Source organism: Zosterops lateralis, assembly GCF_965231275.1.
Source record: "Zosterops lateralis genome assembly, chromosome: Z".
Taxonomy (NCBI): Eukaryota; Metazoa; Chordata; class Aves; order Passeriformes; family Zosteropidae; genus Zosterops; species Zosterops lateralis.
The window spans coordinates 4,216,992-4,361,170 of record NC_139800.1 but is presented as its reverse complement, the minus strand read 5'-3'; the positions used below and the strand labels follow the sequence as shown (position 1 = coordinate 4,361,170).

The 144,179-nt window shown below is 39.5% G+C and overlaps 3 protein-coding genes across 4 annotated transcripts; 1 reads left to right on the top strand and 2 right to left on the bottom strand.

Annotated features, from left to right (window-relative positions):
* The first annotated feature begins 25,410 nt into the window (after positions 1-25,410).
* Positions 25,411-28,512, top strand: TMEM252 (transmembrane protein 252). The gene is given in 3 exon segments (XM_083882998.1): positions 25,411-25,584; positions 25,587-25,830; positions 27,670-28,512. Coding segments are annotated over 3 exon segments (603 nt in total). The 5' UTR covers positions 25,411-25,556; the 3' UTR covers positions 28,001-28,512.
* A 6,215-nt stretch (positions 28,513-34,727) lies between these two features.
* PGM5 (phosphoglucomutase 5) lies at positions 34,728-106,269 on the bottom strand (the record flags this gene model as incomplete). Its single annotated transcript, XM_083882892.1, has 11 exons — positions 34,728-36,264; positions 47,436-47,570; positions 50,886-51,069; positions 52,019-52,154; positions 60,672-60,787; positions 88,477-88,631; positions 89,534-89,724; positions 91,854-91,979; positions 96,258-96,404; positions 99,012-99,174; positions 106,009-106,269. The coding sequence occupies 11 exons, from the start codon at positions 106,267-106,269 to the stop codon at positions 36,175-36,177; spliced, it is 1,704 nt and encodes a 567-aa protein (XP_083739018.1). The 3' UTR covers positions 34,728-36,174.
* Positions 106,270-118,397: 12,128 nt separating this feature from the next.
* On the bottom strand, positions 118,398-142,466 carry LOC310922614 (zinc-regulated GTPase metalloprotein activator 1A-like). Of its 2 annotated transcripts, none has more exons than XR_014592451.1 (15): positions 142,333-142,466; positions 141,218-141,304; positions 140,274-140,370; positions 138,998-139,089; positions 137,856-137,915; positions 136,758-136,795; positions 133,278-133,324; positions 132,453-132,539; positions 131,608-131,652; positions 129,076-129,132; positions 126,292-126,343; positions 124,342-124,410; positions 124,173-124,238; positions 120,899-121,009; positions 118,398-120,222 (listed from the first exon to the last, which is right to left on the bottom strand). XR_014592451.1 is itself a non-coding variant. In XM_083883289.1 (15 exons), exons 1-15 carry the CDS (start codon positions 142,433-142,435, stop codon positions 120,149-120,151), a joined length of 1,104 nt encoding a protein of 367 aa, XP_083739415.1. In that variant the 5' UTR covers positions 142,436-142,466; the 3' UTR covers positions 118,402-120,148. The 2 variants fall into 2 exon arrangements, 1 of the variants encoding a protein (XP_083739415.1); XM_083883289.1 differs by having other exon boundaries at positions 118,402-120,222; positions 120,899-121,028.
* Between the last annotated feature and the right edge of the window lie 1,713 nt (positions 142,467-144,179).

Genomic DNA, 144,179 nt, shown 5'->3' with positions numbered 1-144,179 from the left:
AAAATTGCTGGAGATTATTCATGCCCTCACCCCAAAAGTTTTTGTATATCTCTAAGGACAGGGACCCCAAAGCATTCCTCCACAGCCTGTTTCAGAGTAAAAAACTGTCAAAATAAGGAACCCTTTCCTAGTACATGATCAGAATTTCCCTTGGTGCAAATTGTGTCCTTTTATCCTTATATCTTGGAAAAGGCTGTCTCCATATCCTCTCATTAAGTACCTGGAAACTGCAGCTAGATCCCCCACCACTAGATGCACTTTTAGGCTTTTTACTCCCTGGTGAGGTTGGTTCACTTCCCAGGAAAGCCAAATCCAGATGTGCTATGCCACTCCTGGCCTCTTGCAGAGTGCTTACTGAGGTGAGAGGAAACACATTTCCATTCACCTAAACCATCCTTTTCATTCACCAGAACCATCCTTTTCAAGCCAACTCCTAATTACAGCTGACTATCAGGGAGACTGATTTCAAACATCAACTATTTTCCTCAATAACCACGATTCCTATTCCAGTCCCACTTCAGGAGCAGCAAAACAAGGAGAGCACAACCCACAGTTATTTTTGCTGTTTACAGCTCAGCCAAACCCAGGAAACAGAGTTTTTCTAATGGCAGGACCACCCTGTGAGACTGCCAGGCCAAGGAACTGTGGCTGCAAATGGAAAAACAGGAATCTTCCATGGTATGGGGTTTTCAAAAGAGTTTGTGCTTCTTATACACCAGTACTGATCCAGTCCTCCTTTTGTTTTCCTCACGTTAGGAACATATTGAGAAAAAAAGCCCTGGGTACCCATTTTGGAAAAGGCTTATAAAAATCTTATGTGCCTTTCTTACACTTCCACTATACCAAGTAAGCTGCCAGATCCTAAACAAGGGATTCATAAATAGGTGGCTGTATTAATAGACAAATAAGAAAATACTATATATACTATATATACTACATAAGAAATCCTCAAACTTTTCTTGCATTTGGAGTCATCAATGGGCTCAGCACTCCTCTCAAAAGGAATCCTGTTAATTTTAACATTGGGTTATGAATTCTTCTCTGTTTAACTTGGGACAGATGAGGCATCTCTGCATCAGCTGTTCACACCACTGCCTGTGTTATAATTGCCAGGGTGATCAGATTTCTCCTGTTTTTTTAGATACTTCACTGTAATTTCCTAAAATAATAAAAACATTTTAAAAATTACCCAGTAGAATCACCAGTGGTCATCCTTTTTAAAAGGAGATAAAAAAAGCTGACTAAACTGCTTCTGGGACTGCTCTGATCCAAGCCCTTCTGTTTGCATTGTCTGTACCATCTGCTGACCATGCAAGTGGGTGAGTGCACTGAGAATCACTGGGTGCAGGGAGCCCTGTCCTGCTTGCATGGGGCTGGGCTGGCTTGAGGAAACACTCCTGGGAGGCATGAGGAATGGCCACATGCCCCTGTTGCACTTACATCACGGGCTTCCCACCCTCACACCACTGAATGATTAGTCATATTATTCTTTACAAAGGAAATAATCTCTTGGAATGGCAATGACATACATCTGTGCCTTATTCAGCACATGACAGGGAAATTATGTAACAACAGGCTTTTCAAAATGGGAATTATTTCACCTCATATCCTCTGTAGCTTTTTCTTTCAGTTGAGCTTTTTTTTTTTTTTTTAAGCACAGATGGGTGGTAATGGTGCCCACCACACAACAGTGCAGGGCAGACAGCATTGTAGGTAACCACAATGTGTGCTGGTGGCCGGGAAGGGAGTGGTGTCCTGGGAACCATCAGGAAGAGCATTGTCAGCAGGGTGAGGGAGGTGATCCTGCCCCCCTCCTGCCCTGGTGAGGCACATCTGGAGTGCTGCGTCCAGCCCTGGGCTCCTCAGGACAAGAAAGACATGGAGCAGATCCAGTGAAGGGCTACAAAAGATGGTTAAAGAATGGAAGCATCTGTCTGAGGAGAAAAAGCTGAGGGAACTGGGTCTGTTCAGCTTCAAGAAGAGATGTGTGAAAGGGGACAAATCAAGGTCAGTAAGTATCTGAAGTGTGGGAGGCAAGAGGATGGATCCAGGCATTTCTGAGTGGTGATGAGCCTGAGGTGCCAAAAGGCAACAGGCAGAAGCTGATGGACAGGAGGTTCCACCTGAACATGAGAAAGAACTTTATTGTGCAAGTGACCAAACACTGGAACTGATTGCCCAGGGAGGCTGTGAAGTCTCCATCACTGAGGATACTCCAAAACTGTCTGGACACAATCATGTCCAGGTCATGCACCCTGGGAGGCCCTTCTTGAACAGGGAGTTTGAACCAGATGACTACTACGGTCTGTTCTGACTGACCTCTTCCTGGGATTCGATGATCCCATAACCTTTCAAAAATGTTTGTTTTCCAACATCACCATCTGCTCATGTTTTGTGGTGTAACTGCCCACTTATGTAACAAACAGACATGCTTGTGTGTTAATACTTTTCCTTAAGCTGTGCAGAGATCTTGAGAAAAATCAGAACAAGAATTAGGCCAAATTCTAAATTCTGGTCTCAAGAACACAGGTTGAAATTACAGGTCCAGTTAGAATTTGACTTCAGTTTGCGCTGGATATTGGTCTGTGTCCTACAATCTGTAGCAGCTGAAATTTCTTCTTTTCCTCTAACCTTGGTCAGCACAGGGGCAAGTTGCTTGATGAGGCTGTGAAATACCCATATCCATCTGTGGAAATGTCTGGAGAAACCCATGGTTGGTGTTCAGCAGGGGTGTGACCACAGACCCCTGGTGTTCTCCAATCCAAAGTCTGTTATGCCTCCCAACACCTTTCAATTTCCCCAGTTCCAGCTTGATTCCCAGGGCATCTTCTGCTGTTTCCTCTGGCATGCACTGAAATGAGCATCACTTGTGCTTTGGTGTGATGTCCCATCAGCATCAAACTCTATGGCAAAGGCACATCAGCAGTTTCTGGAGCTGGCATGGCTCAGTATCTTTGTTGTCAGCTTTTTGGTCAACACAGATGGTGGCCAGGGGTAAGATAACAAGCAGAACTGTTTGGTTTTGAGGTTTTTTTAAGTGTGGGAGGAACTTTTATTTTTAAAAATAACCATGTCTTGATGACTGCATTAGACTAGATTTCAAGGAAGAAAAACACCATCCTCAAGCTGATACAACCCAGGACCTAAGTTTGCTTCTTGCTTTCATTGTGGTCAGAATTCTGCCTGGGGCTGAGGGCAGAGACCTCCTCTATCTTCATGGTCTCTGGCTTTGCTTCTCCTTCTTTCCCCCTTTATTCAGCTTCAGAAACTCACATGCACATTACTGGAATTGTTATGGTTGCCATAATACCCCTTTCCTGCTCAACCATCTCTGCCTTCTCCCCTTTCAAGCCTCCCATTAATAACCCTCTCCTTCATGACCCCGTTGTGGTCCCCATCATCAGAGATGATGTTTTTTACTGTGCAGAAATTAAGGAGCTTTTCTTCTCAGGCTCACATGCATTGTCTCTGGTTATTCCCATTAGTATTCATTTTCACAGCCTCCATTCCCTTTATGAAGTTGCCATGTCAAGAAGTGCTGTTGCATTTTTATCTTCTCTTCTGCCAGGGGTGGAATTAAGTGCTCAAGATGGTTTTTTGTGTTTGGACTCAGATGTTTATTAATTCTTATCTCTATTACAGTCTCACAAGCTGTGAGTTCTACAGAACTTTTAGCTAACAAACTAAAAATGTCCTCCTATCTCTCTCTCTCTACAAGGCCTTTAAAGGATAAACTGTCCAATTATGAAATGACACCTAAATTATTTTTCTTTTTAACCAATAACCAACCACCCCTGGCCTGCGATGTGGACTTTTCTATCGAATTACAAAATACCACCCAAACCCATAAGAAGAAGGTGAAAGAGAAGGACTTTGCCTACACCCTAAAACCTCCATCTTGCTTTATATATATTGCCATATACTAAAACCTTAAACTCTAAGCTTTCCATCTTGTGATATTACACACTTCTATTCAAACCACACACCCATAATCCCAGTTGTGTCACTCAATTTTGGGAGCCTTTTCCACGGCCTCAGGTCAAATGCAGTGTTTTCTTGGGGGTCAGTGCCTGTTAGCACAGAAAGTCTAAAATTCTCAGTGACCAGAGTTCCAACAAAGTGCAGGTAACATTTGATCTGAAGCTGTGCCACTCAGTCCTGTAATGCAACCATAGTCTTCTCAACAGTGATGTTCAGGGGAAAAAACATCCCCTTATCATTTCCCCTGCACAACTAGAACCTGTAGAGCAGATGTTTCAGTGAGCTACACACAAAGATGCTTAGGTCAGAAAACAGTAATTGAGGTCTAGCTGTATGAAATATGCATAGTAATTAACTATGACAGTTCTTTATGGATAGAAACATATTGGGGCATATTATGGTGCTTTTTCTTTGTTTTCTTAATCATCAGTCAAGTCCTGCATATGGTGACAAATCAGCTTTCTTTTAAACTATTCAGTTCATTTTCTATGCAGACTTTATTGAGTAACCAGCATTAAAATTGCATTACTTAACTGTGCATTAGATAAGAGCACCAAAAAAGAAAAAAAAGGAGGCATTAAAAAAGGCATTACATTTTGCAAAAGAACTTTAATAGCTCCAAGAACGTGTGTTGTTACTTCATGTTTATCAACCACACGTCAGTGACACTCCTAAGCATTATATGCTTCTAACAATTATTCAGTTTACAGTTACAGTTCAAAAATGAAATTGAGGTAGCCATTTATGTAGCCATACTGACAAGGAGACATACAAAAGTGGTTTAAAAGGTCCAATTATTACAATTATTAGAGATATTTAAAAATGAAGTATTAGTTTCCATGGGCCGACATGCTGCTGGCAGCCACCACTTCAGCAACAGCCACCTCTAACATGCAAGCTAGTTACTTGTCAAACAACAGCACTGTTTATTTGGGAATCTTCCAGAACTGATGAGCTGCAGTTTCAATGTGATTCTATACAAGCTACAGTTAAGGTTCCCTTTGTGTTCTTCAGAACTTGTCCGATGCAAAATCAATTCCATATTGTTTTATTACTTTAGGTCCAAGTAAAGTGTTTGGAGATGCTGAATGGGGCAGTTCTGTTACAAAAAGGGTATCTCTCTAGAATCACAGAATCATTTATATTGGAAAAGACCTTTAAAATCAGCAAGTCCGTCCATTAGGCCACCACTGCCAGATCCACCACTGAATCGTTTCCCTGGGTGCCACATCTACATGTGTTTTTAAAAACTCCAGGCATAGTGACCAAGCCACTTCCCAGCTCCAATGCCTGACAGCCCTTTCTGTGTAAAAATTTTTCCTAATAGCCAATCTAAACCTCCTCTGGCACAGATTAAGACCATTTCTTCTCATCCTGTCACTTGGTACCTGGAAAAAGACAAAAACCTCTCATCATACATCCTCCTTCCAGACAGGGGTAGAGCGTGGTAAGGTGCCCTGAACCTCCTTTTCTCCAGGCTGAACAACCCCAGCTCCCTCAGCTGCTCTTCATAGGACTGATGTTCCACACCTTTCCCTGCTCCATTGTCCTTCTCTGGTCTCCCTCCAGCACCTCAATGTCTTTCTTGGAGTGAGTGACCCAAAATAAAATACAGGATTTGAGGTGTGGCCTCACCAATGCCCAGCACAGGGGGACAATCCCTGTGTCCTGCTGGCCACACCATTGCTGCTACAGCCCAGGATGCCATTGGTGTCCTTTAGCTAACAATGTGTTCTACAGAGGACAATGGAGACTTAAAGAGGAATAAGTAATTGGTGCAATGAAGTGGTGTTTGGTTTTTGGTGTTTTGATACCAATCTGAGCAGTGGTGTCTCAGTGATCAGCTACTCCACCTCACTGTATCATTTAAGCTAAATGAGAAATGTGAACACTCCAAGAGGGCACTAGTGATAACAATTGGGTACTGCACAGAAATTCTTTAGCATACCCATACCAAGTTAGATAAAAATGGGGTTTTCTGCCACCTAGTTTAGTGGGAGATGTCCCCACCTGTGGCAGGGTACTGTAAAGAGTTTATCCTAAGGTTGCTTTTAACACAAGCCATTCTATGGTTCTTTGATAACCACAGGTGGACCTTCATTTTGATTCCAATAGGGGCTGGAAAGACAGAGGTATTTTTTATTGAGCACAAATGACCACAAAAGCATAAGTAAAGTATTGCTTTCATCAACTCTGTGCATGCAGATCACAAAAAGGACTGAGGAATGCCTTTTTGTTAAAGTATAAAACCACAGACCCCTATCTCTATTGACATCTATTTGAAATCTTAATCAAGGAATATTATCACTGCATTTTGTGCCTCTCTAAATATAGATTATTGTCCTCACTCTGGAAGAGAACTCTTTGCCAAGAAATGTATGAAGTATGTACTAGGACCACACCACAATTGTACAAAGATATTATATATAAACCACAGATATAAAGAAATTAATTCTGCTCACCATAGCACAGACTTGTAATGCCACAAGTAATAGCCCTTATTGAGGAGAAAGATGTCACTTTCTGATATAACTGAAATAACTGATATAACTCCAAGCTCATGGCACAAATCTGTTGTTTCTACCATATTGAACATACAGGGTGTGTACTATCATCATGGTAACAGGTTCTTCAATCTAACCACAGAACTGTAAATAATACATGTATTTATAAAGTACTGGGGAGGTGTTCATCTTAGCTCAGAGCAGTGCAACATTTAAATGGTGTTATTGTGCACACTTAATTTAATGCTTGACATTTTAGTTGTGCCAGAATTACATGCACAGCCTGCTACTGCCATTCAGTGGGAGTTACTGATATAACACTGGAACAGCATACAGAGAAGGGTGCCAACACTGCCAGATAGGAAGAATTCCTGAGAGAGAGGTCCATATCTGTTTCAAGGTCTTGAAAAAGGTTTAAAACATTCAAAAAAAACACCACAGTATGTGACAAGGTCTATTGCAAACAGAGTGTACTATCACCAAGAGGTTCTCTCTCTCCCAAGCTTTCCTTGCCAGAAGACTGCTCACAGACCCTCATTTCTTGAAAGCCATAAGAGTGCATGTTTCTCTGTTGGTATGGTAGCAAGGCCCCAGCACTAACCAAAACTTTTTGTTTAAACTTTATTGGTCTAAAGAAGATCCTTCAGCAATGCAAAAAACCCTGTGGCTTTCTTTTTTCTTACCCCAAAAATGCTGTAGATCAGACACTGCTTATTTCCAAAACACCACAAATGTCACAGAGAAAATGATTTTGAAAAGTTGGGTTTTTCAGCATGTAGCAGAATCCTCCAATACATACTAGGGTTCTTCCATAACCCATTTGCAATGAAGGGTTGGCAAATCAAAGCTCCTGCAAAGCACACAAATCTGAGCAAGAAAGTTGGGGAAGAGGGTACTTCTGCAATTGGGAAAGGTACCCTTGCAGTCAATCCATATGACCACAAATTACTATCACAGGATTGCCACACTCTTCCTAGGCCTGGCTTCAGCTGGAGCTAATGTTAGTGGAAAACTTTGTGTCAGGGACAAAAATGATCTTGCAAGAGCTGTTGTTTCATCAAGACAGTCAAGACAATCACAGAGGACAAAGGTGAGGAAATAAGAAATGTTTTCTAATGAGCATGTGTTGTATATCACAGCAAACTGCCAGTGGTGATACATTGTGCTGGTGATGAATGCCCCACTCACTTTTTCATGAGTCCATGGCTTCTTTGGGGGGAATGTCAGGATGGTGAGAGATGGGCCTTGCCTTTCCCTTCTTCCTTTTATAATGATTCTATTATTTTGCCTGTAAATTAATTCCTACCATATTCTTCAAGCACATGGCACTGGTCTTATCAAAAATATGTGTCTTAGACATTGAAATCATCCACTGAAATTGTCATCATCAGTTTGAGGGAAAATGATCCTAGCTTCATGTAAAAGTTTTCATACAAGCAGCAGCTTGCCTTCAACAAGCCAGTAACTTTCTTAGAAATCTTGTATATGTCAGCCTAAGGAGTTCCACACCTGCAATTACCAGCAAACAAATATTTAAAAGTTTACTCTGCACGTAAATGATTAAAATTGTGCTTCAGCTCGTGCTAAATGTGACCCTGTGTTAACCTGAGGAGCTCTAGGATAGGGTTTTAGCAGTGGTATTGTTATTTCAGCAGCCCTTTTAACTGCAGTAGCAATGCAGAATGTGAGACATAGAGGTACTGTCCCCTCTTCCCATACCACTCTTCTCCTCATGAGGCAAAACCATCAGCAGAAGATGCTTTATTCCTGTCTGTTTCAACTACAAGGCTTTCTGCTTTGCCCTGCTCTTGATCCTGTAAAACACATGGTTAGACGTGCAGGTAACACATGGTTGGCTTCTGCAGAAGAAGGCAAAAATCCCTAAATCACTTTGCATGGATAATTCTCCCCCAGGAAAGACAGCAACCTTGGTCTCACAAATTAGAATGTGTATCACTGCAGCAGTATCATGAACATTTTTACTGACTCCTCAGGCAAAACACTGAGAGAAGATACTCTTTTCCAGAAAGTTTGAGAGCCAAAACTGGTGACTTTCAGAGTATAAAATGTGTGCAATTCTGCCTTATATCCACAGGTGTCAGTGAAAGACCGGCACTTCTGACATTTATGAGGCAAAAAAAATCACTGAGTTGGCTTGAAACATAGAAGTTTAACATGGCTTAACTCCATGACTGTAGGCTCATCACTGGGAAAACATGCAGTTTTAAAAAGACTTCAAGAGACATTTCCTGGCAAGTTCAGAAAAACATTCCTGGAATGAGGCAGGATGAACAATTAAGCAGAGCAGTTCCTGTCCACACTGATCTAATCCTTTCCTTTGTAGCATAAACCTCTGTCTCCTTTCATTTAATTCCACAGGCCAGACACCTCCCATTTCCCCATCCCATAGCTCCTTCCATGTGCTAAATTCCCAGTGTGTTTTCCCTTCATTTTCTGGACTCTGCAGGTCTAGGCTCATGTTCTCTGTCAAACCTGGATAGCTCTGCCTCATTCATACTTTTCCACACCAATTCCATCCAGCCACTTACTGCCTCCTGCAGCCCTTCAAATTAAGGCTTCCCAGACTCTGAGTGCTACTGGAGGAGTGAAGGAGAGAAGCGTGTTGGAGGTTTGCACAAACGGGATGAGACTGCTGGGAGAAGTTTCCATGAGCTTTTTTGCAGCATCAGCCTCATTACAGGGTTTTAGGCAATTGAAAGATGGCAACAGCTCATATCTTGCCAGCAGCAGCCAAAGATTTATTTGTTACAGGGCATTTTAAAAGTTTTCCAGCCAGTAGCATATTGCTAAAGCTTACAGACAATTGTTCTAGCCAATCACAAAAAGCACATGTGCACCTGATTCAAACAATGCTTGCTTGTATGCTTTCCATTAACAATACAGAATATTCCACCATTAAGCTTAAAACCTTCTACTGTCCTGCTAGGCAAATTTTTCTGCAGCTTAAAGTCTATTCTAACCAAGCCTAAAAACTCAAACTATTGTTTCATGTCCTTGCTTGCTGTATCTAATAAATTCTCAGCTCTTTCTCTTTCTGAGACCTGCTTTCCCACAGAGAAGCACTTTAGATGTGTCTGTTTCTCAGTCCCCACACCAGCCCAGGCTCATGGCACACATCTGGCTCTTGCAGCTGTGAAGGCAAGATGGGTCTTAAGGAGAATTGTTGTGGCAAGAGAGGCACTGGTCCTGGTACCTGTCTTCATGTGATCGGCTAAATAGCTGCACTCTCCATGGGGTCTGCCTGTGCAAAATGCTGTGGTATTTGCATCTTTGTGATCTCCATTCAGGCAGGGCTCCTTCAGGAGATGCAGGATACAACATCCCCTTGCAGGAACCATCATCTGGGGATACACACCTCCTACACAGGAGCTACAGATGTAGAGCACTTTGCTGTGAGAGAGAAAAAGGTGTATAGTCTTTCCCCAGCAGAGCACTGCTCTGTATCATCATAGCTGTGTGAGCAAGTATTTCTGACAGGAATAACCGGGGTGTAAAATCACCCTCCCTTGTCCAAACAGAGCTACAGGTCAACCTGGAAGACAGATACATAGCTTCTCTGATTTCATCTGCTGATTTCATGATGCAGCTGAGAGTGACCTTGATGCTTTAAGTTGTAGCTTTCATGTTTTTCAGATTCTGTGCTGCCCAGGGGTGCAGTTCTGAGCCTCATATTAAGTGTCACTCAGCTCTCCTCACAGAGTAGGTAGACAAAAAAAAATCCTTTTCCTGCTGAAGACCAAGGACAACTTTCAAGACCAAAAGCACAAACAAGGGTGGGCTGAAGGGAGGGACAAGAAGGATGGGACAGCCGTAATTGGACAATTAAAACCCAATATGCAAATGAACCAAAATTTATAAAAGTGTAAGACCTCATGACCATTCAGCCATTCTGTGACCATTCTCAGTCCACCCTGGGTGTAGCCCTGGTCAGGCTCATGCCCTGCCCAAGGTGTATCCTGGAGGCCTTTGAATAAATATCTACTTTATTCTCTAGTTCTGTGCAGTCTCTGTTTCAGGTCAGCCTTCCCAAGGCATCAGCCTTGCCTTCACATGAGCTACCAGCTGCTGAGGTTGGCACAGTCCCAGACAAATCAAGGCAGGAGGGAGCTCCCTGGACCAGCACATTCAGCTGCAGGATGAGGCTGAGCTGCTTTGCCTCTGACAGACATGTCTGGAAGGGAGGACTGGGTGCAGCTCTTTCAGACAGGCAGGAGCTGGGATTGCAGCACTGTGGCCCTTCAGAGGTTTTAGCACTGCAGTAGTAGAAAAACTAATGAAAGGCATGTAAGCATTGTCATCCATCCTATGGAAACTCTCACTTCTGTGAGATTTTACTTGCCTTGATTTAACTTTTTTTTTTAATTTAACTTTTACAAAGAATGTAGAGAATTGGGAAAGAACTAAAAGAAACTCATGAAATAATGATTGTTGCAACTCTGATGCTGTTAGCATGTTAATTGAGAAGAATAATTATGCATATGAAAATTTCTGAAGTGTGAAACTTCTAGCTTGCAGGAGGAGGGGATAAGGTGCAATGCTTCAATCATGCAGATTTTTTAAAGAAATAAGAAAAAGGTCCTACGGAAAAACATGGGAAATTGTTCCCTGAATGAAGAAAATAGTATATTGAGAAAATTTCCTGTTGTGCAATGAAAGCAAACATAAATTCTTGCTTTAAAAACCAAATCAATATAATATATGAATGTATTTATATATGCAGATATAAATATTATGCCACTGTGAAAAAATAATATTTACATCTGAAGTCTGGTAAGTTTTCCAACAAGAATGACTGTTCATGAGATTTTATGTCAAGTGTAAGCAGATGTAGAACTACATTATGCTAACTGCTCTATCTTTTGAAAACTCCACTTAACTTCCAACTGTTCAAAAATCCTTCAGATGTAACTGGAAGAGCAATGAAACCAACACTACAGTCTGCACAGACTTACATTAATCTGCACTATTTACTGTCAGTGAAGTAGTTTCATGCCTAATGATTTACAAACAGTTCTGATTACTGAAAACCTCTCCAGCTGCCATTCTTCATCATAATCTCTAGAGTGAATTCAAGGGAAAATTCATAATTATTTTATTGTATTGTCCCATTGAGATAATTTGATGTTTGGTGATTTTTTTTTTTTTATTATTAATTTGGAGGAAAAAAGTTCCATTAGAACTAGCCCCAACCTTGTTAGTTTCACAGACTACTCCAATCATGTGTTAAGAAAGAGAAACAAGTTCTTTATAACTTCTCTTTGAGGTTGTTTCTGAGCCTTGCAGCTCTGGTTCTTCACAATGTTCAAGATTGTGAAACAGTGGCCACCTGTGTGCAGGTGTTGAGCTGAGCCATGGAGCAAATGTCTGAATCCCCAAGCTGTGCACAGCCCTGTCTCACCCCCTGGCTGAGCTCTTCTAGGGTTCCTATGGTTCTTTGCACACTTTTTAAATATGCAAAGAACAAAACTAAACATTTCAATCTGAAGTCATACATCACCATGCAGGTATTTGGTAATTTGTACGATGCATATCTCTGTAGTCAATCAGGTGTAAGGAAGCATTTCCCTTTTTAAGCTGCTCATAGATATCAAAATACAGCTCACACATCACTGCTGGGTTGGACAGTCAGCTCGGTTTGACATCAGCTATGCACCAGACACATTCAACACAGACAACATTGCAGAGGAATTGTCACAGTGGGCAGTGGTGGTCAGTGCCACAACATCCCCAGAGAAGCCTCCTGAAAAGGACACATCTGGTCTCACAGGCACGTCTGCAACTGCCTGGTGATTCCAGCTCAGCCTAGTGAGTGATTGTCTTGGGTTATGAAACCAAAAAATGCGTATTCAATTTCATCTGTTGAAAGCAGGTGGGAAAATGTTTTTCTTTATCTCTTGTAACTCCAGGGGGGAGGGGGCAGGTGCTTTCTGTTAATGGGCAGCTGTTAAAACCAGCTGGAGCAGTGTTTTTATCTCTTCCACCACCCATCCTCCCTCCAGGGGATATCTGCTGTTCATGGGCCATTAAGGCTCACCAATGACATGACATATTACATCATCCCATGGTGAGATGTTCCACTCAGTGCAGGGAGCCAAACCATTCATACCCAGATAAAAACTAAGAAGTAGGAACAGCAGGTATCTGGTGTTCCCATTGGGTTTCTGGAGGAAGACAGGACCCATCTCACCATTACTAGATCCTTCTTCTACAAGGCCATCTCTACTCCAACAGAACCACATCTGCCACTCCAGGAGGGTTTACTTTGGACTGTTCCCAAAACCCTGAACAACAGGGTGTCAGGTTGTATTTCTGACTCTGTCAGAGTTTCTAGGAGTTTGTTTGTTTGTTTGCTTGCTTGGTTTTGGTTTTTTGTACTACTACATTTGTATTCTTAATACTCCTAGTAAAGAACTGTTATCCCTATTCCCAAATCTTTGCCTGAAAACCTCTAATTGCAATTTATAATTGGAAAGGGGTGGGAATGGGGGTGGTTTACATTCTCCATTCCTAAAGAAACTCCAGCTTTCCCTGGCAGATACCTGTCTTCCAAAACCAAGACAATGATTCCAGCTCAGCCCAGCAATTCCATCTCAGTTGTGAGCTGAGCCTTCAGGGCGACACAAAAGGAGAGACGGGGTCTTGGTCTGGAGGTTCCTCAGAGCCTTTACTCTGCTGCTTCCAGGGGCAAAGAAACAGAGAAGCGGAGAGGGCAGGGACTTAAATAGCTAAGACAGGGGGCAGGGTTACACAACTTAGCCAATGGGGTTAAGGATTGAGAAATGAACCAATCAGGGGAAGGATTGAAAATGGACCAATCAGGTAAGGTAAAAAGGAGGAAGCAGGGAAAGAATCAATGAGGTATAACTGATTAACATATCAACCACAAAGCCTCATGGGGGGAACACATCTGCTCACCCTGAGGGCGAGAGCATCTCCCAAGGTTTCTCCATTAAGGGAACCAACACGTACTTGAAAAAACCTGAGGGTTGATCTCTCTCCGAGGAGAGTGTCCACATAACTGGCCTACCAGCGCCCCCCCAAGGAATGATGCTGTGCACCAGAATGGAGGTACCTGTCTGTGGTTGTGTGTTTCCTTTTATGTATATTTTTGAAAACCCTTTTGAGTGATTTGTTCCTATTTCTCCCCTGAGGTGGATGGTTTTACCCAAAGTTTTCTCCTCCCTTACCTGGTTGTCATTCACTCCCTACACCTGCCTGTTACCCCATCTACATAAATGTCAATTCTCCATAATCACTGCCCTTTGTTATAGAAATCTCCCTGTCAATCCTTTGTTGTCCCAACCTCCTGCCTAAACTGGTCCCAGGAATTCCACAAGGCCCCATTGGTCCATGTGACCCTTTCTATTCCCATTGTCTCTCCTATTGGTTGTCATATTGTGAGCCCATCCTTAATCTCCTCCCTGTTGTATCCCTGATTGGTCAAAGAATTGTACCCTGCCCCTGTACCTCACCCATTTAAAAGACTGTGCCCAATGCCTTTTGGTGTTTTTTTATCCCTGGCCATCTCAGTGAATAAACTCATTTGAGAAATACATGGAAGGCTCCTCCCTGTTCTTTACCCTGATCCTGGCTGTACCACTGAAGCACTGCCCTGTAAAGCCACTGGGGTCAAAGCCAGACCTGGGGGTGGCCACTCTCAGCACAGACCAGGGAGTGAGGGCTGGCTCAGGGGATTTCTCTGGCAACCACAGCAGCTCTCAAACAGCCAGCATGGCAAGTCCTGCCTGACCAATCTAATGGCCTTCTATGCTGGGGTGATGGCATCAGTGGACAAGGGAAGGGCTACAGATGTCATTTATCTGGACTTCTATAAGGCCTTTGACACGGCCCTTCACAACATCCTTCTCTCTTAAACCAGAGAGAATTTGTGGTAATGTTGGTCTCACTTATATTTGTATTTAGAGTAATATCTCTTCTGCTCAAGGGTTTTTTTGGTTTTTTTAATTCATGTGCCGTGCCTCATAATATTCTCATGTGGCCAAATTATCAGGTGAGAAATGGTGTTGTTTTAAGTTTTTATGCTTTTGAGTGTTTGAATTTTTGCAGTGGAGATTATAATGCAGTTTTATGTAAACTATGTGTATATTTAGAATTAACTATTTTGTTTACATATTTCTCCTCTAGAAGGAGAAATATAATTGATGGTGATGTTCACCTATGAGGTCAAAGAAGTGGCAACCTGTGTAGCCACTCTTTTGCCTTCTGTAAAAAGTGTATATAAATGGAGTCAGAAATAGAACTTTCCTGCCTGACTTTCTGCTGTCTGTCTCGTCCTTTGTGTGTCTGATAGTGCCACAAAAATGGCATCAGCTAGGAAGGTGCCAACAGTGTATGGAACTATGGGTTGAGAATGGAGCATTTCAGGCCAGTGAGGGGGACAAAGAGATTGGTATTTATCCATAAGTTTTACTTTTGTGAAGAATATTACCATCTTTTCAGATTGTTATTTAGAAAGTGATTACTAGGAAAGTCCTACAGAACTTTAAAGCAGATGTTTATTTCCATAAAAATGATGGAACTACTTAATTATCCACTTATTTCACTCAGAAATAAGATAAAGATAGAAGATAAAAATACTCCCATGATTAAGTTTTTCTAATGCCAGGGCTGTGTCCTTCTTTTGCCTTGACCTGGAGCATCAGTTTTAATGTCCATCTTGTTAAGAACAAAATCTTAATTCAAATGAGAATTTTGGGGGCCAGGGCATGGGGATGGTGTTACAAAGCCATATTTTACACACAGATGGGTAATTAGACTGCAGTGGGTATGGTGGTTCTCCTTTACCACTGCAAGATAACTCCCTTTCATCAGGTAAGTTTGCAAACAGAGCACAACAGAGCCTCAACATTAAATTTCTCACTAGGAGTTCAAGATGTTTTGAGTTATATCAAAGGAAGTTATATCCCACAGTGAGATCACAAATTTCATGGTCCAGAGCTGTCTTTGTTATTGCACAGCTGGGGGAGAGATCATTGAAGTTACATTACAAGAAAGTAACGATGAAAAAAATTATTATTTGTCTTCAATCTTCTGTAGGTATGCTTAAGACATTAAAGATGGATGCAGATCTGGTTTTCTGCAGGGAGCAGAAGCACTGACCAACGGCAGAGTTTAAATTGTGTGGACTGAAATATTATTAAAAAGCCTAAATTTTAATACACTCATATGCCCTTCCCTCCGCCCTTCCCCCCTTTTCATCCTGTCTAAGATCTGTATGGAAGTCTTCTAGTTTATGTGCAGACATTCTGTGCTTAAGGATAACAAGAAATTTCAAAGAGCTCTTTTTCCTCTTAAAAAACACTGATGTTTCTTTACATTTGATGAGCATCATGAGTCCAAAGAGTAACAGCAGAGTTAAAATGCTGCTTTTCAGAACTCTACACGTATTGAGGTGTTTTGTACCTGAGAATTCAAAGAGAAGAGCAAAGTTTCAAACAGCCAAACCTCATGAAGTTTACAGGTGTACTTTCTTGTGAGAAGCTTGTTCTCTGTCTCACTTCGTGTAGATCATCTTTGCTGGACTCAGCACTTCCAGTGGAAATGATCCAGGAGTAAATCAGACATTGAGATTAAATGAAGCTGAAAGCAAAGCAAGTTGCAAATGAACAAGGTTCTGAGGGTAAGTAGAACTTCATCAGCTTTGGTGGTTACATAGTCAAGGGCTGGGGATAAAGGGAAGAAGTATTTGCTTTTTCAGTAACCATGAACAGGACCTGTAGAGTCCAGGAGAGTGGATTGAAAGCAAATAGGATAGAGTCAGTTAGGAAAATGAAAATAGTGAAAAATGTTGAAACCCAACTGGATACCAGATACTATTTGTCTCTAAAATATATCTGTCTTCATTAAGCAAATAACACACTAAAGGAGGGTTAGTCTGCAAGGTTTCTAAAGTGAGTTGTCGTATAAACTCTCTTTCCTCTCAGCAATCTCCCTCCAGGAGATGGAAGGCTGTTTTAGTTTCCCCACCTCCTCCTCCTCTCACTGGGCTGAACAGGAGCTCTCTATGTAACTTTTTCCTCATATTTCATATGCTCCAGCTAGAGTCATATTTGGGTCATCCTTACCAGGACTCATTAGCCTATATTGATATCTGTTTTATAATCAGGAGATAAAATTGGACATCTATGTGCTGCTCAACTTGAAATGCTGCATGTTTTAAAGGAGAATGCAGCATCTTTGAAAAAAGAAGTTTGCTTTGCAAAAAGGGTAACCAGCAGGGTACTGGACCACAGGCTCTATGGACTCATCAAGATCAAACTGACAGCAATTGCAGCTCATAGAATAGAATATCTCATGGTGAAAGGGACCCAGAAGTATCATCGAAGTCCAAATTCTGGCCCTGCACAGGACACCCCAAAAACCACACCATGTGCCTGAGGGTGTTGTCCAAATGCTCCTTGAACTCTGTCAAGCTTGGTGCTGTGACCTCTTCCCTGGAGAGCCTCTTCCAGTGCCCAGCTACCCTCTGGATGAACAACTTTTTCTTAATATCCAACCTAAACCTCCTCTGACACAACTTCATTGTCATGGTTTGAAAGCAAAATGAGTGAGAGGCTCCAAGTCAGATATACAATTTAATAAGAACGGTAAAAAAGTAAAATAAAATAAAATAAATGCAGTAACACAAGAGACCTACTGACAGAGTCAGAACACAACCTGAGCAGGATGGTGGGAGCAGTCCAGACGAGGTGGTCTCTTCTTGAAGCAGTGATCTTGTAGAAAGGTCTGGGAGCTCTGCTCCCTGCTCCTCTGGGAATCCAGTGGGTAAGTGCTGCTTGTCCTGTCCCAAATCCCAGATTATATCCAGGTGGGAATGCTTGGCTCCTCCCCCTGGGCAGAGCATCTCACAATGGGATGATGAGTTGTGAAGTGGGTCCCTGATGGCCCATTAAACAGAGATAACTCCCGGAGGGAGTTACCTGTGAGTCACGGGCAAGGCATTGATGGGCCATGAGCAGAAGAGCCCAAAGGAGGGGCCTGGGAAAACACTGCCCCACCTGGTTTAACAGTTCATGGAGATGGCGAAAGAATAAGTACTTTGTGTACATCCTACACTACAACCCAGGACATTCATGCAGTTGTCTTAGCTCCTGTCCCTGGTGAGCAAAAGGAAGAGATCAGTGTCTGCCCCTCCTCTTCTCCCTGTGAGGAAGCTGCAGTCTGTGATGAGGCCATCATCCCCACTGATTCATTTGGACCTCCATGGTGCTGCAGACCAGGCTATATTTTAAGCATGCATCCAACAGTCTGTACCATCTCTTTGGCCAGAAACAGGGTCTGCTCTTGTCACTCCACACCTACGGAAGGTCTTCTTCTTCCGGCAGAACCTTAGTGACCACCCTAACAGATGTCTTCTCTGGGGTGGGAAGTGCCCTTTAGTCATCTCTAAGAGGAAATCTGGTGATTTGTGAAGGAGACAGAGTTGGCACATGAGCTGTGAGGGGCTGAAGATGTTCCTGTATCATTTATAGTAGGGGATCTCCAAATCAGTGAGAAAAAATGCCAGTACAGGGTTCTGCAGCAGCCTGCAAAGAGAACAGGAATGCTTCCCAGAAGCATGGAATTAGTGAGCTCTTGCAGTGGGACTGCCAGCCTCTGAACACACCTGTGGGCCATGCATTTCACATCCTGTAGTGGCTGGAGACATTTCTCCTTCAATCATCAGGGAGATACCAGTCCCTGCACTCCATTTTCCTGTAAAGCATCAACCTTAATGTAGGTCCCCTTGCTCCATGCATTAATGAACAGTGTTGTGTAGGTATTCCCTGCCAGAATCAGCAGCCTGATTTATGAACTGAAAATTAAAGAGCCCTGGGATTCTGCTGATGTTACTGTGTTCACTTGTCAAAATGCAGACCTTCATATCAAACATCCAACCTCCTAAGATATTTTGACACTTCTTATTCCTCTGGCGTCTTTTTGTTTGTTTGTTTGTTTGGGGGTTTTGTTTGGTTTTTGTTTTTGTTGGTTTTTTGTTTTGTTAGGGGTGGGGCTTTTTGGGTTTTGTTTGTTTGGGGTTTTTGGGGGGGAGTTGGGCTTTTTTTGTTTTTGTTTTGTTTTGGGGTGGGGTTTTTTGTTTTTGTTTGGTTTGTTTTTTGAATTTGGCTGACCAGTTCTCCATCAGTCAGGCCTGTTCATTTGCACAGAAAGCTTTGCACTATGCAAGCTTCACACATGACCCAGGCTGTAGTTCTTGTCCATGTGCTTTCCCAGTCAATTCGTATTTGTGTTGCCTGCTCCTTAGGCCAATGTGCTTAACGCTCTTTTCTTTAATTATTTTGTATTTTCTTGTGATATCCACCTTCTTAATTTTCTTTGGCAAATCAGGTATGCTGTAAGTGCTGAAAACCTGCTTCTTTACAAACCTACCTGCTTGAAAGGGAGACTCACGTTTACTTGAGTCTTGATCAACTCACTTGGTTCAAATCAGAAATGAGTAGACCTCTGCAAGTAAAATTACATATCAAAGCATGCACTGCAATTACAGAAACAAATACAGATAATTGTAATTTCTAACACCAGATTCACTCTGAAAATACTTTTGAAAAATATTTTAAGATCTCACTACCTGAGACCATTTATCAATTTTGTGTAAAATTCACAGGATATTCCTCTAACCTCGAGTAGGACTTATGAACTTACTATTCCACCTAAAATTCTTAAAAGTTACATCTGTGATAATTAAACTCTACTAGTGTACAATATTTGGTTGTAGTGTTCAGCCAACCTGCTGGAATGACGTCAAATAAGAAGAGTTTCAGGAGGTTCAACCTAATTGTGTTACAATATTTAACTGTATTTGAAAGCCAGCAGGACTTCTTGTTTTAATATTAAACCTTCCAGCACAGTCAAGCAGCTAGCTCCAAGCTTTTTGTGCTTTGTTAGAAAAAGAGCTACCAGCAGCTCTTTCAGAGTTCATTTTTTTATCTGCTTCTGACAAAACTGCTGAGATCTTCAAGCCAAGACAGAATACCTGACTTTGCTCCTGCTGCCAAAGGGAAATAGGGATCAGTGCCAACAGGACTGTGCTTCCAAAAAAATGAAAAAAACAAACCCAAAAAACTCCCTCCCAAAAAAAACCACCAAAAAAATCTCTAAAAACACCCCAAATACAGATTAAGAAGTGTTTAGGGGAGTCCTCACCTTTCCTAGAGGAGGACAGCACTGCTCTTATGGGCAGTATCCTATGTCCTCATGCTTATCTGAGCCCTACTTGGAAGCATCTACACAGGCTACATGTCTTACTTTGATTCCTTTTGCAAAATCATATTTTACTCCTAGACCTCAATTAAAAAAAAAACTTAGGACAACCATCCTCTGGAGAAAAGAAGTATGTAGGAGGAGTGAAAGTTAAAAAGAAGAGTGACACTTTAAATTTTGAATAGAAAATAATGCTTGTCCAGTTTCTTCCTAAGTAAAAATTTTCCCCAGACATTTTACACTGTCATTAAACAATATAATCAGCTAATAACCTATGATAGCACTATTATTTTACTAGTAATTTTTTGTTAATTTGTGATTGAAATTCTGCCAAAATCCTCACATGTGTAATGGTGGAACACAAATCTTTCTGTAAAATGAACATTTCAGCTGGCACATTATTTACAGTGCTGATAAAAATGAACAAAATGTCTCATATACAGGGGATCCTCATTCTTTGGGGTCAAAGTTATCCATATTTGCTACACAGTGTTGTAAAACTGATTCCTACTCAGAAGTTGAGCAGATACAGCTGTGCTGGAGGCACCACAAACAGCTGGAACAGAGCAGAATGGATATTATGGCCCTGCACATCCTCTAATCCACACTGCCCAGCCATGCTGTCACTCTCTTTACCCACAGCTCTGATTCTTATGCTTAGGTAAACAGTCACCAAAGCCTTCTGTTTGGTGGGCTTGGTTTTTCTGGTTTGGTTTGGTTTGTTTTTCGGGTGGTTTTTTTTGTTTTGTTTTGTTTTTTGTTTTTGTTTTTTTGTTTGTTTGTTTGTTTGTTTGGTTGGTTGGTTGGTTTTTTTGTTTTAGTTTTTGGGTTTGTTTTGTTTTGTTTTGTTTGTTTTTGTTTTGTTTTTTATTTTTTTTTTCCATTTTAAAGGCGTTCTATTTCCCTGTACAATGTTTTAACCCTTAATTCAACAGAAAGAATCATAATGTCTGGTTCAATAGATGTTCATATGCAATTCATAGCTTTCTCAGGCTCCTGGATATTATACAAGATGTGATATTTTTAAAGATTTGAACATGAGACAAATACAGCATGCCTGTATTTTCATTGCCAGATCCTTCCACTTTATCTTCCTGCTAAGAGAAGAAGAAGAGCAGTGCCTACTATATTTGTTTTCCTGACACAGCTAGCATTCTGGTTTTGAGCAGAATATATATTCATATAATATATAATATTATAAATTAATAAATATAAATTAAATATATAAATTAAAAGGGAAGGCCTCAGATATCCCAATAATCCATCATGTTAATTTCAAAGTTTTACAAAAATACACTTCTGATAGATATATCAATAAATAGCCTGATAGACCAAAGATAAGTCCACATTCATGAGGGAACTGTTCCATTTATGTGTAATTTTTTTCTGATTAGCCATTTCACATCGTCACTTTACACTATTTAAACTGTTAAAACTTTAAACTATTAGACTTTAAACTATTGTTAGTTATCACAAATGTTAACACAATTACTGTATGTTATTCTTTTGGTAAATAACTAAAACAATAAAATTTGGAAAGAATACCCGGAAAAAAAGAATATCTGATTCACCAAAAAATACAGTTTAAATATTTGTTAAAATATCGCCTGTTAAACCTCAAAATTTTTGCAGTGATTTTAAAACTTAGTATGTTAATTCTCCTTATTTTAAGTATTTATTGGGTTTTTTCCTGTGTCTGGAGTAAACTACCCTCAACCATTTAGAAAAATTTCTCAATAAAAGTCCTGCAATTAATAATTTTCAATCAAATAAGTTCATTTCTGCTCTTTTCAAGTATTGATAGAATGAATTGTATGCAGTTTCCTTTATGAAATTCAATCATTCATTCTCAAATAGGAGGCACACCTCCTAAAATCACAATACCTTCAAACACAAAAAGTAGCCCTGGCTGTGTTCATGCATCTTGTTTTGCATAGGCATCATCACATTCTCAGGCTGGAAACTGGTCTGTGAAATAGGATTTTGATGTTCATATTGCATCAACTCTCAGTCATTTTTAACTTCTCTATGCTCCCAAAACTGTCACTAACTCAGGTATGAGAGAAGAGAGTACACCTGCAGAACTTAAAACCATTTCCCATTACCTCAGTTACATATTTTTAAGGATTACTGGAATTGCTAAAGAAACCCATTGGCAAATCTGCTCTGAATTATTGACAACAATATAAAAAACCTTTTGAGGGAGTTATCACAATAAATCATGTCAGCTAAGGGTGATAGAAAGTTACAGAAGAAAAATCCAAAACTGCTGTAAATTCAGAGTTTTTATCTTATTAAAAATAATTCATTTCAGAATAGAGCAAAACATATAATCTTCAAATTTCTGGTAAAATTTCACTTTTTAGTAGCAAATGTGAACTCTAATATGACATTATCTTGTATCATGCAGGTACTGTGATATGATATGCAGGCATATGATAGCACTAACACACCCCAAATATTTGCATTAAAAGCTCTATTTTTTATTTTTCTGATTATCAAGTTTTCCATTTTATTAGTAGTTCAAAAATAAGTTTGTGTTTCACAACTCTCATAAAAACGTGTATGATATTGCAAATTTCTTTTTGAGTAGCATAATTCTATAAACTGGTTTGTTGAAGCCTTACATGTTTCAACAGGATACAGGACAAGCAGTGACCTTTCAAAGTGAAATTCAAATTGCCAAACAATTGCAATCATCAAATCATCCAGTGGAACATCCATTAAGTTCATCTTCAATCAGACTTCCTAAGATTTGCGTTTTCTGCGTCTGGACTGCTACCTTTTGACCTTGGTCTGCAGCCAATTCTGCTCAGTAACCTTTACACCATGTTAGCTGTTCCCTTTTCTGACCTGATCTCATTAGAAGCAACTTTCTTCCTGTTTTGTAAGAGAAATAGGAAATCTGCTCATCCAGCCTCTGATGCAGTCCAAGACACTTCGCTGCCAATAAAACAATCAAGCTGCAAAATGTTAGGGAAATTGGAAAAGGCCAAGAACAACATTACAGGAAATCTGAAGTGATGGAAAGTAAGAAAAATAATGAAAGCCTGATAATTAAACAACATTATGGAGCTATTGTCACCTTTTTTATTATTTTTTTTTCTTTCATATACCTCGTAAGTGAGATACAGTAATTTAGGATATTTAGGATCAAATATACCCATAGTCTGTTGCCATAGATGAAAAACTGACCTCTTGGAGAAATCTCAGAACTTCCGCAGCCTACAAAACCTCCTGCAAATCTCCAAAACGCCAAGCAAGAGGCAGATACATGTCTTCCCCATAAAAGGGGCTCTTATATATATCTCCTCGTCCTACAGCGTGGCAAGGATTAACCCCTCACTGTCTGCAGACCCCCATCCTCAGCTCAGGGAAGTGCTGAGCCAGTTGTTCCCTGATCAGAGCACTCTGCAGCCTCCCCATAGGTGGATTCTGCCTCTGCCAACCTCTGGAGCCAGCAGCTGCCACTGACACCCCTCACTTTCTTCTCTTTAATTTCTTAGAGTTGTCAGGGAACTGGCTGGCATGGAAAATTAGTTTTTCCTTAGCTGAAGATTATCCTGCAATACAGTTCTTCTCTCTAAGTGAGGTGTAGCCTAGTCTTTTGATTCTTCTGAGAGTCATAACATTTATTTAATCTTTTTAACTTCCTTGTTAAGGATTTTTTTTTTCAGACTATCCCTTTTTATCTCTTTTCCTAGTATAGAAATGGAGTGTATTTGAATTCTTAGATTTTTTTTCACATAGAGAGAATACCTGAATTTCCTATCCAGATTTTCCTTTATCTTTTTAACTAATCCTTTATCACTGGATATATGATGCTATAAAGTTCCAGGTATAAATTTAAATGACCAAATAGGTCAGTGAGTACAGATCTATACAGAAAGCAAAAAGTAAAAAATATTTTTATCAGCATCATTCTTTCATAAATACCATCTTGTGTCAGAAGGAGTAACATTACAGAAGATGTGAATTACATTTATTAACTGAACTTCAGATAGGAGTCATAAATCATAACTCAGTGTTTCTATTTAGGTGAGTTAAGATATGAAAAATCAAAAAAACCTAGAAGTAATAAGAAGTATTTTGTAAAAAAAAGTGTGTTTAACAGGTATGCAGAAAGTAGAAATTATATAGAATATTATAATATAGAATAAAATATTCTATATATAAAATTATATACAATATTATAATATTATATGTTATTATAATATAGAAAAATATTTAAAATTCATCTGGATCTGTTAACCTATGGGAAAATAAATTGAAGGAAGAGCATTCATTAATACTTGAAACAACAGAGCATGAAGCAAAGGTGTCCTGGAAAACAGTCCTGCACCAGAAGGAAGATGACCTGGTGGACTTCATATTAGGCAGGACAGATTGTCTTTTGAAAGTTTATTTTAATGTGTTTTTGTCACGGTACACTTTTGCAGATGCATTCCTGGAGGAGCAGCTGTTGCTGTTGGCTGGGCATCCAGCAGCACTGACTCTACCATTTCACCGTGCTCCACCTGCCTCTCATGTCCTAGCCTCCACTCACACCTTCCCTGCACAAATTCCTACCTCCAGTACATGGCTTTACCATCCTGGTTACTGATTTCCCCTGTCACAACTGGGCCATCTCTTTTAAAGATCTGAATTTGGTGAAGCCAGTACCTAAAATAACACTTTTCCCTGACTCACCCCTCCCTCCCCATCCCTAAGAAACATGCACCTGGATACATGCTAAGTGGCAACTCAGTGGGAATTCGCTCCACTTCACATCTTTTCCATTGGAGCAGCTCTTTTGAGGGAAGTAATCTGTTTGTTGTGTCACTAGTTGCTTTTCCAGTTGAGTTTTTTGCTGGTTTTGCAACTCAAATCTTACAAAGCAGTAGAGAGAGGTGTGAGCTGGCTGTTGTAGTACCCATTCAATAATAACCATGCAAGTTAGGCAGCTGGAGAGAAAAGCTGTGAGTGCCAGTCAGAGCCTGGCATATCCTTGGGGTAACTCACATCTAGGAAACCTGCTCACTAAGAGATGTATTACCTTCTGCTGCTTCTTCTGGGAGCTCACAGACACCCCTCAAGGCTGCCCTGTGTCCCAGTCAGAGGTGCTGGGCTCTTTTTTGGGTCATGCAAGTGCTTCATGTGTCAGCTTCCTGGGCTCTCAGGACCAAGGTATTGGATGGCAACAGCTAGTGCTTGGAGCAATAAATCCTTTATTGAACCTAGATTGACACTAATGTTCTTTAGTGCTACCTTATCTTGGCAAGTGAGAGAGAAAAGTTGAGATGAGATCCCCTCTCAGAGAACAGCAGGGTTTTTCCTATGCCCATTCCCCTCTCATGTCAATGTCTGCATTTATACAATGCATTTATAAGCATTTATTTATATGCATAATTTTCCTTCAAACTTTTAATGAGGATTTATGAGCAGTATCGTTGCTGGTTGTTGGTTGTTTTTCTTTTAAAGTCAAGTAAGTCAAATTTAGCAAATACAGGTCTCTTTCACAAGCAGTGAAGTGTATAAACTACTGCAAATCATGCAATGTAGCAGTCCAAGTTTACGCTCCAGAGATTACAGAGGCAAAGGGATGGTTCAGGAAGTTCCTGCTTCCTTCCCTAAAGTAGGTAGAAGGTTACAAATTAATCTCAAAAGAGTTTATAAGTCTCTCAAAGAGTTAATGAGTAGGTTAAAACTGCCTGCTTCTCTTAATTGTCTAAAGGCCAGTTCGTTCTGTAGCATATAAAGTACCCATACATGAAGATGAGAAATGCAGCAGAGAGAGCCACCAGCAAACAAAGAGCAGACAGGAGCAAAGTGCTGTGTTTTCTGTGAAAGATGCCAAAAGGTCTTTTTACTTTCATCCGTCTTTTATGCTCCTACTCAGTTTCTCCACGATTTGCCTGGCAGTGCTTTGTGTGTCCACGGATTCCTCCGTGTGCAGATGTGGGAGCAATGAGCTTGTGTTTTACTGCCTGTTAGCTCTGGGACTCTGTCTCCTTGTTACTGGTATTTTCTGGAGCACTTTCCATGAAGTCCTGAAATACAGGGCCCTTGGCATCTTCATTCGAAGTCCCAGCCACAGAGAGCCACATGTCTGCACCATAGACAGGTATGTGTTGCAGATGAATTGGGAGGGAGGGATGCTATTTTTTAAACATACTGTGAGAAGAAAGAAGCAATACAAGGTTTTTCCAAAAATGCAAATTGTGTAGCCATTTTATTGTTTTTCTGTGGTCTGATATTTTATTTGCTAGAGAAGGAACAATGTGCAAACAGCCATTCATGCAAACAATACCTAAGCTAAGGTATACTACACAAAAGAGAGAAAGTTCCAGATTTTCCAAAGCTTCCAAAGCCATGCATGGAGGCAGCAGGTGCAGCTATTCCAACTTCATGCAGGAGCATCCTGAGTTCCATCTCAGCAGACAATTTAAGATGCTGCTGTGGGGTAGGTGCTCATGTAGATTATCAAAGTTGGGGTATTCAGGGAGCCTCAGCTCATTCATTATACTTAAGCTGCTGCTTAAATTTTCTTGTCTAATTGTGCCCCCAATTAAAAAATCTCATGAAATTCAACCAGGCCAAGCACAAGTTCCTGCACCTGGGTTGGTGCAAATTGAAGTACAAACACAGGCTGGACAAAAAAAATGGATTGATGAGTAGTTTTGGGGAGAAGAAATTGGTGGGTGGGGGGTTGTTGATGAGCAGATCAATGTCACCCAGCAATGTGCACTTGCAGCCCAAGAAGCCAAAAAGGTGTCCTGGGCTGCACAAAAAGAAGTGTGACCAACAGGCTGAGGGAGGGGATTCTGCTCCTCAGCTGTGTCTGTGTGAGTCCCCAGCTGGAGCACGGCATCCAGATCTGGCATCCTTGGCACAGAAAGGCATGGACATGCTAGAATGAGTCTGGAAGAAGGCCATGAAGATGATCAGGGGAATGGAACTCCTCTCCTGTGATGACAGGCTGAGAGAGCTGGAGTTATTCAGCTTGGAGAAGGTTTCAGTGAGACTACAGCACCCTATGGGCATGAAGGGAACTTAGAGGAAAGATGGAGAGGGACTTCAAAAAGGAACACATAGTGAGTCACAGGGCAAGGGGGAATGGTTTCAAATGGAGAAAGGTTATGTTTAAATTAGGTATTGGGGAAAAAAATGCTTTACTGTGAGGGTGGTGAGGCACTGGAGGAGGCTGCCCAGAGAAGCTGTGGCTGCCCCATCCCTGGAAGTGTTTAGGTGAGGCTGGATGGACAACCTGATCTAGTGGAAGGTGGCCCTGCCCACGGCAGGAACTGAGTGATCATTAAGGCCCCTTCCCAAAGCGTTCTGTGACCCTATGATTTTGTTCTTAACAAAGTCAGATGCTTCCAGAGAGAGAGTTTCTTAAACTGATTGGCACTAGGCCTAGCAAAACTCTCGAACATGGTCACTGGATACAAATTACTTTTCCTGCACTGTTGTGGAAACCATACTAGAAACACTGACAATGGGTGTGCTACAGGCACTATAAAAGCAACATCCAGCAAATTTTGGTTAGATAAGGAGAGACAAACCAAATTTATTTTAAAACTGTGGAAAACAATGGTTATTGTAATAATAAATAACTTTAAACACTGATCTCTTTCTTCTTCCAAATTAAACTTCTCTCAGGCACTTGTTAAAATACTCACAAGCATGAGTGTTTGTATGCCATGGCTGGGAATTTTCATGGGGAAGGCTTGGGTTTTTAGAATGCTGTGTTTTAATAAAACATTTTGTACAAAGAGAAGGCAAATGATACCAGTTATGCCTACTTTTTTATACTAATATATTTCATTGCTTTAGGCACACTTAGGTGTCTGTCTACAGTTAAACCCTCATCTAAACTTTGGACAAAGCATCTAACCAAGCAGTGTGAGATAAATTACATTAACCAACCATTATGTGTTTCTTTTTGGTTTGCCTATTTTAGGCCTGACTTCTATCCCCCCTCTTACGAAGACAGCATAGATCCTGAAAAACTTGTCTCCCCACTTCCAGTTGCCTCCACACTAAAACAGCAAGAATTCATCAATATTCCTCCGCCTCCATACAGTGAAAGCAGTGCAGAGTTTGTCAGTGAAACGAATGAGCAGGAACAGCCACCACCATACACATTATCTGTGGAGCAGCAGCAAACAGCTGACCAAGACCCAGACCCCAGAGGGGGGTTAAATTCTCATGCATCCATGCCAGAAATCAGTTGCCAACAGGATACAGACTTGCAGAGGACCTCAGGAAGAGTAACACCTGTCAAAACATGAGAGGCAGGCAGCCAGTAAAATCCTGCATCTGTGAAACGGGGAAAACTGGAAGAAGACTTGTGTCAGTGATCCCTAACAGTAACACTACTTAAGGTGAAATTGCACAGGAAAAACACTGATGGTTTGTAACCCAGAGTGGAGTTGGAGGGGATATGTAAAACTGCTCAGTATTTCAAATTAGAATAAATCTCCATAGAGATAGAAATGCTCAGGGTGTGTCTAGTAGAAGTCACCATCTCTGGCAATAGGAGTTTCTGAAGCTGCAAGATAAATGAAGCATCAGTCTGGACTTGTGCTTTATAAGGAGTTTCAGAAGAAAGTTGTCATTTTTTGTTTTGAGACGTTAACTGACTTAGGAAACCTATTAACTCAGCTTTTGTTTGAAATTTGAAGATTATTTGTTGCAACTGATTATTTTTGTACTGTATACCTTTCGAGTGGTTTTATGTGGGGGTAAAAATATCTGCTATTTTACTAGTGAATTCATGAATAAATTTTGTATTTAAAACAAATGCCTTGTATTTGCTTATATGATACGAGGTGCCCATGATTCAGGATAAGGGCACAATAAAATACACCACCCTAGCTGCCAAACAGAGAGCTCTGGTTATGCTTACATCTCCTCAGGGGGAATTATCAATTGTGGGAGGAAAAATCATCCTCTGAGCGAATTCTAAGAGCAGCTGCTTCTGTCACAGCTTACTCAAGACTGTGGGAACTGAAAAAGAGACCCTGTACCCTGTTTCTGACACAAGTGGCTTCATAATTACACAACAAATTCCAGAGAAAGGACAGGCTTGAACTCATCCCTCTTCTGTTACACACATCCTTCCTCCCACAAAATCACTGAGGCAAATTTGCATCCAGGCCACTTTTATCTGTAAATCCAGATGACAAGAAAAAAATTCATGAGGGTTCACTCAGATTTGAACTTTTAACATCTACTTCAGATGGAATTTTTGGGTTGGAAGGTTTGAATTAGAAAAGATCATCATTTTAATCCAAGCTCTTGCAACAAATAGGTACAGAGCACTGTCCAACCTGACCTTGAATTTTTCCAGGAATGGGGCATGTATCACCTCTCTGGGCAACCTCTTCCTGGTTTTTCAAGAGACCAGTGAGTCAGAAGAGCTATCACACTTTCCAGATGTTCACATACTGTTAAGAATTACAGCTGTACATGCAAGCCATGGAGGCAGCCATGGCTAAGGCCAGGGAACTGACAGCTGCATCAGTTTTGTCTTCCAAAGAATTTCATCCTTTATGAGAAGAACATACAGTTCTTTAGTTGCTGTAAGTAGAAAGGAAAGAAGGATAAAATGGGGTGGACAAGCTACAGAGGAAGAAAAACCCTTTCAAGACAAGTTGGGGATGAGAAATGTAGTAAAGTAACCAGAGGGAGAAAAAAGAGTCCCTGAAAGAGACAGAAGATACAAATATTTTTCGAAGTGACTGAGAAGCAGCACAGAACAGTAAAAATCAGAGGAATACAACACATTATTTCCAAAACAGTTGAAGAGAGGATCTGTTTGAGTGACCTTGTTATGGCCTTGCCTCCTGGCATTACCATATCCATCCCCCAAAATCTCTTGCTTCTTTACTCCAGAGTCCCAGATTCTGAAGGCAGCTGGCATTGCACAAGTATTAGTGCAGATATCAATCACAGCAGGTAAGACTGATTAATCAGGAGATTATCCACAGCAAAATTCTTGTCCTGTGCATGTTTAGCTTATTTTTTTATTCCCCTGTGGAAATCTAATTTTTCCACTAGGTGATATTAAAGCAAGACCAAAACAGTGGGAAATGGCTGTGACTTACAGCTCTGGGTCATACTAAGAGCAAGTATTACAGGAGTATCTGAAGTTTGCTCTTAGAGTGGTTTGCTATAGAAAATGCATTCAGAGCATTTCCACATGTATTTATGAACAACCAGGAAGTTCTTCCTTTCTCCCAATCCCACAAGAGTCCTGCAGTGCCCTTTTTTAGTGCCAGCCATTTGCAGGTGTTGTGAGGTTCATAATGGATCCAGAAATGTGAAACTGAAGATAAATGCATCTTTAAACTGCAGTATGCAACGAAGTGTTTGATGCAAAAAACTTACTGAGAGAGGGAGAACATTGCAGTTAATACCTAATATTTTGATACAATCTGATTTTAAGTTTCTCTTTTCAGCTAATGAGCTATTTGATTATGAAATTACTGCAAAATGGCATGGGCAACGAGCTCAAAAATGTCAACAATCTTAAGGCAGCAGAAGGTTTTAAACACTTTGCTCTTGATCATACTTAATAGCATGAATTTATCTTTGCCAAGAGTAGCAGCTGGAAATTTTACATTAAAATAAATTTTCTTTGGGCTGGAGGATATGAACTGGTCAAACTAAAGCTTCAGAACAGAACAGATTCAGTGCATTGACAAACAACTTCCTGACACTGGTGACTGAGAAGCCAATCTTGGCACTCACAGCACCAAAATAAATGTGTGGGCATGTAAAGGTTTTTGCTGCAGGCATCGTGAGATGGGGAATTCAGAAATTTGAGAGGGGGGAGAACAGCAAAGAGTAGAACCAAAGTCTGCAGATTGCAAATTGCAAATCTCTAGATTTGCTTGGAAGAGTCACAAGGGTCACCAAGGCCCTGGAGAAAAGATGAGTCCAGGACAGCTGTTTAATTTTCAAAGATCACCTCCTTTAAGCTCAGGAATTGTTCCACCTGATACACAGAGTTCAAACAAAGGCAGCAAAAGGCCTGCATGGATGGTTCCTGATTAAACTCGGATATAAACAGGAAATGTATGATTAGTGGAAGTGGGGACAGCTGAATTAGGAGGAATGCAGAGCACTGTACAATCATGAAGGGATGAGATGAGGAAAGCCAAAGCCCACCTGGAGTTGAATAAGGTGATGTTGTGGCTCCAGCTGGAATTTAAGCTCCAAACAGCCACTTCCTTTCCCCGTCACCCCCTCCAGTGAGAAAGGGACAAAAAGGCAGAGATCACGGGTTGAGGCAACAATTTACTGGAAAAATAGTAGTAAGATAAGGAAAACAAACAGTAACAGAAACAATACTAATAATAACAATGTATAAAAGGGGGTGATTTCAAGCCAAAAAAGCTTATGGAAGTCCAACCATCCAGTTGTTACCATGGCCAGTGACATACAGCTTTTTCCTGAGACAAAGGAGAAAAATGGCTTGCTTTACCACACACCTGGGGGTCATGTGGCTTTTCCAGAGGCAAAGGAGAAAAGGGTGGACATCACCACATCCACTGTGGGGTTTTTTGTCCTCCTCCTGAGACAATGAAAAACAAGGATGGACAAAACCCCCAAGCCAGTCTGCACTGCTCTGCCCAGACCACACCAGCTGCACCACTCCATTCAGCTCTTTACTTCCACAGGCAAAGAGGGAAAAAAAAAATGGGTCTTCTTCTGATGCCTTAAGTTTTAGCTTTCATGTATTTCAGATTCTGTGCTGCCCAGGGGTGCAGTTCTGAGCCTCACATTAAGTGCTGGTAAGTTCTCTTCACAGAGCAGGGAGACAAAACAAATCCTTTTCCTGCTGCACACCAAGGACAACTTTCAGGCCCAAAAGCATAAACAAGGGTGGCTGAAGGGAGGAACAAGAAGGATGGGACCTCACAACCGGAAGCTGGAATTGGACAATTAAACCCCAATATGCAAATGGACCAAAACTTATAAAAGCGTAAGACCTTGTGACCATTTTGTGACCATTTTTAGTCTACCTTGGGTGCCTGTCCTGCCCAAGGTGGATCCTGGAGGCCTTTCAGTAAATACCTACTTTATTCTCTATCTCTGTCCGGTCTCTGTTTCATGTCAGCCTTCCCAAGGCATCACTTCCACTCTGCCTTTTCTTCTACCCAAAGCCATGCCCTACAGCAATGATATGACTGGTATAGAATAAATCACCTCTACACATCCATACAGCTCCAGCCTCCTTGCCCTCCCCATACTCCCATCCCAGCAAATGCAAAAATAACACTGTACTGACTGAAACTAGCACAGATGAGAAATGTGAACAGTAATGGGGAAAGTTTCTACAGCTACATGAGTTGAAAAAGGGCACAGAAAAGCCTAAGGTGCTCAATGCCTTTCTTGCCTTCATCTTTACTGGTAAAAGCAGTCTTCAGGAATCACAGGCCTTTCAGACTACAGGAAAAACATGTAGTGAGGAAGACTTACCTTGGATATGGTCAGGGAGCACTTGAAAAAACAGGACATACACACATCCATGTAATGACTTAGGATGGCATGCACACGGCTGAAGAAGCTGAGTCATGCTATTGCAAAGCTACCCTCTGTTGCCTTTGAATTATTGTGGGTGATCAGGAGCAGTCCCTGAAGTAAGAGAGCAAATAAACTCATGTCCTTAAGAGAAAGAAAATCTGGGGAGTTACAGGCTGGTCAGCCTCACTTTAGTTCCTGGGGAGGTGATGGAGTAGCCAACCCTAGAAACCCTTGCCAAAGCCAAGGACAAGAAGGTGATTAGGATCAGGAAGGATTTATGAAAGGTAAATCGTGCTTAACCAACCTGATGACCTTCTACAATACTGAAGTTCAACAAAGGGAAGTCCTGCCCTTGTGGATGAGCAAACCCAGATACCAACACATATTGGAGCCAGTGGGCTGGAAAACAGCCACAGAGAAAGATCTGGGGGTCACATGCTTAACAAAAAACTTGTCAACTCACCAGCAACTCACCTGCACGGCAAAGACAGCAGCTGACATCCTGGGTTGCATCAGGAAAAACAGCAGCAGCAGCTGGAGGAAGGTGATCCTTTCCCCCTGGCTCAGCACTGGCAGAGTTAAGGCACATCTGGAGTGCTGGGTCCAGGTCTGAGCTTCCCAAGCACAAAACAGACATGGACATTCCAGAGTGACTCCAGCAAAAGACCACAACAAAAAAGGGACTGGAAAAAATGTCATATGATGACACACTGAGAGAGTTGGGAGTGTTTAGTCTGGAGAAGAGAAGGCTCTTCGAGGATCTTACTGATTTCTAGAAATACTTGGTGGGAAAAGAAGTGTATGGACCTAGGCTCTTCTCAGTGACAGGACAAGAGGTAATGGGCACAAACTGAACCACCTGAAATTCCATCTGAGCACTCCAGAAGGTTTTGCTGTTGGGTTTTGGGGGTTTTTTTCACCACAGGAGCAGTCAACCACTTGTACAGTTTGCCCACAGAAGTTCTGGCATCTCAGCCCTTGGAGATAATCAAAACCAACTACCAATGATCCTGGGCAGCCTCTCCTACCTGACTCTGCTGTGAGATGGGATATAGACTAGGTGATTTTTGTCTTGATTAACTAGATGGCCCCTTCCAATCTCGAGGATTCTGTGATCCTGTGACTCAGGTGGGTAGTATATTGCCTTCCAAATTGTCTCTGAACACAGAGAAAATATGAGGGTTTAGGAAACAGGATTATCCAAGTAAATGTTAGTGCAATCATAGCTGAATAATACAGGAATCTTGGATTTCCAACCTTGAGGAAGCTGCTAATTAAACAACAGCACAAAAGGGTGTGGGTCTCTGTCACAGTGCCTAGACACTGTGATAAGATGAACAGTATTAATAACAGTTTTCCCTCTGCTAAATGCATGATCTGGTTTTAGAAGCTCTGCATCTTTCTGTAAGTTCGCATAACTTGCTTTTTTCCATGCATTCATCTCTTAATAATTAAAAGACCTCAGGAAATGCAGCACACTCCATGAGACTGTGGCTACAGTTCCTCTCCCACACACATCAGCTATAAAAAGCTGTACTTGAGCCTTACAAAGTTTTATTCATCTTTTCGCGGAGAAAAGCTATTAACTAGTGGAAAATATCAGTTACATTTTACCAGCATCACCCATCATCATTAAAAAAAAAGGGAGGGTGAGTGGATTTGTGGTTAGGCTACTTCTGCTGTTTGACAACTATTCAAAACCAAGACAAACAGCCCTTTTCTCCATTTCAGTAGACACATTAGCACAACTAATGTTTCTCCAGCCCAGGACAAAGTCAATATAGGGATTTTAAAACATGATCTTTGTTTATGATGGCTGCCTTCATGAAAGCAGACTGCCATCTACTGCAGCTCTAGTGACAGCTTTCTGATAGAAGTACATGTATGTTTCTTCAGTCTTCATCTGTTCTTGAGTCTTCCCACTGCACCCTGAAAGACACCTGGCTTCAGTGCATCCTACTTTTCAAACTGCGTTCTCCCCCTTCCAGAAAAGCTTGGCAAATGGGATACCCCACAGTATAAACAGATAGTTCACTATGTGATCAAAAACCATTTCATTGTCAGAGAATGCATAAGAGATTTCAGAAATATTAGTGGATTGACTTTCAGAATGCTCTTTCATACAACCCAGTAATTTGAACTGTCATAATCCAGAATGTGTCTATGCTTGACCATGTGTGATCTACTAGTTAGGAGCTTGTTATCCTGCACCTAGAGAAGTTTAATCCCTAATAAATATAAAACATTAGACAAAAAAGGTTTCTCTGGAGTTGAGTGCTCTTACATTATATAAAGTAGATGTCCAAAAGGTGTGAGAATGTCATGGTCATGTAAAAGAAAAATCTTTATAACAAGAACTAAAGTCTTAAAATCTCTTTTGATTTATGGAAACACTCAATGGTAAGGTAGGACACTAAGTGAGAACATTCATACCACATTTTTTTAGAGTCAATTAAATAATAATGTAATTGAAATAAAGGCAATTTTATTAGGATGCTTGAAAGTGCAGGATGTCTTGTTCACAATTACGTATTAAGACAGATATACAGCATTACTCTTTATTGTATGCTAAGTGCCATAGCCATTTTTTGACAGAAGTGTTGAAAGAAATTTAAACAATTTCCTCTGCTGCAATACCATATAAATTGTACTAAAATTTGACAACCACAATGAATTAAAATACACTGCAAAGAGGCAAGCTGCACAAAGCCACCTTGACGAATGATACAAGTGACCACACCGTTTCCAAGGAAGCAAAGCTTTCAAGCAAATCACATGCATAAAGTGTTGTGTTCTTTTTCAGAGCACAGTATCATAGCTAGGACTGCTGTATCATTTCACAAGCAGAAAAATGCTGATGTCCATATCCCCAACAGCCTTCTCAGATCTATGCCGGGAATGTCTCCTGCACTCCCCAAATTTCTATTGCATGATCCACTGTTACCAAGAATCTAATAGAAACCAGTCCAGAGAGTGAATCAAACTATATTGAATATTTCTATTCCATTGATTAGGGTTTGTTTAATTCCCCCTCATTCATTTACTTTATGGTTAGTGGAGTATTCCAAAGACTTAAAAAAAACTTCTGTAACTCCTTCTTGAAGAGTTGCTGGACTTGCAGAGATTACCTTTCAAACACAGTAAGCACCAGTATCATCTCCTGACATGAGGAGCATTGTGGAAGACAGTCAGATCCCATACCCGACATATTGCTGGAAGGACAAAATCAGCTCTTATATAGCACAAAGGCCTCCTTTTGGAGGAAAACAACCAAAAGAGTCAAAAAAAATAAGGAAAATCTAAAGGCACAAGTCACATTGATATGTTTTAAAAGCAGGGGTAAAAAAGTATGGAATAACCCCACCTTTGGGAGCAAGTGTAAGTGTGTACACAACCCTGCTGTCAGCGTGCATCTGTGAGCAACAGGAGAGGCCTAAGAGGAGGCACAGAGCCAGGGGAGGAAACACACCCTGTGTTTAGTGCATTACCCTGTGACTCAGACATGCTCTGTAAACCTCTTCAGCAACCTACCAGAAGGTAACAAGAATCCCAAACAATAACTCACCAAGCGAGTCTTTGCTTTGCAACTCCTCCCTCTCTCCCCCTGACTGAAATTTCTCCAACTTTTGTCATAGCATTCAAAACCAAGCAGTTGTCATTTTTGGCTACATTACTGACAACATTTGAACGTTAAGGCCTCTTTCTTTGGTTATACTGTTATCAGAAATTATTATACTGCAGGTAAAACAAGTCAATACACTATTGCATTTGGAGATCAATGCAAATGATTATGCTTAATGTTATATTGAATTTTTCTTCCCACCTAACTTTTAAAATCATACAAGGCACAAATGGCTAACAAATTTTAACAAGGTTCTGTCTCTTCCTTGCTGTTCCTCTTTTGGCCCTGGTTTAACAATCTTCTGTGGCTTCAAGTGATGACAGTGGGTCCCTTTCGTCCTGTCCTCTCATGAATCTGAGATATTTTCAGTGCAATTGCTATAAGAGGACTCAGCACAGCCTAAAGATGAAGAAATACATTGAGTTACATAAAGCAGAAACATCAAAAGACATCTTGCATTTATAAGTCCTTCTTTTAACTGCATTATTATACAATAATAATAGTAAATAATAGTACCAAAAACTGACATAGCTGTGGTGTCTATACTGTTATACTTGATACAACAAAGTATCAGGCTTAGCATATGTTTTGTCAAGTGTTACATTGAGCATACCTAAGCTATGCAGAAAAGAGAAAACAGTAAATATACACTGTACTCATCACATCTCTGTGCAATAGGAAATGTGGAGCTCTTAGAAATCTGCAGGACAAAACAACCCAGAAATAACAGAGGTGGAGCCACACAGATTATATAAATTTTCTTCCTAAATACACTTAATATGAGAAGCTTAAGGACAGAAGGTACTGTAACAACTATCTACTTTAACAGAATTCACATAAGTGTGTTTTGACTAATACCACATGCAATTGTATTGATAGGATAAATTCCAACAGAACAGCATGAACTTTCAAGTTTCAGGCTGTAGACCTTATTAAATAGCCATTTATAGGCCTGGATGGATGAGTACAGATGACATCTATGATAGTACCACATGAAAATCAGGTAAAACACAAATTTTTAAATGGCAGTTGGTTCTTCTTTCAGTTAGTTAAATGATTCACAAAGATAAAATGGCAGAACTGAGTTTTGTGTGAAGACTAAACTAGTTCTTTGACCCCCTAGAGATTTCCCACAGCTGCCCCTTTCAAATAAAACTAATTCCAGCTTCACGTACACTAGGTTTGAGAATCAAATTAAATAGAACAGTAATTCTGGAGAGCTGAAATTTACAGTTATCTTTTTTTATAAGCCTATATAATCAATACTTTGAATCCGTTTCAGCCATCTAACAGTTTCTGACAGGATGAGATTTTTCCTTTATTTATACAAACAGTCAGACAGTTAAATCAAAAGAGCGAAGAGACTAACTGCAAGCAGAGTAATGGAATAACACCATGAATGCCATTGGTGTCAAGTGAGTTTATGATTAAGCTCAGTTATGCACAAGTGTGAGCAGTCTGACATGTTATTGTTAAGAACGCTCCATATTTGTAGATATCTATCTACTGAATAATCGCTGAAGCAGAACACAAGTCTATTAAAGTCAAACATACTTAGAGAAGATTAATATGTAGAGCACAAATTCACATCTGCGTGCAAATGCTGCAAAAGTAAATATTAAAATGTGCCAATTTATAAGGTCTGGATGGGACTAAAGCATTTGAAGTTCTCCAGCACTCCTTCCTCTAAGAAACCGCTTCCTTATTTAATCTAAAAGTACAAGAAAAATTAAAAAGCAACTCTCCTGACCTGCTTTACTGGACCCTGCTTTTTTAGGCAACAAATGCACTCTGAAGTGAAAAAAAACCCACCACACGCAACATTTTACACAATTCTGGAACAAAACACAGAATTAAATGAGTTTATGTGACATCCATTTACAAAAATAATTTAGCTTGCCAAATGATTCCAATTACTACTAAGTATTCTCCTTGCTGTAATCATGCTTCTCAACAGAGAAAGTCCTTTTTTAATTATCTTTCCACACTTCAATTTAATTTTTACACTTTCTTCATCCAAAATACGTAAAAAAGGCAAAAGTGCATCATATTTGGAATGGCAACAAAAGGACAGAATAACAAGAAACAGGACTACATAAATTTCTTTACCTCTGCCATGAATAGTTTACATTTCAGTTGCAAAAGATAAATATCAGCCAACAATCATTTATCATTAATATTCCTCTAGAAAGACTTCTATATTTCAAGGAGATCTTTTTGAAAAGTATTCTTCTTTGGTTCCATCTACTTGAGAAATTTTAAAACTTTACTATTGACATTTCAACTCTAAGTGACAATTGAAAATATTCTGTATGTAAAATAGCCCATTTATCTCTTGGTAACTGTTTAGGACATATGGCATGTTACCCCTTAGATAAAATTCAAGAATTGAAAATTAACAGAACTGACTTAATTAGAATTTTGCTTTAGTAATCACAGATAGAAGTTATCTCTAAGAAAATAACTGGGAGGAATTATTACGAGGAAATAAATCAAGCAAGCAAATATCCAACATCAAGCAAATACAGATTAAAAGACTTTTGTTTGGGAATAATCTGTACCAGAGCTGTCAGACACATATCATTCCTGCTTGGCTCATTAGCAAATTTTCCCTCTGTGATCTTGCAAGAGCATTCCACACAGTTTCCTCTCTTCTAATCAAGGTCTCAGATAAGATTTGCCCCATGATGCATCTGCTTTATCAAAACGTTAGGGAGGGCTGAAATGTACCTGGCTTGCATGTTAAAAGCTCAGCATGTGCCTGCACATCCTGCAGAGCTTCTGCAGGAAGGGCTCAACACACAGCTCACCACAGTGTGCCTGCTTTGGCCTTCCATTCCAAAAAAACACCCAGACATCTTTGGAAAGGTTTACGCTGCAGCCACCTGCTCTGAAAGATCTAAACTATGTGGTTCATTGTGAAAAAAATTGAACTGACTCTGTAATACCCACAGCACTGGTGGTGCTCAGTTGATTCAGTTGAGAAGAAGAACACCTTCCACAGAAAAAAGTAAACTTACCTCTCTATTCTTGTGCACAGTCTGCCTGTTAACTCAAACAAAATTACAATAAAGGTCAAGAAGTCAGTTGTTTGCCTTTGGCAATAGAGGAGGGCAGGCATGAGGAGTGAAATAAACAGAAGGAAAATGGAAACCAAGTGAAGCATAAAGACATCTATGTTTGCAAAAGATTAGTTTTGTTCTAGTATAGAACAAAGAGTTTTGAGGGGAGATCAGGTTTGATTAACTAATTTCCTTGATTTGTGGAATATTTTATAATTAGTGCCCCATGATTTATTTCCTTTGCAGTCCCTGCTGATTTAAAATTTCTTCACTCTGCAGTGTGACTTTGGGAAAAATCTGAAGCTGAACTACCTGAATAGCACAAACATGCTGCATTAGCTAAGAGTGTATTCAAAGAGATGTAAGTCTCCACATTCCATGTGTCCTCTAAGAAAATCTTATGAATTTTAACATTAAAAAGCAAAACTTTTATTATGGTTCAACTCCAGCCAGCAACAAAGTACTCCACAGCTGCTTGCTCACTCCTCTGCCCCTGTCAGATTGGTAGAGATTTGGAAAAACGTAAAACCTGAGAGGCTAAGGACAGCTTAATAACTGAAATAAACTAAGAAACAATAGCAAAATTAATAACAAAAGGACAAAGAGTGAGGAATAAGATCCAACTAAACTCCCACGAGTGATGCATACATAATACAGCAGCCCACCACCCACTGACTGATGATCAGCCTGGCCTGAGCAGCCATCAGCCCCTCACAGCTGACTCCCCCACAGTTAATACACCAAGCATGATGTTCTGTGATATGGAATATCCCTTTGGATTGTCCAGGTCTCCTGTCACAGCTATAGTCCCTCCCAGATTCTTATGGACCTCCTCACTGAGAGAGCATGGGGGACTGTAAAGTCCTTGACATGGGTTAATTTCTACTTAGCAACAGCTACAACATCAGTGTGTTATCAACATTATTCTCATACCAAATCCAAAAGGGTGCTGTACCACCTACTAAGAAGAAAATTACTTCTAGCCAGATGAAACCAGCATGACTTTATATGATTTTTATGGACTGTACTGTATGTTCTGATAGCTAACCAGAGGCACGCTAAAAACCCCAGTGCCTCAAAAGTAAACAGAAGAAATAATTGTCTAGAAAACTGCACAACACTTAGTGTTGTTTCAGTGTCTTGACAGAATCATATATATTCCTTTCATTTTGACCCAACTAAGTGATATAGAACCCAAAACTTATGGGTTGTTGATTTCAGTTCCTTGCTCTTGGACCATCTCGCACCATAAACAATCATTTTTTATAATCACTCATATATACAATCACATTTAACATTTTTTTTTTTCATATACCAAACAAGATTCCCCTGAAAATCAGGGGGTTTTTTTTTCCCTTTGCTGTTCACTGTTCAAAACTTGTTTCAGAAATTCAGTGTTTGATGATCAAGATGTATTTTTCACCTCTTTTTCTTTTTTTTTTTCCTTTGTAATTGGCTTGCCTTTTCCAATAAAAACACAAAGAAGTAAATCCTGCCCCAAAATCTTTGCTTGGCTGGTGCTAATCTTATGATTCTGTAGCTAACTAGCACATTGTACACTAGTCTTCAGCAAAAGTAATTGCAGCATTTATGATTCAATGCATCCTGTTTAAAGAGTACCCAATACAAACTGCACACAACTGAGGGAATTGGTTGATGTAGTTGCACAGCCACTCTCCATGATATTTGAAGTCATGGCAGTTAGGGCAAGTCCCAGTTGACTGGAAAAAAGAGAAAAACATTGTACCCACTTTTAAGAAGGATAGAGAGGAGGACTCTGAGAAATACTGACCCCCCAGCCTTACCTCTGCCTGGGAAGATCATGAGCAGATGCCCCTAAAGCTGTGCACATGCAGGACAGGGAGGTGATTCAGGACAGACAACACAACTGCACCAAGGGCAGGTCCCACCTGATCAACCCAGTGGCTTTCTATGATGGGGTGATGCAGGAGTGGACAAGGGAAGGGTCACAGATGTCATTTCTCTGTCATTTTACTGTAAAGCCTTTGGCACAGTCCTCCACAACATCCTTCTCTCTTGGTTGGAGAGAGATGGATTCAATGGGTGGATTGTTTGGTGGATAAGGAATTGTTTTGACAGTCATATCCAGAGGGTCGTGGTCAATGGCTCAGAGTCCCAATGAACTTCAGTGATAAAAGGCATCCCTCAGTGACCAGTGTAATTGACATTTCATTAATGACATGGACAAAGGGATCAAGTGTACCCTCACCAGATTTGCAGATGACACCAAGCTGAGTGGTGCACTTGATTTGACACCTGAAGGATGGGATGCCACCCAGACAGACCTGGGCAAGCTCAAGAAGTGGGCCCATGGGAATCTCATGGAGTTTTAAGATCAAATGCAAGGTGCTGCACCTGGGTTGGAGCAATCTCCAGTATCAGCACAGCCTGGGGATGGAGAGATCAGAGCAGCCCTGCCCAGAAGGCCTTGGGGGTGCTGGGGGATGGACATGACCCAGCCATGGGCACTGACAGCCCAGAGAGCCAAACGTGTCCTGGGCTGCATCCAGAGCAGTGTGGGCAGCAGGGCCAGGGAGGGGATCCTGCCCCTCTGCTCTGCTCTGCTCAGACCCACCTGCAGGGCTGCACCAGCTCTGGGGGCCCAGCACAGGAAGGACATGGAACTGTGACACAAGTCCAAAGGAGGGACAGGACACTAATCTGAACAGAGGGATGGAGCACCTGCCCTATGAGGAAAGGCTGATAGAACTGCATTTGTTCAGCCTGGCAAACAGAAGGCCTGGGGGTGACCTCACTGCAGCCTTCCAGCACCTAAAGGGAGCCTACAAGAAACAGAGAAACTTTTTACAGTGGAATGCAGTGACAGGGCAAGTGGGAATGGATTCAAACTGAAAGAGTAGTTTGGATTAGATACTAGGAAGAAATTCTTTACTGTGAGGCTGGTGAAGCACTGGAATAGGATGTCCCAAGAAGCTGTAGATTCCCATCCTCCATCTTCCAAATCAGCTGTGGATGGAGCTCTGAGCAGTCTGGTCTAGTGAGAAATGTTCCTGCCCATGGCAGAGGGGTTGGAACTAGATGATCTTTAAGGTCCCTTCCAACCCAAACCATTCTATAATTCTGACTCTATGACACCACCTATTTATTGCTGACAGAATTCACATAATAAATTATACTGTAAACAGAGCTAATTAAGTCATTATCAGAATAATGGAGACTAGTGACCACTCACACTCTTTCCAGAACACTTATCCTGGAACAGCAGCACAACAGGCTGTTGAACAACACACAGGATTTACAAGTGCAACCATAGAGGATCATTTCTTTCTTTGTCTTTGTATATGAAACTTCCTGTCTGAATCTTACCCAAGTTCAATAGTACATCCATGTGGCTAAACAAAGGACAAGACATATGTGGGGATGTACAAATATTGAGGTGACCTAATAAAGCCAGGCTATAAATGAGACTAAAGGTCAACAAGGTATTATTTTAGTATTTCATGGCCATTGAACATACCTCTACTTCTTACAACTGTATTAAATTTAAGAAAACTCGTAACTGTTCCCTTAGAAAAAGATACATGCCAACACATAAAGGTCCAATGCATATAAGATTTCAGACAGAAACCTGTTGTTTGTTATAATGAACTGAGCTTTCTGAAATGTTAGGTGGATGCCTATTTGAATAGTCTAATTTTTAAATATAAACATTCCATGTAAAAACTATCTGGAAAGCACTATTCTCAGGAATGCTCAGTGATGAGGGGCATCACCTGTGACAAGCCACATCAATGGAGTGGCCTTTAATTCTAGAGAACATTCCAGTATTCAAAAAGTGTTGGGCATTGTTTCCAAGACCTTCTTTTAGATCTAGATTGCACCACCACTCTAAATTACACAATATTCAAATGCATAACACATTGAAATGAATTTGATTTGTTTGAACAGAAAACATTGAAGTGTTTTTTATATACTTTGGAGAAAGTATGATGGTAATTTCTCTTTATTGCTCCTGGTTTTCACTGTTGATACTGGCTTACAGGAAGAACTGAACAGAATAAAGTAGCAACCTCTTCTCTCCCAGGTGTTCATTGCTGCTCCTGCAAATTTCTTTAAATGGATCATTCAACAGCCAAAAGTCATGACTACTCACATTTATCCATAACCTCAAACATCTAATTATAGGCATATTTTACCACTTTTCCATGAACTCTTTTGGTATATGTAGATCAGGAAGTTGCCTATGCTTCATTCTAGGTAGAAAGTATTACCAATTAATTGTATGAAAGATGGTACTAAAATATGATTTGAGTGACTCTTACATTCATTAACATTTATGATTTACAACACATACTGGCTTAGATATAAATTTTAACAAAAGGTCAAGAAGTGCTACTTCAACTCATAAAGTGCCATAAATTAGTGTTCCAGAATAATTTGTACATCTCAACATGCACATTGGAAAAGGCAGTTCAGGTGTTTGCTTACCTGTGAAAGATCCAACTTCAGGAGTTACACTGTCAAAGACTACAGAAGCAAACTAATGAACCTGAACACTACTGTAAAGTTGGATGATTAATTTTGGAAAAGGCTTTGTCTGAAAGGAAAGGGATGGGAGAGGGAAAAGAATGCTGGTATGAGGCAAAGTCAAACTAATTAGTATAAGGATTCCACAAAATTGAACCTCCAATATGACTGAGCTGTCTGTTAAGACAGTGACATTTATTTTTTGTGACAAAAAGCGAAAGATATATCAAGGTATTTTTGCCTTTCAGGTTTTGACAAAGGCAAAACATGGAGCAGTGCATTATCTAAAACAAGATGCTGTAAAGAGGTGGTGCAGTAAACAGAACCAACCGAATATTTACTTAAGCAGGCAACCATCAAATAATCTTGTCTTGGTTTATGATATCAAAGGTATGGAAGGAAGCTTTTCCTGATCAGCTCTTTCAGAAAGAGTGCAATCATACAGAAACCACATATAGTTGTCTCCTCAATTACAAAGATCAGTTACAGAAAAATATGCATTTATCACCCAAAATGTAACGATTTTCTTAAATACCATAAGGTAACATATAAGGTATATACTCAACATACTTCTTTATATCAGTGTTTTTTCCATAACAAACCACTTATGTATATGCTGTGTTCCTATTACTGACAACAAATAGACAACAAAGTTCCTGAAACTCAAATCTGTCACAGCTCTTTTTTATGTGTGGATGTCAATATGACCTTTAAAGCAAACCAAAAAAAATAAAGGAATTACAGCATCAGGAAAACTACAGCACCCCCTCCTAAACAATGCTGTTTTCTGAAAAAGGAGTTTTTTTATTCAGTCACTTTTACATACTTCACTGAAGACTACCAAATGTTCTCCTGAGAAATATTAAGTTATTTTTACCCATGAGGATCTCCTAAAATTTATGCACTGTCTTGAAGTCCACCATCTGCCTGTCAGATACAATCTATGACCTTGTTGTTTCTAAGGCACTTCATGTTGTTGGCAAAGCATGCAGCCAGGGCAAGGAAAGAGAAGCAGTGGGAGCTGTGCAATACTATGCAATGAGAAACCAAATAAAAATTTTATTGTATTAATTGAGATGAAACTTGTACTTATCTCAGATTTTGTGCACATGGCAGGAGATGAGGAGGGTGCTTACAGTATCCATTTATTTCCTGAGGCAGTCTGGATATTAAAATGCTTGTCTGCACTGTATAAATGCAGGAAAGTCCCTGTAGAAAGTTTCAAGGCAATGACATTTCCACCCCTGGGATTATCTGCTCACTAGTGAATATCCTGATTAAACAGCCAGAAATGCTGCAATCTGACAAGCTCTGTTACCAGCACAGAAAAAATCCCTTCCAGTCTTTTTTCTGAATAACAGACCCTTTTGGTGTAGTCAATTAAAGACCAAACTCTGAAATCCTCGAGGGCAGTCATAAACCCTACAGACCTGCCTAGGATCCCCTGAGGACCTTCCCCTGCCCCCTGCACCCTGCCCAAGGCCCATCACAGCCTGTCCCAGGGGTGCTGGTCCCTCTCTGAGCTAAGCTGGAGGAGTGCTTGTCTCCAGTCTTGTCTCTGCTCTGCTGCCTGCAAGGACCTCACGCCCATCCTACAGGCAGCTTCTTTCCCTGAAAGACTGCTTGGACACATGCTGTATCTTGTCTCCAGTTTTGACTTTGACCTCATCTCCTGAGTAGGTCCACACTGTTATCTCCAGCTTTGTCTCTGGTGCCATCTCCTGCTGCCCCAGCTGAACCCTGGATCTGATCCATCACTTGCTGAAGGAGTTTGTTGCCAGAGAGCTGCCCTGTCCTCCTTGTTTTCCTGCTGTAGGACTGTCCACTGGACAAGGAGGGCACTGCCTGGGGTGCAGCAGCAGGTCTGGATGCCTGGCTCCTACTGCCTTCTGCAGCAGACCCAGTCCCTGGACATGGTCTATTGCTGGTGGGACTTTATGCATCTCTCAAGCAAATGCAAGCAGAACACAGAAGGAATGTAACAGCAAGGCAGCACATTCCTCATATTTCTGAGACAACCACTGCTCCCTCAATCTAGTCTCTTCACAAGTAGAAAATTCTTCACAAGTAAAGAACATTTGCTATTTTCCACTAATTTAAAAGAATGAATGCAAAACACTGAACATTTACTGTAGGTTACCTTAGGAGGCACACAAGCCTAAATTTTGCCAGAGTACTCTCATAGAAAATAAAACAGTCTGTTAATGTAGTAACAATTCCACTTTAAAATGCTCGTGCTCATTTGCAATTAAATACTCAAACATTTAGCCAGATAATGCTGCCAGTATATCCTCCATTGTTTTCTAATATTTTTTGCTGGGATTTGTCAGACAAGAAACACATTCAGATCACATATTTTGGTTACGTATCACAAGGTTACTGTAAGTCCACTTCAAACCTCTAAAATCAACTCGTAGTCTGTCCTTTACTGTGACTTATTCTCATTTCATCTGTGCCTTACCCGACAGCATGAAGAACCATATTTAACATGGTCAGTGGAATCACAACTGATTAACAATTTCTGCTGTAACAAAATTTGATGTAATTGGTGCATTGACTTTGGCTGGTTGTCAGGTGCCCACCAGGCCACCCTATTACCCCATCTCCATTCTGCATTGCCCATGGTGCCTGCAGAGTTTTTTCTCACAAATATCCCCTTCTTCTTTCCCTGCTGTTGTTGCACAGTGGGTTTATCACCCTGCTTATGGATAGTATCACAGAGGGCTACTGCTTTGGCCTGTGGTGCCAGCTTGAACTGCCTCTCTTTAACACAGAAGCAAATTCTAGCAACTTCTCACAGAAGCCACCCCTGCAGCCCCCCAGATACCAGAAGTTTACTATGTAAACGTGGTATAGCAGCAAGTGCAAATAGGGTTGTAGCAGTGCTCCTTCCCAAGCAAAATATTTTTATGATCCTGCTGGCTGGGCAAACCTATATACACTGAAAAACAATAAAACTGCTAAAATATGATCCTTTATCCTGTTGGAGCTTTAACATCTTAAATAGTTACTGCATGTGCAAACTGTTACTTTAAAAAAATGCAAATAAATATAATAGATCATATCTGCAGGCATGGGATCTGCAACATTTCTGTGACACCTGAGGCACTTTTCATGACTGATGCACGACTGTTTAATAACATAAGAAGAAACTCACTAAGTTCACTGTCAGAATCAGGTGAAACACCAAACATTTACCTAGGGTTCAAATTTGACAGCATATATGTTTTGGTATATTTGCATTTGCATTCCAATCATGAACACACAACTACATGAGACTTAAAACTACAGGGGTCTGATTTACTACAAGCCAAATACTTAACTTCTTTTCCACAAAATATCCTTAGTCCTCTCTTGTATATTACACCATAAAGAACATTTACTGAGAAGAACCTGAGAATGTGAAGTGTGATTTATTTTATTTATTGTATAAGGCATCTGCTGGACAATCCAGCAACTTGCTCTAAATCTTCACTCTTCTTAGGAAAAAGTCTGGTTATGATATAAGGTAATTCTTAGACTTTCCTTTACAAGGAATCCCTATATTATTTAGACTCTGGTATCCCTATTTCCTAACTGTACTCTGGTTGTGAGGAGTCCTTGAGACATCCTAACTAAGCAGCTTTCAGATAATATGCTTGAAAAATGGTTGTCTAATTTTTAAAATACTATTCCATAAATCAAATCACAACTCTAAAAATTCTGAAAAAAACTCAAAACTAGAATGACTTCTCTTAATAGACTTGAAGTCATTGCCCAGCATTTAACATGAGGCATCTCAGCCCTTGACATTCCTGTTGTGTTAGATATTACACCAGTATATGTTAAAACTGCTGGTCTTTCCTCCAAAGGTGTACATTTACAAGACTAGGGAAATCATCAAACACAGCACATGGGTCAAAGCATTGAGTGTTGTTCCTGACTGAAGATGAAAACCTGTAGCTGCTGCTATTACCGAGTGCTTTACTTAACTGACTTACTATAGTGCTATCGCATTACCTGTGGTTCCTTATTGTGCTGGCTAGGATCCTTCTCATAACTCTCTGCATAGATCCTCAGAGTAGCTCTCACATGACTAGAAGCACTCATTCTGAAGATGAGTCTGGAAGCATCTGAAAAAATAATCCGCAGCCCCTAGGAAAGGAGAAGAAAGAGCATATGTATAAAGTGACATTGCCTTTACTAATCACTGCTCCAAAATAAAAATGAAAGGAAGAGTCATTTGGACACCATTCTTTTTTCCCCACAACTTTGGACAACTCACTCATCACTCTTTCTTCTCCTCTGAAGACTAGAAATGATGTTGTGCATTTCCTCCCACTCCCACATAGCAAATACTCTTTACTGATGGTTTTATTTCTTTTACTTGATTTTTTCTTGTTCTGCATGGCAGAGCACAAAAGCAATGGCCTGAGAAATAGGCATAAGATCACCAAAGGTAAGTGGCCTAAGAAGCAGTTACAGAATCCCTGGATCAAAAAACAGTAGCAGCTGCTACCCCTCAAATACCATGCATCAATACATGACTGCAAAAACTTCAGTAAGCCTGTACTTCAATCTGGAAAACTTAAGATGTTAATTAGTTTTGAGTACATTACTTAATGCAGATTAACTGTGTGCATAATAAAGAGGATTGATTAATTCATTAATTAACTATAAACTTGCTCTTTGCTGCCATCTTAACTTTTGGGTTTTTTCCTCCCCCCTTTTGTACTGCATGTTTTTGTACAGACCACATTCTTGGATCCACAGTTTCTGTACAGGAAGGCTATTAAGGCCAGAGAACTAAACTGCACAGATAAATAGCTGTAGTGTTGCAAATTCTACCAGCTGTGCAGTAATAAACATTCTTTATGTGTATTATTCTTTATTCTAATTCCCTTTATGTAAATGGTACCCTTAGAAAAAGTGCAACCTCTGATAAACCACTGAACTTTTCTTCCCCTTTGTCCTTCAAAGGTCTAGTGAATGAACTGAGATCCTTGCTACTTCTGTTTAAATGGCAGTGAACCATTAAAAAATGAAAGAATTAAAAGAAACACATTTTATTTTTCCACTTTTATCAGCAACTTGACATCACACTGATATTATAAAACCAGTGTGCCAATATAGTAAAGTACATGTAAAACCTAAGTTAAACCTTTGTTTCCCCAGATATATGCCAAAACATCTTTAGCACCATATAAAGCATTGAGATTGATAATCACAGAATCATAGAATGGTTTGGGTTGGAAAGGACTTCTAAAGGTCATCCAGTGCTGATGTCACCAAGTCATCATGTTCACTGCAGTGGGCAGGCACATCCTCATTCAGATCTGGTTGCTCAGAGCCCCATCCAGCTTGACCTTCAATGATCCCGGGAATGGGGCATCCACCATCTCTCTGGACAACCTCTTCCAGTGTCCCACCACTCCCATTGTAAAAAAAAAAGTCTTCCTTATATCTAGTCTAAATTTACTCTTTCAGTTTAAAGCCATTACCAATACTGCAATAGGCTCTGCTAAAAGAATTATCCTCATCTTTCTCACAAGCCCCCTTGAAGTACTGAAAGGTCACAATAAGGTCTTCCTGGAGCCTTCTGTCTCTTAGTAAAATGAACAATTTGTACCTCTCATCCTTATAATCCAAATTTTACACAAAAAATGCCACTGGTCCCATTGCTGGCTTGCTGGATCCTCAGGAGCAGCATTGTTATGTGCTGGTGTGTGCAAAAATATAGTACAACTTTAAAAATTAGAATAGTCTTCAAGAACAACAGAATGTTTCTTTTGATTTTAAGTCTTAGTATTGCAGTGTGATAAACAGTATTCATGGGTTTCAGGAAACAGAATTAATCAGAAGAAACAGTCTGTGTGTATTGTTTGCCACCCATTTTCTCGTTGCTTTGTTTGTTTTCTGAATATGTTGTTTATTAACACTGAATAATTACCATGTAGCCAGCCTCTCAGTCACGAGACATTGCAGTTACACTGAATATAAATTTCTCTCCCCTGCATTCTGGGGAAAAAAAACTTGGAACACGGTCCTGAATATTTAGCTGGAAAATCCACATAAAGCCTACAGTAACAGTCTGAAAGAGATACCTGCATTTAGAGGATGAGCAAGCCACTGGAGGAAAATGGCAGCAGTGAACTGCTGTTTCATTTGCATAGATCAATATCCTCTCCAATTTAGTGTGCTTGGAGAATCCCACTGAGGCTGCAGACACACAAAGCTAGGAATGTGTCCTTGCCAAAGGACAAACTGGTTGAACTATACTCTGAATGAATAGGAGCCTCTCCCTGTGAAAAGACATGCTTTCTGGTTTTTTCAGAGTCAGTCTGAAAACAAGCCAAGTCATGTTTCTCTGCTTTTGTTACATGGAGATATGATTAGCAATTATATTCCCATAGAGAGTGAGTGCTTTAGATGGAAAAAAATTAAGGGAAAGAAAAGTACAATGAAAATTCACAAGCTGCTTTTTAAAACCACAAAGGTCACGAGTCTGCCATGCCTGTAATTTTCCACTAGACTTGGATATGACAATACACTCGTGTCTTGTTTCAGTAGTAGTAACACAAAAAGAAAGTAGTTTAGTGGCAGGCTGCTTATATTTACTGGATGCAATGATGAATGGAAACTACTCTGAGCAGAAAGGCATGACAATAGTTTTAATGGTTTGTAATATAATTTTCTAGGGTCTGTTTAGGTCAAATAAATTAAAAACCAGAGAAACCAGGACTATGAAAACATAAACAGCATAAAATCTAGACAAACTTTAATAGGAGTCACAGCTCATATTCAAGATACTTGAATATAAATTTACACCTGGTAAAAGTACATGGTTACTTTTGAGCACATCATGAATTTCCAAACACTGAAGGCACAGTGTGAACTGCAGTTCCTGATAACCAAGTAATTTCAGTATAGACAGAGTCCAGAAGGAACTGGTAATTTGGGCTAGAGAAGTCAAATATGCCTGCATAGGCTACAACCTCCTAAAGTCTTCTTCATGCCACTGGCTACAGTAGATACTGCATCTCAGTTATGTAAATCCTGTGGGTCACAAAGAACAGAAAAAAAATATTTTTTTTTGTAATGTATAGCCAGTGGAGATTTCAGATAGAAAATAGAAAGAGGAAGTATCTTCTTTTTATGTGATATTTTCCACTTTCTGTAAAAGGAACTCTCCTAAAAAAGAATTGCTCTCAACAGGGACTTCATCACATCCTATGTTCACTGTGACACTATTGTCTCCAGTTATGAACAGCAAGTGCAAGGAAAACTAAAGGTGGATTATCTTATCCAGACTGAGCTAATCTTAAGTAGGAAATGCAGTATCTGTCACAGCAAAGGAAACACCATCCCATAAATAAATGGACAGTCTTGCCAGCTGAACTTTAGAAACAATGCTGTTGGAGACAACATGACAGCTGCAAAACTTTGCTAATCCATCACTACCAGCCATACCTGTCTTTTGGTCACAGTGCCATCCACAGGATCTATGTACTCAAAGCTGTCTGTTCTTTCCACACTGTAGATACTGTTACCCACAGCAAACTGCTGATGGCTGAATGATTTGTCAGTGATCAAAGCTTCCAGGTCTCTCATTATGAAATACGCTGTTCTGGGTTCCAGTGCTTCGTAATCAAACCTTGCACACGCATTAAAAAAAAAAAAAAAAAAAAAAAAAAAAAGAAGTAGAACCAGAAAGTAAGTCCTCACAGCTGAGAAGACAGTTCTGCTTTCAGAGAACTCTATATACTCACAATTAGCAATTTACTGCTTACTTCAAAAATCAGAAGTGTACCACTGAAATACTGATTGCAAATTAAACCAGCACACACATGCAAGTCCTGTGCCACCCAACCATTACACGTGTGCAACCACAGTTCTACACTGGCCACCTGACTCTAAATCAACAGCAATCATCTGTAACTTCTAAAGCAGCACAGAAAATACCACCAATACACAGCTTTCAAAACTTAATGACACAATCAGTGCAGCGCTCAACAGCCAAGTGAAATAGGGAAAACTTTGCTACAAGTTTTGAGGAATAGCTGTGTGTAAAAGATCTTACAAATTGCAAACTGCTCTGGATTAAGTCTTAATTAGGAGAGAGGCAGAAGCAAAGATGAAAATGACAGCTAGAACTCACCATATTGAGACCTTAATAAAAATAAGCAAATATTTGTATCTTTGGAGGAATTATCCTGAATTGGAAGCAGGCAAAGGTTTCACTTCTCACTGAAACACTGTCACATGGAGGCACTTACAGAAAAAAATGCAGGAGCAAATCTTGCTGGGATCATGTTTCTTTTTCAGCATCATATAACATGTATTCCACAAGCAAATGATTCAAATCTTTCTGCCATTCAGTATTTAAAAATCCAATTACTCACATGCTAGCAATGACATACACATGTAGCTCCTTTCTCTGACACTCACTCCTCTGGAAAAACCTATCTACAAAACAGTGACAATCTGTGGCAGATTTTCATTCTGTAGGCACAGTGAATGCAGCTGAGCGCATCTAAACAAGCAGTAATTGTGGCAGAATTCTCCTATCAGCTGCATAGGTCCCTTTTCCTCATTTTTCTCACCTGCAGTAGTAGTGCCGGCCAAATTTTGCCCAGTGATCCCTGACAATCTCCTCCACACTCTGCTTTCGAGCTGCGAGGATTGAAAGCCAAACCAGAACAGCCCACAGTCCATCTTTCTCTCGAAGGTGGTCAGACCCTAAAGAGACAGACATTGAGCACATTATTTGGTATCACTGCAAACCAGAAAACAAGGTAAGGAAGCTGGGCAAATATCTTGTAATGATAATCAATAGTATTAGCCCTAGCACCTCTGATATGTTCCAGACAGAAAACCAGAACTCATATTTAAAATGTGATCTATTTATGCATGAAAAAGCCCATACTTGTAAAGTTAAATAAAAATATGTACAAGTACTTGAATATAAGTGGTAGCAATATGAAAACATTTGTAGTCATTATTCCTGCTCACTGATATACAGTGTTTTCACACCTCTGCTGCTGTTTTTCAGAACTGGGCTAGATATGGCAAACCCGAGCCATGAGCCAGAATGTTCTTCTTTATGAGAGTCAAGTTCAACAGCATCTCCTTATCTTTGCAGATGTTCATCTGCAGATATCAAGCTGCAGAGAAAGAACTTCCCCATTCCATAAAAATTGCGAATTTCCAGAATGTTCATGACCTCCAGTCAGGACAACAACCAAGAGTTTGAAAAGATTTTTTGGAGAAAAAAAAACTCAAAAAACAACCAAGCAAACCAACTGTGCCTTTTTATATTTCTTCATACCTTTCAGTGGTAAAGACATTTGGATGCTCTGATCTAGATCCCTTCATAGGTTTGTATTTATGAAAAGAGAAATTGCTTCAACAATGAAGACTAGGAACAGTTTTGGAATACTCCACATGATTTAACACATAGTCTCAGATCTAAGTAAGTTCCAAGACCCCTGGCACTCAGTAGATACTGATGGCAATTATATAAGCCAACAGACTCAAGAAACTTGAAGAGATATTGAACACGTAGCCATTACTCTGGCATAATAACCCCTTAACTTTGGTTAAAGTTTGATGGCTGCAGCCTTATGGTTTTCTGTCTAGTCACACATTATTGAAACCATGAGTACAAAGCAAGTGCAGTAATTCAGAAGTTTTGTTTACTCCATGAAGTATCCACTTAATATGGAGGCAACCAACTGAATTATCTGCCTTTAGAAGATTCTTAACAAAATCCATCAGAGAGGAATCAAAAAACTCTTATGCTGAAAACCTGTTTTCTGAAATACCTTCCTTCCTCAAACACAAAAATCCTGTTGCAGCAAGACTGCTTTGTACAGCTTGGCTTTATGTAACAGCCTGCAAGGTCCACGCAGTCAGTCATCTGTCAGAACAGCTGTGTTTTGCTACTGGCAGAGGACAGTTCCCATAATATGAATTGAAGCACTGAAGCTGTTAATCCTGTGAGAAACTGTCAACATATTAAAGGCATATAAGGAAAATAACAAGATGTGCAGAGAGACACCATGATGCCTAGGGTGAATTCTTCTGTTAACCTTGAATTTGCAGCCCCTTTTCTTGGGAGAGAGCAACAACCAGGGTAGCAGCCTCTGCTCATATGGATTTTCTAAGAGCTTCATTGTCCTGCCACAGATCTGCCTGCCACTTTGTGCTTCTTGTGTTACATTCCACCTCAACACTCTTTATCTAACATTAATCTTAACATTAAGTTAACTACCACAGGGTTAAATAAATGCAAATTACTACTCAGCACAATATTCAAGTTTATAAGAATGATTACTGAACACTTGTTGATGAGGACAAAGATTTACATAAAGATTATGTTTATGTCTATGTGTTAGGTATTACAGAAAACAAGAACACTGTAGATGGACTTAAGAGCTGAGACAGTAACATGCCTTCACATCTGCAAAGTAGCTGTCATGACAGTAAGAATATCTTTTTGCTGCTTGTCATCTGTCTTGATCTGTAATCTTCCAGCTCTCTACAACAACAGCAGTGTCCTGTTTAGGGCTGGTACTTGAGGAGCTGCTGCAAGAGGACTCACTCTGTTCCCTGCTCCAGTACTGTGAAAGCATGGAGTGCCAACCAGCCAGAAGAAAAAGGGCAGGGTTATTTATGAACTCTCAAAGCTTTGCAAATAGCTTCAGATAAGAAAGGAAAAAAAAGTCCCTCTGTAGAAAGTCAGTCCTCCAGACACTCAGGCACAGAAACATAGAATTGTTTAGGCTGGAAAGGACCTTAAAGGCCATCTCTCACCTTTTCTACTCCCTCGTTGCAGTAATATGCTAGATCAGCTTAATAATATCTTCTACAAGAACACCAGCAATATATCCTATGGATAATAAAGTCAGTTTACTCGTAGGCAAAGCAGACAGCAGTCACAGTCACTGTCACCAAAGCCAAGAGTCTGTTCCCAGATAATGGCTCAAGCTCCTGCCCCTGCCACCAAAAGTGAAATCTAGAATAGAGCTTTCACTTCCCCCTGAGCATATATTGTTCCTCTAGTAACAGCACGGAAGGGCATCACATCACCACAGGGGCTGGAGATGCTCGGGAGATTGGGAACAGCAGGGCAGGCTTATCTCCAGGTATCAGGCATTTCCTGGGATAGGGAAATGCCAGGCCAGGATGTGGAGCACGGGCAGGTCTGGCTTGGGAGACCCTCAGCCAGCCATGGCAGGGCTGTGGGGAGCTGGACACCAGCCCTGGTGCTGCTCCTAGGCAGAGTGGGGGAGCCCCAGGGGGCCAGGCAGGGCTCTCGTAACAACAGGCTCACCCCACCATGGCTGCTCCTTTCCTTCTTAACCTGCATCCCTCTGGATGCCTCTCCTTTCAGCCACTCATCATTAGCACAGAAAAAATTCTGTTTTCCCCAAAATGTCATCTCTGTTGCTGACTATCACCAGCCACTTAAATGGCTTAAGTGTCTCAACAGACACCAGCAAGAATTGGAGACATGGAACTAAGCTTAACTCCTCAGCAATTTGTTTCAGTATTAATTCTCCTGCTGTGTAACACTCTGCAGACTGCAGGCCAGCAAACCATACAGGGAAGAGCACTGCAGTTGTTCAGTAAAATGGTCTATATCATGACAATGGAGCAACAGCAAACTGAACATTAAAGAGATGCATTCTGACTTAGCAAACACTTTAAGTATCTTTCACACATTAAGTATGTTTTGAACCAAAATGTTCCAGTGAAACATGGACAGAAGCATCTCTGAAGAGCTCTTTGCTGCATTCTGAACTTTGTTCTGGTATGGCTTGAGTGAATAAATCTTTATGAGGAGGGCTGAATGTATATTCATAAACATTTAGCAGATTTGGCATGTTCTCTGTCCTTGCATGTCCCTCAGAGGACATAAATCGTTACTTCTCTGGAAAGAGAAAATAAGGGGAGAAGGTAGCCCAGAGACAAAAGTCTGGATATCTAGAAGCAACTCAACTGTTTCAGAATCAAAAATCACCAATTAAAAATACTAGCCTGATACAAGCACAAGGACAATAATCCTGTGTGCCCAGGAAGTGTTTCAGTTTGTTGGTCTTAACGGAAATGAAACTGAGCACATCCATCAGCTTGGTTATTGCATACACATGTTGTTGTATTTATTGCTCTTCCTTCTCTCACTGAATTAAAATCTATTACTGCAATTTTGTTACTCTGATTTTCACCCACCAACAGTCATGTGTAGGTGTCTTTGCTTGCTCTGTCTTAACTCAGTCCTACTGCCCAGCTCACAGTGTAGAAACTCTAGGGAGGAAGTTTACTCTGCTGCCTCAGTTCAGCCAACACCATTCTCTGCTCCACAGATCCAATGAATTTGCAGAGGCAGATCTGTCCTGTGCAAAGGGAAGAAGGAAAAGGTGCCTTGCAGCTCTGTATTCCTGAAGTTGCAATATTAACATCTCTCCCAGCTTGCCTGGGGCTCTGGGCAACCTCAGGATGATTCTCAGTGCTACTTTTAATTGAAACATCCTGGAATTAATGAATTTTTGGTTCTGTTCAATGAGCTGAAGCAGAAAGAAACAATAGAAAAGAGGAGTCTACAATTTTATTTTTTTTTCTGATTAACCCTTTAATTTGCCTTTGGTAAGGGAAATTATAGTAACTGCAAGTGTTCCATCAACTTATTTTTAAGTTAATTTGTTATTTCTCCATATAATAGTAACAAAACTTATTTTTCACTACAGTAAAGTGCTGTGTCCAGACTCAGAGTAAATAACCCAGGCAAAACTCTCAGAGAATGTTCTTGTTCATGAAGAAGTACTCAGCTTACACAGTCTTAAACTGAAAAAAAATCTTCAGTAGCCAGAGAAACAAAGCAAAATCATACGAATATGTTCATATTATGATTTCACTACTATTTGAAAGCTGTCTAACTTTGTCTGTATCTGAAATATCCAATTCTGATAGGGAAAGCAAGCCTTGTGGGTAATAAAAGGTAATTGCTTAGTAATCCCAGTCTATCATATTGCATTCTGTAAATGTGATTTTAAAACAAGAAAATCACAAACTCAAAACAAATAATTTTGTTTGCACATACTTGAGTCTTACAAATCTATCCAGCATTCTGAAATTAGCAATATTTTAGAGAAATGAAAAATTTAGGGGCATTCTGATCTGATAATTTTTTTTCAAGTTAATAAGATTATTTTAGATTTGCATTATTGCAACAGACACCACCAAATGGCTCCTTTGTGGCTTCATTCATTTCAGCACATTTTTATATTCTCCACTAGTTTTTCTTCCACATAATCTTTCAGGAGAAAGGGGGCTTGGTGTTAATAGAATCTGGGAATCTGGAGATGAAGCAAGCAAATTTAAGAAAGTTGTAGCAATTACTTAAGTGGCTTAAACTGCGGAGAGATAAATCAGCCACACAGTTCTCCTAATCCTGATTAATAGCTTGCTGATGAAATTTAAAAACTAATTGTTGCTGCTGAGGCCCTCCTTTGAACTGTGTGCTGGGCATTAGCCATAGAAACAGAAAGTTACTAACCTCATCTGACAAGCTCCCCACATTGTTACAAAAATGGAAGAAGTTTTTAAAGCATTGGTTTAGCTCCAAGATCAGCTGCCAGAAAACAAGTGTGGGAAATACAGCTGTACGGGATGTTTTCAACATCTTTTCTCCTTTTATAGCAGAAAATTTGCTTTTATGTACTTGCCAGAACCAAAGTCCCTTATGTTATAAAACCAAGGCTCTCTATTACTTGGAAATTTCAGCTGGGCTTGATTACCTGGGCACACAAGCAATTGATTTCCAATGCAGTTTAATGAAAGAAGGTGGATTTTAAAACTCCTTTCTCTTACACAGAGCAGTAAATTTCCCACTGTGATCACTATATTTTACACTTACATAAATATTCCATGCTGAAAGGCAAAGAAAGTGCCAAATTTCAGCTGCCTAAATAGATACGATTGGGCAAAATCTGTAAAATTGATTCAAATGCCCAATACTGGCAGAAACATGTGAAGGTCACATGGCTGAGGACATTACTAAAAGATTTGCAATAAGGTAAATATTTACTGCTAAAAACAGCTCACATTGCTAAATACTGGTCATCTACAAATCAGAACTTCTTTACAAATAAACCTCCTGGCATATGAGGACACTGTTCAGACAGCTGCACTGAATTGAAGGGTGATAAGGAAACTGAGGCAGTGAGAAAAACAAACTTCTGACATCACAGTCATTACATAATTTGCCCCAAAAGCATCACAGGATCCCAGAATGGGTCGGGTTGGGAGGAACCACAACAGGGCATCTGGTTCAATCTCCCTGCTGAAGGAGGCTTATCCCAGAGCACATGGCAGGATTGTTTCCAGATGTTTCCTGAATACCTCCAGTGAGGGAGATTCCATAACATCTTTAGGAAATCTCCTTCTGTCACATACTTTTTTACACAGCAACTACACTGAGGACTGAGGAATTCAAACCCTGTGCTCAAGTTCTCTGGATGCCCATGGGATCAAATCTCGAGTGTCCAGATTTGCCTTTAGATGGAATTGGATAAAACTGAGGTCAAGAGGCTTTCTGCACTGAAGTGCTAAAGGTACCACAAAGTTAATCTGATCAGAACATACTAGGATCCCAAGATATTTCTGCAGACCAGCTCTCCATGCTGGCCAGCAATATGTTGTTCATTTACAAGAGTCAGGATTTATTAGGAATCTTAAGAATTGATGATAGGATAGAAAAACTGGATTAATATAAAGAACACAGAGTGGTAAGGAATGTAGAGACTGAGGTCAGGTTCTGCAAATTTGGAAGAGAGGTCATAGCACAGAAGGCAATTGTTTTAAGGCCTCACAGAAAGGTACAAGCAAAGAAAAAAGTCAATGGCAAGTGAAGAAAGAAGTCAGGGTAATTTTCTTGCCTATCTAGAACAGTCAAATCCTAGAGGCACTTCCTTGACCTCCATGAGTGTTTCTCTTCCCAAATTCAACCACTATCAGATACTCAGGATAATAAAATTAGACCTACAGAGATCACAATGTCCTCATTGTTACAGCAGATCAAAATATTTTATTTTTCATTTCTATATGACTGATCATCAGAGCTAAAGTCCACCAAGTACTTGGGACAGCCTGCTTAGCAAGACCCTGAACATGCTTTTGCAATGTGACAGGGAAATTTGATGTTTTCTATACTGCACCGTAAAATTTAAATGGCAAGTTTCCTCAAAGACATGGCTTAGTACATCTACGAAGCACAATGACTCCCCTCTTCTCCCTCAGACAGAAAGTATCTGAAAGAGTCCTACTCAACACCATCACAAGAAGATGGTCTAGGATAGTAACTCTCCAAGCAGAAACAGATCTGTGGCAGTGGTTTGTCATATGGCATGTGGCACAGACAGGCCACTCCTGTTTGTTTTACATCCCTCTACACATAAGCCTGTATGCAGCAGGAGGTGCTGCACTCCATGTGCTAAAGTATCTAGATATACTTCAACATATGGGAACTTGGCAAGCTCTTTCCAGTTAAAATCCACATTTAATTTTCTTCAGTATGATGATGAAGCCAGGAGTCTTTTTCCAAATAATTTGTGTGCTGCTGAGGTTGTAGTGATGTCTTTAGACTCAGCCAAATTTCATGAAAGTATCTGGTTTTGAAGGAGCAAGAGGAACTTTTTTATTTAGAGGAAAGAGGAACAGAATTGGCTCACTGAAAAAGCATTAAAAAGCAGTGAGAGTTGAAAACTCTCCAGTTTACACCTCTCATGGGTTTATGGAGCTGCAGTTCAACAACACATCACAACCAATAGCAATACATTCTGAAACGTACAAGATCTTCCTGCCCTTCTCTCCCCAAATCACATCTCTCAATGACCTCATAGAACATGCTGTAGAGGAAATTTCTATTCAAAAGACATAGTCAAGGCAATACAAACCTGTGACACTCAGAGTAAACAGTGAAGGCATACAGTTTGTGATCATGGGACATTGGTTTCATTGACAACAAAAAGAAAACTAACGTTCATTATAAATTTAACTTCTCTTCCTTTTTACATTATAAGACCCAAAGAAATATAACACATTTTTGATTCTTTCATCACAGCCCATTCAGACCCATAGGGCAAACAGGAAGATATTACATTAAGTGCCATGTCTTTGGCTGCTTAAAGGTATCATTATTTTCAAAAAAGCAGCATTCTGCTCTAATTGACCCCAACCAACAAACTTAATATATGACATAAGTCAATTAAAGCAAAATTAAATTTGTAATCAAGGTTTCACTGCATGTTAAGTTACTTTCTACAAAGGGCTCCAGCCAAGGTATTACACACTTTAAATAGAGAACTCCATACAATTCACATCAAGATATAGAATAAACTAATAGCCAGAAAAATTATTAAGTTATTCTAGTCTGCGTTTTTTCAAAAAGACTTGTAATATAGCCCTACTAATAAACAAAAAGGAAGAATTTCTGTTCCCGAATCCAGGAAGGAAAAAAATAAATGCTCTGAAATTTATTCCATTATTCTCATAAACTAAAACCACATTTGTGTAGATTTACAGACTACACAGTCCAATTATTTGCTCTATTGCTTACTGTCAATACTATATTTCTGATGGCTCAAATTTGTCATTCATTCTGCATTCTGTTGTTTGGTTGGTTCTTGGGAATGATAAGAGAGAAATACCTAGGGAATACACAAATGCTGACATGGAACTGAATTTCTTCTAATGATGATTTTATCTGACACTTGAGCAATTGTGATGTTCCAAAAAGGAAACCCTGCAACAGTTTTGTTTAGATGTCACCAGATATACCAATGTTTGAGTGTACCACCCTCATATTTTGTACACCTAATCACATCAGGAAAAAACACGTGGCTTCTGTATAGCCAATATCCCTCCATATGCTGTTGGAGTCTGTGAAAAGACTTGCAGTGGAACCAGTGAGGTTTTTTTGCATTATGTGCAAGTCAGAAGAGAGTGCCAGGCACCTCCAGAAGCTGCCTGGACAGTAGTAAGATTGTGTGCCACTGCTGAATATCCGTTTTCTACATTTTTCATACTTCAAGGTGCTGGATATCACACTTAAAAGACGAACCTCAAGATGTGAACCACTTAAAGTTCTCTGTTTCAACACAAGACAGAGCTAATTTTCTGATTCTTTTGGGTTTGACTTGAGGCATCCAGGAAAAATTAAAAGTCTGTGGTAATTTTTGATTATGTATTACGTACCAGTGCCAAAACTCTCCTCACCACAAAGGGAACAACGTCCAGAGTCCATGAGATTGGAAAAGTATCTCCATCCTGCTGGTGTCTCATACACAGGAACCTTCATTACTTTTGCCACTCTGGAAAACATACAATAAAATATCACATGATTAAGACAGTGCTTTTTTTTACATATGATCTGAGGTCAGCTGAGGAACATCCTACATCTCATTACATCTCCCAACAGCTGAGATAGAAGTAAAAAAAGAAAAAAACAAACCAAAACCAAGAATAGATCAACACTACCATTCAAAACTGATCCTTGTCTCAGCACCTAACTTCAACCACAACCCAAGTATGTTTATATATTAAGTGTATTATTTTAGAAAATGTAGGACCTCAATAGGCTTTAGCAGTATCCTTCTCTTCTATCCTTCTTTTTTTACTACCAAGGAACAGCTCATCTAAGGATGGACAGTTTTGTTATGCTAATATTTTAATGGAAGTTGAAGTATCATGTTTTTTACAAAATATGCATAGTCAAATATGAGAATACTTCAAAGATACTTTTATTTCTTGTAATGTGTTCAAAGACAAGACAATACATGAATGTTTCCATTAAGCAGTATGTCCTTTAAAAACCTTTCCCAGTCGCAACCTGAATCTCAACTCATTTTCCCTGTCTTCTCTTATGTAATGCAAGAAACCCTCTCAATATCTGAGTGACAATGCCAGTGTTTTCAAGAACCATAATTAACTACCTTATAGATGTGCATTCTTTTCCCCAGCTTGTTAACTAGTAAATATTCCTTCTATAAACTATAATGAAAAAAATCCTTTTTTGGACTAAAAAACAAGAAAGAAAGAAAACCCACCCAACAACTCTAAAGAACCCTAAATCCCAAGATGGGATTTAAGCAGAATGGCTATTACCAATCTTTCTAATTATTTGCTGGTTTTCATTGTGTGTCTGGGTTTTTCAGAATCAACTTTTATAATATGCAAATATTTTTTTATAATATGCAAGGTAAGAACTGAGATATAGTGAAGCAATCTGACCAACTACCAAGGACCTTACAATTGCTTCAACTATCACACCAAACAGCATTCCTTGAAGCAAGAGAGTTTACTTAATTTTAACTCCAGTCAAGCCAAAGCAAAGCAGATCACTCAAAGGTGGATTCAACACACTTAACACAATCTGTCTAAAAGTATCAAGGTGAAAGCAGTAACCCTTCTGATCAACAAAACACTTGTTTTCAGATGGCACATCTCTCTATCTTAAATTTAGTGCATAAAGTAGATGGGATAAACTGTCAAAATATGTCAGCACTGACTCCTTCAAAACCTGGTATACAAATATGTCTAAATGACAGAATCACAGAGTTGTCAAGGTTCTAAGAGACCTTCAAGATCATCAAGTCTAAATGTCAACCCAGCACCACCATAATCATCCCAAGTGCCACATCCAGACACCTCTTGAATACTTTGAGAAAGTTACTCCACCATCTCCATGGGAAATTTATTCCAATGTCTAGCCACTCTTTCAGCAAAAAAAAAAAAAAAAAAAAAAAAAAGTCTTTCTAATATTAAATCTGAACCTCCCCTTGCACAACTTAAGGCCACTTCCTCTTGTCCTTTCCCTTGATAAGTGGCAGAAGAGATTGACTCCCATCTGGTTACAACCTCCCTTCAGGCAGCTGTAGAGAGTGATAAAGCCTCCCCTGAGCCTCCTTTTCTCCAGTGTTATAAATGCATATTATAAAGCTGGCTTTTCGCAAGGTGTGTGCTATATGATTAATAATGTTGTTGTAAGGACATAAGTTTTTTATTTCTGCTTTTAGTAAAGAAAATTAGGCATAGTGGTAGTAGTTGATATAAGTATGCTTAAACTGTCTGTTTGGTCAGAATAACATCCAGTGAACATGTAAAGAAGACTCTGCTACTAATATACGAACTATCAGCATCTCCTATCTGAAGAAAGTGTGAACCAAAGCCCAAACTAAAAGTAATAAAGAAGACACAGCCACAAAACACACAAGCTCTAAAAAGGCAAACCCAAAGAGAGACCATGCAAAACAGTTCCTAAAATATGAAAATTAGTTTATAGAACAATATGAATATTCATCAAACCGGTGCAATAGAAATGGTATTTAATGAGTGTCCCTGATATAGCAGAGTGTGAACTTGGCTTAGTGCCAAGTCACCCGGCCAGCCATACTTTGCTTTTTTATCTCCTAATTGTCTTAATTTTTTATTAAATCTAGCTCTTAAAATTTACCAAAAAAGTGAGCTTTGTTTTTCACACCAGGCTAAACAATCTCAAGTTTCCTCAGCTGTTCCTCACAGGACTTGTGCTCCAGATCCACCAACTTCACTGCCCTCCTCTTAACATGTTCCACAACCTCAATATCATTCCCCAGGTACAGGGGGACAATCCCTGCCCTGCTCCTGCTGCCCACACCATTGCTGCTACAGCCCAGGATGCCACTGGCCTTCTTGGCCACCTGGGCACTGCTGGCTCCTGTTCAGTCCCTGTCACCAGCACCCCCAGCTCCTTTTCCTGTGGGCAGCTTTCCAGCCCCTCTGCCCCAGCCTGTGGCACTCCTGGGCTTGTTGTGAGCCAAGGGCAGGACCCAGCCCTGGGCCTTGTTGACCCTCCCACCATGGATGGAATATACTCCCAGAGTAAATTCAAAATAAAAATTGGGAAAAAATACACTCTATAAATAGGTTCATTTCCCTGGTCTATTTGAAGTAAAGGCATTCCATATATGTCTAACCTCACAGTTGATATACCTGTGTTTGTATGTTCCATGAGCATGAACATACATGTTGAAAGAAGACAACACACCCATGATCCAGCCTGTGCAGATCCCTCTGCAGAGCCTTCCTGCCCTCCAGCACATTAACACTCCCACCTGACTTAGTGCTGTCTGTGAACTTACTGACCTGAATCCTATCCCCTCATCCAAATGATTGATAAAGATGTTAAACAGGACCAGCACCAGGACTGAGCCCTGGGGAACACTCCTAGTGACCAGCCACCAACTGGACTTAGTTCCATGCACCACCATAAGTGGTGCCATGACAGTTCAGCCCTTATTGTCTCTGAAATTTTTACACTGTTAGCCTGCACTGTAATGTAGTCTCCAAGTTAATCTTTCTTTTATGTAAGAATATCCACTCTCTAAGTTCCCTAAGCTATTCAGCTTAGGTGTTCATTTTTACTTATATATTACATCTAAAATGAGTGATTTTTAAATGAGATAGAGTAAGAATTGCTGATATTTATTTGAAAAGAGCCAAAAATGTACATAAAGAAAAGGATATTATCAAAATTTTTAATCCTGAACTCAGATTTCATACCTTTAGTTTAGAGGCAGGGGTGGGTACATACCTCCTTGTGTTTATACAGCACTACATATATTATTGACCCTTAGAAATGCTGTTTCATAAAGGAGGTTTCACAGGGCACAGCTGAACAGGTTTCTCTCTGGCTCTTCAAAAAATCAAGAACGTTAAAGAATTTAACCTCTGTGTGGCAATAACTTCAGGCTGAAAGCAGGACTGTACTGCCAAAAAAACGTGAAAACAATAAACCAGAAATACCTAACATGCTGGAAGAGCAAAACCAACTCTCTTAAGGCAGCCTAACAATACAGCTGGAATATGTTTGCATGCAGAAATGTTCCCATATCCTGGCACAGTTTTTGGAGAAGGAAATCTTTTCCCATTTACTCTCCTGTATTCCTCTAGCTAAGAACAAATAGCCTTGGTCTGACTGGCCCTGACCAGCACTAAAAGCTTCCACGGGCTGTAGCTGTTTTCAGAGAGTTGTATGCACCAGGCTAGCAATGAAAATATGAATGTTTTTTTTCTTTTGGCATGTGGACTCACTTTGTACAGAGTTTACAGAATTAATAGTTTATAGTAGGAATATGACAGATTGTTCCATGCAACTTCTTTTTTTGTTGTTGTTTCTGGCTCTTAATACTTTAACAGAGTAAGTAAGTAGAAGTATACTGAAAATTAAGCATACTCCTTTTTTAGTGACATTTTTCTGAAATAAAGAATCATCACTGGAAGCCTCAATAAATGCAGAATGTGCCTTTATGCAGGCTACAGACATTCATGGTGAAAAATCACCCCAGAAAACATGAGTGGGGTTCCCATGGGAAGCTGCAAAAATTCTCAAAGCTGCAGATTCTGAGAAATAATATTAGATCAAACATATAATCACGCAAAATACAGGAAAACACCCTCAAAGGAAGGAAACTAATACGTGACGGTGAAATTACTAGATCTTCAAAGTCAGGGAAAACAGATATTAGGTGCAGGAAATGGGAGGGATTTTTAATGCTCCTACATCTACATCTTTCTAAAATAAAATATGACTGGGTATTACTTCATTAGAGAAAAAAGTTTAAAAAAACCCTTTATTTTACCAAAACTTTTTTTTTTTTTTACTTTATATTTACCAATCTTTTTTTATAAACAAAATTACTAAATCAGAGCTTTCAATCTCTGCTACAACAAGAAGCCAGATTTTTTTTTTAAAGAAGTTCCAGTTGAGACTGGCAGAATCCCTGTAGCCTGAAATTTGGAAATTAGTTTCTGTGCACTGCAGAACTGAACATTTCCAGCACTGTTTAATGGAGCATATGGCTTCCTGACAGGCTTGATAAATGCTAGGCAAATAAATGCTTAGGATAAGGGTTTCAGGAACTTGCAACTCTGCAAGAACTGCTGATGAGTCACAGTAAGGATTTTTATTTCTAACAAATCACAGGTCCATTAATTACATTTTACAATGTTTTTAGAAATGTACCTTTACAGGACAGTTCAACCAAGATTATGTATGTATGTACAGCTTTTTAAGTTTCTCTTCTTTCTGCCTACTTACACTAGAATCCCCAAATTTGGGAAGTTAGAAATGTAAAGTCAAATAAATATATAGAGTCTGTATATATTGTCTGTATGAGATCTCGTGATGAGAGAGGATACTACTTCTCTCAGTGAGTGAGTCCTGAAACTGGTACTAAAAGTGGTTTATATCTTGCAGAGGTCTCAGACAGCACAGTAAATTTTATATACCCTTAGATATGTATAATGCACCATCAACAAGACACTGATGCAGCAGTGCACCTGTAAGGGCAATACCTCAGGCTCTGAGCATTCCTGCTGTAAGTATTGCCTGTTAAAAGGCCTGACTTAATGGATGGAATATACTCCCAGAGCAATTCAAAATAAAAACTGGGAAAAAATATGCCCTATAAATAGGTTCATTTCCCTGGTCTATTTGAAGAAAAAGGCATTCTATTTATGTCTAACCTCACAGCTGATATACCTGTGTTTATATGTTCCATGAGCATGAACTATGCTGAAAGGAGACAACAAACCATGGACATTCTGGTTCTTGTCATCTTGGACATTTAAAGAGACTGACTTCAAACACTACTCTTGCTTGCCTTCTTTTAGTGTGAGTGCTCCCTACATCAATGAGAATATACAGTAAAGTTCCTTCCATCTGTGTGTAGTAATAATTAATTACCCCTTGCTAGTCTAGGAAACAGAGTATTTACATTTGGAACCCAACTGGAAGTTATAGTTATAACCTTAGTTAGTCTGCCCACATCAGAACTAACAGCATTTATGTTCCCAGGATGCTGAAATACTAATTAAGGAGAAAAAGTTAAATCAAAGAAGAGTGGACTGGACTTTTTGCAGTGACATGTTATTTAAAACTATACTTTGTGAATTCAGAAAAAGCAGGAGTAGATGCTTTTAAATGCAGAGATAACAAAATGAACGAAAATAGGAATATAAATTCTTGTACAGTTCCATAGTTAAATTCACTCTCCTGTTGTTTCACAGTTTCACTGTCATTTTTATTTTGAAGAGTTAGTCCCTCACTACCTATACCGACTGCCCACTTTTTATTCAAACATAAGGAGCAGGTATACAATGCAACCCTGAAAAGCACTTTGAGTTAATATATCTCTAGAAAACAGAATTATTGGAGAGTTTAGTACCAACACAGAAATGTGAAGCCAATTCTTGAACTTTACAGTAAGTCCCACTTAAGCTCATAATAAAGGTAATAGTTACCTTTATTATTACCCTTTACTATTACTAATAAAAGGAACATAATTATGGCCCTCTAATAAAGATTTGAATTTTTTAAAATTTCCTGACAGAAAAAAAAGAGTAACAGCCAGTTCTAATATTACTCCTGAAAGACCTAACAGACTAATGTGAAAAACTTTACCAGGCAACTGGACTACTAATTGTACAGCTTCATATCTGAATATCCCAGGTGTTCTTCCTTATACTTCATATCCATCTACATGTCACTTAACTAGGAAAACAGAGGGTACAGGACTCTTGATGCCCCAGATTATTTTCCTTGGAATTCTAAAAATATTAGTCTGCTAATCGGTGTTAAAAGATAACTTTCCGTTTTAAAAAACATGTTCTTTTATTTAAAAGTGTTAAAGATCCTCGTGATACGTTTCTTTCAGTCTTCAGTAGACACAACAGACTATTTTTCAGAGACAGGCTAATAAAACAAAGTGGTCCTTGATGGTATCTCTCAGACATGGTGGTTTTGCACTAGAATACCTCTGACACCAGCAGAATTACCCTGACTTACATTAACAAGAGTCAGAGGGAAGTTTTCTCCAAACTAATCTCTACAACACCACAAAAACATCCTGATGAACATAAATCATGCAAATATAACAGCCTGCAGCAAGCTGACTTTCTTGCTTTCTTGTGCCAGTGAAACTCTTGTAACTTCCAAGAATAGATCAGTCAATCAGCCAGAATCATCCTGCCAAAGCTGTGATGCCTGTTCACCGCAAAGACAAAGGTCACAACACTGGGGGAAGGGTTTTCTTTGACAGGTCTCATGAACTTGTGAAGTTGTAAGTGACTGGCTAGAGTTTTGTATTGTAGATTAAATGCTAGTCTAGGGTAAACCGCAGCATCTCTTTCATTCTGTAGTCTTAACTTGGAGGAAGAAATAGGTAATAATGAAAGAAACTCTAGAGAATCAGCTATAGCATGTCCTTGCCTCTCATCTTCCACCACCTGTAGGTATCAGCTGACATGTGAAAGATGCTTACAGGCACCTGGGTGAACAAGTTTCAAAACACTGACTGCTGTTCCATGGATACACCTATTTTCAATCCTGCTCCTCTCTGCAGTGCCAGGACTGAGGTGAACAAGGTGCTGTAATTCAGAGAACAGCAAGTCTTACTCTGCAGAAGTAAGTGCCTTAAAGCAGTGACAGGCACTAACAATCAGGAATTAAAGGAATTTGTGGGACAGATACAGGCCACTGAAAGACAGTGTGTTGTAGCAGCACCCCAAAAGAGAACAAACTTCTCTAATGGTTTCTTTCAGAGTTACTATGGCTATAGAAGGAAAAGGTTTCTCATTAGATCTTCTCAATCTCTACTGGGCCACTGAAGTAGTCTGTGTTATCTAATCTCCAGCTGATAAAAGACTCATTTGATTTTAGGTCCGAAGCATATTTTATTTCAAAGACAAGACTATTATTTGACGGAAACTAACAGAAACTGTTTTTCTTTCCACTTCTGTAGTTTTGCTTAATGCAAAGAATTAAAAATATATCAATGAGAGACCTGCATCTGATTTATCAAGAAGATAATTTCTCTAGCTGAAAATAAGTCTTCATACAGTCTAACCTTAGCCTACAAATCTTTGTATTTGATATTTTACTGCCTGAGTTGCTTGGATTTTTTTTTTCCTAACACTCTGGACACTTCTGAGGTCAACACAAGTGATTTATACCTGCCTACATCAATTTTGCTATCCCTTGATTAAAGATACTAGGTTGGCTGTTTTCTAACCATATACTGCGGGATTTATCTTAAGTGTACTTGCAACCAGACCCAAATTTTAATGGTTTCATTCTATTGGAGCACTCTCTTCAACATTCAAATTTCTTCTGCAAAAAACACCAAACTATTTTTTAACTTTCTTGACACCATATTCATTGTCTGATGAGTCACTGGGTCCCTATCTCATTCTCACTGCATGGTATTTCCACTTGTTCTCTCTTTGGTCTCTTCCTCTTGATGTTAGAGAGCCCTTTGCTACTTCATTTTTCAATTTCTGAAGCCTAATTAATCTCACATTTAGTCAGTTCTCTCTTCATTCTTACTATTTTTTTAATATGCAAGAGTCATTAACAAAATGATTGTAACTTTTTTTTCAGTCCCATTCCTAAGTCTTCATTTTTTATCTATGCAACTGCAATAGACTGTGAGAAATAGACAGTAGTGGCAATGACTGCAGGAGCACTGGCACCAACCATAATATGAAATAGATGTTCTGCTTCTGGATGTTTTCACTCTGTCTGCACCACCTTCCCTTAAAAGGCTTCAACTGCATATTGTGCAAGGAGCAGAACTAAAACAGTCACCTCCCTTATATGGACAAGTATTACAGCGTTACTCCTTCCCAGTTTTAATTTATTAAGCAAAAAGCAGTGGAATGCTAAGCCCTTGCACACAACACAGATAACCAGGACACATCACTAAGATAAGACATAAGCTGTCACGTTTGGCAGAGGCTCTCAGGACCATAAGGCAGAGAAAAAAATAGACAAGTTCCCTTACTTTTTGTGTTCTAGTATGCTACATCTCACAGAGAACAATCACAGTAAAATAAATCAATAAAGAAAAAGCATCTGGAGACACTCTAACCATGAAACTTCTAAAGAAGTTAGGATTTTTTGTTTGTTTGTTTTCCTTCCTCCCAACCCCTGCAATGTTTAAACTAAAATACTTACACAGGTGGAATAAAGGTATGCTCAATCAAGCTCTGGTGTTCAGGGGTAGTTTCTGTCTTGAAAACTGACAACTTCAGGTGGATTTTTCTTGGTTGACAATAGTCCTGAGTAATGGATTGCTAATAATTGCAGATGCCATCAATAAATTCTAATCAAGACTATGTGAATTAGCTGTCTATAAATGGAGCCTCCTGGCATCCATGTAATATAACTAGTGCAAATAAACTGTTCTGACACTTTCTCCTGCCTCTCAGTCTCACATTGGCCTTTGTTCTAGAAATCTTTCAACAGCAAAAACTAAAAGCTGCCCTAGCAGAAAGGCAAAGCCATAGAATCACAGAGTCACAGAATCATAGGACAAGTTGGATTGCAAGTGACCTTGAAGATCATCTAGTTCCATAGTAAGGATGGAACTAGATGCCATGGGTAAGGATGCCACACACTAGACCACATTGCTCATAGCCCCATCCAACCCACCCTTGAACACTTCCAGGGATGGGCTGTGCACAACTTCTCTAGGCAACCTGTTTCAGTGCCTCACTGCCCTCCACAGTGAAGAATGTTTCCTGATATCTAATCTAAACCTCTCATATTCTAGTTTGAAAGCATTTCCCCTTGTCCTATCACTATGTGCACATGTGGAAAGCTGTTCCCCATCTTTTTATAAGCCCTCTTTAGGGACAGAAAGGTGTAGTAAAGCATTTCCTGCACCCAGCAAGGGTTTTCCATATAGGGGAAAGTTTAAGATTCACCCCTTAAGGTAAAGAACCCAGAAACTTTGATACCCTCCTGGCAGTGATTGGCTCAGTGCCAAGAGATAAACATCTATTGGATCTTGTCACTGTTCTTCAAACCCTGTCTCCCTCTATTGGCTGCAAGCCAGGTTATCCCTCCTAAAACATTCAGTATTTAAGAAAGAGCACAAAAGGAGGTAAAGGCTTTTCAAGATGTTGTAGCAAGGTGTCTGAAGTTTTTCAGGTGCCTGTGCATGGCTTATCATTTGTTTTCTGTAATGTTTGTTATTTTATTATTTTTCTTCATTAAATCTTTTGATTTACAAAACACCTTTGAAGAACAGTCTTGCTAATTACTATAGCCACTTTTCTGCCAGGCTGGCCCTCAGAGTGTGGGCCAAACCCACAGAAAGGCTCTCCCAAGGTCTCCTCAGAACCTTCTCATCTCCAGGCTGAACAACCCCAGGTCTCTCTCTCAGCCTGTCCTCACAGGACAGGTGCTTCAGACTTCTCATCACCTTCATGGTCCTCTTTTGGACCTGCTACAACAGATCCACACCTTTCTCATACTGAGGACCCCAGAATTAGATGCAGAACTGCACGTGGGGCCTCACAACAGCAGAAACCCCACCCTGACCCTGCTGGCCACCCCTCTTTATGATGCCACGTGGGACCATGTCAGAGGCATAACACAAACCTAGGTACATTACATTTGTCAGTCTTCCCTTGTCAGCCATTGCAGACACATACAAGGCCACCAGGTTGGTCAGGCACAATTTGTTCTCAGTAAAGCCATTCTGGCTGCCTTGGATCACCTCCTTGTCTTACATGTGCCTTAACACCCCTTCCATTGGGATCTGCCCCTGTGATCTTCCCAGGCACAGAGGTGAGGCTCACCACGTTGCAGTTCCAGGTCTTCCTTTCTCCCCTGCTTAAAAATAGGAGTGACGTTTCCCTTATCCTAGTCTCCCAGGACTTTGCCTGACCACCGTAAATTTTCAAAAATGATGGAGAATGGCTTGGCAAGAACATAATCTAATTCCCTCAGGACTCTGGAGTGTATCTCATCAAGCCTTATAGGCTTGTGCCTTTTTAATTTCATAAAGGGGTCTCATACCTGCTCTTCACTGCCAATGACAGGAACTTTACTACTCCAATCCCCACCTGGAGGTTCAGGGACTTGAGAGATGTGGAAAGCCTGACTGCCAGTGAAGACTGTGGAGAAGAACTCATTGAGTACCTCAGACTTTTCCACTTCTGTTTTCACCACTCTTCCTTCTTGTTTACCATGGCCTTTATTTTCTGGCCTTCCTTTTCTGAGCCATGTACTTACAGAATTCTTTCCTGTTATTCTTCATACCTCTTGCCAAGTCCCATTCCATCTGTGCCTTAGCTTTCCTGACCCATCCTTACACATTCAATGTGTATCTCTACTCTTCCCAGGTCACCTGTCCTGCTTCCACTGGCTCTGCACTTCCTTCTTATTCCTCAGCTTGAGAAGCACATCCTTGCTCAGCCCTGCCAGTTTGTCCTGCTCTCTTTGGTTTTCTAAATACTGGAATGGAAAGCTCTTGTGCTCAAAAGAAAAGCAACCTTAAGGAGTTGCCAACTATGGTCTGCTCTTCGATCCTTAAGGACAGCCTCCCAGGGGATCACATTCACTAATTCTTTAAAAGACTGAAAGTTTGCTTTTCTAAAGCTCAGAATCCAGACTATGTCCTTTGCCAGATCCATGTTTCTTGGGATCATGAACTCAACCCAGGCATGGTCACTACATTCCAGTCAATCTCTGATCTTAACCTCTCTAATGAGCTCATCCACACTAGTCCAGGTCAAAAATGCTTCTCCTTTGCTCAGTTTAGCTAATAAATCCATCAATATAATCTACCTGGCTTTTGTCTTCTAATACCACAGATGCAAGTGTGCTACATAGAATTTATGCTCAGCACAATCACCACCATACTCAAAGAATACTGTGTGGAAAGTCAGACACTTGGCTTTAAGCCTCCAAACCAAACTAATTTAAAACTGAGTATCTCCCTTTGCCCCCTTGAAGTTCACTGGACTTCATCTGTCTTCCTTAGGAGCAGACTTGCACCATCACAAGGATGATTAAGGCACTCATCACAGAACTCAGGCTCCCCAATACCCAGAGTGAGACCTCATGTTGAATCATATTCCTTGTTGCCAACTGTAGGTCATGGTGTGAACACAGAGCGCTGCATTTTATACCATCCATCCTTCCTACACAGGCTCTGCAGCACTTCACTCAAATGTTACAAGCACATTATGTAACACACTCTTAGAAGTACTGGAGACACTTTACAAAATAATGGAAAACTAATTTGTGTCCCAGTCCCCACAGGTAACTTTCCAATTCTGTCCCAGAGGATAAAAATAAATTCAAATATCCAGATACAGAGCCAGGGGAGCACTGCAGAAGTGAAATGCATTTGTAAGCAGGTCAACAGCTGCAGCACAGCTCTGCTTTGAATCTCTGAGAAAGGACTGCAGAAAGCCACTCCCCCTTCCTTACTCCTCAGGGAGTTAAGTGGTCCAAGTAACAATACCCAGCACAGCTCCCTGACAAGTCTGCCTTTGCTGTCAAAATTAATGTGACAATCTTGTCGACTATGGGCAGGAGGTGCAAGGATGCTTTTTATGGACACTGTACTCTAGCCTAGTCTCACTAATCTGTGATGGACTGAACTGCCACTGATGCAGAATACACTGGTGAACAGGGAGGGTAAATACACCTTTAAAAATATATATTAAGCAGATGATGTAAATCCCCTGGGATTTTTCACACCACAATTGCAGGTGCTGCAAATAGGTTATTGTTGTAGTGATCAAGATATAAAATCACTGCCAGTGTTAAAACTATCAAGTGCATGCAAGTTACATACATGTTATAGTGAGATTGTTATCATTCCAAATCTGGGAGCACTATGCCATTAAAGAATCTGCTTTCCAGAAAGTTAAATCACTTTTAGGAGGTTACACTGGTGGAGTCCTCATACACAGGTCTAGGCTTTAAGGCCTTAAGTACAAATTTGGCTTATAAGTTTCCCTCTGAAATCTGGACAATAATACAGAGTTCTAGCAATGAGATTCTATAGGAGAAAACAGTTCTCTCAAGGGCAAATGTTTAATTCAATTTAATTGAAGTTTGTATGTTTTATAAAGAAACTGAGAGCCATCCCTCCCTTTTGAGGAAATTCAGCCTTAAAAAAATCCCACAATGGATTTTATTAGACAGAACTTCAGACATGAAACTTCAGACATGAAACTGACCAATAAGTCTGTGGTATCTGCTTCTGCTCAGTCAGACTATTAATACTGCACAGTAGGTCGGACTACAAAACACATAATTCCTTGAGTCTCCAGAAAATAAAAAACATCACAACCTAAACCTCTTATGTCAGCTTTTAGGAAAAAAAAAAAAAAAAAAACCACACCACAGCACAGATTTCAGCCTGGAGCAGATCTTCCAAAGGGAATCAGAAATGGATGCAACTCCTAGACAATGCCTCTGGTAAAATAATGAAATTTAATTGAATAAATACTGACTCAGGTGTTTGCTATGAGTAGAGTTACTAAGGACCACTGTCTTGTTCATCTGTATTAAATATATTGTTAGGTCAAGCAAAAACCCAGTATTCCTGCCCTTTTTCTAAAGAAAAGTTAAATTTAATCATAACGCAAAACTCTAATTTCAGATTAGATATTTATGCTCTCATTACAAACCATGAAATCAGATCTTAAGTGAATTCACTTTTAACTGCTAGAAATTACTCTTAGTTACCTTTTAATAAGTTACCTTTTAATAAGTAAAATTCTTTTTCCAAACTATTAATAAGTTTATCCTTTTGAACTTATCACACTACCAACACTTACCTCTTCTTTCTCTTCTGCTGTATCATAAAATTCAGAATGAATCCACTGTGCTTAGAACTAACCCAGACTGTCAACCTGAATGCCTGTATATCTGGACTGAGTTTGCTAAGAGCAAGGGTTTATTTTAAGTACAATATTTACCATAGTGCTCTTTTCTGCTGTCTGTACAGGGAAACACAGACCTGACCAGATGAGAATAAACAAGAAAGGAGACTAGAAAAAGGCATGCAGCATTTTTCAGGGGTAAGCCTGCAAAGTCCATAGCTAAAATCAAGCATGATGATCACATGATTTCACACTACACAACTGTTCTGTGGACATGCAACCCCATCCTGTGAGTTGTGTTCTTCAGCACTCCCCCTTTTCCATGCCTTACATCCCTCTGGCCCAGCCCCAGCATGCCACCCACACTGAGATTTATGAAGAGACACAGCCTAGGAGGTTTGTGCTGGGGGATGCTGACTCAGCCACAGCACAGCTTCAGCTTCTCCTACACAGGACAACAAGTGTTTTATACAAGGGTTCAGTGCCAGGAAGAAACCAGTACATAATAAAATGGATGAAAATAGAAAACAAAGAAGTAACAGAAGAACCAGTACTTTTGTGCAGGTCTTTTTTTTTTTTTTTTTTTTTTTTTAATATTCTCCACCCATTTATTTTTTTAATAAACTTTTACAAAAGGCTTTCTTATTTCCCTTCAAATCTCTAGGGGTTCCCATGAGCCCTGAAGTAAAATGTGCTTAATTACGTTGCTGAACTGCTACCAAGAGGAGAATGTCAACTATTTTGCTTTACTGAGTATTAAACACCCATTATAAAGCAAGATTAGTTATGTGGGCTGTAAGAGTTGTTTCCAAGAAATCTGCTAACAAATTCAGTACCTTACCAACAGAAATACCACTCCCTGTGAAGACGGGGGGAAAAATTATGCCAAGGTGAATAGGTCTGTGTAAATAAAAATAAGTTGGAAGGTTTATTGTTTAAAAAGGAGGGAAGAAGCAATTTCAAAGCACAAAATGAATGTGTTCATCCTTTGCTTCTGATTTCTCATGATTGTTTTTAATCTATACAGAAAAACAGGATGCTGTCAGCACAGTGTGTAAAGCCAAATGATTCTATAGTATAACTACGTCTAGCTGAGAGGTTCACCTGTGCTGAGACTACAGATTGCATGGGCTCCTCCTGCCTACCCCCTGCAAACTCGTCTTTAAACAGAAGTACCAATACGAAAATTCTATTTTCTAGAGGAAAAATTCTATTTTCTAGAGGAAAAATTCTAACACTGCACTTGAAGTCCATCAAACCAATTACCCTGACCAAGTATCAGTCACCACTACTGAATTAATTGTAGCTGAGATGGACTTCAAAGCTTACAGGAAGAAGGCAAATTTGTCAGATCCACAGGTGGAAAGAAATCCTTCTAGAACAAACAGCTACTGAATGTTAAGAAATTAATTTCCTTCACTGAGACTCTGTCCATACAGATTCCACTAATTTGGGGCGACCTTCCAGCACCCTCCCAAGCCACAGGGTAACATTTAAAAGATTTAAAGACAAGTAATTAAATAAGGAGCATGTATAATAGCTCTGGGGCATGAGCAAAAGCACAGGAGAAACACAGAGGACTCCCTGCCCATTCTGCCTCAGGTATGGAAATAATGTTAGACATTATTAGTGTTAGGCTAAAGCATTGCCAAGACTCTCATCCAGTCATTAGTAACAAATATTATTGTTCTGAATGATTCATTTGAATAATTTCAAATAGAAAAATTACTCCCAGGCTTTTCACGGCTCTTTCCAATGAAACAAAAGAATTATCTGATTTGATAAAAATAGGAAAGTTCTCTGAAAAATATAACTTGCGCCTTGAAACAACCTGCTTTTAATGGTGGCTGTAAGGATAGAAATGGAAGGGTCTGATGGGTTAATTCAAGCTGCAGCTCAGTATCATTACAGTAAACTCAGTCTACTAATACATCATTTCAGTGAGTTACAAGAACTTTAATTAGCTTTCTAATTATGCTGGCTGAGTGATACCCACCACAAAAAAAAATCTGCAAAGGAGCAAAGTCAGACTGAAACTGGACAAGGAGCATACAGTTCACAGACTGGTAACAATGTCAGTAAAATCCTCTAAGCAAGAATGAATAAATCATCTTAAGCATTTCTAAATGATGGAGGAGAAAAACAAACCTTATATGTGCAGAGATTTGACAAAAAGAAGCAAACAGAGCTTCAGCTGCACCTGATAGGAAGTTGTTTCATTAGAGCAAGAGAAAGTATTCTTGGAGATCTATAAGCTGGTAGCAGTGTTCCTGAGACCACAATAATTTGATTTTAGACAACAATTTACTGTGTTTCTGAAGAACAATCTACTCAATATTCTGTTAACTAGGAGAAATGTAGAAGTAGCTCTTGATTCTGGAACCATCAAGACCTCAGAGCTGGTGTGGAGCACTGCCCAAGGGCTGACAACCAACACTGACTGTCCCACAAAGGAGCTGTCCTTACAGCCCCATCATGTCCCATCTTCTGGAAGAAATAAATCTGCACTTGGGAGGAAAGATACTGATAAAAATATGACACTGGATGATTGCAGAGATAAAGGAACTCAGCAGACTACCCCAGAACTGAGTGATCAGCCAGTCAGGAGCATATCCTGAAGAGCTAAATTCTGCAATTTACACATAGAGCTATGACTAAGCTGATTTCCTAATACAACTCAGCAGTAAGTGTAAGAAGACATTTGCTATATCTGTATTACTCCTCTGTGGAATCACAGAAAGATTCTGCAAGCCAGTCAAACCATCCATAACTACACATACCACACCTCAGATCCATAGTACCAAATGAAATAAACCAAAAAGAGCAATCCTTTAAGGAAATTTATAGACTACAGCTTAGTTTACTCTGTAATATTCTGGCAACCACACAATGTTGCTTTAGTGGTAATAAATGCTGCTTGGACAGCAAAACCATAATAATTTTCATCAACAACAAAGCCCTTACTTCTTCTCATAAAGTCAAAAGAATTATGCAATTGGTAAGTGATGTAAACACAAAAATTGTCATTGGTTTCCCAGTCAAACCAGTCAGGAAAAAGAACTATTTATGCATTACAGTCACAAACAATATATATGGGCAACATATCTTCTCTTTAACATAAGTAACACCTCCATGTATAATATGCAAGTTTGTGAAAATGCCATAATTGCCTTTGAAATGTACTTTTCCACAAACCCAAACTTACAACTCTGGTAACTCCCACCAAAACGTATTGCAGCAACTAATATTGTTTCCAACTGTTTCTCTTGGTTACAAATGCACTGGAAAGCTTTGCACAAGATGCACTCTGTGTAACACTTTCTTATTAGAGGGTTGTTTTCCTCAGTGTGTGGGATGTTAACAGGTGTACCCATCGTGATGTTCCACACCAAATGCTGTCTCGTGTTGCTTCAGTCATCAGTTTGAGATTCAGATCCAAATGCATAACTTTGCACCCTCTTTTGCAAATGTTTCAAGAGTCAACTCCCAAAGGAAGTAGATCCTTCATGACAGTGTGCCTGTGACTCCATGCCTTATGAAAACCCCATTGTCCTTTTCACACAAGCTCTAATAGAATGATTAGAAACAGCTGTTGACATATACAGTATTCAGCTATGGCTGGGCTAGAAGGAAGGATAAAACAAGAGACAAAAGCTGCTTTGCTACAGGCAACTAGCAAACACACACATTTCTGTGAGTATAATGAGAGAGAGTTGTGTTTTGGCAGCAACACACCCCAACAGAATTTTGTCTTTCACACAATAAAACCAGCTGGCAGAGTGCTCAGAGTCCTTGCGAGGTGAAATTAGAATCATAAAATATCTCAAGTTGGAAAGGATCCATAAAGGATCACCAAGTCCAACTCCCTGCTCCTCACACGATGACCTAGCAATTAACCCTTTGATTGAGATCATTGTGCAGATGCTCCTTGAACTCTGACATTCTTGGTGCTTGCAACCACTTCCCCTGGAAAGCCTGTTCCAGTGACAAATTGCACACATATGTACTGCATATCCACAGAGAATGAGGTTTGATTGCAGAGTTCACAGTAGTAATGAGGAAAAGTCCAACCAGCTGGGAAGAATGTGGCCATGCTCTCCAGATGTATTGCAGTAATCCCTAGGGTTATTTATGCCCTTCCTGGCTGAGATACAAGAACCACTTTTCATTATTATTTCAGCATTCATGTGCCTATAGAGTAAGTCAATTTCTCATCAGTAGGATGAGGAGAATGCACAGTGATCAGATGTGGTGACTTCTAGCATTCTGGGAACTTTTACACAAATGTAATTCCTTTAAAAATTCCAAGTTTATTTTAGCCTCCAAATTCTGCCATGGCTCAGCAGCAGGAAGATTATGCCTTGTTCTAGAAAAGAGACTGTCCACTTCTTTTATGTCAACAACTGACTTAGTATTAGACAGCCTGTCTCTGCCCCATTCCCAACAGCATGGTCTGTGATGAATTATATTCTGCAAGCAAAAGCAGGGATTTTTAAATATACATACAGAAAAACAGCTGTCATTGCTATGCTGCAGTCTGCTGTGTTAACAGCCTGATGGTTTCCTGAGAAAGACAGGAGACCAATCTTTTTAATGCATGGAAATAAGAGAAACAAAAAGGCTGATTAAAGCAAGCTGGTCCCTGGAAAATTAAACTTACCCAAGAAGATAAGACACAGATGAGCATAAAATGACAGAAATTAATTTCAGTAATACTAATTTAGTAGTGGACCTCATCTCATTAAGGAAAAAAACTTCATGTTCAGTGCAACAATGAAGTATCAGCCAGGTCTATACCGAATGCAAACAAGAGAAAACCAAAAAAATTCCAAAGCATGAACAAGGAAAAACAGTACTTAAAGGCTTCTCACCTCCCCACCCTTAAACAGGGATCCTTCCTGTTCTTGTCTCAAGTCCTGCACAGTCACTGCTGCATACAGAACCCATGAGATTTTCAGAAATACAAAGGTCTATTAAGGCAAGGAGAAAATGCTTTGTAAGTTTTCTAATTCTACAGACACTCTCAGAAAGATTTTATTATACCAGAGAAGAAAAATGGCATGATAAATTATAAGGTGTAATAAAGAGGTATTCTCCTTATGTTCTGCAAATATTTAGTGGGGTAAACCTCAATAATGTCATAACCAAAGACTGGCAAGACCCATGGTCTCTTTCAGGAAATGCAATAATCCTACGAACTAAGCACAGGGAAAATACCCTCCATTAACTCAGGAGTACACATCTCATATTTATTAGCCTTTTCTGGCTTATTACAGTGAAGTCAGCCTCACTGTGCCTATGCTCATTGACAAAAACGAAAACCAGATGTGAATATATCCACTGTGTGTGTTACAAAACTCTGTATTGACTGTGATTCAAATTGGGTTACCGCTACTCTGAATTATCTGAATAATAGAGAAAGAATGGGTTTAGGTACATGTCCAGTTACTGATTGCCTCCCTAGCTGCTTCTTCACCTCCCAAGTACTATAATATTTTCATCCTCTCATGCAGAGTCAGCAGGATAGCTCAGAAAATTACCAGGACAGAAACAATGCAGTTTCTCCAGATGGGCAATTCCTTGGTCTTGAAGAAAACTTAAAAAATAAATAATAGAAGGCAACATAATATTTTTTTTTTTCTATAAAATGCCTTGCTGCTACATAGTAACTACGAGAGTGCAAAAGTTCAGGCAGGCTCAACAATATTGGTAGTGCAAGGGCTTTCCAGCAAAGATCTCTTCATAAGGACACAGTACTGTAATTTAGATTGGAAGTGACCATGGAAGGTCTCTAGTCCAACATCCTGCACATAGAACTTGCTTCTTTCAAATCTCTTTGCCTCTTGTCCTTCCACTTATGTGCACAGCTGGGAAGTGCCTGGTTCTAGCTTCTCAACAGCCACTCCAGAGGTGTGGGCAGCTGCTGTCAGGTCCCACCAGAGAAGTTATCCTTCTCCAGGCTGAAAAAGCTCAGCTCCCCAGTCTCTCCTCTCAGGGCCTCTGCTCTCCTCTTAGGTCCCCCACCTGTGTTGGTAATCTCATCTTGAACTCACTCCACTTTACTGGTGTTTTTCCTATAGTGGGGACCCCAAACAAAACTCAAGTATCTGGGAGTGGTTTCACACAAGATAAGAAGAGAATAATCACTTCTCCCACTCTCTGCACGACTCTCTGGGCTTATTCATACAGCCTAGGGTGTCACTGTCCTCTTCTGATTCCAGAGCACACAACTTCTCACAAAACAATCCCCCAGGATGCTGGCCTGTCTCTGCAGAGCTCAGTTCCTCTGCTGCACTCTGCACCACTGTAGGGCTCTGCCTTTCTGAGGGAAGGATTGTTTGTCATAGCTGAATTTCATTAGGTCTTTGCCATCCATTCCTGCCAGTTGTCCAGCCTCCCCTGACTGTATCAAGAACAGTGTGGCCAGCAGGACCAGGGTAGACATTGTCCTCCTGTATCACTCACTGGTGAGGCTGCACCTCGAGTACCAGGTCAATTTTTGGGCCACTCACTTCAAAAAAGACTTTGAGGTGCTGGAACATGTCCAGAGCAGGGCAACAAGGCTCATGAAGGATCTCGTAAACATGTCATATAAGGAATGTCTGAACCATCTGGGTTTGTTTAGTCTACAAAAGAGGAGACTCAAGGGAGACCTAATCACTCTCTACAATTTCTCTGCAAGGAAGTTGTTACTTGGTAGGGGTTGGTCTCTCCTACTGCGCCTACAGTGAGAGGACAAAGGAAATGGCTTTAAGCTAAGATAGGGGATAGTCAGATTAGATACTAGAAAAAATATTTTTTCACTGTTATAGTGGCCAGGCACTGAAATAGGTTGCCCATGGAGGTGGTGGAGTCACTCTCCCTGGATATGTTCAAGAGGTGTCTGATCTGGTGATAGGTTTAGGGGCAACAGTGGCAGTGCCAGGTGAGCAGTTGGACTGGATGATCTCGTGGGTCTCTTCCAACATTGATTATTCTGACTGCTGGCTCTGCTCTCCACCACATCAACAGCACCACATACACAACTTAGTGTCATCTACAAACTGGGTTTGAGCGTCCTCCATCTCCCCCTTCAGACCACTCCCAAAGATGTCAAACAGGACAGGTCATAGAACAGACCCCTGCAGTCCCCACTTTTTACCAATTCATTAACCAATTGCCTGTGAGTCTGAGCATCAAACCAGACTTTTACCTACCTAGCTCTCTGCCTCTTCAAACCATAAAATCCTAGGCTGGATACAAGAATAATGTAGGACAGTTTCAAAAGCCTTGCTAAAATGGCAGTAAATTACATCTGCTATCTAAACCCCATCAACAGATTCCATCATTTCATCTGCCAGGTAATCAGATTGGTTAGATATGATTTATTGTAATAGCTCCCTAATGATGCCATTTAGATTTGGATTGCATGGCTTACACTAGTTTTCCTTTCTCGCTCTTGCAAACTGTTCTGTAGATTTTAGAGACTTGAAATTAATAGTGCTCTTTTTGGTTGTAGAACTTGACTGGGAAGGGAAAGGAAGAAAGCAGTTTCACAAATATATGATAGTGTTCATAGAAAAAATACTGAAAGAAGAAGAAATTATAATATGCCATAGGTATAGTCTGTTACTACATGTAAACAAGTAATTAAGAACACTACAGAATCAAAGAAAGAATTGTTGATGTTGGAAAGATTTTAGGCCTCTTTCATTTCCCCACAAAAGGAAATATGAGACAATGTTTCTTCTCCTTCAAAATTAATATAACAATTCAAGTGATTATTATTTAAATAAGTCTAGTCTAACAGGACTCTCAAACCTCTTCAAATAATTTGAAGTACCCTGGCTCTGCCAGTCTTATAGTAATCTTCTGCAAAACACACAAAAATGTAGAGAACAATTTACTGTCCTCTTAATTTCTAAACAACCCAAGAAGATTATACTTTAATACACCCTAGAAGTAGAACTTTAAACACACTCTTTTGAAATTCTGTGCCAGGAAAGTTTTCTTTTAAATCAGCAGGAAGCATTCTCCATGAAGGTCACCCATTGACAAAAATCCTTTGATGGGAGAGGTTGCTCTTGGGTTGATACCAGCTGTGCTTTCCAGCCTGAGCAAAACATGTTCAGACATGCTGATATACCAGGGAGCCTTTTTAAGCTGAAGCACATAATAAGACTGCACAAGACCTTGAAAGAAAAGGGGCCTTTAACCTTTAAGTCCATACAAAGTCTTCTGTAACTGACTTGATGCAAAATTCCTCAGACTGTTTTAATGAAAACATTTTTGGGCTTTTCACCAGGACATTTGTAGGAATTCCTGCTGTTTATTCGTAGCTGTATACTTCTAAAGATATAAGACTACTGCACTAAGAAATCTGTGACTTTCTGTTACCCACCATCAATCTGTTGCACACTGCAAGGCCTGCTCCAGGCATTTTCCAAAATGTTTCTTTTCCTTGGGTAGTCTTTCAGATATGGCCCATTAAGCCTAGACAAAAGTCTGTTTGTTTGTGAGAACTACAAATGCACATACTTCTAAACAGGAGTCAATCAAGGGTACAAAACATATTTATTTCTCAGCAAGCACCAAATCCTCATCTCTCTAACTCTGGTTGACAACCTGACCTTATTCTCAGCCAAAGATTAACCTGGAAACAGAGCACTGCAGTTTTCAACTCATCTTTTCTGCTTACATGAAGAAGGATTTCAATACACCTTTATGTACTCAGTCCTGCAAACTTCACATTGCAGAACAAATGAACCTGCTCATTTTAAGCTAAGCAGCTACAGCAGTCCACTCCGTGCACAGGCCAGAATCCAACTACCTTTGTCTAAGAGTAAGAGTTGTGTGTTGTGTAAGGCTGCTCTCCTGCCATTCCCAACAGGGAACAGCTGCCTCCAGGCCCAGAGCTGGCCAGGGAATCCCTGTCAGACCCTGAACCTGAGTTGTGTGCCAAGTAAAAGAAGGAAAGCCATGGGAGTACTTACCCTCTCTTGCCATTAATACATTAAGGACAACACAGATACTCAGATATGATGGAAATATCAATATTTTACTGATATTTCACAGGACAGGACACCAACATGTTTTCTTCACGAGCAACCACTGAAGAACACAAGATTAATTCTGTCCTGTAAATGCCAACAGTATTCAACAGATTGATGTGTGCTCATTCTCATTTTTCACTGAAAAAGCATTTGAGTATCCAAGTGCTGTTGTCCTGTGAAGTGTTGAGAATAAACATTTACCCCATATACAATTAAAATGTAGCCTGTCATCACTATAGCATGTTTTTTTCACCAGTGCAAGCTAGGATAATGAAACACTGGATAGTCAAGCATATGGTGGGTTTGCAATAGTCAAATATGCCACACTATAGTAAAGCATAACAAATCTAGCATCAAAAAAAAACATAAAGACCAAAACAACTCCCTAAAGACATCTTTGAAAATGTTTGCAATGATAAATCACCTCCAATGCTTAAAAAACATTCAGGGACAAAAGGACAGCAGCCACATTGCAGAAATAAAACTAAGAAGAACAGCCAAAGAAAGAACATTAATGCCCTGTAATAATAGTTGGCTTTTCCTCCACAGGTCTTCTCAAACATGCCATATCTATGTAAATATAATATTCAGCTGTAGAACATGCTGATACAGAAAAAAAAAACAACTTTTTTTTTTTTCTAGATACAAGTGTACAGAGGATGTATATGGACACTTTCAATATTGCAATGTTACTTTAGAAGTTACAAATCCTAAACACCTTTCCCATCACAATGCTCCCCAACTTTTTATTACGTTTCAAACATGTTAAATTACATTCATTAAGGTTTTATGCAGTTGTCCTTCTGCAGAATTCCAGAACACAAATTTTCCTTCTGCTTTATCTAATTTAAAAACTGCTCATATGTGACATGGACGCAGTTTGACAGAGGTGTCCTAAAAAATTCGCAGTGAGCCTATTTCAGATAAGAGGGAGTGAGACTGAATTATCCTGCTGAAGAAAGATAAAAAGAGTAAGGTCATGGCTGGCATAACTTGAACAAAGCACAGTCACAAAGTGAACGCACTATGAACCACACAGAAAGACATATTCATGACTTGGAGAAGCCTTTATGTTGAAAAAATCCTGTAACTCAATAGTAGAGGGTGTCTATGTAGAAAAAAAGAAACACACAGTGCTTTTGGCACAAACTTTTTCAGATGACCAACAACACAGAAGAAATGCACAAGAAAAGACAGACAAAAAAAAAGTGGGGCTTCTATCTTAAGAACTCAAGTGAATAATGACAAAGGCACAAGTGTAATGTGGTGTGTTCTCCATGGCCTGAAGTACATATTTGATGAAAAAGAGGAGACACTGAATGGGAAGGAAGTGGGATAAGAGGAACAGGGGAAGAACATGGGAATGTGGAAGGTAAAAAAGAGAACAGAGATAGATAAAAATAAGTGTTTAGCAACAGAAGAGAAAAAACCAATGGTGTAAGAAAAGGGGAAGGGAAGGGAAGGGAAGGGAAGGGAAGGGAAGGGAAGGGAAGGGAAGGGAAGGGAAGGGAAGGGAAGGGAAGGGAAGGGAAGGGAAGGGAAGGGAAGGGAAGGGAAGGGAAGGGAAGGGAAGGGAAGGGAAGGGAAGGGAAGGGAAGGGAAGGGAAGGGAAGGGAAGGGAAGGGAAGGGAAGGGAAGGGAAGGGAAGGGAAGGGAAGGGAAGGGAAGGGAAGGGAAGGGAAGGGAAGGGAAGGGAAGGGAAGGGAAGGGAAGGGAAGGGAAGGGAAGGGAAGGGAAGGGAAGGGAAGGGAAGGGAGATTGGTTAGAGCTCACAGCATCTCAGCCCTTCACGACAACAGGACATTTCTTTAAACAAGCCACTCATAGTCATTGCAGCCCCCCCTTAAAAGCTGCCTCTAGATGACCAGACAATGAACAGACAACCAGGAGGCAGAACACTAATGTGTCAAAGTTGCATTAAGAGATAGGCTCCCAGGTGTAAAGTGGCAGGGTACAGCACAGCACAGTAAGGGGCTTAGCTTTGTCAGGCTGAGTGTAGTGAAAACACCTACATGCTGTTGAAAGAACCTTGCTAGTCACAGTAGTATTCTCTCAGAAACCCTTTTTCCCAGTACCATCTTGACTGCTATTTTATACACACACCCAACTTCACATTTCCTACAGAAACAATTTTTATTCACCCTTGTGATTCTCATTTTGTACACTGTTAGCTAACATGTCAGTATTTCATTTCCTTTCCTGTGATGCAGGCATCAGATAAATCAGAATACAAGGATATGAATCAAGAATAGCTTTTTTGAACAGGGAACACAGGTTCACATTCCCCAAAACAAAAAGAACACCAGCCTAAGGGCACATATTGCCAGGGAATTGAAGTCTGGAGACATACTGCCACAGTCCTGTTGATGTTGGAGCATATCAAAGCAGATGTTTCCTGTAATGTGTTATTCTCTCCCTACAGTATATACGTGTATATTTCAGCAGTCACTTCAAGCAAACACATGCAACACTGGTTAAATATTTTGACTGAATTCTCTTGTAATTCACTGCTCCGTTTATTAATGCCACATTCCCAAGCAACATTTAGAGTCCTTTGGATTATTGCTTCCTTTTCTTAAGTTTAATAATGCCCTTTGAAAAAGTCTTAAGCCACACATCACATGCACACAAGTGGAAAAGGAACAGATTTTCTAAATCCTTAAGTTGTTGTGCATATTTATTTTTTTTTTCAGTAGAGCTAAGGAAAAGCTCCAGTTCAATTAATTAGGCTAAACTGTGACCACACAATGTGGATACACCATAAAAAGAGGTGGTTTTCATTCAGGAAAGACCTCCAGGACCCCAGAAGAAAGTAGCCAAATGGACAGGAATTGCTTTAGTTCCCCCACAGGAGAGCCACTCTCATTACCAACATTCAGAAGCAGATCAAAGCTCAGTGAACCTCCAAGGAAAGTGACTATGATACTTCTTACAGTGTATTAATCCATGCAGTCAGCCCACACACACACACCCAGGGACAGATAAGGAGCTACAGAGACATTGTGGGTCAGGATTAAAGGGAGAGCAGTGACAGGAGACATTCCAGTGAGGTCTGCCAAAGGCCACCTGACCAGGAAGACCAAATGGATAAAGCCCTCTACAAACAGACAGGAGCAGCCCCACATTCACAAGCCTGGTGCTCATGGGGGCTTCCAATCACCCTGGTATCTTATGAAGGGAACAACAAAGCAGAGCATTTGCAACCCAAGAAGTTCCTGGAGTGTATAGATGAAATTTTTTTTCTCCAAGTGACAGAGGAGCTAACATGAGACATCCTAAGCTGAACCTTGATCTCACCACAATGAGGGGCTGGGGTGGGATGTGCAGTGCAGTGACCACAAAATAGTGGAATGCAAGATCCTCAGGGCTGTGAGGAAAGCACAAAGAAAGCTCCCTTCCCTGGAAGTAGTGAGCTTCCAGGCTTTGGTCCCTTCAAGGATCTTCTCAACAGAGTGCCATGAGACAAAGCCCAGGAGGAAAGAAGGGCCCAAGAAAGCTGGGTGACATTCAAGGATCACCTCCTACAAGCTTGACAGAGATGCATCCCAAGGAAGAGAAAGTAATGCCAGTTGTTCCTGGACAAACTTAAACACAATAAGGAAGCCTAGAGAGGGTAGAAGCAGGGACAGGTAGCCTGTGAGGAATAAGATGAATTGTCCAAGTAGGTGGAAATAAGGCTAGGAAAGCTAAAGCCATAACAGTATTAAATCTGGCCAGGGATGTCAAAAGCAACAAGAATAGTTTCTACAGGTACACTGGTGATAAAAGGAAGACTAGGAAAAATGTGGACTCTCTCCAGAAAGAGGAGACCTGGTTACTGAGCACATGAAGAAGCCTGAGGAGCTCAGTGGCAGCTCTGCCTCAGTCCCTTCCAGCCACACTACCTGGGTTGCACAACTAATGGAAATAGTTTCCCTGCCCATGGCAGGGGGTATGGAGCCACATGATCTATGTGAAAACTGCATGATCTACACTGAACTGCATGCCAACATATAACTCCTAAGTCTCCAAGAAAACAAGGAGAACTACAAAGGAAAAATAAAAAATAAATAAATCAAGTGTCCTGGATACAGACTGAAAACTTCGTAACAATAAATATTTGTAAGAAAGGAAGGGAAAATACTTACATCCTTCCATCATTATCAGTTGCTCAGTTTTATTTAATAATCAGGCTTAGCTCCACAAAACTAAATAAGGCAATAATCACCATGAGACGATCTTTGTGCCAGAGGGTCAAGTAAACATCTCAAAGAATATAATTCAGTCACAGTGTTATTGAAGGGGACTTGAGTTCATGCTTTCTGACATACTTATCAAACTTTTTGAAAAGAAGACAGACAAACATACTTAAATGTCACTGTTTCTTCAGTTCTTACAGAAATGCAGATATGGTGTTCATTTATATACAAAATGAACTCTTACTTATTTTAAATCTTATTTCAATATAATAATAATGAGATTTTTGGACTGCTGGAAAGAATAAACAAAACACTGACCTAACAGTATTTCCTTAAACTAGGCTACCTTCCCACAAGTAAGGAATATATTCCCAAAGACCCTGTCAATCATTAGAGGGAGCTGCAAGCTTTGAATTTCATAACATTTCAGAACTTCCTGAATAGGCAAACTGTAGATCAACCTTTCCACACAGCCTACATTTCACTTTAAAATTACTGTTTCCTGATTAGACACATTTAAGGGGAGCAGTAGATCAGTCTTGTCATACCAAAGCTATGCAGACAGATGAACATTGAGACACAATTGATTTAGTCAATGCTTTTCTAAAGAGAATATAATAATGCAATAATATGTAATTATCTTGTCTTGATATTTACAGAAAATTTAGGCCTGGATGAAACTTCTTCAAAATTCAGCTGCTAACACAAGATGCTCATATTTCATCAGTTTGAAGAGAGTTTTGATTTTTTTGAATATTTGTTTAGTACTGAATTATTATTTTTATCTTTTTTAAACTTCCATGACTTACGTAAAAAGGGCTGCCAGATTAGGCTGTAAACCATTACTTACTAATAAAAAGAATAAAGTTTTTTTGAAAAATACAGTCAAATGTCTGTACATGAGATTTACCAATTTACTTCTTCTCCAGACTGAATTAAATGCAAGTAAAGACGGGAAAATTAATCTAGGTAAAACCAAAATCTCATCAAAACCAGTTTAAAAATTAAAGCACATAAAGATTGGGAAGCCCTTATCAAACGACTCCGCAATTTTGGAATTGATGCATAATAAAAGGCAGAGATAACTAATGTTATGACCAAATAAATATTTCATCTTACTTGTCTAGAGCTGTGCTGGTGGGCATGCTTCTGCCAAATCCTCGGACACCCATCTGACAGAAGTATGGAATGCAGGACAGATTGGCAGCAATTATAGCCAGTGAATCTGATGCATTAACAAAGAAACCATTTTGGCCAAGGATCATGTAGCGGTCCTGGAGAAGAAAAGAAATTTAAAATAGCACCCTGAATTCCATGCATTGAGGACACCTCATTTCTTTTCCTAGATCCACCAGAGGCAGAGAGGAAAAGGACAGGCTTTGCGTTACTCAGATCCCTCTGTGGGCAGAAAAATTTACTGGCATCAAACTGTCAGGTTTATAATCTCACTGTCACACCATCACTCCCTCCTGCCTTGCAAATGGAACCTCCAGATCAGTTTCTAACTCCTGCCTCCTACGTGTCACTTCAGTAGCTCTGCTTCTGCCAAGAGAATGTTTGTGTAGGAGAACCTTTTTGCCAATGACACACACTATTATGGGGGCAGGAGAGTGTTTTGTGTTTACTGAGAATAGAAAACAGCTTTTGTTCTTCAGAACCTTTTAATATTTCTCTCACCTTGTCAGGGCAGAAACTTCTTTTGTAATACTTTTTTTTATTATTATTATGCTGATAATATTACATTTAAAAAATTAAAATAAACAGAGATTCTGATTCAGTGATTTATTTAGCTAAAAAGCCCTTAATTCATGATGTTAACCAAAAAGGATTTAACTTTGTTGCTAGTAAATGTGGCAAGTCTGTATTATATATATGCTGTCTGCTCCTAACCAGGGAAAAAAAGTGCTGCACCAGCACAAGACAAAACCAGCCTGATATTTAAATAATTCTCATCCTGCCTTCAAATTCTGCTTGATTTGCAGTCATCTTCAGAGAAAAATTACAACATGTGTGTCTGATTTATGAGTTGCAAATGTTACCATCTGTATCTGCAAAGTAATACCACTTTCAGCTTCAATGGGTTACTGAAAGGCAGATAAATTATACTTACACATCCCATATCTGACCCCAGACAAAACAACTCAGGTGGAATCTCAAGACAGACCTAAATACTTACTCCATCAGCATCAAAAGCAGCTCCAAATCCATACTCTCCACCTTTCATAGCCTCCAGCAAGGCAGTTGCATATGTTAAATTTGGATCAGGAGGCTGCCCACCAAAATCCTCCAGAGGAATACAGTTGATGGCAGAATTTGCAGGAGCTCCCAATTCATCACACAAGATTCTCCTCACATAGGGTCCCATAACTGTGAAAACAGAAATCTGCCATGCAATCACAAAAGCATATGCTTGACATTCAGATTTTTCACAGCACTGTGGACATTGCATATAAAATGTACTTTCAGCACTTCTATACATCTGTCCTTGCAACAACCCCTAAACTTTTATTTCACACAGGGGTACGGGATTGTCCTCAAAGTAAATAATTAATCAGTATAAGAACAATCAATTCAACATGAAAATCACAATTGTGAAAGATGCAGAGGTTTTTTTTACCCATTATTAAGTAAAGAAATTATCATACACATAAAGGAGTTTTTCTCACAATAAAAAAAAAAAAAAAAAAAAAAAAAAAAAAAAAAACACAACCAGTACTCTATGTGTCTAAATAACATATAATAGCTAGGAAAGTAAACAGTAGACGAATACATACAGGAAATACATCTATCTTAATATTCAGATATATGTGAAAATTGCAATAGAATTGTTCACCAGAGAATTTTACAACATTTTAGTTGCTACCATGCAGAGAATAAATTAAAATTTTCTCAAAACTAACTCCAAAATACTTCTTTATTTTGTTAAAGGTATGACCAACTAAAACCCCAGCTGTTACATACCATAACTATTACATGCATTTGGTGACTTAAAGGTCACTACCTGGGCACTGTGCATCCCTGATGCAGGTGTGAGCAGGTCACTCAGAGGTAAAAAACCCCCATAAGTGGCTGCTCTCTCCTTCTCCTACCTTACTCCCAAATCTTGCTAATTGGAGCAGCTGCAACCTAAGGTAAAGCTGTATGAAGAAACTTTTTTTTCATGAAAATGTAGATGTTAATTCCCTTAAAATATACCCTGATTCAGGTTCTTATCTGAAGTGGACTCCTGTAAAATTACTCTTTTTTCTGCCAGTGTTGAACTACCAGCATGTACAGGCATAAAAATATATTTCACCTGTACACACTTAATCTATATGTACTTTAAATTATAGATATCCACCTCTCCACCAAAAGGTATGGTCACAAAGCCAATTCTATGTCACCTGGCAAATAAAGTAAACAAAGTCCTTGAAAATCTTTGTCATGCATTAGTTTTTTCTAATCCTAAGACAGACTGTGCATCTTGACAACATGTAAAAATTCTTAACAGTCAGTAAGAGACCTGAACATGAAAGCTGCTGGGTATTTTAGTAACATTCTCTCCAGGGTGGTACATGACAAGAGGCAGTGCCTTTCTCACTGCTCCCTCTGCATTGCTCAAGGACACCCTCTGCCCTTTTGATACAACCTGCATGCAGACTATAATCCTTGGCCACAGTGAACTGTGTGCTCATACTGAACTCACTCTATGGTATTTCAAACAGCAATTATCATGCTGTACTAGGTAAAATACTTTACAGACGTTTTCTAAGTCTATCCAGCTCCTTTTATGGGTCTGTTTTTGTAATTCCATTAAAGAATGAAACCTGGTTTGCTTGATGTAATCTGTTTTCCATAAGATAATGTTGAACAGTCTTACACTCCTATCCTTCAACTCCTTTTTTCATATTTATTATGTAGCCTAAAATAGACCTTATCCTGATCTGTGTTTCCCCAAGTGACACAGCTTATATTTTTTCTAGTATCAGCACATCATGGATCCCCTTGCTGTCTTCTGTGACACTTTCAACTTGCCCACAGTACTCTGAAATTTGTTCACTTTTAACATGAGTGAGACAGAGAGGTCTCAGCTAACTCTCTTTAATGTATTTATTCAGACTTAACTAGTTTTATACCATTTATAATTTCCTCTTAGCAGAGACTGCCTTGTAACCTCCTCAGTCACTGGACACAGCAATACACTTCATCACCCTCATGGCAAGATTACCTCATCCTGCTTGCTTCCAAATGCAGAAAGAAAACTTTTATTGGACACATATGTCTTCACTTATTTATCAAGTAAGATAAACGTCTTTGCCTGGTAAGAAATCTAACCCGTTGCTAAGATCGCCTTTGTTGGTAGCATAAGGTTCAAATCCTGTCTTATTACCCTTAAATTCTATTACATAAAAGCCCAGCATTTGTATGCTGTATTGTTATTGGGAAACCACTGCAGTGTACAACTTTTATTGGGAAGTTATTTCAGTGCACATACAATTCTGGACTTAAGTTTATACCTCCATTCATGGCATCAATCCTTATTTTAATCTGATTGGGTCCAGTCAGCAAATTTCTGATGGCATTGAAGTCAAAAATACTTCGAAGGAGATTGAGGTAGATTTCCACAGAATCCACAATTTCCACTAGAAAAAAATCACACAAAAGAGAAGTGACTACATTCACCCAAGTGAAGTTATTTCTTCCACCCAACTGAAATAAGTCAGAGCACACAACCCCTCCCTATATGACATGACTTTGCTTTGAAGTCCACAGAGGAAAAGTTTAAGGCTCCCACTGCCTTCAGTGTGGCTACTATCAAGCTTTAAGCCTTGAAAAGATCAGCAGTTTTGACTGCCAAAAGACTGTAGAGATAATGTAAGGTGACAGCTCCTATTTCAGTGAAGATATTAGTGAGTTTAATTCACATCAAAGTAAACTCTTTGCAGATCATTCACTAAACCACTGAAAAACTTTGCAAGCTAAAATAGGTTTGTTCTCAGAGGAAAAAGATGTTCATGACAAGCTGACACCAGAGGTTCTATTCTATTGACAGCAGTATCTATCTGCATCATTCCTCCAAGGAAGATACACAACATATTCTTCTAAATTCCTGAGCACCAGGAATGGCTGTGCTCACTTTGCTATAGATGGACAACAAACTAGACTTCTGCATTGTAGATCTCATTGATTTAGGAAAGTAAGGCTCAGATACGACATCTGGTTTTTTGCTAAGGTCTTGATAACTTGACATTTAAATACATAAAATCAGGGCACTACGATTTTTCTACTTCTTCTGGATGTAAAACATTAAACAAAAAAAAATTAATGAAAATAAGTCTGTCATAATGAATGCAGTAACCAAACAACTATCAAAAGCCATGCTTCTCAGCCATCTTGGAATGAATTACTTTTCCTGATTAAATTAAAAAGCATATGTTATACAAATGTCTTTTTGTCTGGTTGAATGAGTATCTTGAAATATCTTACTTGTAAGTTAAATTATTACTTAGAATCTCATCCAATCTTGCTCAGAAACACTGACCTCACAGCAATGCTCTTCTTTAGAGTAACTTGAATATGACACAGACATTTTTTGAGCCTGAGAAAAGCACTTAGAATAGATTGTGACAATATGCTTAAAGAAACAAAAAAAAAGTTGTCAAGGCTGAAAAACGATCCATAAAACCCACTTGAAAAAGAGTCAATTCTATTATATATGCTGAAAGTTTTAAACACTCACTTAGATTATATTATTTCATCTCTTCTATGCCCTGCTCCTAACAGCATTTTACCAGGCCCTAAGCTTTACACATATGAACAATTGTGGCAACTCTGGTGGAGCTGATCACACATTTGAAGATAAAGCACATGAAGGATTAAAGTCTAAAAATTATTTTAACTCCTGCTAAAACCAACCTCAGTTGTTCCAACACCTCTGTAGCCTTGATTCACAAGAGTTAGCTCACACAACTGAAGAAAAAGCAGAAGTTTCAAATATATCAGATAGTATCCTAAATTACTCTTTAGATTATTTTCAAAAAAATGTAAATCTAAAAATCTAAATCTGTACCTTCAATCTGCATTCCAATCTGTGTAAACTGTATTTATTCATGCATTTATACTCCAATTACATTGCTTCAGTAGGGTTACCTGATAGCTCTACTGTGTCAGGTTGAGATATTCTTGGAAGATGTGATTGGAAATTATTAAAAAAAAAAAAAAAAAAAACCCACAGAAAAACTGCAACTATTTGTATGTACTTTTTATACATATTTGGGGGGAGGAGTGTCTCATTTTCATTTAAAAAGTACTATTTGGAGGGATTAAACAGTTTAAAGACCAAATTTTCATACTCTAGCAATTCTGTGATTCCAGAGTGGTGCTGGAGTTGAATTCTCTTTGCTTTTAGTTTGCCTAAAAAAGCCAGACATGCTCTTTGCAATAAAATTAAATACTCCAGCAAAATCAAAATTTAAGGACTTTTCTAAATGAAAAATTTTATTTCTTAAAATGTAAATAGTCTCGAAATGTGAAGTTTGGGTAGGAAACAAAATGGATTTAATTCTAGGGCATCAGAAACGCAGACAAGTTCTTGAGGCCACACAGTTTTAGAGTATTTGAAATATATGAAATATACATGAAGTTTGAAATACATGTCAGGACCCCTAATTTGGTTTTGACTCCTTCAATAAAACAGCTTGTTAGATAATTTTAAATCAACTGTAAGCATAAAAGTATTCACTATGCCTAAAATTAAACACGTGCTTAGGCAACCCCTTTACATTTGGAGTCACTGGATGTGCAAATCCCACAACTTTTTGTGAGCAAGAATGAATAAACTGAGAGTCTCGCTTACTCTTATGTCAATTAGACCTCAACAAGCACACCATTCCTAGACCAAAAAAGTTTGTGTTTGCTGTTTAACTACTAGCAAGAATAAATTTGGCAAAGATACCTGACTGAAAGATGAGCCCTGATGCACTTAAAAGTCTGTAACGCAGATTCCTAAAGTGCAAAACAAGCATAACACTTACCTTTAAATGCACAGAGCACTGGACACAGGCAAAAGGATTTGGAAATCTTGGTGGAATTAGAGAACTATGACCTAACTGCTATCACAGAAAGATGGGACATGAGTTACATGACTGGAGCACTACAGTTCAGGGCTAAAAGCTTTTCAGAAGAGACAGGATGGGTCTTTTCAGACAGACAGGAGGGATGGGGGTGTTGTGCTCAATGTTAAGGAAAGGTCAGATTGTGAAGACTGATAAACAGCCTGATAAACAGCTGATAAACAGCCACAAACAGACTGAGACCCCGTGGGTGAAAATCAAGAAGCAGATCAACATTGGACTCTTTGTGGGTGGGGGTCTACTACTGGCCACTTGACATGGGAAGTCTCTTGAGACTTTTATTACAAAAAACCACAAACTCTACCTCCACTGACAACCTTAAACTTCACTGCAATCTCTCCTCCAGGTTTCCTGGGACTGTGGCTAGCTGTTAGAATAATTCCAGCAGCTGGATCTTTCAGATTTTTCAGATGATATACAATTGACCAAAGTCACCTACCTAGCCTTCTTTAAGGTCTTTGACACTGTACCACATGGCATCTTATCTCCAAACTGGAGAGACAGATCTGATGGAATGGGCTATTCAATGAATAAGGAATTTGCTGGATTGACACGGCCAGAGTGTTGTGGTCAATAGCTCTGTGTCCAGGGGGAGTCCAGTAAGGAGTGGGTTCCCTCAGGGCTTTGTCTTGGGATCAGTCAGTGCCCTTTAAAATCTACACCAATGACACCAGCAGTGACACTGAGTGCTCCCTCAGCAGGTTTGCAGATGACACAAAGCTGAGCAGTGCAGCTGAAACAACAGAAGGAAGAGATGCCACCCAGAGGGACCTGGACAAGTTTGAGAAGTGGATCTGTGAGAATCTCACGAGGTTCAGCAAGTCCAAGCACCAAGTGCTGCACCTGGGTCAAGGCAGTGCCCGACACAGGTACAAACTGGGAGAACTCACTGAGAGCAGCCCTGCAGAGAAAGACCTAGGGGTTCTTGGGAACGGAAGGCTGGACATGACCCACAGACATATATAAAGTTTAACAGCCTTTTTGAATTCCCTTTAGAAAGGCAAAGCACACTAGAAAGACTGCACCACCAACTGTTACCCATTTACCAAGCCAAACGTGTCCTGGGCTACATCCAGAGCAGTGTGGGCAGCAGGGCCAGGGAGGGAATCCTGCCCCTCTGCTCTGCTCTGCTCTGCTCAGACCCCACCTGCAGGGCTGCACCAGCTCTGGGATTCTCAGTACCAGAAAGACATGGACCTGTTGGAGCAGGCCCAAGGTAGTGCCACAAAGATGCTCAGAGGGATGGAAAACCTCTGCTATGAGGACAGGCTGAGAGTTCTGGGATTGTTCAGCATGGAGAAGGCTTGGAAGAGACCTTACAGCTGCCTTCCAGTACCTAAAAGAGAGCTTATATACAAAGAATTTCAAAAGTGGCAAATAGTGTTATACCAAGGAGGAAGGGTTTTCAACTGAAGGAGAAGAGATTTAGATTAGATTTTAGGAAAAAAAATCCTTACTGTGAGGATGGTGAGGTACTTGAACAGTTCCCAGAGAAGCTGTGGATGCCTCATCCTCAGAACTGTCCAAAGCCAGGCTGGATGGAACTCTAAGCAATCTGGTCTAGTGAAAGCTGTCCCTGCCCATGACAGCAGGGTTGGAACAAGATGATCCTGAAGGTACTTTCCACAACAAACCATTCTATGATTCTATACTACCTGGTATTTTGATAACTTTTAGCAAGGCACATTGAAGAACTGAAGTTCTTGTATAATTACCCATTACAATTTTGCTGTGACACTAATATTCACACTCAATGGATTTAGCATGAGTAAAAGCACACGCTGATACCTCGGAAAGGTTTGAATTTGTTCTCCAGATCAAATTCCTGTCTTCCTAGGCGTGATAAATCCACTCTGAGATCAGGACAAATTGCATATTCCTCCAAGGTTTTGCTGATTTGATAGATTTTTTCTGAAACCATGTCTGGAGCAGGTCCTATAACAGAAAATAATGTCAGGTGGGTCATTTCTTCTAAATGAAGATTCCCTGTTTTAAAAACAAGTGCTATAGCAAACATATTTATGAATATATTTGAGTTACTACAGAATAAATAAAAACAAAGTACAATGGTAAATAAGGTCTGTTCTTTCACTACAACACAGGTTTAAAACATTTTTCAAAAAAAATAAAACATGGAAATACACTGCATTACTCACAACATTTTGATTCACATAGAGTATTTAAATCAATTATTATCCAGGGGCAGGAAAGAGGAGGCAACTACAGTCATGTACATTTGGGGTTATTGGTCAAAGACTCCCTTTTTCACTCTGTATGGAATATCAACATAGCTATTATGGAAATAATAGGAAAATAATAGGAAAGCCTATTCTTGAGCAGCAGGTCCTGGTGTTTCATAGGACTTCCTGAAAATGCACATCTGAGAAGATCAGATGGCCTGGTGTTTCACATTATTTCATTAGAAAAAAATACTATTTTCAGAAATCTTATCAGTTTGACAGTGGTGCTGTATTCCAGCTTCCCTCCACTCCTTGAATGAAATTTATCTTTGCTGGAATTCAAAATACCTCAATTGCTCAACATTTAGCAATTGCAACCTGGATTGGTTGTGTCATTCAGAAACAGAAAACACATCTTACTTGTGAGTTACTTTCATTGCTAAAGCCTAAAAAATGGCTTTATTTTCAAAGATTTACTGTCCAATAAATTCGAGTTGCAGGCTTGGTGAGAAAATGGCTAGATGAACTATGCCATATGCAGTGCAAAGGTTGACTCCAGTTGCAACTGAGTGTGAATTGCAGCAAGTCCTTTCTGGTTTATCTGACTCTGCACAGCTTATATTAAAGCTACACTTCCACTCTATTTTTTTTTTTTTCTTTTATTCCCTTTGTTGTGTTCTCTCTCTTCACCCAAAATATCTTTGAAGGCTTTTTCAGTGTGAACTTTCTATTCCTCTAGCAATGCTGCTATAGGCAGTCGATTGCCACGTAAATTAGTTTAATGTCTTCCATCTCAGATGCAGTGCACCAGGTGGTCCAAACCAATACAATATAAACCAGCCACTTAACTCTTCATTTAGCTTACAAAATGACTTCTTATTCATCTAATCCAAACCTATCCAAAGGGTGAGGATGTCATTAGCTACAGATCTTCCTTGATAGATAGCTCCTTGATTGATAGCTGTTCCAGCTAGAGAGATCCCAGAGTCAATCTACATTCTCTTCTACAGCTACAGAAACAAGCCCCTTCTGCTTGACCTGCAAAACAGACTGAGCAAGAATACAGAGCAACGATAACCTTCCCTAGGATCTTGTTGCTGTGCCTAAACACTTAGTTCAACACTTTGCCTAATACTTAACCCATGTTTTCTCAGCTGGAACTTAAACCAACTACTTTTCATTATGGATGCTGATTAACATAAATAATTAAACCCTGTGACCTGTGTTTAAGGAGTGCTTCATATATAAAGCTTAATAGCGTTTTTGAATTCCCTTTAGAAAGGCAAAGCACACTAGAAAGACTGCACCACCAACTGTTACCCATTTATCAAGCAGATTTTAGATGCACACGGTATTTTAAAGTTTATAGAGTGCTAATGCATCTAATGGTTTGGCTCTGGTATATGTGTGCTGTGACCCTGGTTTTCTTACTGGCTGACCTGCCACAGTCCCTTTAATCCCTCTGGGATTCAAGCCTATTCTGTTTATAAAACCACACTCATTTAACCATGCACATTTTTCAATTACACAAGAGAGAAGGGAGAAAGCACGCCCATCTCAAGTTCTCCCACCTTCAAAATGGGGAAGGAAACATTTTATAAGCACCTTCAGCCCATTTTTTTAAGATGGAAAGCACTCTACATGTGTGAGGTATACAAGGTGTCAGCAACCATCACATAACGTTATATGAGTGCACACAGATCTATAATGTAAAACATACAGAACCTATAAGATAGATCTTATAGGTCTTCTATATATTATCTATAAGATAGATCAATCAACATAACTACATGTGTTAGTTGTCAATTTTGGAAAACTATACTTTAGCTATATACAAAAATTCCCTTATTCAGTGATGGAATTGCAGTGGTAAAATGGTACAACTCTCTACCTGGGTAAGACCAGTTAGTTCCTGGGTAAACATATGAAGTGCTTTCTTCCACACAAAATGAGTTATACTGCTTACAGTACTTCTGGAATTACATGCTTTAAAGTAAATGCCAAGACAAGGAACAAAGAAATATGAGGAAAATAGAGCTCCCTCATAGGCATCTTTATAAAAGGATCAGAATCTAACGGTGATCTGGATGGCTACATAAAGGACTGTAAAAACTGAATGGCAAGTCTGTTGTTTATGGAAATTTTACAGCTACCCCAAGGGATTCAATGAACATTTAATGCTTATTTTTCAGACCCATGTACACAAATACAGTTACAATATTTCAAGAAAAAGAGATGCCTATGTTCTTCACAGTTTTAACAGAGCAAATGAAAACCACTGATAGCTAGTTATCCTCATAAGCCATTTCCAGCGTGCCAAAATGCAGTGTTGTAGTGGTTTTTCTTTTTTAAAAAAACATACCTCCATTGGCAACTTCAAACTTGACTCCAAATTCTCCTCCAGGTCCCCCAGGACTGTGGCTGGCTGTTAGAATAATTCCACCAGCAGCTTTGATCTTTCGGATGATGCAGGAAACAGCAGGTGTGGATAAGATCCCATTCTGTCCAATAACCAATCTGCCAATCTGTGTGGTAAAAATAAGCCAAAGAACCCTGAATAGCACTAATTTTTTGATAATTAGTATACAAACACACACACACTACAGGCATATATGTACAAGATAGAAATGGCAAAGTCTTGATATGGTGTTGCTTTAATTCAAAAGCCTTCTGATTATTTTGTTTACACACTTCTAGTGGAGTCTCTCAGGAATGTAACATAAACAAAAGTAGATTGCTTTCATATTTCTCTGTGATGGACTTTTGAATTGACCACTGGGGTCAGAGAGATGTTCTTCTCATTTACCAATTCCTGACCAAATTCTAAATTTTACAATTTTACAATTTTACAATGCCTTCCTTCTTTGCCTCACTTCAACCTGACCGAGTGTGTGTCGTTCTTTCCTCTCATAAATTGCAACAGTATGGAACATCCTGTCTTGCTGAGAAATATACATACACGAGTTGGTTGGATGCTAACCTGGAGCAGTGACAGAAAATACTATAACCTGGCACATTTAACCCCCATGGTCTGGATATGACACTAAGGCAAGAGCACAGCAATGATAAGGATTTGCAAAGCTCCCAGGTATAACACTAGGCTACCATCCTGCTAACCAAAACTTGGCAAGATAGCACCACCAATCAGCAAATCCTCTCAGATATTAGCATAGTTTAGGGTTGACTCCGTGGATGCATTTGCAGGGCTGGGGCTTTAACAGAGAGAGAACAGAAAGAGAATTGCCTTTCATAAAGCAACCTTTCAGTGCAACCTCAAGTATCACTCCACATTAGGACCTGCAGTCTCTTGAAGTTACACTTCTAGTGCCAAGACAGCCTTGGATGTCCTGCCCCATAGAAAGCTCCTCCTTCAGCTATCAGTGACTCCTTGGCTATTCCAAACCAGCAGGGTGTGTTTCCCAGGGCATAGCTGAGCAGGGGAAGTTCCCACCATTCTTAAAATAAAAAATAAAAAAATAAAACCTTTCAGGCGGTGTTATTAAACACTGACTCAATGTGCTTGGTATTATGTGCAGCTCCACTGCAAGGTTCCAATTTCAAAACCATGCCTTCATCCCCTACGCAGATACTACAGTTTCAGCTTAACATAAATAATCTAGGAGCCAACCAGAAATGTACTCACAAAGAAATACAAGAGAGTTCCAATTTCTGGGGAATGCAAAGTAAAGTGCAAAAACCAAGAGGAGAAGAGGAGGTTAAGTGTTACAGATGAGAACTGAGGCAGCTGCATAAAGAGCTTAAAATGATATTGTCAGTCTGGGATTTCTTAACAACATCAATATTTAAAAAAAAAAAAAAATCAAATAAACCTTCATCACCACCACCACTACTGAGCAGTAGTTTGGGAAGGGGCAGGTCAATTAGTGGATGAAGAGGGAAACAAGAACACTGATTCCTTCCCACTCCCCATCTGAAAACAGACTGGGAAAGGAACTTCTTGTTTCATTCTCTGGTTTGAAGGGGATTTGATATCTCCACAGTCTGTGCGGCAAAGCAACAGCACAGGAGGTGTCACTACCTGCCTCCTGTCCATAGAGAGCTGCTCCTTCATATATAGATGACCTTCTTCTGGGCACTCACAAGAGTATTTTAATAGTTAGAAGTGTGGGTTCAAATAATTTCACAAGAGCAAAGGATTAGAAGATATTTAACCTGGTTTGTGAACTATTTTAATTTTAAAAATTAATATTACAAAGAAATTATCAACTTCTACCAGAAGTTACTTTCTGATAATTCTCACCAAACTATGTCTAGCCATTTCTCTTTCACTAAGAACAACAGGATCTGCTTCTGAATTTTAAAAAATGTGCAGAAAACGCACTCTTCTATCTGGCATTTCTACTTCAAGCTCTGATGAAAGAGTGATTGTTGGTCTACCTGCTTCTCTTTTCAGAGTTTTTGCAGATAATTCTGAAGCCTGTGGAAGTTGCTAGAAAACAGGAGAGCTAATAAGTTAAGAAATAAACAAAAAATTATCATGGAAAGAAAAATATGATTTTAAAAAACCTTGAAATTGTTTGTTTTCAATATTGTCGCTCCCTTTTTTTAAACTATGAAGCATGTAGAAAGCGAGAACAATGACTCAATCTTCCAAATACAGCTGTCAGAAATGGCTGCCAGCTCTTCAAACAGTATTGTGTATGGGTAAACAAAATTAATATGACAGCGATAACATTTTACAAAATGCTTGAAAACAACAACTCTGAATCTATCTGGAGGATCTCAAGTATAATATATATATATATACTTGCATGCAGACTTATCACAAGCATGTTTTCACTATTTCTAAATCTAAAGTAGTGAGTTTGAACTTTTTGTCTTCATGCAGAGCACTGTATTTTTAAAAGTTAGTAGAATACTTAAATTATTCAGAATACACAAATTCCTAGGACTAGCTCTTCATCATATTTCATTTCTTCCCATTCAGCACACGCTGCACAAACCAGTTTCCCCATTTTTCTGGATGCCAAATATTAATATAAATGTGAGTAATTTGATTTCCCTTAAGCACTTGTCATGAGGCTGCTATCTTTACACTACTTTGAAATATTATTTATTATGCTAATTTGTGTACTACAGAAGCATTGCAATATTTAGTATTTCCTAAATTAAGTATTATTTAGTATTAAATTAAGCAATATTTAGTATTAAGCAATATTTAGTATTTTCCTAAATTAAGGATGCTACAAATCAAATTACATAACTGATACATTGGTATTTTATTTGCAGAGATTACTATAAAGTTTCACCCTATATTGAGGTCATCAGTGTTTCTACAAAACTGCCTGAGGACAGTGCAGATCTTAGAGGTGTAAATGTGCTAACCATCTTCCTTTGCTTTTTTCATTTTGGTGGCAAGAATGCACAAGCTTATATTCTCTTTGTTCAGAATTTCTTCATTTTGAATCAAATGCTAAACTAGCATTAAATTATTTTCTTAATTAATTTAATTTATATTTGTTTTTTACAGACTTCTCACAATCTGAGCTAAAACAGTAAACAAACTGTACCCATATACTGAAAAATTAAAGTTCCAGTAATATCCTTCTGAAAACGTTGGGCAATTTTGTAGCATGGAAAGATAACCTCTGAAATCCCAAAACTTGCATGGCTACAAGATCACAGGCATGCAACATCTCTTCTAGTACTGTGTCCCTACCCCACATTCTATTTTGTCACTGTACTTGTGGAAACAACATCAGAAACAAAGATCCTCAGCAAACAGTTACAGCTGAAAGAATAAAGCACCCTAACAAATACTTTACAAGAAAACTTTTATGCAATATTACTGCTTGCAGCTGTGCCTGATTCAGCTGATTACCATGGAGTCACTTAATGCTTTTTTTAATTATTTTTTCCCAGCAATCTCTCATATGCCTCAGTCAATTATACTTGAAAGAACACGAAGCAAGCAGATTACATCCTGAACATAGGAGATGACCAGAAAACTCAACTATCTGCCATCTCAGACTTCTACAGCATTACCAGCAATACTCTGCAGTCTCTCTAGGATGCTGTCACAACTTTCCATATTCAGTGTGAGATCACTGCCTTCTGATCTGAGACTCACAAACAACAGCTTCTCATTTAAACATATCCTAAACTTCCCATCAAAAACGAGACATCCCATCCAGCTGGTGGGTCTAATGGAATATTTGCATCTAATCCATAGAGGAATTCTATTGCAACTGCTGGAGCCTTCTACCTCAGTTCTTCCAGACATTAAGGCTGACAGACACTACTACTGGCACAACACAGGTGAGAAGGGAAAACAGACTCTCAAATACTCTCCTCCTACCACTCCACTCCATCAAACTGCTTGTTGCAACCCAGGATGGCACAGCACCTCTGTCCTTCCTCATGCTCCCCCACCTTCCCACAACGTGCAGTCCCTTACCCAAATGTGTTTGAAAAAGGTAAGGACATTTCTCACCACCACAACAAGCATGCCCATGGATTTTGTTAAGGTCACTAGCCTGGGGATTTGGTTTTAGGTCAACAATGGCACTGAGCTCTTGAAAAGGGAGAAAAAAACCAAACCTATACTAAACCAGAAGCATCATGAAAAGCATGGCAATGAGACGTAAAAAAAATTTCAGAATTATTAAAAAAACAGTCATGTTCTTGCTACTAAGAGACTTTGCAAACCCTGCATCCAAGCTGGAGCTGAAAATATGAACTGCAAGGGCATCCCACCCCCATGTCCCACTGCAGGGTAACCCTGGTGAGCCACCCTGGGCTCTGGACAAGAGTTCCTGGAGCATGTGCTGCCTGCAGCTGCAGAGCACAGCCCAGACTGCAGCTGTGGTGTACCTACCTACAGCTGTGGTGCATATACCTGCAGCTGTGGTGCATGTACCTGCAGCCCTGTGCTGCAGGGCATGAGCCACCAGCAGCAAGGAGGAGCAGATGGCAGGCCAAGCCTTGGCAGCTGACTGAGCAGGGCACCTCATCTCATTCCCTGCACAGGAGCCCATGCCAGCCCTGCTAGGCTGTTAGCACAGGGGGAATGTAGGATGAGTCACCAAGTTAGAACAAGAGGAACCTAGCAACCCTAAAGGGCAATCCATTTACAGATGATAATAGAAAATCGCTTTTATTTCTGTACTCAGCCAGCACAACTAGCCATGGCTCTCGGTATGTGTCTTCCAGGAAGGAGATTAAAGTTCAGTTTATCAGCACTGCTGGCATTCAGGGCAGCTGAACATTTTCAATGCACCTTCCAAGCCTTCCCCATGTTTCCTCTGATCCAGCCTACACCAGTTCACTCCTTTCCCTATGATACCAGCTACGCACTTTCTCATGATATTAACCTTATCCAAAGGGACAGATATTTGTTCTCAAGGGTCTTCTCTTCCTCTTCCCCTATTTATATAGCACAGCACTAAACAGTGATATCAAGGAGATTCAGATATTTTCTCAGCACATGTATTTTAACAGCCAAAAAATAAAACATACAAATAGTACTAACTAAGTAAATATTAAACTTATGCATTTACATTCTGCTTGAGAGAAACAGAGGTGAGGGTGAGCAGGATGAAGATGTTAAAGAGGGAACAGAGCATTACAATGTGGAAATGGGAAGCCCTTTCAAGGGCTCCCTACCAGCTGGGCTGCTGAATTTCTGAGGGCTGTGTAATTAGCAAGATAATCACACATGAATTCAGATATTTGTGAGCACTACAGGCAGAAAAGTTTTGTTTTGGCTTCAGAAAGCACTAGGGAGAAACTGCGTTCCTAAGAAACCTGGAGTAACTTAAGAAAGGGGAAAGCATTATTACAGCAAGGTGTCAAAATCATCTCAAACTAGAAATCTCCTGAGATCAGAAAGGTACTCCAGCAAGATGAGGAATGTGACAAAAACAGTAGGAAGGAGACAGGCTGACATAAAAAATTAGTCAGCATAACTTGGCTGAAATGCCTCTGCTCCTCTAAACCCTAAATTTCTTCATCACTTCAGCTCTTGTGCTGACCCTGCATCGTAACCCATTCCTGTGGCTCCTGTACCAGCAAGCAAGGACCTCAGCCCCTGCAGGGCACTTCTTGCTGCTGCACTCTTGCTTTAGCTGTTGCTGCACTTTATCCCCCTGCTCAACAGGTAGAATTTCACTATCTTCTCTGAGCCACAAGGGCAATGGGGATAGGGAACAGCATTCTGTGTCCTGTCCCACCTTCCTTGCAGCTCCCCTCACACCATCCCACCCCCTCTGCCCTGCACTCACTCCTTGCTGTTCCTTTTCCCTGCCACTGCAGGTGGGAGCACTGTGATTGTCCTGCCACTGTCCCCACTTTCACCAGTGTCCCCACAGAGCCCTTCCCAGGCCACACAAACCCTGGCCTCTATCAAGTCCCTGTAGGAACTGGTGTTCTCTATCAAGTCCCCAGTGATTTTGCACTAGGTGGACAGAATGTAACACAGCCTCTGAAATCTCAGGCATCACTCAGCATCTGCTTGATATTATCAGCATGCTGAGAACATGCTTTAGGAGTAAATTTAAAATGCTCATTACTCAAACGGGACTGGCTGGCCTTGCACGTGACAACAAATCTGCAGGGAAAATTCAAACACATGTGGAAATTCATTTCAAAAGTGAAAGGTCTTTTGAAAGGACTGCCTTTAAAATACTGAGCTCTTGAAAAAAATCCCTAAAAAAAAAAAAAAATCCTATAAAATTCTATCACTCCATTTTCCAAATCTAGAGGATCAGTCTAGGCATCATAACAAGAGATAGTAGTTTCAACTCTGCTTTGAAGTAGGAACTTCAAGCCTGCATTATCTGGTGTTCCCAGCTTTCTGTACATGCACATCCACCTCTAGCAGAAGACATGAGTGTTCCTCCTGAGTTCTTTCCTACTTTCAAAACTGCACGAGAAAACTTTGTACCCCATCTGACCAGAGGTTTCTGCCACCACTGTACTCCTGCATGTTATTATTTGTTAGTAAGTGACCAATAGAAAACAACCATTATTTTCCCTAAGTTGTGGGCAAAACGCTGAACTCCTCTCCCTCCAACAACACCTCGAATTATTTCTAAAACACCCTGAGCGGGAGATGCTTGTCCCACACCTTCGCTTCCCATATACTTATTTTTAACTCTGCCACATTTCCCGCTATGTTTCAGCTCCTTTGCCTCCCTCCTTCTTAAAATAAGGCGTGAAAACAGCAGGGGCACAGCCGGGGCTGTCACACCATCGACGGAGCCACCAACTCGGGGACACCTCGAGAAATAAAGCTCCTCCAGCCTTCCTCCTTCACCTGTGCCCCGAGAGCTGTCCGGGAGGGATGATATTGGAAAGTTCTGCCCCTGGGGAAGCGTGAGAAGAGCGGATTTACTCACCCCGTTGGCCGCAGCCATCTGCACCACCACCTCGATGGCCGTCCTGCTGAAGTACCTGCCGTCGCTGCCCACCACCATGGTGCAGCCCTGCCTGTCGCGGAGGTCCACGGAGGACAGCAGGCTCTGCACGAAGTTGGGCAGGTAGTTGCGCTGGCTCTCGAAGAGCGCCGTGGGGCGCCGCAAGCCGCCCCCGCCCGTGGGGCGCTGGTCCTCGTAGGGCGCCGTCTGCACCGTCAGCACCGGGATGGGGCTGCGCTCCATCGCCGCGGCTCCTGCCGCCAGCCCGCCCGGCCCCGGCGGACTTGGAGAGCACAGAGGCGTTCCCAGGATGGGGAGGTGCTGGCCCAGCCCCCCCCGATGGCCCCCTGTAGCCGGGGGGAGCCGGGGCGGGCTCGGGATGCGCCACCGCCCCTTCCCCGCCGGGGGCCCCGCCGGCGCCTCGCCACCTCGCTGCCGTCAGCCCGGCCAAAAATAACCCTGGAAAGCCAAGCCGAGAGCGGCGGGATCCTGCCAGGGATGTAACTGGAGGCAGGGAGGAGAGGGAGAGCCAGAGCCGCAAACATTTGCTCGGGGAGATCACGGTCTGTCAGCGCCGGGAGATGGGCACACCCCGGGCAGGGAATCCCGGCTGGGATGAGCCCGGGCACTGGTACCGTCCTGTCACAGGTTCGTTAAAGAACAAACAAAGATTTTTAATTTTTTAAAATTTTTTTTAGAATTTTTTTTTCCTTATTTTATCACTCAAAAGCAAGGGGTTTTTTTGTGTAGTAACTGTGAAAAACGAGTTCCGCGCTCTCTTTTAAAAATTTAAAAGTTTGATAGGAAATAAAAATAGACAGTCAGGAGATAAAAAGGGCAAATGTTCTATCTGGGGTGCCTCGCCAGAAAGCACACTCTTTTCTTTCCATTTCTGTGTTTTATGGATTGTTGTTTTACATATTCGATAGATATTAAAACATTATTTTCTGTTTCAAGTATCCCCCAATCATCTTGTTTTGATAGATTTATTTGTGAGTGGTTCCACTCTGTCTGGTAACATGGGTCTTGGCTGTTTTTTATTTTGATTAAAAAAGCCTCCAAAAATCCAGCAACTTTCATGCGGGGAAAAGGAAAGGAAAGGAAAGGAAAGGAAAGGAAAGGAAAGGAAAGGAAAGGAAAGGAAAGGAAAGGAAAGGAAAGGAAAGGAAAGGAAAGGAAAGGAAAGGAAAGGAAAGGAAAGGAAAGGAAAGGAAAGGAAAGGAAAGGAAAGGAAAGGAAAGGAAAGGAAAGGAAAGGAAAGGAAAGGAAAGGAAAAAAACAACCACCACCCATCACTTTTCTAATACAGTACAACTATACATATAGTATTCATTCTAATATTTGCAAAAAGCCAACTTTATAATATGCACTTATAACAGTAAGTAAGCTTAAAGAGAGGCATGCTTGTTGACCATGCTGGTTTCTTTCCAGGCTCACTCTCTGTAAAGCTGACCATGAAGGTGTCTTTCCCCATGATAAACTAAGGCATTTCATACAGATGAATGGTAAAACTTATTTATTGACATGGGTTCATTCTGCTTAGAAATGCAGAGGTGGTAGCACTAGTGACTGCAAAGATGCCTAACATTTCCCAGCATAAAGGCTGTGTTTACAGATGCCTGTGACTGTCAAACATCAGCTGAAATTTTCCATCCAAATGCTCTTTTCACACTGGGCCCACACAACATTTTTTTTTGCCAGGACAACCCTCTTGGTAGGAGAGTGGGAAAAAACAGTCACGTAACCTCAATGTCATTCTTGTGCTTGGGAAATCCCTGGTGTAGACCTGCATCTGAGCAGATAAAAAGTAGTTTTATAAGGCATTTTTCTCATTTCTGGGAAGGAGTCTGCTCACACACCACCCAGAAGCCCAGTGGGATGTTATGGTTCAACACAGCGAAGTGTTAGCTGCAGTGATAGGAGGTGGCCAGGCAAACATGGAGTAAAATGATTTTGTCTTCCATACAGAGGCCAAGAGTTTGTTCAGTAATTCATTCATTAGTTCATTCAGTAGTTCATTAAGAGTCAGTGAGAGTCACCGGCTGAGTGGTAACCAGAGGAGCTCAGTCGTGGTTTTGAGCCCTGTTTTTGCAGCCTTTCTAGTGGTTCATAGCAGATAGAGTGTGACAGTTCAAGATACAATTTCCTGCACATTTCATACATTTCTTTGGCGGGGACGACTGCCATCACAATAAAACACTCTTGTAGTAAGCAAGGCACAACAGTTTAGCTTAGCCAAAGTAATCCATTTAAGCAAAAACAAGAGTTATAGCTCTCTTGGCAGGATACCTTTATGGTGGGCCATATACTGCAGCAGAGGGCCAGGGCACGTACAGGAAAACAATAATCTCATCTCTTTTGCTAGACCTCCTAGCCTAATGTCATGTGTCATGATTGTGGCTTCCTATACCCATTGAGAATGCATTTTAAACCATTTAAAAGGGAAAAATCTGCCTCGTGGGAACACCAGTTCTCATATCCCTAGTACAAACAAAGCACAATTTAAATGAGGTAGGTGTATCTTAAATAATTTTGGGCACTGCCAGCAATGAAACCATGACGTTGCATTAGTGTGAATTAGTGAGAGCTGAAATAAAATCAGATAGCTGCTACCTACCAGAGCAAGTACCCAACAAGGAAACACAAACAAAGGTGGAAAGTCTTAGAAAGAACAGACAAGATCCAAGTAAAGGAAAACACATGACCAAAGTAAGAAGAAATATGATAGTCCTTGAAATAAAGATTACACGGCATTTTTCATATGGATAGACGAAGTGTGTTGAGCATTTGGAAGAAAATATATCAATTTGAATCAATTTTAAAAACTCTGCTAACACTGACATTCTCAGAACGTATATTTTAAGAGGGACAACCAATGACAATTTTCCAGAATTGCTTGTCTCCACCCATGTAATTTATGTACAGTAATGAAAAAGTAGTTTTTACAGTCTTTTCCAGCATTGCCTTGACAAAGGCACTACCAGAAGTGTAACGGGTGATACTGAGCACCATTTTTTAGTTCAACTCAAGCTCTGCTTCAGGTAAGTCCATCCAAAAGTTTATATAATCCCTCTTTCATTATGGTTCTTGTAATGCTTTGCAAAACTGTGTCACAAAGTCATGCTATTTCAAAGGGACCTCGGGTTTTGTTTTAAAAAATAAAATACCAGCCTTCACAGGAGCAATACAGAGAATGAGGAAGTTAATGCAGAGAGCCTGAACATTTTGGTACAAAAGTTGAAGAGAAGGGTCATTTTTTTTACTTTTTTTAGTTCAGTTCTTCAGTTTTCCAGCACCCAGATTAGCTTTATGTTGATAACATTTATCCATGGGTAAATGCTTCAATTTCTGTTCTATAGCAGCACAAGTCCCATAAGCAATCCTGTTCTCAGCAGATGTAATTGAGAAGTGGAGGTCTCTGTAAATGGCCAATACTGCAGTGCATGAACTGATTGCTGCTGTGTATCTTCAATAAATTAATAGTTATCAAGTTGGGATGATATTAAAAGTCTGGAATGTCTTCTTGGGAAACAACAGCTAAATATATTCTTAGTATTACCAAACTGTGTTGTGAGTTTTTTAAAGGTTGTTAAAATAAAAACCATCTTAATGGAGTGGCAGGATACATGTTAAATTTGTTCTGTTTCCAACTAAAACAATTAGATTTCTGAATGCCAATTTTAGAAACATGGTTTGACATATTCAGCCTAGTTCAGGAACGTTTTCACCCCCTACTTGGGTTCTTATTTGATTCTTTAAGCTTTTTAATTCCTGAGCCTTAAAATGGTTACCATAGCTCATTTGTCTTGTGACAACATGGCACTGTTAATTACTTTAAGAGCTATATTTTTGTGTTTGCCCATCTTTTGGGGGTTTTGTTTGTTTGTTTGTTTGTTTGTTTGTTTGTTTGTTTTTTGGGGTTTATTTTCCCAGCATTGTACTGGTTCCTTTGTCCCTTTAGGTCCAGTTTTTTCATGCACTGAGCTGGAAATTGGATTGCTGTCTGTGTGGACTTGAAGGAAAGAAGTCTGTCCCATTGCAACAGAAGCCTTTTATAACCACACAGTTTCTTCTAATTCAGTTGACTTGGTGACCTGAAGTGTCCCCTCTGCAAGATGTCAGAAAATACTAATGGATTTTCTTGGAGGTAAATTATGAAAGCCCAGCCCAATTCTGATTTGATGCCAATATACAGGAAGTTGCCATGGACATGACACTTCCTTTCTGTTAAGGAAAAAAAAAATTTTGTATCAGCTTGCAAATGTTGCAGGGGAATTGAACCAGTGCCATTAACTAAGCAAATTTTGCCTTTAAGCTCAAAATTCATCACTGGTATAACGCCTGAGTTTTAGATGGAAACATATTTTTACAGTTGTTTCATGCAGTATGTGTTCCAGATAGAAATGTGGATACTCAAAATTAGTTCAGCCATTCCCCATGGTGGCATGTTTTGAAGTTCAAATTCTCATCCTGCCACTGAGCTGGATACTCCAGTTCCTCTTATAGTGGAGTTATCATACAAAGAATGGCATGCATTTACTGTAAGTTGTTAACCTGAGCTATTGAAACAAAAAGTTCTAAAAATAAAATGTCAATTTATTTGAACCACTCAAAAATAGCAATTCAATTAATATATTGTTTTGCTAATAAGAACAAAACCACTTGTAAACCCCAGTGCTTCCAAATAAGGAATTTGCTACATTTTTTCCTTAAACTTGCAGTGATTTTGTTTCAAAATGTAAATTACTTTGGAATTAAGTTAAAAGAGAAAATAAAATTGAAAAATTGGTGGATATTGGAATTGATTTTATCTGTCTTGTCTTTCAGTTCACAAATTAAAGTTTTTCTATGCAAGCATTCTGTTATGTTAGAAAAGGTAGAAAAAATCTATTTTATATTCTTATAGTAAAGTTAGTTTCCTTGTTGCAGAGTTTTATTGGGAAGTAATGATTTATGATCTAATTGATACACATCAAGTTCTTTTCTGGAAGTTTTACTTAATTCCCAGAAAGGCTATATTTCACTACAACTGCAAGTCTGTAATTACTGTGAAACAGGGTGATTGTTTTAAGGAGCATTTTCACACAAATGCAAATTGATTTACAAAGCCCAAACAGGAAAATTTCCCTGGGAACATATTTCTTGTAATTGACAACTGATTTACTGCTATGCCAGCAACTCATGATGTTGTGTAAGTCAGGTGTGATTTATAAATTTGCCTGTTACTATCCATCTAATCAGGAGAAACAGGAAGGAATAAAAAGATTGAGAAAAGGAACCAGGACAATCATCAATCATTAGCCTAACAGAGAAAGCAACTCTTATAAAATGAACATCCTCCAAAATGTCCAAAAGATACAGAAAGCTTATTCAAATAGTTTTGCCCACTCTCAAGTGAGTGAAACTCTCTTTCTAACTGAAAATAGGTTATTTAATCTTACTTTATATGAAATTAAGTGTGCAGTCACCACGATTTTGCTAGACTGTGTGATGGAGACAGATACGTTCTGTTTAACAAGCTGTTTGTACTGCCAAGTAAGCACCATGATGTCAAGGCCTGATTTAGCAGGAACTTATTTCATATACACTTTGGAAGCCTTACACTTCCATTTATGGTTATTTACCAGTTATGTCACCAGTTAAGAGTGGAAAATCTGTTCATATGATTGTCATTCCAGCACATGATATGCAAAGAATAAAGCACAACTTCCAAACTGTTCCTACTGCTGCAGATCTGCAGATTCCCAGTCTGTTTTTCAGAGGTGCAAGAAATAGCTACTGCAACTGCACCCAGTGAAGAGTGACAAGGGCCTCCAGGCTGTAATTCTCTGATGACATCATGTTCTACAATGTTCCACATCTTACAGATACTGCCATCTGAATGGCCCCTTTCACATCATCACCCACTTGAGTGCACTCTGAGTTCCTGGCAAACAAACTACTTAAGGGTTTGAAATCCCCTCCTTACAAGCAAGCATGTTGTCTGTGTATCTCCATCCTTCTCAGTGGTGAAATTACTGAGTAAAAGGAAAACCCCAGCTGAGACACAATGGTTTGATGCAGTGATAACACAGAAATACCTCCTCCAATTTATCCTGCCTATCTATCTCCTAGCCCAAGTTTGCTGGATAGTAAAGATTGCAGAAATACTGCTGTTTTTCTTGCTGTACTAACAGATTAGTACATGAAAGATAGACCAAATTCGTAGTAGAGATCTAATTTTCATGCATTTTAAAAGCCCATGGTTTTTAACATTAAGTCAAAGCATATGAAAAGTTTAAAAACACAGAGAAAGAAATGTTCCCACAAAACCCTCTTCACCAACATATCTGAAGGAAGATATACAGTCAACATAATGATTGATACAGAGGTTCCTTGCCCTATATATGTTGGCCTTCTACAACAACAAATAAGGTAATAAAAGCAAAAGGCCATCTCTGCTCTCAGTCACAACATCTCTGACAAGAACTCGAAGCTAAAACTACTCAGGAACACAAACACAGAAACACAAACAAACAAAAAAGGAACAATAAAGCAGCATAGAAGAACAGCTCCTTCAAATGGAAGAGGATTTTAATAGCAGCTTTATTTTTGAGTTCTTGGGAAGGACACAATATGTTTAAGTCTCAGTTCAACAAACAAATTTGCTGGCGTTTTAGAAAGCACTTTGAGACCTAAGAATTAAAAATCCCCATTTTAAGGAAGAGTTCCAGGCAGAATTCCAGTGATTCTTTTACTACTGTCAACATTATGGTATTGATCACTCTGTGTAGTTGCTTAACGGTTTTCTTTGGGGTTTTTTTTGCATCCATTGAAAATAGTTAACTTCATCATCCAGCTGTGTCTCACTCTGCCATTTAAAGGCATACTATTGGACAAAGCATTTGATATTTTTCTCTTTTTAAGAATTCTTCTTTCTCTCATATCAAGGGTCAAGTAATTTTTCAGAATACATAGTCTAAATTCTACCTTTTTTTACCTCCCCAACCTGCCAGGCATCCCTGATGCTACAGGATGGACACTGTTGCTGATTAATTATAGAGCTATGAAAGTGACTGGATGGGAATTGGCATCATTGACACAATCTGATCCAAACTGATTTTACCTGGAAACTTGTTTTATCTTCTGACAATAGCTGATGAAAGGAAGAAAATTTCTCACAGCAACACACCATGTCTGCTACACAACCTTTACATGTTCAAGTGACTCTGATTGTGTCTTCTGGAAGATTAGACAGACATAAGAACAGTTCTTTAAAATTAAAAAACTAGTCCAGAAGAAACCTTTTACTAAGGTCTAGGGGAAAATCATAGAAAATTAGTAGAAAAAGTTTAATTTCAGGATACCTCAAGAGACTTGGATCCAAGTCCTGGCTAGCAGCTGATGACCCTGGGTGACTGCAGTGCCACCATGAGGTGTGGACCGTGGTGGAGCAGCGCCTCCTTCTGTGGGTATATCTGCTCTCTCAGCCTCTGCAGAGCTCTCTCTCAGCCAAAGTCTGATTTATGTTTCTCTTTTGTAACCTACCAAACCTACTGGCTCATCTCTGAAGGGTTTGCTCTCACTTCTCACCACCTGCAAGGCAGGAAGGGTGCCTAGTTGGGAGTTTCCACTAGTATAAACATCTTTGGAAAATTTTGGTCGGACAAACTATCCTTTCTGTTTTGGGGTGTCTTCCATTCTTAGTTTTGCCTGAACTTTCACCTGGTTCTGCAGCCTACCACTGCAGAAATGAATCTTTCATTGCACTCACTGGAACAAGTTTGTTTTATTTAGACCACAATGCTTTTAGAGAAGTAACATGCTTAGTTACTCCAGAATTACCAATTCTTTTTTCCCAGGATGCTCCTCTTGCACAAAAGTGAAAGGCTGTTTCTACCTACCTGTTTAGCCAAGGCTACTGGTTTGACTTGCTCTTGTTGGCCTTTGCCTGTCAGGTTTTACTTTGGGTCATCAATGCTCATCAATGATGCCAATTCCCATCCAGTCACTTTCATGGCTCTATAATTAATCAGCAACACTGTCCATCCTGTAGCATCAGGGATGCCTGGCAGGTTGGGGAGGTAAAAAAAAATCCCCACCGAACTAAAAACATGTCATAAAGACAACACTTTGAAGTCTGACCACTCTTTTTGAAGAACATAATTAAAATTATCCCTCTTCCTATGGTGGTGGGGCAGGAAAGCTAAAACCTACCTTCTCAGGCACTTTTGATATCATAATTCAGTCTTGCAACTATGTCAGCAAAGTCCTCCATCAAAACCATGAAGTCAGTATTCTTGTACTTTTAGAAGAAAGAGGAAAGAATTTGCAGAGAACAACAACAACAAAAAAAAAAAAAAAAAAAAAAAAAAAAAAAAAAAAAAATCTCCCTCTGATTTTAGACTAAGCCATAAGTCTAAAGGAATATAGATTTTTATTTTCCATAAACTTGCTCCTTTATTACCTAGAAAAAAAAGCGTACGACCAAAATCAGATAGAATTTCCTAGAAGACTAACATCTGCATCGTTGAACAGCTGACAAAATTGCTGAAACAAACGTTACCGCTAGGTGACACCAAATACTCGTTTAATGTGACATTTTCCTACCTGGGAGTAGATCGGCTACTAGAAGGCAAAAACGAAGAAATGGAGCAGCTGGGAGAAATTCTCTTCTGGAATAAATTCGGTTTCCCCTGGAAACAACAGCAGAGTCCTTCGTCGAGTAAAATTTTCTTACTTATTGGATAGTAAATACTTTTATAAATATTTTTATATTTATAATATTTTATAATTAAAGCAGCTCAAGTATTATGCTGCTTTACAGTCTTTGAGTTGTCCTCTGAGATATGACTTTCTGGTATTCCTGTTTGCAAGCCAGAACTCCAGCAACTGTACCAGTTTTCATTTTTTTATTCACCTTCTTTCAATTCCTCTAAGGCAGACGCTGATCCCACAGGCATGTTTTCAGAAACAAGTAGCAGAACATTTACAAAGAAGCAAACAAAAACATTATGGTTTAAGAAGTTTTGTTTTTTCGGGCTGTGATTTATAAACAAACTCATCTAGTTGAAGATGTCCCTGCTCAGTGCAGGGGTTGGACTCAATGACCTTTAAAGGTCCCATCCAAATGAAACTATTTTATGATTCTGTGATTCTATGGTTATGATTGAAACCTCCTGGAAAGTACAGCTTAAATGTCATAGAAATGTCAAGCCTTTGCTCAGGTATCCCCCAGTACACTGATAGCAGCCATATCAGTTTACAACAAACAGGCCTTTTCACCTTGTTATAACATTAGAATTAACATTATTATAACATTAATTATAACATTAGAGGCATTATGTTGTTGTATATTGTTAGTAGGCAATTGTCATATATATATATGTAGAGGTTTTTAATAAACTTTCTCCATAAGATGTGATTCAATGCTGTGATTCTGAACAACCTCTTGTAAATTAAAAAAAAATTCTGCACTGGTCAAGACAGAGAAATGTAGCCTTGTCTGTTGCATTTAAGTGAAATTATAAAAATACCAATTTTAACAGTGCAAGATCATTATTAGCTGCTCATTCCAATTAAAAAGAAGCTTGAACATTTCAAGAACAGTACAGAAAACGCAATAAAGAAACCAAATAACAAATTAGCTGTGCTTGTAGATTGAAATTATTAAACTGAAAGTGATGCAACAGATTTGAATCCTATTAAGAGAGCAATGTGATATTAGAAGGTATTTCAGACTAGCTGAGTGAGGACAATACACTAGGACTGCTCCATTATGCTCAAAGACTGGAAGCACTACAATAAAACCACACTTTAAACCAATATTTTAAAATAAATGCAAGTTACAAATGTTTTAATATTTTCTTAATGGGCAATACACATCCTAGACTGCTTGATGGAGCAGCGAGATCTTTTACATCTACATCCTTTTCTGAAAATCTCTGTGGATGTTGGTGTGTGCAGGACTGAGGCCAAGGATGCCTTGAGCAGGTGTCTGTGTGAAGCTGCTGGCCACAGCCAGACTTGGATTTCTTCTTTGTCTCCTTTGCCTCCATATGCACTGCTGGAAGAGCAAAGGACTGTGTGTGGGGCACTGGGATGGGAACATAGCCTTGTCATCCTGCAGGATGCCACTGCCACTAACAGGCCACAAGCTTTGCACTGAGTGTGCAGCTCCTCAGGGCTGAAGTTTGGCCAATCTTTTCCTGACCTGCCTGAAGCTCTGACTCCTTCAATTTATCTGCGACAGCAGTTTCTCTAACTGGCCAGGTGGTGTAAATTGTTAATTTGTTTTACGTTTTTATCCTTGGATGTTACAACCATATTTTTTTTACAGCTAATAGTAACAAGCTGCCATTCTGTGTAGGATGAGGTATTTACGGCTTTAATGTAATGATGCAGTATAGGGAAACGTAAGTGATACAGTATCAGTGGCCTTGAGAAGTGGAGACAAGGATGTGTTGTAGAGGAGTACAGGCATAAGGGGTGATAACAAATGCAGCACAGGAATCCTACTGCTGTAAGCAATTCACCTACAGTCAGTTAAAACTGTGCAGACCTGGACCTGTATGTAGTGTATATAATGTATATATTATTTATGTAACAAATTTGGATGCAATGTGAAGCTGCAGAGCAGTGCAGGGTGAGCAAAGCATAGCTATAAACACAAAAAAGCTCACGTGGACTGAGGAATAAGAAACAATGGACAGTGTTTGGGCCAGTGTTCCTGGTAGCAGAGGAAATGCCCCACAAGAAGAGGCAGGTGCTGCTGCTGTGAGCTCTGTAGGCAGCTGATCTCAGCAGCAGAGAAACAGGGCTGCTCAGGAGGACAGTAGGTGGCTGGGACCTCAGCCCTATCCATCCTGTCCCCTCTGGACACATCCTGCCTACAGGAGTTGGGATGGAACATGGACAACAACCTGCTCCAGTAGGTGGGAGGTTATACTATAAAGATTAAAAAGTAAGAATCTAATAAAATATTACCAAATTTAGAACTGCCTGCATTTTAAAGGGCATAATGAATTGAACCATGATCATCCATTCATCTTCCTGGGTAATTCCTGAAGATTAAACCCAACAGGTGATATAAACAAATGGCACAAGAGTGCAAGGATACCATTTTTGTTAGTTTCAAGTTTAACAGAGCTCATAAAAACATGTGGAAAATAGAATATCGTGGGGGGAAATGCTGCTTTGTAAAGTCTGTTTCTGTAGATATTTAATATTCATGAAGGCACTGGAGTGATCAAATCATTCAGTCACTGGGAATGTTGCAATTTGCCCTTAGAACAGAAACTCCTCTTCCTCTGCTAGAGAACAAACTGTGTGTGGTTTGCTGACATGATCTCTTCCTCCCTAGAGCATTGACTCTCTTGGTGGAGGGATTGAAGCACCATTAGTGGGAGGTACCTGGCTGGGAAATTAGCCCAGGTCTAGATGGCCATCATCTCTCCAGAGAAGGTGTGGCTGTGTCCCTGTTGGGACCTGCACAGGGAGAAGTGTTAATGCTTGTCTTCATCAGATCCCTCCTCACCCCAACCTGAGCATCCCCTGGCTGCCCCACCATCCACATCACAACCCCAAGACAGGGCTGAGTGCTGTCTGCCTGTCCCTTTCGCCCTCCTGCACCACCTCACTTCAACCCAATTCTAGTTCTCTGGAGAAGGCCGTCACAGCTCCCAGTAACACATATATTACAGTAATTTCACAGCTTTTACAGAGCTGTCATTGTTTTTCCTCCTCTTCTTGTTCTGGAACGATGCAAAGTCAAGGCACAGCACCCCAGGTTAGGCATGTAAGAACAGACCAGAAAAAGCTGATTAAATAAATACCCAAGAAATGTAACCAGTGGTCTTGTTGGAAGACCAGGATAAAGATTAGGTCCTTGGCATGTTTCCACTGCCATTATGTGTGAAGAGAACTGAGGACAAAGCACTGTGGCAGTGTGACAGCCAGCAAGAGGAGTACAAACTCCCATCCTGCTCAGGAGCTGCTTGCTCTCCATCCCAGTGGATGCAGTGAAATATGAAGGCAATTTGCAGAAGACAAGCAGAGACAAAGATGTGCATACTGACTGGATTCTCTGACATTAGCATTGCAAGCAGTGCAAGGAAAGTCCTACCAAGAAAGGTAAGTAGTATCAGCGTAAGCTATACAGAGTACAGAAACCCTTCTACTGCAACAAAAACCCCCAGTATATTGACAGTTACTATGGAAATTTTAGAGTGTGGTGGGTGAGCAAATATTAAAAGTAAGTATCTAAAATATGTTTCAAAAAATATGTAAGCCATCCATGTTTTATTTCCCTTATGACTTGTGGTTGAAGCTCTTTGTACTAGGTCTCTGAACTTTTTTTCAAACTGAAAGTTACAAACACTTCAGAGATTAATCACTCTAAAGAAAACAGAGTTCACACATTACATGAGGCATTTTTAAGGTAAGAGGTATTTTGATCACTTTTCCTGCGACAAACAGAAGGAAAAGCAGCAAAAAATAGAAATGTATTATCCACAACTTTAAATTTACATGATCTTATTACTCAATGAATAACAGAGATGGCACTTGACAAATCTCCATACAGGACTCTGTGTCATTTATACAGTTCAAAACAATGTGAGAACATTTACTAGATTTAAAAATTAAGAGTTCTAATTGCTAAAGGAAACAGTCACAGTATCACTCAGGAATACCAGCTCACTCAAATGCAACCAAGGTCTGCTAAACATAAAACAACATTATGTAAGTAGATGGTTTTCTCTTTATACCTTGTTTTAGTAAAAAAATTAAGCCCTGAAAACTACTTCAAGCTATCTAAAACTACTTTTAATGTTTAGGTATTAAGTCATGCCTGCTGATGTATCTGCTGGGAGACTAAGAGTTCTATGTTAGCTAAGATACATAGCTTAAACATTTTAATCAATTTGAGACACCAGCTCTGGGCAGTGAAAGATTAATAAATGTCTCCATCTTCAGCTCTTTTGAAAACAAATTCCAAACTCATAATAAAAGTAAAGTAAAAAAATTTAAGATTGCTGATAATGGCCAAGAGGTAATGGCCCTCTTTTCCTTTTAATGTTAGATGTGAGACAAGTAACACACTCCTAAATACTGAAAACAAGTTTTTACTTATTCAGACACATCACCAGGCATCCACAGCAAGCACTATAACTAAAAGTCCATCCTTCAGAACTGCATGTCCTAGAATTTTATTTGTAAACATTTTTAATTCTACATTATCTTCTTGCATTGACTCATTTTGCTTTCACACAGCTGTAGTTAAAATATCCCCTTAAAGCTAAGAGTTGACCAAAGAGTACTGGAGAATGCACAGGGCAGGAATTTCAACTCTAAACAGCAATGAGATAAAAGCTTCAGAGTAGGTGTTCAAAGTAGTGTCACAGAACCCCACAACAAATCATGTAGAGCAGCCTGAACACAGTGGAAATGTGCAGTCCTCAGCTTCCCAAACCCTGAACTGGCAGGGTCCTGGCCTAGAAGATGGAAGACTTCAGGTACATCTTTCAAACTGCTGACTATGTGACCCAACACTGCATTCAGAGCTGTTCTGTAAACAGCATTTACTCCATGTGATCTTGCACCTCTGCCACCTGTGTATTTTTAGTTCATCATACAACAGGTTTAGCAGCATCTGGGATGGGTGCATACATTCAAAAATCACAAAGCAAGGGCAAAGGGATGGAAGACAGTTTAACAGTAAACACTAAACATTTTTACTGCGATTACATCACTGGCAATAATCACTATTGCTTTATTCCCAGTGGAAGAGGAGGGTTAGGAGGAGAGAGCACTAGGCTTCAAATATGTTTCCCACATCCCTACAGTAATGCTTCATGGAGAACAAAACAGCCTTTTGCCTATCTGCATTTCTGCACAGTTACACGATGCTGCTGACACAGCTTCAGCCAAATCCAAAACAGGAGGATTGTGTTTGATTCTAGACCATAAGAGCTAATCTTTAAGCAGAAGGTCATCTGGAATTCTTAGGAAGACTTCACAGTTTAACTGTTGCATAAACTGCAAGAGGATAGAGAAAATAATATAGTCCATGCCATTCAGCCTTTTCTGTCACAAAATTCTTGCAGGATTAAAACAGACATTTAATCTTTTTTATAGTTTTATGTCAACTGTTTCCTTGTTCTTCTCTCACAGTAGCTATGAATACTTCTTTGATGGTCTCCTTGTCCAGGTTCCTGCCTGTAAAGAGAAATAAAATATCTAACTGTATTTTACAATGTGTTACAAAAAACCCACATACAAGTAGCTTCAAATAACCTAAGAAAATGTTTATATCATTATATCAGCCAGTGAGAATATCAGTATTAAAATTAAGGCAACAACAGACTTCAAACTACACAAATAAGGGAAAGGGGGGAAAGTAAGTTATTTTTGGTAATAAAACACTTTGCACAGCAAACAGAAATAAGCAGAAAATAGAAATACAGAACCACAGCACTGCAAATGTTTCAAACAAAACTGACTTTAAACATTTTAAAGCTTTAATTACCTTCCTTACACTTACTAAGTATTTGATGAAACATTCAAACTATTCCCATCACCCAATTTATAATTACAGATTTTAAAAATAACATTAAATATGCCAACATAATTTATGAAAGCTTAATATGTTATTGATATGATTTGGTTTGATTTTGGTGGCACTAATAGGGATAGTGCAGACTCCTCTCAGCTGCAGTTTTGAACCTCAGGAGGTTTTGATGGATAAACTGTCAGAGAGGGTTAAGCTGAACATACTCACTGCACTTATTTTGGCCAGTTTAGCCTGATTGCTTTTCACTGGCCAAATCAAAGGTCTGTGAAAAAACCACCAGATTCTTAAACTCAAGCAAGGAGATGTGTAATTTCTTCTTACCAATTAGGACCAGCCTGTTTGTTCTCTTTTCATCTTCTTTCCAGGCTACTGAAGTCTCTTCCAGGTCATAGAGCTCATGGACACCTTGGACTATCACTTGATGAGATTTGCCTTGAATAGATACCAGTCCCTTATCAGAAAGATAACCGTTAGGGTATATAAACAAAACTTTTAAAATAAAACGTGTAAGAGGGTGTATTGGTTTAAGTACAGATGGTGAGGTGCAATTCGTGTTTTCCTTTGAATTGAGAACCAAAATAGCCAGTTGCATGCAGGGATACACCTCTGGGAAACACACAGCCTTAAAAGTTAGAAGGAAGCCTGGGATCTTTTCTTTGGAGGGGGCCAGAGTGACTCCCAGGCCATGTCAGGGGATGATGTGCCCCCATCCCGTCCCAGATTGGGTTTTTAGCAGCTGGAAACACCCTGCTGTTCCCCTTTGGAGGCGGAGCTGGCCCAAGGCCTGACCATGAGCCTGAGCCTTTTCCCCAGCAGGGGAGGGGAGCCTGCAGCCTGCGGCCGCTCTGAGCTGAGCCCACCCTGGAGATTGAGGAGTGGGGACAAGAAGCTTTTCATCACCTCAGCTGCTCCAAAATCTGCCTGAGTTTTCCCTCATTCCCGCGGCTTTTGAAAATCCTGGCTGCCACCCTGGCAGAGTTCATGTAACCACCGCAGGACTGGGCATGTTTGAACTCTTTCCTGCCAACATGAAGCTTTTAAGACTTAACTCTTCCCAGAGACAGACGAGAGAGACAGAATGAACATAGAGAAGATCCAGCGTAACAGTCAGATGGAGAGAGTGAGTGGAAGATTAATTAGAGGAAGGATGAAAGAGTTGCTTGCTGGCTGGACTTTCTTGTTTGAGCTATGGAACTGAACTCTGTTGGTAGATTGTTCTTTAAATCGTGGAAAAATATGCATTTGGGAAGATCATTTGTGGATTTTTGAGCAAAGGTGTTTGTGATGGACTGTATGAGAAGCTCCCCCATCAGTGAAAGGAGTGAGAAGACATCTCTGTCCCTTGAGATGAGAAATCCTTTGAGGTTGCTCATCTTTAAAAGGTGACATCTCAGATGCCTGAGTTCCACGACCATAAGCAGCTTGGGAAAGTGCTCATGGGAGGAGACCACATGGAGGCAGGTTTTCCCCAGGCAGCTGTTTCTGTGAGAGTTCTGACCCACAAGAGAACTTTTCTAGGTTATTACTGGGAGAATTCCATGGTAAACAAGAGACTCCTCTCCTGAAGAATTGATGGAAGACTATATTTAAATGCTGAAACTGACTGAATGTCACAGGTTTTGTCTCTATGTTGTTTGTAGGAAAGTGAACATTTGTGGGGGGAGGAGAAGGGTTTTGAAAGTTTCATTTTTTTCCTTTCATTATTGTGTGTTAATAAACTGTTTACTTTTAAGTTTTAGCCTGTTTTGCCTTTTTCTCCCAAAATTCTATTCCCCAGTTGGTAAATAAAATTTGGCAAACGTGAAACCACCACAGAGGGGAAACAATACTTTCACTCTAGTTCAAGCAGGGAATAGTATTTCTGACAACTATTCACTTGCTCGTAAAAATAAACATGTATTATCAATCAACACATCTACTCCCAACACCCATTTTCACATCTCCTTATTTTGTTTAAGGCTAAGAATTACACTTTACCATACTTCGCCTTCTGTTCCTCATTTGTCACTACCTACCCTGCTCAAGCAAAAATTAAATGTCATCATCTACCATGCCTCTTTGAATACATATATGGTGTTTGACATGGAGTCCATGAAAGCCTGCCTGCCAACAAAATGATGTAAAATGAACAAAAAAGTTTGATTTCAGATTATCCAATTAAAGCTCTTAAGCTCAGTATATTTACTTTTTTGAAACAGAATCTCTGAATATTGGAGAAAGAATAAACATTTGTTTGTTAAAAAACAACTAGCAACAGACTTAGAAAGGATTACAGTCAGCATGAGTCCATTCACCTACATATCAAAAGCTTCATTAAAACAGTTTTCATCACTTCATACTACAATGTTCCAAAGTATTTTAGTGGAACACATTCTGTAAAATATGTCTTATGCTTCCTGGAAGCTCCTCCCAGAATTTACCCTAAACCAGGACACTTCCCTAAAGAAAGAAAGAGTAAAGAATATTTCATTAAATAGGTTTCCATTTGACCTATTAATTGGAATTCTATGACCATTAATGCCAAAGCAGTTATGACTGCAGATAAAATATAAATATAAAAGCAACAAACTTTGGAACCTGTTCTGTAATTAGCTGCCTGGGGTTAATTTGCTTTGGTGTATTTGTCTGTGACTGAGGGACAGCACACATCCTATGACGGGCCTCACATCTCATACAGAATTAGTTTGGTTCCAATGCTCAAAACACCGAAAATGTTCTTGTGCATGGCATTATTGCTTTTCAGGCAGCTTCAGATACATCAGTGGCTACTCTCTCCTATTTGTCAGGAAGTGGAAGATGAAGATACTCTAATTATAATGCTGAAAACGCAAGAAAACAACTTTCCTTCCAATAAAACTAGAATAATGATGTTGCTATCTATGACAGTCAACTGTTCTCAGGAAACAAACCAGAACTTTACTCTCTTATATTTCTTATGGCCTGGCAAATGACTGACTGGATTCCGGTTTTTTATTATTTACCTGGCTGCTTGGTATAAGGTAAATGAAAATAGATCTTGAATTGTCACTACTTCTCTCAAAACCAGGCAACTGAAAAATGTAGGAAGTGCCCATGAAGATGAACACTGTATATAAGCTGCATCTTTAAAACTAAAGCCTGACAACACTGTAAAAAGTTGTTAATTGTGGACCACAACCACTATTGCATCCTATTATGCCAAATTGAATTTCTACATACTATGGCAACAATTTTTAGTACACTTAGCAACCTAAAGGATTCAATCTACAGCATCCCTACCCTGGATATGTGAGATGGATGGTATCTTTCAAAGCAATGGAGGTGGAAAAGGTAAAGTGATTTAATTATCCATTGATTTTTAACCCTGCCACTGATGTTTGGGGACTGTACATCTGCCTTCTCCATTTAAAACAAGTAGGATCAATGTTTGCTCCTCTGGCAGGTCTCTCTTTCTGAGTTGTTTCATGGAACAACAACTTGCTGCTCTCCATTTCCCCTGCTCTGCCACAGTGATCCAGGAGCATCTTTGACAGGTCTGTAACTGACAGCACACTGCAGGTTTTTAGGTGCAAAGATGAAAAACACAAAACAAAGAAGCTGGTCATTTCTAACTAACCTTCAGTCTTATGACATCCATGGTGCACCCAGTCTTATCCTTCACATTCTTCTCCCATAGAAGATTCTATGAAGAGAAAAAGTTGTTTCTGTAAACAAAGTCACATGGGACGAGTTTCTATAAAAAGCCACAATGATTTTTTTTGAGTTGACAGTGATGTATTACTTACCTGAATAAAGAGATTTAAGTTTTCTTCTTTTATATTTCCTGGAACTTCAAATGTTACTGTAATTATAGCCTGCAAATAGAAAGATACACTTATTATTAGCACACTGAATAAACACCTCAACACAGTTATTTCAAAAAGTGTTCTTTATAACTTGGCCTCATAAAAAGGCAAGTATATGACAACATCAAACTTTAAAAAAAGATCTCTATTCCTGTTCTGCTCTGATTTGCTAAATTAAGCTCTACTTTTTATTTTTGTTTGGTTGTGCCCTTAGAGAGCATACACAATGCTTTTAACAGTTTAGTGCCATTAGCTGCTACTCTGTAATTCTTTGTAATTGTAGTGACTATTATGATCAAGCTTTCAAATATGGCTAAGAATGCTATTTTTTTTGCATATCAATCTTCATGACAATTCTATCAGACAAAAAATGATCAATATAGTTTTCATAAAAGGCAACCTGTACTTATAAAAGCTGTTTATAAACAGATTATGAAGGAATAGATTCAGAAAATAAAGATCTCTGAAGGTAAGTTTTGTTCCAAAGCAACCACCAGCTAACTGCTCAAGACCAATTATCAAAAGAAAATATGAAAATAAAGCATGTATTTTAAAATTAACAATTTATTTAAAGAAGAAATAATAAGTCTTATTTTTGTCACTATAACTTTTCAATGGTTTGGAAGAACAGAGAGAGAATTACTTCCTATGAAGCTTTCAAACCACTGCCTTCAGACTAGTCTAACTTAAGGAAAAAAAAAATTAAAGCAAGAAGCAGCAAATGTTTGTCTAATGACCAAGTAAACTTATCTAAACAACCAAGAGCTAACACTGTAAGCAGCTTCAAAACACAGCAAAGTTCATCGTGCTCCAAGCACAGTGCAGTTTGTTTCTGTTGACCTTCAACATGAAGATAAAAAGCACACTCTGTCATACAACAAGGACTTGCAGCCTACTGTGAGAAGTGTTCTGCACTCATTTATGCCTCAAACATCTCAACAATCATCTTAAATATGTGGGTGTTAAAATAAACAGAGATACTAACAATGAATTCTGTCAAATGGCTCCACACTACAAAACTAACAATAATCTCCTTAATAATACAAGGATACTATAACTCACAACATTCAAGAAGGTTTCTACTTAACATTTCCACCTACTTTAGGGATCTACATTGTTAGATTCAACAACTGAGCATATTTAAAATTTTGATTAAACAAAGACATTAAAACATTGAACACTGTCACTGTAATTATAATTAAGCATGAACTGATTTTATATTTAATCATTAGTTCCAAAATTAAATTATAATTGCCTTTTTCTGTTTTCAAGGCTAGTAACTTCACAGTTAAAATATGCAGTTCAAAAAGGAAAACACAGGCACTGTATGCATCATGCTTTAACCTGAAAATTAAATTTAATCATGGAAACTTTATGAAGAAAGCTCAGTTTCTAAGACACCTGAAAAAAATACTTCTATTTTTTGCAGCCACTGAGGGAGCTTGTGGGCTATGGGTGAACCTCACCCACCTAGGGACACCCCAAGAAGGACTGTGGCCCACAATTCAACCAGAGAGATTTTGTTTTGGACAGAAAACCTACAGGACAGACTGGCTACAAATTTAGGACTTGTTTCTGCAAATACCTAAAAAAAAAAAAAAAAAAAAAAAAAAGTTCTATTTGGTTCATTAATACTCTCCATGTGAATCAACAAATTGTATGACGGGAGCACTGGAAGCTTGTAAATTATTTTTGAAAGTGAGACTTAATATATCCATTTAGAATCCATCTACAACAAAGCACATTCCTTTTGTGTAATCTAGGTAATCTTCCAAATACCTCAGAACACGTTACTCCTTAACCAAAACCTTCTGAAACAGTAACAAAATTAGCAATATTGAACAGCTCTGGTGCTGCACAAACATCGAAGCAGTATTTTTTTATAATTACCTTATCTAAATGCTCATGTGTTGTCTTTACATGCTCAAGCTTCTTCTGCAAACTGAAAATAAGTAAAGTTAAATGTCACATTTGAGCAGGGTGGGCAAAAATATCATTATTAAAAAAAAACAAACTTCAAGTATTTAAATTTTAAAAATTCCAATATTGCAGAGCAAAACTGAAATATCAAGGAGAGACTCTATATTCAGAGTAAGTTTCAACAGTTAATTCAGATTTTAATCTCAAAATAGAAATGTTTAATTATATTTGATAATATAATTGATATTGTTGATAAAGTTAATTGTTTGTGTTAGAAAATTAGGGGTTTTAAAACATAAAGAGAATTATAGTCCTGATTTGCAGTATCTTCAGCTTTAAAAGCATTTATACTTCAATGAACACAACACCTTGATATCCTTTGTGAAAAAAAGGCAAACTACATCATTAAATCAAGCAAGAAAAAATAAACTAGAATTTATCAAGTTAATAGATGATTTTTTAAAAAAGTTTACAATTATTTGAAAATCAAGAAGAATGACAAAGCTGTTGCTTAAGAGAATGAATTCTGTAACGAAAATGAAATACTATATACCAGCTTCCACTTCTCAGCTGTACAGCTCACTTCTACTATGCAGTGTACCTGCCAACTTAAAACAGATACTCTCTACTCAATAAAGGAACTTGGGGACTTCTTTTGTAAACTAATATTTAGGGTCTTACTGCATCTTTTTGTGTGACAACACAAAATTGTACTGCAGCTTTAGATTTCACATCCACATCTGCCTTGATTAATCAAGATAGCACAAAATTTCTTCAAATACTGTTTCTGTTTTCTCTCTGTATTGTGAATAACACACAGGAAAGAAATACTGTAGCACAAGTTACTGTGAGGCTCTCTGGCACTTCAGAGAAGACTGTCCATAAAAATCCCTCCCCTAATTTGATGACTGTAAAATTTTAAGTAGCCTTTATGGTGAGGAAAAAAGGCACTGTCTGCTACACAAGTAACATTTTACATTCCTACTTCTCCTATTTCCTTTGCTTTGCTGTCTTGTTCTCATATTGCTCTTCACAGAATCCAGGATTCATGATGTGTTTCCTGTGACTTCAGGGTATATACAGACTACAAGGTTCTACCACACATTCACATCAAACAGCTTCTCTATCTGTCTGCTGACAGAAATCCTTCCTGCAGTATGCCATTAAAAGAACAAATTTATTAATGTACTGGTGTGTATTTGTGTTCAAGCAGTGCTGGATGCAAAGAGTTTTTCTGCTCAGGTGATGGCACTGAAACCACCACTAATATTTTATGTACAAACTTCTGAATCTAGAAAACAGAAACAGGGTAAGCAAATTTGCTGTGCTGAGCTCAAACATAAACAAAAAAACTAAACCTTATTTAAGTAGTCTACAATCTTCTTGCTGCTTTTAGAATTTGGCTTTAAATGCATTTTAGTGTTTCCTGTTTTAACACCAAATATTGAGAAGCTCTGAAGTAACTTCTCCCTGAGTGAGACAAGAGAGAAGATGAGACTGAGGAAAGCAACAGATTTTTTTTTTTGTCAGCTCCTTGAGAACTTTCTCAGATCTGTGGAGTGCAGCAAACCAGTAAACCTTGCAGAACACTACCTAATATTACAAATAATCAGATCTAACTGTGAACTGCTGTTATCAAGAACAATCCTTTTCTGGTTCACATCTTTTTACTCTTTTATCTCTGTTGTGTCTCTCCAGCATGAGTCAATTCTGTCAGCTGATCCATTGTAAGAATGTGGAACATGAGTTTATGATCTGGCTTACAAACTAATAGTTATCTATTAACTCTAAAGGATGTATCAGCCTCCCTTCCATCCCTTTGTTTTGGATCCCTAGTTTGGTATTTCCCTGATGCTGCCATTGGTAGAAATCTTGAAACAAACACTACAGTATTTCAGTGATCAGACAAAAGCCAGTGCCAGCAAAAAAAAATACCAAACCTATCATTTGATAATATCATACCACTTCAGAGGGAAATCTCACAAGCACATATGATCTAATAGACGTTACTAATGTGCATGTCCTGCAATTTCTCCCTACTGTGAATACGGAATTTGCTCCATTCCACTATCTGAAGTGAAAAGTCTGTATCCAGGAAGAAAACTGAAGCTGATACTGCCCTCCTTTTCCCTCCTTTCCTTTATGGCTGCTCCAGTACTCCTCACTCCCTTTGCTGTGCTGTGCACACACAATGAACAGAAAGAACTTTTCCCCTTCCTTCCCATTTTACTTGTGCACCCATCCAGGATGCTGAAACATGCATCTGGCATTAAAAATCCTCAGGAATGAGAAACACAGTGATCAGAATTTGTAGAGCCTTTGTTTGCTGTGGAACCTCAATACCTCATTCTTTTCTATGAAATCTAAGGGGGAGCCTCCATTGCATCATGGTATGAAGAAGAAAAACTTTGAAATGCTTCGAAAGAACCAGAAAAATGTACAAATCTACTCTGATATTAAACCAAAACTTGAGTTTTGGGGGAAAAAAGCCAACCAACCACACACACTCTGGCTCATTGAATTTTATAAGGTCAAAAAGGTTTTTGCAGCCATTTGAAGAAGAAAATAACTCCATCTGATATCACCAAGTATAAAGCAGTAATTTTTAAAATCTTGACTGTCCTGGTCTTGACAGGACAGACTAAACTAGAATTTCTAACAGAAACTCAGATGCAAACTTGAGCCAGGATTCCAGTGTGATTGTTTCATACACAGATAATTTTTTAACAGAAGACAGCGAAATGATCACCATACCTTACTCCAGATAGACTGTCAAAAGCATGTAGGTCCAAGACATTAGAGAGATCAACTCTAAAGAGAGGGAAAAAAGAAAGCTTTGTATTTTGATGTATTTAAATGTCAGGTTTTAAAGGTGATCACTGAAGCTTATTTGTCTTTTCTTGTCTATCAGATTAATGCCATTAATACTTAGCCTTATTTTTGGATATCTGTGGTTGGTACTGTCTTCTACAAGGAAATGCTGTATTTATTTACATGATAACACATAAGCAGAGAAACAAAATTTTTAAAAATACAGTAAAATACAAGGTATTTCCAAAAATATTATAAAATCCCTTATACTTATGGATGTCTGAATAATAAATTATTTTCCCTTAATGAGAAATGGAACCTTGAGCCTCTTAAGGCAGATACAAATCCCTGGAATATATGTAGCTTATACTGACACACTGTTAGCAAATGAAACTGAAACAACTTTATGAGCCAAGCACTAGTACTAAGAATTTCAACTCTACAATTTGAAACAAATTAAAAATGCAATACAGAATAACCACCACTGATCATATCTGCTTACAAGAATGGCTACCTATAAACTTGCCCATGAAACTTTTCTTCACAAAGCAATACAGACTACAGATTCCACTGCTAATAGAAACTGACAGCTTTTCAGATCCAGTTAATGACGTGTGGCTAAATAAAAAGGAACATGAGACATTAAAAAAACCCACCTCTGGAATACAACAAAAATCACTAAACTTTTACATTCAGCAGTAGTTGTACCAAGCAGCTTCTAAGTTCCATTTATAATGGAATTTACAAAAAAAAATCTGCATAAAATTCATTACCAGTTCAGTGTCATTTGTTCTCAGCAGTGCTCTAAAAAATCACATAGTAACCCTCCCTTTTAAATGTGGGCTTTAGAGGAACAACTCTTCCTTAAAAAGGGTATGTCATAAAACAAAATGACAATAAATTACCTTTGTGCTTATTTCACATTTGGAATATTTAATAATGGAAGAGACTCTATGTGTTGATTATGGAAGAATATTTACAAGTAAAAAAAGATTCATCATTGAGGACTGATTCTGAGGCCCACTTTATCTCATATCCAAAACAGTGTTAGCTGGCATCAGACACCATACAATATGCAGAGATCACATGTTGGATCTCTCCCTAATGGACATTTAAAACACAAATAATGTAGTTTAGTATCTTCTTCAAAATTGGTCCTATCTGATCACCAAACAACAGCAAGTATTTTTCTCTACAATTTCCAACCACATTTGCCAATAACTTTAAAAACCCAAGTATCTTTTATTAAGGTTATGACTGTTACCTTCCCTTTAAATTTGCTTAAACTGAAAACCTGTATTTTATGAACGTTGACCACAATAATCCAATAATAATTGATGTAAAAGTGCACAAATCAGCAGTCTGGAAGACATACTGCTCTCCTAATGCAAGTAATATCCATTTAAGTCCTTATTAAAGAAGAAATCTGAGTCAGAATTTCAATTAAAAATAGGAAAAAACAGTGCAATAATTTTTCTTGTTCTTGTAACTTCCTTCCACTGCTTTCAACGTCATTTTGTAAGAATAACTTATTTGCAACAGCAAGGAGAACAATATTTAAGATGACACAACAGATAGAAAACACTGTGGTGCACATGACCAACCATTAGCTCAAAACCAACATGGCCTTGCAAGCTGCTCTTCAGTCACAAGGTTGGTTGGCAGTGTATCTCTGTGGCCAGGAATGCCAAGGGTGTCCTGAGGTGCATTAGGAAGAGCACTGGTGGCAGTTCATGGAAGAGAGACCCTGTGACCCCAGCAGTGCATAACCCTGCCCATCCTGTCAGCTCTGGTGGGGCTGTGCCCAGGTCTGGGCTCCTCAGCACAGGGAGCTCCTGGAGGGACTCCAGGGGAGGGCAACAAAGATGTTGAGATAGCTGGAGCACCTCACTCATGAGGAAAGGCTGAGGGAGCTGTTCAGACTCAAAAAGATGACTGAGAGGGGACCTCCTCAGGGTACAGAAGTACCTGAAGGGAGGATGTCAGAGGATGGACCAGGCTCTCAGTGCTGCCAGGCAACAGGACAAGAGGGAACAGGTAGAAAATGACACACAGGAAGCACCACCTGAACCTGAGCAAGAACTACTTGGCTGTGTGAGTGACCAAGCACTGAAATAGACTGCCCAGAGAGGCTGTGGAGTCTCCCTCGTGGGGGATGTTCCAGAACCATCTGGACACAATCCTGTGTCATGTGCTCTGGGATGACCCTGCTTGACAAAATGACCCACCGTGCTCTCTTTCAACCTCACTCATTATGGCATTCTGTGATATGAATACCAGCAAAGAAAAATACAAATTAAAAATACATTTTTACTTCCCCAAATTTTTTTTCTGAATGCTTATTAATAAAATAAATATTTTATTTAATATTTCTAATTCAATAATTTTCCTTGAATAAAGCTGATTTAATAGAACACTTTAAACTGTCACAAAAGAAGCAGGATCTAGTACCTAGTAATAGTGGCCATTTAATACCTTGATCTTTGCGTCTCTAGAATTTTAACAAGTCCATTTATTGACCTAAAATAAAACAGAAAAATCACTAGTTAGATGAAAAAATATATATATTGTTTGAATATGAATATGCTCTGATATATTGTTTGAATATGTTAAGCATGGACATCATCATGTGAAATAACACCCCAGCTCTGTTATCAGGTTGTTAAATAACTATCAGATATGAGTTATTTGGTTTCCACTAAGGAACTTCACAAGTTCTGATAAGATACCACCAGTGAGAACAGCGTTTTCCTATCCAAAGCTATTCATGATACACTCTGCTCAGTCTAAGCATTTTTACTTTCCTATTTCAAACAACTAATACAGTTTTAAATATTTTAATGTTTAATTTGGCTTATCATGGTATTGATAGAAAAAGGCAATGTCTTCAATCATTCATTTAATTCAGACCATTGGTTCTTTTGCTCCCATTATAATTGTGTGGGATTTCCTCCATATAACTTTTCATTTCCTAGTGAACTCATATTTACCAGTAGATTTTTTTTTCCACTTCTGCTAATTCTCAAAAATGGCAACAGTTGCTCAGAAACACAAAAACAAAAACACTGAAGACAAAGGCCTGTCCTTAGTAAATAACATTAAATCTTACCTAGAGACACAAAATGCTAAGATCATGTAAGCACACAGAAGTACTGGAATACCTCTAGCAAGAGGCAGTCTCTTTTCCCTTATAAGTTTATCCATTTGTGTCAATCTAATAATGAGATCTAATTTTTATTTTAGCAGCAGTAAAGAAGTAACCATGATTAAATTAATTTTTGAGGCACTACAGTGTTACAGTTATGCCAGAAGTTTCATACCTCACAGATGTTCTGACTTTATTCAATTCTTCCTCTGAAACCAAATCTGTTTTATTGATGATTATAAGATCAGCTAATGCAACCTGCCTGTGTATTAAGAAAAAAAAAGAGAGAAAAAGACATCACTAACAAACAAGTATTTTATCTGTAAGGCAAAAACATTATCTCTCCCATGGCCCCTAAAGATAATATGAACATAGTACAGAAGGGCAAGCAAGCAATAATCAATTTAGAACATCATGATCAATGACTAAAGCGCTACTGACTTTTCCTCAATATATTCTGTGCCCTAATAGATCAAATCAAGGCTTGCTAGATTCTTTTATTTCAGGTTATTTTGTTTGTTTGTTTCTTTGTTGGCATTTTTTATGTCATGTAATCCAAAGTGCTTAGTGATTTAGCAACTTCACAAATCCCTGTTTGCCTTGCATGTGGTCCTTGTGATGTGACACTTGAAGTCTCTTTGCTTTATGAAGACTTCAATTGTTACAATTACCCTTAATTATTGTGGCTCAATATTTATTAAACAGTTATTCCTCTGTCTCAAGTTCGGCTTCAAGCATGATAGACCCTAACACACAACTTTTAATTCCCCCAACACAGGTGCTTCTCATTCAATTAAATAAAATCCCATCATTATTAAAATAGAAGAGTCAGTTCTTTGCAGAAAGATCAAATGAAACATGAAGTTACTTTTCCATATTTTACCTCATCACATCAATCTACCTCAGTTTAAGCAAAGCAGGAGGAAAAAGCCCTATAAAAGAACCCATTTCCAACAAACTTTTATACAGTGCAATTCCTAACTTGATTCTACATCCATACCGAGATGCTTCATTGATAAGGCCTTCTGGCTTCTCCTCTGTCAAGTGCTAAACAAAAATTAAAAGAATTGGATTAATCATATTCAAATTAGATTTAAATTAATTTTCAATTAAAGAAAGCCAAACTGAACTCAGCTGAGGTCTGTTTTACAACAAAGTATTGAGGAAAATGGCATCTAGAATCTTTCTGTTAAGTGACGGTGAAAAAATACATTTATACATTCACCATTACAGAGATTTATCATTGCCTTAAAGCAAACTCTTCTAAATAATTTTATTATTTATAATGCCAAAGAGTTGGAAAACTTTATAATATTTATTTTAATTATTTTTCAGCTTTATAGTGAAGTAGAAAAGTCACCATGACATACAGTAACAATGAAAAAATATATCAGGAAGAAAATTAAGGCTCAGTAATTTTACAAATGAGTGTGAACTCAACTAACTAACAAAACACAGACTAGGCTTACAATGCAGCATTTTATAAATGTAACTTCACACTCTTTTTCTCTGAAAGGCTGTACAAGACAAACTGTACTTTGACAGTAGAAACTAGTAACTTTTTCCAGGTTTGTGTGAATAAATCACTACTCTTTGGCAAGTTTGTCCAAGATCAGAAGCTACAGGAGTTTCAGTATCACCTCCACTTGTCTAGTGTCTTCACAGAACAATTAGTAAAAGGGAAAAAAAGACCTGCATCTCAAGCAGCAGGATAACATTTAGGAACACAAAGTCTTATTTAACTTAGGCACACCAACCCTGAAGCAGCAAAGGTCTAGCTACAAGTTATTTTCTGCCCACTGTGCCATGGAGGCAGCAATCTCTAGGAGAGAAATGTCACAGACATCTGAAGGAAGTAAACTTCAAACTGATGCTGTAATATTAGAAAGGACTTGCTTGCATCTCTGGGAAGGTTAGAGTCCTGTGCATTCTCTCATCAGCTCTAAATGTACCAGGAATATTACTTTAAAATCTCCGTTTCCAGTTATAGAAATACCAAATTAAAAGTGGAATCAATTCTCATGGGAAATATATACATTATTAAAAACCTAGAAAACTTTCTTTTCTTCATTGGAATTAACAGCCATCTAATAGTATTTTACTTGAAAAAAACAAAAATAGGTTATTGCATACCATGAGTCTACCATGTAAAAAGAAACAATACTATTTCCTGATTGTGCTCAACCTAAACAGGGCATAACAACAAGATGACTCTCAGGAACCTCTCCTCTGACCTTTTTTTTTGTAATCTTCTGTGTACTGATTTTACTCAATTAATCTTTAGGTGTGTAGCCCTGGAAAGAACAAATGTCAGTAGTCCAGATATAAGGTCCTGGAAGCTGAGGACTGTAACTTCCAACTGTTCAACTGTTTGCCCTCAGTTTAATCTTTCTGATTTAAGAAATTAGTAAGATTGCTGTGTGACAAACCTGTTAGTATGATAACCTATGGTATCAATTACCACCTCAGTTTCAGTTTGGCTGGCTGGTCACGGGGATGTTTGTCAGCTTTTCTTGTGATGGGTTGGCTCTTTGAAGCATGACAGACTTAAATTGCTGCCCATTATCTCAATGTCATTAGCTGTATGGCTTTCAAAGTTCTTTAAATAATAAGCAGCTGCAGAGGTCAGGCTTTGCAATCAGAGAAACTAAACAGGTTAGCAAATCCTCTTACACAAAGCAAAAGTTGTTTACTTAGTACACAACTGAGAAAGTCTGAAGTTCCTACTACTCTGAGTAGATGTCAGTGTTTTACTGATTAGATAATGTATGTTTTCATTGGGTTGCCAAAGGTAACAGTGGATGGAAAATTTGAATGTTTCAAAACATTTTTGTGTTATTGTATTACTTGAAAGTCTAATATTAAAAAACTAATTTTCAAACAGTAATAATTTAGTGCTGCTGCGTGCAACACAATTGTGTTCTAATATTAAAAAACTAATTTTCAAACAGTAATGATTTAGTGCTGCTGCGTGCAACACAATTGTATTTGCTCTAAGACAATAATTCAGCATTGCATGAAGAAAAAGATAAACAGAACACCATTTCTGCAACAATAAAACACATCTGAATTAGTATGAGGAAACCCAGCTAACAAGGGGCTGACCTAAAACATGATATGAATTCTAGGGATAGCTGAGCTGATTTGGAAGACAGTTCCTGCTTGGAAAAGCAAATCACCCCCTTCCCCTCACTCTTCTACCAACTTCTCCACAAAAGTTCTTGCAGAACACAATCAATGTAACTTGCCAAACTGGCTTGCTATGAGGTTAGTTTTGTTCTGTTCCAGTCCAACACAAACCAGTGAGAGGACAGTACTGCTACTCTTTTGGTAAGTCAGCTATCAGATAAGCACAAATGAAAGGAGAAACCCAGGTAATCCAAACAACAACAACAAAAAAAGTCTTAAACAGAAAGAATCATTCTCTTATTTTTAAACCATTATTCTTCAGTTCTCTGAGCCATCTGCAGCCATTGTAAATGCAGAAGCATTAAAAACACTTCCATGGCATGAAATATTTTTATGATTAAAGAACTCTTTCTTATGGTCACTTTTTTTTTTTTTAATCCTGCAAAAATCAATACCCAATCTAAGTAGTAACCTCCTAAGCTATAAAGTTGCAAATTTGTTATATTTACACCCACCTATTAAAAAAAAAAGGCTGAATTATTTGATTTAATCACAATTTTTGCTGACCTAAGCTCACTGTTATACATGTCTGTTCTTACACTATACTTCATATACAGATTACTGTAATACCTGCTTTTTTTTGTCTGCTTCCATGTAACATTTTAACGTGAAGCAGACAAAAAAAAAATTACCTGTGCTGTCATTTTTCCCCACCACAGCTGCCATTACATCAGTACCCTACCCAGTGCAAGCCCTAACTCAATTGTTACCACACTGGTATAAAACATCTGTTCTTATACTCTCCTTTCAAGTAACACAGACCAGTGACCAATTTCTCCATTGTTTCTACAGTAATTCAAATGCCTACTTGGATTAAAAGCAAGATTCCTGTAGAAGGAATCAAGCATTTAGCTGTAGGAGACAGAAAGAAACTTCCAGAGATACTGAAGGGTTTGATTTGCAACCTTGGAGAGGCTTGGATTGAACTGATAGTAGGGGTACAAGGACATTAAGTAGAGAAACTATAAACTTATGCTCCTATAATTGCAAATAAGAGTACGCCTTAAGTAAGTAGGAAACTGTATTAGCTAAGATGGTGAAGAGTTTTATGTAGTTTTATAGAGGCAACCTGACAACTCTTGACAGAATGCTGCTGTGTCTGTAAGAATCTGAACTCCTGGGAATATCAGTACTTCCCTGTGCCCATTCAAAACACAGTAATAATGAAATACATCCACTTTCAATGTAAGAATGACAGCTACTGTTAAAATTAATTAATCCACATGAACATTACTGCAATAGTTGTTCTAATGCTGCCATTTTAAATCATGTGACAAATCGAGTAACGTACCTGCAATCCATGCTTTGCATCAACAACAGACACAATACCTAAAAGAAAACATTAAAATGGAATAGAGACATGATGAAATCAGCTGACAGTTTAACAACTTGCAAACCTGCTGTACAAAGGTAATGATATCAGCACATTTACAACTAGCTATAATAAACTAAAGCTTCAAAAGTATCTGAAGGTTAAACTTGTTACCTAAATATTTTTTTTATTCCTTGTCATATCTGTGGTAGTAAAACGTCAACAGAATCAGGTGAGATAAATTCTTCTAAAGTAGATGCCTGATCTTCCATGAGAGGAAGTTGCCTGAGTTATGCTTTTACAGAATATTGAAACAAATTAAGGGACTGACTGACATATGCAGCCATTCTAATAGTAAATGACCAGGAATTTGGAACTCTCTGGCAGAAATTCAGAAAGTTCTTCCTTACTGGACTCAAAGTTTCCTTCCCTGGCTAGATGAGTATTTCACATACTGGCCAAAATGTTAGTAGGCCATTTTTTAAGCCAAAAATAGTCTCTTCCCTACATTAAAAAAAAAAATCTTTCTTAAACTACATATAGTGATGAATGATTTTTCAGTAATCTCAGGTTTTTATAGGAGCACAGCAAATATTAGAGCCAACAGGTACAACAGGTGAAGAAAGCAGAAAACAAAAGGCACAAACATCCAGGTGTTGACAAGTTATGAATTCAGAAGAATAGGAAGCCCTTTAGGAAACACTACATTGCAGGAGAAGGTGGGGGGTGGGGAAGAAAGAGGAAAAAAGCATGCTGTAATATTAGTCCTAAATGAGGTTTAATAACATCTAGCTAATGAAATTTCTTCACCCTTAAATCACAATCAAGAGCTGTCCATATGTGATCCCTTAGAAAAGCATTACACAATTTTTGTTGGATTTAACAAGATGAAACATCTCACCAAGTACATAAACAAGCATCAAAATAATCTGTGATCAAATCTGGCAGTGTGAAAACCAAGTTCATGCATTTCTAACATCTTCTGAAACCTTGCCTTAAAATATCAAGAATACATTACTCCATCTAAACCCAGATAAGAAATGCCAACACACAGGAAAACAAGCTTGCACTTCTTACCATCAAGATAGATGTCACTTCCCAGCTCAGAATCAATCCAGAACATGGAGGCCACAGCTCCTAAGAAGTGCAGTAAATATTCAGTTGCAAAATTCAGATTTTTCCAGTAAAATATATACATTAAGGTATTTCATAGAAAAACTGTATTTATAGTGCTAACAATGAGATCAGCAACTAAAGTCATTACAACAGCTAAAACTGTCCACCTGAAGTGATAAGATGCAGTTCTTCAACACCACTCTATATTAGATCCAAATACCTGTCAGTTGTTCTTGTGCTTACTCATGCAAGATATAGCAGGCACCACAACTTGAAATTGTTTTCTGGTATCTATTGATTTTTTTTTCCAAAAAGCTTAACAGTTTTCCAATTTGACTCAAACAGAATTTGTGTGTAACAGAGGCCAAATCAATGTCCTGTCTTTTGAAGAAAATTACTTTATAATGACAACTATTTAGCTTTGAGCTGGAAAGCACCAGTCTCCTAAAGGGGAAACAATTGAATTTCTGATAAGAATTTCCTTCCCTCTCCATCTACAACAGATTTTTAATGTGAATGGTTTAGAAAAAACTGTTTTGGATAGCTATTCCTAACATGAGCTCAAGTTTAAACACCTTTTTATAATAAATACTACCAAAGAGCATAAAAGGATTTTGTAAAATCTCTTATTGCTCTTTAAGAAGAATGTACTAGTGTGTTTAACAATATATTTTACAACTTCACAAAATATAAGGCCTATCACAACCAGTGCAACAATACAACACAGGGTAACTATTCAGACTTTAAAAGAAGGAATGTAGAACACCAGAAGTTTACTGAAAACTACTATGTAGTTTTCAGAGTCTGATTCTCTTTGCTAAGCCCAGCGTCTCCTCTAAATGGAAATACATTTTAGCTGGATTTCTGCAAAGCTTTCCATTAAATTTAGAGCAAAAGTTCAACAAACAGAACCCAGCCAAACACTCAACCTCCTATTTGCACCTTAACCAATTCACTGGAGTCAATACAACCATCAAAGCCTAGGTGCCTGACAACTCACCCCTTTGTATTACAACTCTCCAAGTGAACTAACTGGTGAGCAAATAAGCACTTCATAAAAACAGAATAATTATCATGGTTATGAAAATTGTAAGGTGAACTACCTGGATCTGCCAAACCAGTTGTTTCTAACAATATATAGTCAAATTTTCCTCTCCTTTGCATCAGGTTCTCAATTGCTTTCACACCATTGTCCCTGTAAGAAGAAACAATTAAAGCTGAGAACAGAGAAAACAAGCTAAAGCATGTATTTAAATCTATCTTCTGAGGCAGAACACAGTGTCAGTATCATCAAAGCAAAAGTTCTAAGTCAGGACATCTGCAGACTTACAGTCTACAATGAAAATTTAGTTATCTGCAGGTATAGTAATAGGCAAATTTTAGTTTTCTGTTTCATTTTAGTCTGAAAATAGTATTTGCCTAATCCCACCAGGTGAGTTAAAGATTTGTTTTCAAACACTGAACAACCTGTAAAGGACAGTAGGGCTTTGTAGGTGCGTAACTATCTGGTTTGGCAGCTGATATTGCAGAACAAGGGGTGAGGTAGAAGTGAAGCACGTTGCCCTGCCTTTCTGCCTAACCCACACCAAGATTAACATGTGCCATTTACTTAAATTAGAGCTGATGAAGTCAGCCTGAAGTAGAAATATTTATAAAACAAACAAATGCATATAAAACATAGCAGCAGGACACTCAAGAACAACACAATCCAGTAAGATCCTCTGTTTTCCACTTACTACTTATTACTATTTAAGGCATAAAACCAGTTCTCTCAAATTTTCAGGACAAACAGGCCATGGACCCTTATTTACAAACTTAGCACAAACAATTCAGCATTGAAACAAAGAGGGTAAAAAACCTATTAAAAAAACCCCACATAGTCTCTTGCTTTTTAACAAGACCATCAGCTTACAGATTTGGATATTGTGTTTCATTAGGTCACAAAAGGTTTTCCATTTATCCTTTTTGATGAATACAATATTGAAGCAGTAACTAATGTACAAAGAAAGAAGAAAAGTAGGTATTTTGTGAGGAAATTGGGAAACCTGAGTCCTAATTCCAGCCCACCTGAATCTTCATCTCTCTACATGGAAGCATATAATACTAACAACAGAGGGGCAGATCCCAACCCTACAACACCACAGGGATGTTTAAGTTGGTATTTAGATTACATTGTGAAAGACACCAAGTCCAAATCCAGTAAGGCAGCAACAGAAAATAAATTCCTACCTCCCACATTCCAACTGTTGTTTCATCTGACAAAAGAAAGTCTCAATCAATTCTACCACCAGTTTCAGGAATCAAATCCTGGATGGATTCTTCCTTCCTCAATTCCCCACAATATCCACTGTAGGAACATGTACAACAGTCCTGACTTACTTCACTGAACAGCACAAGCAGCCATTTCTGAGCTCCAGCCACTCCTCATAGAGTTCTCCTCCTTGACTGATTGCCAGAGACTTCTCCAAGGCACTTCCTGAAAATAAAAGCAGTGCTATATTTTTAATCTACAATCTCGCATGACAATGCCTGTAAGAAGAGACATGTGGATTTCACTCTTTTCTCCAGAGACCATGCTTCTGACACGTTCTTAAGACATTTTTATTTTCCATTTTATGAGAAATTTAAAAGCCAAGACAAAGCTGATTCCACAAAGATCAAACCCCAGTGGGTGATGGGACATCATGTGTGCCACAAACTCTGCTGAAAGAAAGGGACACCAGCCTGTGCCTCCAGCTCTGTCTGTACATTTTATTTTAGGCTCTTTGACCAGAAAAGTGAACACAGACAATCGTTCACCACTTTGCTGATGAAAACAAACAAACAAAAAGCCCCCCACCAACACAGTGTAAACAATGCAAGCTTCTGACTATGGTACAGATATGAAATTATAACCAGAGCAATAAAAAATCCTGAAAGCAAAGAGGTCAAAGAACCACAGTCATCAAGCAAACATCTCCCCATTTTCTCGGTCCAGGATAATTAGTGATCTGCAAATGGCTGAGGGGAAAGGAAATAAAAGAAAAAAATTATCTACCAATATATTATTTTAATTTCTATTCACTTGAAACTGAGTGGGACAATTGGAGGTATAGCACTTCCAACAGGGTTATTATTTACTTTACTCTGAGGGCCTACATTTATGTCCAAAACAGCATGTCACTGTTCTATGAAAACCAGCAAAAAGACTTTCTGTCCTTCTGAAGAATATAAAGTATATATAATTTCACTAATGTGTTTAAAATTACAACAGTCTTGGTTTCCAGCAGTTTTGTGTATTGTCATTTTGTGGCAAAAAGAAAGGTTTCTGCACTTTTACATACCTTCTCCAAATTCATTCAGAATAACTGCTATTCTTTTATTATGCTGTTCTGTCAGTATGTAATTCAGAAGAGTTGTTTTTCCAGCCCCTAGAACACAAACCATATTTCTATTAAAGTGTTAAAAAGCCCCACATAAACGTTTAAACAAAAACTAAATACTGCTATGCCTACACATGCACACTTCAAGAAAATCTATTCTAAATAGGAGTCTTCATTCTGGTATCCCACATTCCCTTCTAATGATGTAGGAATTAATCTGTAGCCATATCTGACCCCATAGAACTATCAGGACATTAAATCTCAGTTTAAATGACTCACAGCTTTTTCATTCATTAAGCGTCAGTACTTGACACACTTACAAGTTCCCTGCTAGCTGGGAAGTCTTTTCCTACAAAACTAACTTTTGTGCTTCTCTTAACAAAAGGCACACTCAAGTTTCTCCCTCTTTCTGACTTTTCAGACCAGTTCTGCCACCAGTAACCACAGGTGTGCTACTAACTGCCCTTAAACGGGGCATGGTTAAAAAACGTGTTCAGGCCCTCTGCGACACCATCTCAGGAGCAGTTTCACCCCACGCACGTTAAAGTTAAATTGTTAAAGTGGACGGGATTATCTTGTCCAAACCAGGTGAGCACTGCAACTAGGGAACCTTCATTACTTGTCCTTAAGAGTTTGGCTTTTTTTTTTTTTCTTTTTTTTTTTTTTTCTGCAACAGTGCAATGCAGTACAAAGTTACAACTTTCAGAACAGCGACGGCGATCCTAAACCTAACCAGCCCCTTACTGTCCATAACTGCACACTGGTCGAGGGGAAAAACGCCGATCCTCACGTTTCTCAGACCGCAACTCAGTCTGAAAACTGAGCCAAATTTAACTGAGCCAAACGCGCTGCCTTATTCTGACTATTAACTGGCAAAGAGCCGCCTCTCAATCCTGACCGGAACGCTGGAAGCAGGGAGGTAAAACCAGCACCAGGTGCTGCTCGGAGCGGCCCTGGAAATCCCCCGGAGCGGCCGGAGCTGCTCCCCCGGCCCGTGTGGAGGCGGCCCCCGCCCCGCAGCCCGCCCGGGCCTTCCCTACAGTCCCCGCCGTGCGCCGCTCCCGCTCCTCGCTCACCCAAGTATCCCGTGATGATCGTCACGGGGATCTTCCCGCCGGGGCTGCCGTCGCTCTGCTCGGCGCCGATGGGCACCAGGTCGGGGCAATCCTCGTCCTCCATGAGCGCGGAGGGCCCGGCCCGGCCCGGACACCGCCGGCTCCTGCCGCCGCGCGCCTGACGTCACCGCGGTTACGTCATCGAGTGACGTCACTCGCCGCCTCACGTCGCCCCTCCAAAGGGCTCCTCCCCCGCGCGGGGTTCTGCGCAGGCGCGGCCGGTGTGGGGAGGGCGGGGCGATAGTAATAAAGGAGATTTTTTGGGGAGGAGGAGGGGCAAAATGGGTTGGGATGGATCAAGGGGCGTGTCTGTGTCGTGCTCGAGCAGGGGCGTCGCTGATGCCATGGCGTAGGGGTGGGTCAGACGGTGCTTGAGTGTCTCCTGTGAGGGAGGCTCCGCACCCTCCGTGGTCACTCTGCTCCAGTGCACAGACACCCCCACAGGAAAAGTTGTTCCTCATGTTCAGGTAGAACTTCATCAGGTTCTGCCTCCTGTCCTACTGAGAGTTCTGCCTACTGTCCTACTCCTGGCACTACTGAGAGGAGCCTGGCTCAGCTCTTGATGCCCTTTGTCAGACACTGGTGGGCCCCGATGAGGTCCTGATTTATTAAAAAAACTACAGCTATTGATCTAATACCAATATCCAACTATGACGGACAAAGACTCTCTAACAGTTTAAAGTTAGAAAGTGCATCTTTATTACAACGCCGGGCAGCGTGCGGGATAGCTCCCAGAAACACACCTCAATTTACAGATGGTCACAGGGTCTTTTATGTACAGGAGTATTGAATACCCAAAACACAAATGCATATTCATAACTCTGGTACATCCCATTCCCCGCTTCATATGGTAATTAGCCCAAAAAGCCATCAAGCATGCGTAGTTTGTTCTTTGCAATGGGTCGGTGGTCTTTTTTTATAGGGTGGGGGTCCAAAAATGATGAAGTAAGATGGGTCTTCCTCCCTTGACTTTTTGACCTTTAGTGTTAGTGACAGCTAAATCCTGTTTTTTCCAGGACTGTTTGCATGATTGCATTGTATTCATGGGGTCTATTGATTATTCAGGATGCAAAAGCCTAGTTTGACAGCTTCCATGATTTATCAGTTCTTTCCATGATTTATCAGTTCCTTCAGTCTGGCTTCTGTTAACAGAAAGGGAAGTTTAGCTACATTATCTCAGCACTATCTATTTTGACTAAAGTCTAAATCAATGCTTCAGTCCCCTCTTCTCGAGGGGTTGTTTCTTCTCGACTCTGAACAGGCCCAGCTCCTTCAGCCTTTTTTCATAAGAGAAAAGCTCACCTTTAACCACCTCTCTTGCTCTCTGGTTGGGCCTGCTCCAGGAGCTCCGTGTCTCTCTTGTCCTGAGGAGCTCAGGAGTGGACACAACGCTCCAGGTGTGGTGACATTCACCAGGGCTGAGCACAGGGACAGCATCACCTTCCATGACCTGCTGGAAATGCTCTTCCCAATGTCCCCAGGATCCCATTGGATTTCTTGGCCACCAGGACACGCTGCTGACTGCTCATGGACAGCTTGTTGTCCACCAGGACCCCCAAGTCCTTCTCCTCAGAGCTGCCCCAAGCCTGGTTCAGACACACAGGAGCACTAAAGGAGTCGCTGTTTGAGTAATAAACACAGTGTAGTGTGTGCTGTCATCTATCTATAACTAAATAATCAGCAAGGGGAATGAATGTTGGCTTTCTCTGCTCTCCATTAGGGACTGTGAGGGGGCACATGCCATGTGTAAGATAAAACAGTGGTTAATTTTAACACTTTTATGTGCTGCCCAGCGTTTTTTAAGGACA

Bases quoted from the DNA above. Each gene is read 5' to 3' on its own strand.
- LOC310922614 (XM_083883289.1), bottom strand. From the start codon at position 142,435: ATGGAGGACGAGGATTGCCCCGACCTGGTGCCCATCGGCGCCGAGCAG. The intron at 126,344-129,075 runs GTATGGTGATCA...ACTTATTTTCAG, and splicing joins GACAGTCTATCTGGAGTAAG to TTTGCAGAAGAAGCTTGAGC. The intron at 120,223-120,898 runs GTAAGAAGAAAT...TTCTCTTTACAG, and splicing joins AAACAGGCTGGTCCTAATTG to GCAGGAACCTGGACAAGGAG.